Source organism: Bombus vosnesenskii, unplaced genomic scaffold (assembly GCF_011952255.1).
Source record: "Bombus vosnesenskii isolate JDL3184/JDL3185 unplaced genomic scaffold, Bvos_JDL3184-5_v1.1 scf7180000013417, whole genome shotgun sequence".
NCBI classification, from domain to species: domain Eukaryota; kingdom Metazoa; phylum Arthropoda; class Insecta; order Hymenoptera; family Apidae; genus Bombus; species Bombus vosnesenskii.
In genome coordinates, this window is record NW_022883036.1 from 53,616 (window position 1) to 180,836 (window position 127,221).

At 40.2% G+C, this 127,221-nt stretch overlaps 4 protein-coding genes across 11 annotated transcripts; 2 read left to right on the forward strand and 2 right to left on the reverse strand.

Annotated features, from left to right (window-relative positions):
• Positions 1 to 8,498: 8,498 nt before the first annotated feature.
• Positions 8,499 to 92,613, forward strand: LOC117237963 (neo-calmodulin-like). Of its 7 annotated transcripts, XM_033502426.1 has the most exons (9): positions 8,499 to 9,182; positions 32,189 to 32,215; positions 61,195 to 61,236; positions 75,785 to 76,030; positions 81,058 to 81,091; positions 83,911 to 84,012; positions 85,385 to 85,520; positions 85,599 to 85,747; positions 86,033 to 92,613. In XM_033502426.1, exons 1-9 carry the CDS (start codon positions 9,144 to 9,146, stop codon positions 86,062 to 86,064), a joined length of 807 nt encoding a protein of 268 aa, XP_033358317.1. In that variant the 5' UTR covers positions 8,499 to 9,143; the 3' UTR covers positions 86,065 to 92,613. The 7 variants fall into 7 exon arrangements, with proteins under 7 accessions (XP_033358317.1, XP_033358321.1, XP_033358319.1 ...); XM_033502430.1 differs by lacking the exon at positions 61,195 to 61,236 and having other exon boundaries at positions 8,500 to 9,182; XM_033502428.1 differs by lacking the exon at positions 32,189 to 32,215 and having other exon boundaries at positions 8,500 to 9,182.
• On the reverse strand, positions 66,904 to 72,601 carry LOC117237964 (troponin C-like). The gene is made up of 5 exons (XM_033502433.1): positions 72,465 to 72,601; positions 72,116 to 72,134; positions 70,967 to 71,110; positions 68,294 to 68,542; positions 66,904 to 67,201 (listed from the first exon to the last, which is right to left on the reverse strand). Exons 1-5 carry the CDS (start codon positions 72,465 to 72,467, stop codon positions 67,173 to 67,175), a joined length of 444 nt encoding a protein of 147 aa, XP_033358324.1. The 5' UTR covers positions 72,468 to 72,601; the 3' UTR covers positions 66,904 to 67,172.
• A 1,195-nt stretch (positions 92,614 to 93,808) lies between the features above and the next one.
• On the reverse strand, positions 93,809 to 97,735 carry LOC117237961 (endoplasmic reticulum resident protein 44). 2 transcript variants are annotated; one of them, XM_033502422.1, is made up of 7 exons: positions 97,433 to 97,735; positions 96,823 to 96,904; positions 96,578 to 96,733; positions 96,184 to 96,484; positions 95,999 to 96,046; positions 95,424 to 95,719; positions 93,809 to 95,341 (listed from the first exon to the last, which is right to left on the reverse strand). In XM_033502422.1, the coding sequence occupies exons 1-7, from the start codon at positions 97,487 to 97,489 to the stop codon at positions 94,995 to 94,997; spliced, it is 1,287 nt and encodes a 428-aa protein (XP_033358313.1). In that variant the 5' UTR covers positions 97,490 to 97,735; the 3' UTR covers positions 93,809 to 94,994. The 2 variants fall into 2 exon arrangements, with proteins under 2 accessions (XP_033358313.1, XP_033358314.1); XM_033502423.1 differs by lacking the exon at positions 95,999 to 96,046 and having other exon boundaries at positions 97,433 to 97,732.
• A 7,962-nt stretch (positions 97,736 to 105,697) lies between these two features.
• Positions 105,698 to 107,694, forward strand: LOC117237962 (transcription factor Sp3-like). The gene is made up of 2 exons (XM_033502424.1): positions 105,698 to 106,637; positions 106,711 to 107,694. Exons 1-2 carry the CDS (start codon positions 106,578 to 106,580, stop codon positions 107,587 to 107,589), a joined length of 939 nt encoding a protein of 312 aa, XP_033358315.1. The 5' UTR covers positions 105,698 to 106,577; the 3' UTR covers positions 107,590 to 107,694.
• The last annotated feature ends 19,527 nt before the right edge of the window (positions 107,695 to 127,221 follow it).

Consider the following 127,221-nt stretch of genomic DNA (forward strand, 5'->3'; position numbering starts at 1 on the left):
GGTGTGAAAGAAGGAACGAAAGGGTGGGAGAGAAAGAGCGGGTGTGAGAGGTAAGAAAGAAAATATTTTAAACTATCTATTTTTATTTGCATTCTAATATCTCGTGCGTGTAAATATTATATATCGATAAGCAACGTGTACCTCTGACGTGAATTGCAGAGGAAAAGGATATTGTAAATGGTACCGGCATAGGCATTATATCATATTGGCAATGGACTGCGATCGTATGAACTGAACGTTGGAAAGGCTTTGCGTCCCTGCGCGGACGATATGTGGTTATTGTTGTCTCAAGAGAAAAAAACGCTGTTTGTATCATGCACTTCCTTTTTTTCTTGTCGACCGTGAATCGCAATCGACGAAACAAACACAACCGACTTGTCTTCTGCAGAATTTTTATACTGTGTGAACCCTGACTACCGAATAACCAGATTTATTGTAAAGGAAAACTCGTGGAACTTGCACGTGGCGAGTACAAATCAATGTAGTTACGAATCGTTTTACGATTCGTGGCCACGCCAAGTTCGACGAATTTTTCGCAACAACCATACGTAGATTCTAGCTTCCGTTTGAACCGTTAGATCCGTTGAACTTCATACGCAAACGTTAGTAGAGGTTTTTTATGTTAGTTGTCACTCTTTTTCATTTTCGTTTAATCAACGAGTTGTATCGCATCTGAGCCAGCAGCTCAAGTGCTCAAGTTAATTTCCTGGCGCTGTGACGAAATACTTTGATACGAGAATTTACTTTCGAGAAGGCTGATTTTTATAATTTTTAAACGCGGACGTTTTAAATTAAGGAGTGAAATTTATTTTTACTAATTTCCAGACTTTTTTTTGTAATCCCTACCGTTTAGGGAGAAATCGACTGATTAGGCTGTTTTTTTTTCGATTGGTTTAAACTTTTTCTTGATCATGTGATATTGTCTTACCAAAGAGCATCGGGAAATTGTGAAAACTTCTCGGACTTTCGATCGATACCCACCTCGAGCATGTACAATCCGAAGATACGATGAAACTTTATCGATTTTCGATCGATGTTTTCCCTGTCTTTTCGGACAGTCGCAAGATCGTTCTATAAAGTATTTATACATTAGCGAGCTTGCGAATTTTTCCTCTTAAAGAAGGTAAACGATAGTTTCGAGGGTCTGAGATATCGCGTAAGTTCGAGAAAGCGTCGCGACTTATTATTATTCTTGGTACGAAAATTCTTCGGTTTCGGTTGAAAAAGAAACGAAATTTTTGTATGATTTTCAAAAGGGGGATCAAAAACAAAAAAGTGGAACTACGAAGGGAAAAGAAACGAAAAGTATAAAGAAACGCATCTTCGAATCGAAAATTTAAACAAATTGCTTAGGGATGTATGATTATGATGAATTGATAGAAAAAAAAAAGAAGAAATGAGCGAAAAAAATAACGTCGAGCATAGGAGAAAGACTACTTAGATTTATTTTTATTATGTCTTCAAAAAGACTTTAAATATAATATTTATATTGTGCCATAATTAATATTAACAAAACCTTAAGTATAAATTAATTGTTACGAAAGTTTTTAAATTTATCGGAAGGGGAAAATTGCAAAAACATAAAAAAATGAATAAGATGATGAAAAGATATCTCTACTGTCTATCGATAATTAACTGTACGATAGTTATTAAGAAAAGAAGTTACGTCATTTTTAAGTGAATACTGCATTTACAAGAGAAGCTAGGATTAAAGATAACAACGGTTGATCACCTCCGCTCATCATGTAACACTAATACGATTCGTGTAGCGTGCGCCCCTTTTGTCATTCCTATCACGAGAAACATACCGTAACACACACACAAAAAGAAAAAAAAAAAGAAAAAAAAATGCGACAAAGAGAAAAGAAACAGAAAACTAGCGTAAAGAAAAAACTGAATGACTCCCGCCGTTTTTCAGCGTAAGAAATAACGCATCAGTTTGTTCTTGCCAAATTTGCGAAACGCCCCACTCCTTTCGATGCGTGCGACAGAAGCAACCGAGAATCATCGACTGGTTTCTTGGCGATATTTTTCTGGGTCTTATTTATTCATAAGTTTCTTCATCAACCGTCCCGGATGTAAAAGCACGACGAAAGAAACGGGTCGATGATATCATCAGGGCCGACGTCGAGCGAAAAGGGCAATGCGTATGCGAAAGAAATCGCGATGGAAGTAGAACGTGCCGTGTAACGCGATTCGTATCGAAGGAACGAACAGAAATTCTCAACGGTGACGAAGGCGTCGCCTTTATGGATATCAGAAATGCAAAACGATATTCGGTGAGACATAGAATTTTTTCAAAGAAAATACTATCTGCGTTGGTAACTGGGAAAGTCGAGGGAGGTGAGCATTTTCTTCATCGTTGACAACTCTCCTTCTGTTCGTTCCTTCAATGGCGCATACTTTTGCAACTCGGTCTACAACACGCAACACGGAAACGGCATCGAATATCATCGATTCATTTGCTTCTACATATCGTCTCTGTGAGTGTATTCTCATATAGATGCAGATCCTCGTGTCATTTCGATATCATCGGAACCCCACATTTTACCTTCTGTTCCGCGTATTATCACAGAAATTCTGTCTATCGTGTCTTTTTGCCTGTTCAACGTTATCAGTGATGTTTATTATCGGTATGACTACTACGAACATTAAGAAATCAATCGATTACCAGGGATAGTTCAATCATTAGTTAGCTCGCGAAGAGAAGAAGAAGAAAAAAAAAAACGTAAGAACGATGTACGATATATTTGACGAGGAGTCGATGGCACGTTATGTTAACTTTTTATGTACATAAATATATATATGCAGATATGTACGTATACATACATAACACGCATAAAATATTATATAGGCCTATTTTGTAAGGTTTCTCCTTGGTTTTATTTTTATGTTAATCTTTTTTCCGATTTGTTACAGCGATTTTTTTTCGAGAGTGATTGTTTCAACGCGTTAAGGAGAACTTACTGGATACTTATTATTATTATTATTATTATTATTATTAATTATTATCATTATCACAATTATTGCTATTATTATTATATTACTCATTGATTATTGCTATTATTATTATTATTACTCTTGCAATTATTGTAATAATAATTCTTAGCACTAGACTTATTATTTTTATTATTGATTCTGTCGCGGTTACGATCGTTCAGATTTTGTTTCTTTCCTGTTTTTTTTTTTTTTAATGTCGATCGATCGCGATGTGTGCGCGCACCGTGTTGCGTAAGAAACACGGGACAAGCTCTGCGTCGCGTTAAACTTTCAGACCTGTTGCGAATCGCCCACACATCGTGAACACACGTTATCGTTTTCTCGCGCTTTTTCAGTTTCTTTATTGTTTTCATTAGCACTTTTTTTTTTACTTCTTCCTTGTCACGAATCACGAAGCGTCGATGGTTTCCATCCGTTTATAAGGTTAATTTTAGTCCCGTAATTTACAAATACGAAGCATAAATTATTAAGAGATAGACCGGGTCGTCGAGCGCAAAAGGATCCACGTGTTGCGAGCATCTATATAGAGAAAGTGATACTCTATACTATTTTCCTCGATTCGAATCTTCTTTTCGTTTTCCGGAACGAATCACGTGGTCGGCACACTGTGTGTCGCCAAAAGCGAATTTTCGACTCACCGTTCACGATTGGTCATAGTTATTGTGCACTCTCATCGAGATGTATGCCGTATTATTCGTCTTATGCTCGATTTTTAATCTGTCATTTCAACTTCCGTCGTCTTTCACTCGGAGCATGACCTAGAGAAAAAGAAAAACGAACAAAAAACAAAAAAAAAAAAATAAAAAATAGGAGAGAGAAAAACAGTAACGCAGAAAGAAATCTTTATGGAAGGCAAAGTAAAATGAAAGAAAGAAAAAAAAAATGATTCGCGACGTTGTGGAATCTTTCGTGGACAATCACGGCCCGACTATAATTGTAATTGTAAACAAAGTGCAACACGCTGCCTTGCTGAACAGTACAAGTACAAAACGAATACAAATACATAAAACATGTCTTCGATTTAATGGATGGAAATGATTCCGGTAGTTAAGATATCAAAAGTACGAGAGAGAGAAAAAAGAGAAAAAAAATGATTTAAAAAAAAATAAAATGAAGAGGAAGAACAAAGCGTTTTAATCGTAGGGAATGGAAGAGAAAACGAGCCTCCGTTGTAAGCAACGCCGCTGTTCGTCGAGCGTGTAGGAAGAGAGAAATGCGACACGGCGTGCGTTCGTTCAGAAATACCTCAGTTGCCGTGGCCTCAGACATACAAACGCGCATACGCTCGTTTTAACACGCGTCTTACCTTATTATCCGTCGTTATGTCAGTCGCTGAGAGGCTTTCTTGTACATTTTTTACTATTTCCAACATGAACGACACAATCGAAAGCCCAAAGCAGCAGCCCTACAGAAAATTCACTGTAACCCAGCCGAGTGTGTCTTTCCTTTCGTTTCTCGTTTCGTTTCCAACGAGGAAGATGAATGAAAATCAAAGTAGAAAGGAAAGACATCGTTCGTAAGGATATTCGATCGGGCGTCGAACTGTGAGACGCGTAAAAATCGCTAATGGTACGTTAGTTCAAAGCAAGACACGTCACTGCCAAACAAAAAAAAAAAAAAAAAAAAAGAAAGAAAGAGTTTACGCGGGGAGAGCCTCCGTTGAATAGTCGAGACACAAGAGTCACGGAAATGGAAACGTTCCGAGTCTGAGGCCCGGCAATAACAGATTCTCATCTAAGCTACAATAGTTGTTGTACTTACTTGTCTTCTATTTTGTCACTACATTGTCTGGGTATTAATGCGAGCAGGGTGACGCGCGTCGTTCCTCGTTCGATCAGGTCGCTGGTCGATTCACAGATAGAACACGAAGAAATGAAAACTGTCAACGTAACCGTGAAAGAACAACGCGAATATTCACGATCGAAAATCGCGGGAGATTCATCGAGAAAGAATGAAGGAAAGTCGTAGGTGTATGGGAACGTCGCGCGTATACCGCGAGCGCGCAACAGTCGCCGTATTATTATATTTTACAGAATGCAAAGTATAGATATATAAATAAATGAATGAATAAATGAAATATATATATTGTTCCGTTATCGCCGTTATACCATCCGTGTAACATAACATTGCGAATAAATTTGCAGTTTATTAATCGACGAAAAAAAAAAAATAATAAAAAATAATACAATTCTTCAGTGTGCTCCGTAAACGATTAACGAGCTTCTTTTTCCACATATTAATGATATTATAATATATCGCGTAATGCATAAATCTATATATATATATATATAAATGAATAGATATATTATATATATATATAAACGTATTCGATTGAATTCTCCGCCCGGTTGTTTCGCCGTCTGTGGATGCAAACCCCGGGAAACCTTCGTTTCCTGATTATCATTATAACAAATGTACCTCTTGTCTTTCTTGCGTAGAAAAAGAAAAAAAAGATAATGACGAAGGAAGAGAAGGAAGAACGCGACGGGAACGGAAAGGGAAGATGGGGAAAAAAATAGGGAAGAAAATGAAGAAGAGCGAAGACGATGAAGAAACCGATCGATCGGTGATCAATGTGTATTTATCGTACGTAGTATAGTATATATGAAATTTCGGCGGAGGGACGCTTCGCTCGTAAACTGCGCTCCTGTGAATTTTTTCGCTGTAAAACGGGATTATTAACTAGGGGATATTATTTCGAACGCGAGACCGGTTCAACGAACTTGCCGCAATCGAGCATTCCACGTGTGTTGACGACGGACGAGAAACGGAGGATAAACTGAGGCGTTCTAGCTAAAAAACAAAAGAGAAAAAAAAAAAGAAGAAGAATGAATGCAATTATCGATCGGGGGACTAGGCGAAGCCGCGTCTGATCGATCGTGACTCAAATCGAAAAGAAGCGGTGAACGGAGAACAGAGAAAAAGAAATGATATATATAGTTCAATATATACATATATATACAAGAAATTATATATATATATATGGCGGATAATGTCGAAATATTTTCTAATGCGCGTCGCGTCTTTAGGCTATTATTACATTAATTGTAAGACATTGCAATTAATTAATATATGTATGTAAGCGTTCATTCGTATTTTTCGATGCAGTAAACAAAAAAATGGAATTATTATTGTCTTTATTATCATTGATTGATTAATTGATTATTGATTATTATTATTATTATTATCTATTAATTATTATTATTATTATTATTATTAATTATTATTATTATATAAAAATTCAATAATAGTTGTTGGTGTAATATTATGAAATAAATCTTTAACGATAGCAAAAGAGAACCTTAATCACGCTCTAATCTAATTTTTCAGCCACTTCACTCTCCTCACCTTCGTTCCACCTATTACCGCCTGCGAGTTTCGCAAGTACGCAAGTTCGCGTTTTCCTGTCTGCGTAATTTCTTTATTAACGACTTCCGTGAAATATGGGACTCGTAAGAGAAAGAATAACATTTCTGATAGATGATGTTACACTGCCGGTTCTCGATCGGAGCGTAGAAATAGAAAAGCCCACCTCGATAAATCACCGATCAATAAAATTGCACACGATGAGCCGCGCAACCAGTGACGCACATGAGGGGTGCAGCGCGCAGCAGATGCAATTTATCTCCGAGTCCCATAGTGAAATACGTAAAGAACAACGCGCGCTTGGCAATTCTGAAATAGCATTACGTTACGTATCCCGCTCGCGAAAGAACGGAACGGTGATCGAATATAGTCGGAAAGGTAATTAAATATTGTCGAAAAGGGATTAATCTACGAAACAGAGGAAACAATGGAGACTGAATAACGAAATCTAATAGGAAAAATCGATTTCTCCCGATGGCGCATTCCGTACGTGGCGATAAAATATGGAGAAAGAAAAGGACACCGTTGTGCGTGGGAGAAGCGGGTTAGAGGAAAATGAATATTTCATATACACAGGCAGGCAATTGCATCGTTGGTTTTCTCTACCTTGAGGATAGGTCCTTCGTAATTTTCATCATACGTCATGTCACGAATACTAACATACACTGGTGACTGATTAAGTGCAGCTTGTTAATTAAGGGGTACAACGCGATCCCCAGCGGCTCATTTATGGGTCACGTACGCGTGTTTTTCCTCTTTTACACGCTGAGTTCTGTTAATTAAGAAAAGAATTCCTCATTATATTGTCCAGTTAACATTCTTATTACTTTGAAAGACGAGGAGGCTTCGAATTAAGAAAAAAAGAAGAACGAAGAATACGGCGACGTAATGACGCAAAACTGTCATTTTCCTATGCAAAGGGATAGTTTCGATGATCTATAGTATTAGAAAATACGTCAATATATCATTATATTAAGGTATTACATAAGAGCGTATATATTCTTATATTGGAAATTAAAAACTAATTCGATTGGTATATAAAGAAACGTGTGATTCAATTCAAGGAAGATGATCGTGAAACTTTTTAAACATGCTCGTTGTTTTATAAATCGTTCGTTCTGAATTATTCGACATTTTAATAATAAAAATGAAGAATCCGACAACAGTAAAATAAATGACTGTCAAATACATAAACCGAATACAATCATAAACAGTGATAGATATCATAGTAGAGACGAACTACGTAATAGAAACTTCGGTTAAATCAAAACAAAGGACAAAAACGACAGGAACTTTCCAATCAATATGATAGAAGGCTCAGTCGCTCTTCTATCGTCGAACGTATAACAACGTACGATGGTAAACGAGAAACGGATCCCTCGCAAGTCGAAACGAGAATCTAATACGAATAAATCCAAATTGTGCCGTATTCTTTCGTATTTCATTCTGAATCGCGATCGTTCTCTTTCCGAATACTTGCACGATTATTTCCGCAAGCTGTTCGTTATCTCTCAAATATAAATACATATAAAAGAGAAGGAACAAAGTCAATCGAAGGACTGGCCGTTTAAAGCAGTGTCGATAAAGCTTGGTCGTAAAGTTAGCAAGACGGTAAAAATGCTTGATAAATATTTAAAGAAGCGGTTGAGTATTAGCCGACCATGGACTCATCCTCTTAACCGTTTGCGCGCAATTGAAGCGAAAGAATAATTCCAAGGCTGCTCTTAAAGCATCGAACACGGACTTTCCCAAGGAAACGTGGCTTGTATCCTTCAAGAAAAACCTCGCACCATTAAGAAGTGAGCAAAGGGCAAGATATGAACTGTACGAACAGTTATGACACTCTTAGCAACGAGTATCCACATTAGAGAATATAAAACGGAGCACACGCGAGAAACCATGGAAAATCCTTGACAAGTCGGGAAAACAATCGAGGTAACAGGAAGGCGTAGTACATGGTCGGTCGTGGCGGCCTTGGAAATGCGACCTTGGCACTTCTCTGGTCTAGGCGTTCGTAAAGTAGGCGCGGCCCTGGGGTTCGCCGCTATGGCGTCGCGACGAGCGTGCGCGAGGAAGCGTCGAGCTGGTTTCCTCGCTCCACCACAGCTGCTCGGAGACCAGCTAGACGGGACAGCCGGTCAGACGCAACTCAGGCCAGAGCCGCGTCAACGTCCTTCCGTGTACATCTTTCGACGTCCACCCGACGTCCTCTTGTCATCGCGTTTCTTCTCTATATACGTTTCTCTTTTACTCGAATCTTCTTCGTCGTACGTATCGAAGGATCTCTGGAACGTTCCTCGACCAGAATAGATTTTCGTCAGAGTATCTCGCGGGCTGTACACGTAACTTTACCTAGACTAGCGACGAAAGATCAAGACCATCGGTTCGCGGAGAAGAATCGTTCCAGCTGTTCTCAGCTTTTCTGCGTCTCTCGAGGCCGGTCAGGTAGTTTCGTGCGCCCGCGCCTCCTCACTTATGCACGAACGTGCGTAACGGTATACCGAGTAACGAAACATCGGCGGGAAGGTCCAGCAACAACGCGCGACCACCTGTAGTTGTGGCCTCGAGCCACCCCTGACGGCTCTTCGGACGAGCCTCCTCCGTGTCTCCCCCACTCTACAACGGAACTCTCTCTGCGTCCTTGGTGCCCTGCGTAACTCGGAGGCAGGATTCATACCTGGATCTCACGTCGCCGAGGAAACCGACGACGAGCATCGCCATAGCTAACGCCAGCGTTCACACGTATCCCGCACACGCCTGCCAGGATTACCACCAAGATGAAGACGTCATCGTTCTCTCTGCGTGTCATGCGACGGGTAAGTGAATGTTACGCTTTCATTCATCCTTTCTGTGTTTATCGTTCGAGACGGAAACGATCGTGACCGCCAATTCACAGTTGATATCCTGTCAGTTCTTCCAAGGCGTTCTCGAAGGTTCGAATGTTTCGTCACTTTGTCTAGGATTTGGCTAAATTTTCTTTCTGAGTTGAATACGTAAAGGGTAAATAAATAAGTCTAAATAACGTTTCTCTGCCGTGATACACAACAGGGTTGAAATATAAGGGCGGAGTGCACAGAATACAAGGCGGAAGTTTTGGTTACCGGTTCTCGACAGATTCCCATTTTTCGTATCTCTGAACGCGTATGACGTAGTATTATGAGAAATAAAACGTTCACTTTCGCTGAACCTGGTTTCAATCGCGAAATGGTTCGCTGAATCTTCCTGGTGTTTCGTTCGAGTGGGAGTATAGCAGGATAGGTTTTATTCCGTTGGTTTTATTTTCGAAAATACGAAGAGTGTCACGTTGATGAAATAGAGTGGCAGTTACCCGCGTGGATATCCTACCACCATATCGTAAATAATGTACTGGGCAAAAATTCGTGCCAGCATTGTACGCGTGAATTCGGTCGCGCGCAAATCCACCCGAGCTAACTGATTTATACGCCCGTAGCGACATTCCCGTTGCATATTCCATTCGGATGCATATTCAACCGTGATTCGTATTACCGATGCATCGGTATAGTTCGACACGAAACTCGGGACACGAGAATCCCGAAGAATCATCCTTCGAGTTTGTCCTGCAAGCGGATACGAATTGAACGCGACACGAACGGAATTCCAAGATAGGAAATTACTTGTAGCATCTACGCCGTGTCTTACGTAATGTTACTTGGCAATCAATTATCCTTGAAACGTCTGATATTACGAGGAATATTATTTCGAAATAGAAGCGCCCAGCATCGATACTGTGCGTGTTAATTGATGCAGCGAACGCCGCGAAATTGAATTGGTTTTACGTGAAACGCATGGCATAGACTGTATAGAGTCACAGAGTATTATAGAGAAAGGAGAGATGGTTACAGTGATCCACGAAAGTATTTGAATATTCACGATAGAAAACTTTTACGTACATGCTGTACGGTTTTTGCATAATAGGTTTTGAAATTTCATTAGCAGTATAACGAAACACGATGTTGTGATTATGTCGGTTCTAAAATGCATAGAAGCTAGAAAATGTATAGTAGCTACGTCGTCGGCTAAGCTAAACTAAGCTCTTGTAACCTGTACATACGTCTTTAGATTGATTTCAAACTTTATAATGGAATCGCGATAGTCGACTCTGTTATAGTCGCAGCGTTGATGAAATTTCAAAATGTTTATATATAATATGTAAAAGGTTTTTGCAAGCGCTGGAATACTTTCGTTTGCCGTACGTTTTATTGTCGTAAATCGTGAATTCAACCTGTAGAATCCTGCTTTGTTTCGATGTTGAAAGGAAATCTCATCGACATATGGTAGAACTTCATTTATCTGAACAAAATTTTAGTCAATATCCGATTAACTTTTGCTCGTTCGATTCATTTATCCGAGCCTGGTTAACAAAACATTGCAGGTAGTTGGAATAATTGCTGAGCTCCAATTATACAAATTGTTTGTCCCCTAACAAGTTTAGATAAATGGAGCTCTACTGTATCGTGTATCATCAGATGTAACAGTCATTCGGTACAGTCTGTATCACTGTTGTTACAAACGGCGAATATTTTATTGTATAGGAAGTAATCCATTATGGTTCAATGTTGCATTAACGCAATGTTCCATTTATAGTTTTATTCAACCCGTTGCAATTAATTACCAAATCCCGTTTTTTAAAATTGTGACTGTGAAAGATATTTGAAAGATTCGCTTAATATTTTTTTCTTCGCTGTTTCGTGACGCAGATTTCATAATCTTTTAATCAAAACAATTTAAAGAAATTCAAATATTTATATCATTATAACCATTGTTTAGTTCTTAATGGATTAACAAAGAACCGATTGAGAAGTTATCTATGCGATAATTAAGTTAACACTAGAACTACTAAATCTTTTTAAAAAAAATTACTCGCAACGTACAGATATTGTTGATACTATTAATGTTTATGTTTATTGAGACGGAATCATGATTACACAAAAATAAGTCATTTAGTCCTTTTATCATATCGATTCAATTTTAATTAACTATGTAGGATATATTTAGGTATAAGTTGAAGGTAGATAATCGTTATGTGAAAAAATAAAATCACCCATATAACCGAGCAGAATGATTATGCGTAAATGTGACCTAGAAAGTAATACAGAGAAAATATCTGCATAATTAACCCAGCCGAAAGTTAATTCGCGATTCAATTATTTTCCAAGAAATACGTGAAATAAAATGGAACATCTTGGTGAGATTTCTCGGCGGAATTGCACTTGGTAATCCTGTCCCTAAAAGAAGGAAGCTTCGCTTCATTGGATTTAGATCTTTTTCTGAGAAATTCTGTCTCCAGGATAGACAATTAAATTGGAAAACGCAGTAACGTAATACGATGGGAGTAAATTCGACGTGACGGCTCGAAATTCGACTTGTAATAACTTTCTACTGTTGTAATCTTGCTCCCTTTAATAACCACGATCTCGCATCTAGATCCTCAAATCGAGATTGAGATTAAAACGTGATCTCCGTTCAAATGGAAGGTCGTTCGTCGCAACGTCTCTTAGTTAATAATTTTTCCTCTACAGCGCGATAAACCGGAATACTTTTGGCAAATTAGCATTCTTTTGGGTCAAGTCGACAAAAAAGAAAAAATAGAAGAGAAAAACTCGTTTAGCCGATCCCTTTGTTCGTAAGAACGAACGATCGATAACAGAAAGAGGAAGGACGTGTTAAACGTTTCTTTCGTCTTCGATTTCACGAGTTGCGTTTCGTTTGCTTTCCAAAAGCCGAATCCTCGAGCGCCAGTATTATCCAGATATTTTCTACAGAGGACCGTTTTTCCCACCTGACGCATATAAAATACAAAGAGAGTTCACGAACGTCCGCAAAACTTCGTTTCATTTCATCCCGGCCCCTTTGAGTCGTGGTAGAATACAAAGAGCTATTTTCCAGGCATAGTACAAACAATCCAAAATTCAGAGGAACTTCTTCCCCACGAGCCTTTTTCCGCCTGGCTTTTTATAGAAATGCTTAGGAGGCCATATAGCTCGCCGAGCAGTTTCAGTCCATTTGGAAAAATGTCGCCTACGTGAATCGAATCTCAGGGACAATCATGAAATTACTGGCAGAAGTAGATACATTAACGGTCGAAAGTATGTCACGAGTAAATTGCGGATTCATTTGCATATATTAGAAAAAGGTGCAGAAATGCATAGAAAGCGTATATAGTATGCAAAAATATGGGGAACATCCATTGTTTGATAAAAAAATATTTGAGTAAGTCACTGTATATCTGTTGATTTCGTAAGAGAATAATAAATGATGCGTTCGATCCACTGGTGTGCTAATTGGATTATGATGTGATTTAATTACGTAATTTACTTACATTGTTCTTCAACTATATAGTAAATCGATTACCTTGTAATTACGTAAATTACGTTGTAAGTTCAATTGCGATTACGAGTCGTCTTGCAATTTAATCGAATGGTGAAGCTGAATTACGAATTACAATATAATTGAATACGATGTAACTGAATTACTTTGTAATTATAATTCATCGAATAATCCAATTGTAATTCTGTACGACTTTGCTTTGATCATTAGCTTCTCAGAAATTCATATATCTTAGCGATGTTCGCGTATTGTATATCTACAATATATCAATTTATCAATCAACCAAAGTATTCATGTAATTGTGAACAGCAATATGCGCGATTCCATTCCGATATTTTTATTTCTCCATTCCACTTATAACTTATTCCACGAATGCACGTTTACGTTTCCCATGGAAATCGTAGAAAACTGGCATCTCCGAGGAAACGACTATCGCGAAGATTCGATAAAATTCGTTTGCCATCTTTCGTGGTCTTCTGTCTCTAGCGAGACAACAAGAAACTGGTCTTGGAAGTTTTCTCATCTCCTCGTGAAAACAGTATACTCGTCCTTGGTGAGATCTAGCGTTTCTCGTGATCCTTGCTTGTCCCGGTTATGACAGTTCTTCTTCATGCAATTGCCCTGGTACGACTTTCCAATCGTCGATTCACTGCGCTACGAAATCTGCTTTTCGTTAGTCTGACCAGAACAGGCTAGTTCCACTGTTCCTCGTACGCTTTGGCAAACGTGTGCGCGCAAGTGCACCGTGTACACGGTTAAATTAGTTTCAAGAGCGCGGAGTTGAACATCGATGGTCACGAGTGTCGGGTTCGCTGAATATATTGCGACTTTATTCCGCAAAAGGCCAGACACCTTGAAAACGCTCGTTTAATCGCGCGTAGAGTGGAAAATTGAGACTAATTTTCAACGTCGCCAGCAACGGGTAGTTTTTAAACGGCTACGAGTAATTTCATTTCCTCTTTGGCGACGTGGCTACGACAAGGTTGACACAGCCGTGTTTGTTTCTCCTGTCAACCGCTTCGCCACTGTTCACGGATAATGTTATATTGACCTTCTATAGCCGTGCAACATCATGCAATTAAAGAGGAAATTAATTGACCTCGGTATGCATCTGTGGAAAGTGCTTATTGCAGAAATAATATGAAAATGTATCGTCAATTAGTTTCCCATTGATTAATCGTGAAGGAACTTATATACACAGCCGTTAATTGGTATTAAAACACTTTAATCGATTTATAGTAATTGTATTTGAATTTCACCGAAGTGTACTAATTAATGATGAATTCATAATTCGCTGAATCAACAGGCTATACATTCACATTACCTATTTAACGCTAGAACTGTTCAAAGTAGATGAAACGACCAGTTTCTAATCTTCCATAGAACTTTTACAAATTTACAACAGCTCAGTTTCAGACACTCGAATAATTTTTTTAAACATTCTATCACGCAGAATCGTCGTTTTCCTTAAACTTCATCCAATTACAAGGCAACCTGTATAATTGATAGTACCTTTGTTATTGAACTATACCAAAAACATACAAGTCCCTACCAGTCTTCCATACTTTCAAACAAGATGTCCTTAAAAATTTTAATAATTAACAAACAACTCGAAACAACTTTGTCTCTTCTCGAATTAAAAGCGAAAAAAGTTCAAGAGTGAAACGTGACCACCGTACGGATGTCATACTCGCGCTCGAACTCGCACAGAACGCTAACACGCGTATATCAAACTGCGATAGTCAAACCGTGAATTCGCGTTCTGTCACGCAACTGCGTAATCAGATTGTCCAGGCTGTCGATCTTCGTTCCGGATTACTCTGTGCGATCGCCTGAATATAACCATTTACTAGCTATGGAAATGAGAACGTGACAGTACGGAAAGCCGGCACACTGGAAAAATTTCCCAAAGCTTTCCCCGACCTCCATTCCTTCTGTTTAACCGCTGTTCACACGGCGCAGTGTTCGTGACTCGAATAACCACGACGAAACCGCTGAATTCAGCCTAGCTTGGTTTTCAGCGAAAACATCGGCCATTTCTAAACGCACGCGGTAAAATTGGAAAGGCGAATGGCGAATAAATACGAAGGGACTGAAGAGCCAGTAAATCTAGACTCGAAATCACCTTCTTTATCCCAGCGTGTTCGTATCGTCGGATATTTTCTTCGTTTTTGGGGAAAAGCCCCCCATAGCTCTCTGAGAATTCCCAGGAGCTTAAAGCGCCTTTCAGAGTCGTCCTTGCGATCAGTTTCCGCTCCAATCACGTTGCACACGTATCGAAAAAGAGGTATTACCATGTTCTATTTGACCAAACGATTTCGCAATACTAAACGCACGCTTATCAGCCAATGGTGTAGCAAAAGACTACCGTAAGCTTCTTCACGTGACAGTGGTTTTTATAGGAAGTGTTGGAGTGATCACCACTTATAAGAAAACTCTATATCTGGTCTTTTTAGTTTTCTCAAACACTGAAGCCATCGACAGCGCGTAGACAAAAGACTGCGACGAAGGCAGACCATAAACAGTAGACAGGCGACGTTGGCTTCGGGATTTTTCAGTTATTGGATAAGACAGCTAGCGTGCGGATCTGGACCAGCTCAAATTGTATTCTTACTTATAATTACACTTCTATTTAAATATATTTTCTGCCTTACAATTTATCCACGAGTTTTCTCTGTTTACACATCGAATAACCTCAACAGAAAGAATATTTTACTTTGAAGTATTTGGAGAAATCGAAGATTTGCCATCTTATCTTGGCAAAGGTGACAGGAATCACTCTACATGTATATGAAATTCTTTTCACGATCGTTCGATCCACGCCATCGTTGCTCGTATTTTCCGCTATCGGTCGAGGCGATGAAAGTCGTGATCCTCGATGAAAAAGAGAACCAAAAATACCACTCGCGAGATATACCATAGGCTTCCATAAAGTTTCATGGAACGAGGGATCGTCTGTATAAAAGGAGTTTCTAATATTTGCCAAGCGGCTCTCTAGGGGTTTCGATTTGATCGACGACCGTCTACTTTTACTCGACACGGAGAAACGTAGCCATCGTTTTTATCTATAACCTCCTATTTCCTGAATGGTCGAAACGTTATTGCGTTTCGGAGAAACAATTTTACCGGACGAGATTTTACGAGAAAATTACCAGAAGCCATGTTTTGTTTTCGTGAAAGAATTCGTTATGACAAACGAGGGGAAAAGAGAGGATGTGAATGCTGTGTGGAAGCTTGAGCCACGTCGGTCCCCATTAAAACCGAAAACGTCGGTATTAAGAAATATTGCCTGTGCATCGTTAGGCTGCCACGACGCCCTTAAAACGTCACGTCGTCGTTGCTCGGGAAATCCTCCAGGATCGAAAGGTCAAAGGGCAGTATAACTGAGCCTCCGAAAAGCAAAGGACGATTGAACGCGCGTATGCCGTTTCCTGTACGCCGCATAATTACCAATCGTCGATAGTCTATTACACTAATAAGCCTCGATATTCAATGGGACCATTTGCATCATTTATCGTGTGTTCGAGATGACTCGTGTTTATTGAATATATATTTGTAAGTTGCAGATACATTTTCAAACTAGTTTTCTAAACTTTACTAGTACAGTTGTGACATTACAATGCTAATGAAATTTTAAAATATTTTGTACAACCTGCATAGTAATATATACATGAAAGTTTTCGATGTTATGCGTTTAACTGCTTTAATAAGCCGTTGCACGCGTCGAGCATCAGACAAGCATCAGACAACACCGAATATCTGGAAAAAGACACCCCGTTGACAATTTATCTTTTCGCGTGGACACACCCGCAAATTGAATGGAAACGCTGTATTTCGCGCCAAATAAAATTTGCTATTTTTCGTCATATTAATTGAGCGAGATGGAATTACAGTGACGGGGCAATGGCTGCATTTCATAGGTTCAAAATAAATTCATAAAAAACCGACGCTGTTGATATCTCGACCAGAAACGCACGCAACCGTACAAATATCATTTTGATTTTCCCCTCGTATGAAAAATAACGTTATTCCCGCGATGGAACGTGTTCGCGAGTTTAGAAATTGTTAATGATCTTATTTACTGTCTATCACTCCTGTGATCCTTTTTGTTACGTATCGTGCTCGGATATATGAAATAAATTCAATTAAATTTGACTAAATATTGCACGACTTCGATCGTCTTGTTTTACATTCAATTTATCCACCAATCTGTATGTATATATCTACGTAAAACTCCTTTTAAATCCAACATCCATCTTGTCCTTCGTAATTCACCTCTTCTCGGTAATAGGATTTCCTCGTTAAAGTAAACGTTCTAGTAGCTCGTTCAAACTATTGCTTCCTTTGTACGCGGAATCAGAACCACGCGTTTTCCTCTCGATTATAGGGTCCAGACAGCTTTATTCATCCATTTTGAAATAATATCAACACGGTAATATTAGCAGGGTCGTTTTATTCCTCGTTGATCGCGGCCATGATCCAAATGTTGCTTTCAAATAGTCGCGGATATATGCGTGGGGATTAAAACGTTGTCGAATCTGTTGTACTCGCGAGCGCGATTGCAGCAATAAATTGACGATAACGCGAATACTGGGTTAAATACGAGGGATCCAATAAACTTGGTCGTTGGAAACGACATCTAATTTTCGAACATCAAACGATAGAATGATTTCCAATGTTGGACACGCTGTCTCTAGCAAAGCTATAAATCGACACTTTATTCTTGTGGCTCAAGGATTATCACATCAACAGATCGTAAATCTTCGTACGATTTGTGCGTAGCTCTTTCATTTTTTGCATTCGCAAAACTGTTGTTATTATTATTATTTATTGAACTTTATCCCCAACTTGTAAATTGTGTGATGCCTTATATACAAATGTATCCTAAAAAAAATCGTGACAGTACAATTGGTATTCCGCGTGCGAAGGATTAACAGCATCCGCCGGGAATTCTCCTCAGGGCATGCAATTCGTTTCGCGTATTCTTTACCCTCGAGAACAAAATCCAATTCTTGGTGATACAGTATAGGTGACTCTTTCATCCGAGACTCAATCAGCCCTGGATAGTTCGCACCAATTCATACATTTCCTTTTCCTTTTCTTTCTATTTGAAACTAGGAAGTCTAGATTCTAGCCATTTTCTTCTTCCTTGCCGATCGATGCTGATGGGATAACAGAAATTATCGTTGGGTGGCCTTTATCGAAGTGAAATTGAAGAGAAAGAAAGGTAATCGTTGTGCAGAGCTAAAAGCATCCTTGTATCGCCCGAAATGTATTCCATTATTCGAAGAACACTCAATCGCTGAGCGAATTCTGCGCGCGATGTAAAGAAAAATTGTGCTAAGAGACCCAAGATAATCCCCGCTTATATCGTTAAAATTTAAACGTTGTACGTTGTACGTATTTGCATAAATAAAGAAACAAACAATTTAGTTGTGCGTGATTTTGATTGCGCGTATTGCTTGCTTAACTTTATCGATGTTTTAATACGTTGATATTCAGTGCGTAGGAAATTATTGTTTTCAGCTGGATTCTCGTTTCTCAGGTCTTCGATGAAACGATCTTGTCTTATTACGTACGCTATGTTTACTTTCTAAAGATGAATATTTGAATATTTCCTTATGAAGATTTATTAATTACTTAGACCTAGAAATTTACGAATCGGATAATTGGTCGGTGCCGAATAATAACTTTTCGTTCATTTTAATTCATCGAGTCGAGCTTTGATATTCTGAAAGCGCTGCTTTAATTAGCCATCGTACTAAATTTACCTGGACGAGCGTTTGGCCTTTGCAATCTCCATTTTCCGCGCTAACGATTTACAGAAAATGGCTAAAGCAACGCAATTCGCGTGTACACCGTTCGTTAAGCTTTGCAAATTTAGTAATACATATGAATTATAAAGTTTCTCCAAAAATACAAATTCGTTGTATATTTTGTTCAGTGATAGACAGAAGAATGGAATGGAAGATTTAAACACTGCGGTTTGCGAGCGTGTATCGGGCATACACATCGCGACATGAAAAACATCTTGTCGCGCCAAGTCCATCTACATTAGCGTAATTAGAGTAACAAATCTCGGAGACAAACTGAATTACGTGTTTCTTTTGGGATTTATCGACTGGAGCAGAAAAACATCGTCTTCGCGTAGTTTTAGATAGATTTCACTGAAATATGTTTACGAAGAATATTTTATTTTATATTTATACTTTATTATATTTAAAATAATATTATACTTCCACTATTGCTGTAAAGAACTTGGAGCAGTTCGGATATAGCATATAAGCTTTATACTTTGGTACAAAAATGTTGGAAGAATATTTTCTTTATTTCTATACAAAACTTGAATTAGTTTGCCCATAAAAACTTTTATGGGGTTCCATTTTTCTTGCGAATAAAAATACGAAAGGATGAGAGTAAAAACAGATGAAAAAAGAAGGAATATTGCTTATCGTTGCGTCTGATGATTTCAGAATTTTTACACAACAAAACTGTACGGAATTGTACGCATAAGATTCTTGATCCATAATCTTCCAATATGTCGTGCAATTTTGCATCAAATTTCCTTACTATACTATCCTCCCCGACTGCCATCGATTAGCGTAGGATGGATTCACCCGGTTAGAAGATTTATAGATCAATTCCTGCGAAGATCCTTTGGGGAGTAGCGTGTTCACTCTCTCAATTCGCTAGCTGACCAGAGCCGAGAATTTCAGGGCTCCCAAACTGATAGTAGCAGTTAGTTACCAAGTATGTGCCCCTAATTAATCGATGTGTACCGTGAGGCTAGGGTGTTCATTAAATATGAGCGTTTGTTGTCTCGACCTGTTCATGGGTAGAAACATCACAATAGCAGGTTTGTATACTAGCCAGGAGCCCTTGATACATGGTATGTTAATGGTTGTATGGGATCGATATCGCTGGACGCATACGACGTGTCTCCGGGGGATACGAGAGGCGAATAGATAACTCGGAGGACCAGCAAAAGAAAAAGTCAAAGGAAGAACTTGGCCTACGGCTATCGCTCTTTCACGTTGCAAAGAGCCGTGTTCATCCTGTATCTTGTGAATATTTTAAAGTTGACTGTTCATTGACACATTGGCTGTTTGTTATATATCTTGAAATAAAAAAACAATTCTAATTATGATACGTCATTCTCTTAAATTTTTGGGCGCAATTCTGCTCGTCATTATTCTCTATTATGGAATAAAACTTTGTTCTTGAAAACTGTGTTTAGTAAATTTGACCAACTATCGGATTCTTAATTCCATATTCTCTTATCACGCTTACAAATCATTTTTACCATCTTTACTGCGTGTTCTGAATTGTTGTATCATACGAACCACATATTTCTGTTTCTTTAAAATCAATAATTTGATTCCAAAATCCTGAAGCATTTCTCGATGAAACTTTCTTAACTTACGAGATTCGTGGCTACCCGATCAACACTGAAAGGGTGTGCAGAGCGCGGAAGTGGTAATACAGGCGCAATCGTCTTTTGAAATTACTCTCGCTTCATTCGATATCCTGACCGGATATCAATTTTTCCAACGATCGAGTTTAATTTCCGCCTTTCTATTCACTGGATTTATACGAACTTGGAGGTGACCAGAAGCTGCATCACAACAACCTCCGTCATTTCGCATTTAAATTACCGCGTGTTTTAATACCGGTCGCCTCTGTTGTACGCGTTTCGAAGCGTATTTGCATGCAACGTCGATATACACAAGCGAAAGGTGCAGTGTTATCGCGGCACGTGTGGCTTCGACCAGCAAAGGTTCCAGATTAATATTCATTGGACGGTTTATTAAGAAAGAAATTGCTCTCGCGCACGGCTACACGTAAATTCAAAAATTATTCATACGATACTCGCGCTACGCTTTTCGTTCGTTTGAAGAAGCGAGATTCACGAGGCGGGTCAATGTTTCACAACTATAGGCGCGAGGAACAATTAAGCTTGTTACGTTCTCGCGTGGATACTAACCGTTTACCATTGTCAAGGTGTCAAGGTTTTCCTCCACTCATTTTTGAAACATTTCTCGCTTCTTTTTGAGCAAACCTTTATCTGTCTTTTAATTATGCACGCGTGCAAAGGAACGACCTGTTCCTCGAGGATTTGTGGCGTTTACTGCAAGTTGCACACAGACTTACGGAAATGTGTCAAGAAGATTTTACAGTAAACGTAGGACGTGTCTCTTGCAAGATGATGGGTGCATGTGGGCTGAAATTGAAGCGAGGCCAGAGAGATTTTATAGCTCAAAGTAAGTCGAATATCAGGTATAACACAATTCCATTGAGAGCTTCGTAAAAAGATTGGACGTTCAGTCTAACCTATATAGACACTTTACTTAACACAGTGATACAACAAAGAAGTAAATAAAAACGTTATGCAACTGGGTATCGAGAGAATTAAAGAGAATTTCATCGCTGTTGCAATTCTACTGCAATAATCAACAGCCGCGGCGGTTCGCTGCGGTCAGGAACAAGGTGAAACAGGTCATCTCTTAATTAATCTCGTAATTAACCTTCGTTGATGACATGGATATATTTGCGTGTCTACAAAAATGGGCGGAACTCTAACACTCGTGTATGAGTGCGTTGTACGTGGGAGAAAGATGAAGTTACCGTATGGAGCAAGCTTATAGGCTGCTAGTCTGGATATCTCAACGGAGAGAGCTTTGCGTGACTGCAGCGTTGGGCGAAAGATATTTCGAATAAGGAATAAAAAGATAACGAATAAAAAGATATCTGTTGTACGTTAATAACTCGTGAATAATTCGTCGTCGACGTTGTACGGGCCTGTTATTCTGTGCTCCTACATTCTGCACTCTTTTATTGCACTGGGTTGTTGGTATCGCTTTGTTGGCTTTCCACGTTACGTTTGGAGGCACCTGTGCACTAGTGACAGTTCTCGTCCAATTGGCCGACATGGTCACGAGCTATTAAATATTTTATTCGCCGTTCTATTTCGTTTAAATTTTCTCTCTAGAAGCTCGCTTGTGTACGCTCGATTCTGTTGTCATCGCGACTCTTGTCTGACGGTGTATAATTACATCGTACGTTTTAATGTATTTTCAAGTTTCCGCCAGTGGCTATCATTTCCTTACCGTATTCTTTCTTCCATTATGGCACCTCCCAAAAAGTTGTTATGCAAAGGCTACGTAACTTCTATCGTAAGTTCGGTTAACCGCTCTTCCTGTGGAATTTCATAGCACTCGGGTTCAATATTCCTGGTCCGCTGTTCTCATCCACGGCAAGCAGACACGCTCCTCGATTACGGAGAACTGGCAACCACTGACGTCTTCGCCTGACATTAACAAGAATCTGCTGAATAAAAGCAGCGATATCGTCAATTCAAAATTGAAAATAATCGAAGATGATTTCATGATTATTCCGTCAAACATCGTGGTCCTAAACAACAGAATATTAACGCTAGGGAGAATAAGCTCGAGTCGAATACGAAGAACCTGGAAGAAAGTATCATGGATGAAATCGCGCAGAGGATTTGAAGATCGCGCAACCTGATCTTCTTCGATTTAAAAGAAAACACCTCGCAGTCGGACATGTCCCTTGTTAGAAATATTTTGGACCCCATTTTGCTCGGTTCCTACGACCCCGACGTTACCGTTGAACGTTTTGGCAGAAGTAGCTTCGATGGCAAAACCAAACCAGTTTGCGTTACGTTCAAATTGCCCGATGTATCGCTCTCGATCCTGAAGAACAAAAATAAATGTCAGAATCTCGCAAGATCAAACAACGTGGTTAAACAACGTGTCTTGCAACAATCGAAGATCTGTGCTACATAGTATGAACGATAATTCGAAGACGAGTAGTACATATATTCGTACTGTACGTAGTATTGGTTACGCATAATCAAAAAATTAGCGTACCACCAGAACGTTGAGAGATCCTCGCGTTAATTGTAATTCTCGCGTCGTCCGATTGCTCGTTCTCGCCAAGCATGCGACGTTATTGTTCTTGTTGAGACATAGCTGCAAGTTGGTATTTCATATGCGGAACCTGGTCTGATCGGATTCAGCGTTTACCGTCGCCATAGATTCAAGCTTTCAAGTAGTTCTTCGAGAGGCGGTAGTTCTGAGTGGCGTGTTACTGAGGTTGTTAACCTATATTCCGGTGACCATGAGTTTCTACTGGGTGACTTCAACCTACCCTGTATTAAGTGGGCTGTAGTCAGATTCCACTTTTGAAAGCTGATTGCAATCAGAGAAGAATGTAGCATCATCGTTGGAATATTTGGTTAACAACCTGAGCCTCTGCGGCTTAATCCAGACGGACCACGTATTCAACTTTCTTGGTTCTTGCAATGTCAAATATTGTACTTATATACAAAATTTGTTTTATTCGTTATTTTTTTGTCTGTATAAAATTATTCGTGAATAACGATTAAATTCCAGCAGTGTCTATTTCACACATGAATGCGAATGTCTGCGTCGCACTGATAGATGTATCGATGCGTGTAATCCTGAGTTTGGCAATATCGGCAACATCAGTTACATCAAAGGCGAGCTGAACATGCTTGAGAAACAGTTCCCTTCGAACTTTGGCACTTCCTTCCTGTTAGCGTTCCTTTCGAACAGTTTGATTTCGATCGGTATCGCTAATCGGCAGATTACGCTTACTACAGTACAACGAATGAACGAATAACGAATAAAGGATTAAGAAATTGCAAGCGAATTATGAATGAACGTGTAACGAATGAAATGCGATCGCTTATACGTTATTCGTATAAATAACTTGACTAATGTCCAATTCTGCGTGACTATATGTCCCTCGTGCATGCGGCCTAAAGTGCATCCCACCTGTTGCTAGGCCTATATCGCGCGATCTCTCACATTTTCAGCGTCCTACTCGAATCTTTGGCATTCCGCTGCTAACTGGCGCCGTGCTTTATTTCCGCCCACAGGGGATCGAATTATCCAGGTAAATGACCGTCCTTTTCCTCTGAATTCGCCGGTCAGGATCTCGTTTTATCGATGGGATGTTCGCTATACGAGGAAAAATTAATTTCGCGCCACGACACCTACTCCTACGGAACCACCGTGATTAATGACGCCACCTGTCTCGTTGGCTGTCTCCGCTAAAAAATGAAGCCAACCAGTGAATTTTTTCCCTATTCATTCTACCACTGCTTTAAATAATGGAGGATTCGAAACGAGAAATTCTTCAATGATATTTTATCTTTCATTGATGCGACAAGTAGCGGGATACCTGCTGATCTTCGATCAAACGATAATCGGGCATAAGTTATTTGAAAAGTGATCGATCGATCAGAAATCAGCGAAAGATATGAACAGGCTGCGAACTAATGAAAACTCAGGGAATCCTGCATACGAGTGAAAAAGCATAATCGAAGCAAAGATTCGTTTTAACCATTGAATATTTCAAACAGTATTCTACTTTGGATATTTTACATCCTTTTGTATAGCATATATATTTTTCTACGATTATTTGGATTTCTCTAATTGTCTGACACTTATGAATAAAAATATACGTGGATAGAATTGAGACAATAATAGGAACAACAGGTACAAGTAGAATCGTACAGTCGCAGTCAGACAAAGCAAGAGCGTCAACCAAATCTTCAGACACAAACTTCTTTAACAGAGAGTTTGTTCCAACAGATATGGACGATAAGAATGAAACACGAAATAATATTTTATGGACTGTACCAATGGATTTGAGGATTTTCGTGCAAAATAATATAATCGTGCTGCGAGTATTGTTGATATTTTACTGCGAGTGTTATTCCGGTTATCGTTCGCTACCAGATTTTCAAGAAAACGAAAGCGGAACGTTTATGTTGTCAGAGCTTGTGCCAGTTTTACCGCTGGAGTGGTTATAAATTGATAGACTTAGAATTGTCGCGCTTCTTTAAATATACACGGAAGCTCTTTGGCGAAGTTAAACGTAATATTTGTTCTCTGCTTTACTTCCCGCGAGCAACCAGCAAGATCCTCCAGTTTGCCCACGCGATACCGCGACGTACTATTCTCGAAAAGAAAAATAAGAGTGGAACGGAAATTACGTTCGTTCGAAACATTGCAAATTCCTCGGTAAATCTCGAAAAAGTTCCTATCTAGCGGCGATAATAAACGTCAGACGACGGATTCGAAAGCTTTAAACGATGTTGCGAGCTAGTCGTGCATCGCTTCGTCGCGTATTTTTCAAACGAAAATTCACTGCTCTGATGTTTAAGAAACGGCGCGAAACGAACAGCGTAATTGCTGGAAATTACGTTGGAACACTCTCGGAAGTTCGCTCGCCGTGCAAGCACTCGAAAGGGCCACGAGGATTGGAAAAGATCATTAAGCGCATTAATTGCGCGGTCATTAGTCAAACGACGATGCTTCAATAGCGACTACGAATCGCGAAATGAAGCCAATTTCTCTCAAACAGTATACTTGGACAATTTTATGTCGGCCGAAATGTTCCTGGGTGCAAATTGCCGAATTTTAGCGAAGTTTATTCATGACGTGGTACTCGTAAAAATATTTCACACGTATTTTTTCCTACGTGCCGACATTCATATTGAAACGACGCCCAAGGGATGGTTGGAAACATGTTTCACGGAATATTTCGCAAACCATTAGGTCTAGCAAAATACTTCAAATATAAAAGTTGCTTGCTTTCAAACAATTTCGTGAACATTCATAGATTCAACGATAAACGGCACAATTTGATAACCAACAATTTCATATAAGAATAACCTGACACATACCGTTTCTCGGAATTTCTTGACGTTCATTTTTTATCTAACTTTGTTTCCCTATTTTCATAAGAAATTTCATCAAAACCAATGAGCGATCCTGTATCCCCAGCTCCTTTATCCCAAGTTTGAAAGTCTCGAAGCAAAGGCTACGTAGCTCAATCTCATTTGCCGTCGTATTTGTAATGAAGTTTCAGCGAGTTATCAAGCTACCATAGCAAGAAACCCAGGGCATCGAGCGGTTGCTAGGGGAACCAGTCACACGTGTCGGCGACTGACGGAAGCTGAGTAACTTGACACGCGTACAGACATTTGTTTCCTTTCCCTTGAAAAGTTTGCCACGGTGAAAGTCATCAAGGAGATTATTAACTTTTGTTCGTTCCTTTAATAAACCCTTGAAACTCTCGAAGAAGTTTTAACGAATCGCAAACTCGATCTGGCAGGGAAAAAAGAACGTAATTAGTGCATTTTTATCTAACACGAAGGATATTCTACGAAAGTTTCATTAGAAAGTACTAACAATCGACGATCAGCATTTGAAAAGTCTGTCTTGACGTTTTCATACGAAAATGCCTAAATGCATGCACGATACAACGAACGCGTTAATAACGCGAAACGTACGAAACTTCGATGAGAACATCCCCTAAACGCCGAATCGCTGAATTAAACACAGCTTTCATCGATCTAGACATTCGTGGCTTCTATTTTCAACGCAATTTCCATCAGTTTTAAACAACTTCCGCTTAAACGTAATACAGAATGTTTCGTAACAATCGAAATATACATACATACTTCGATGCTTAAAGCTACAACTCAGATGGATTCGGGGATTAAAGCGAACGAGACAATTTGTGGCAAACGATAATGGTTGAGCGGTGAATAGATATTTCAAGGTGACGTGGATTAGCATCTTATTTGAAAAGGGAAGATGATATCTTCTCTACAGTTATAGGAGAATTATATGAAGGTTTCTCGAATCTCAATTTTCATTGTTGATCTTCTGGTGATCGAATCTTTTTAACTCGTGCGAAAAATTACTTTTCTCTACTAGTGATTAGTATTTTCGTAGGAAGTTTTACAAAGACCTTGTAAAGAATCGTGTCTTGAATATTATGTTTAAATAATGCCAGAGCCTGTGAAATAATAGGGGCTGCTGCTATGAGAAACAGCGTAACGATAGAACAAGTAGAAGGACAGCAACGATATTAACGACGGACTTCTCTGGCCGTTTATCGAGTAGAGGCTAGATAAATATCTAACTGCACAACGTTATGTGCGGCCGGTGACACTGACAAAGTGGCTGTTCCACTTTTCAGTGGACTAAGGGCGTAGTTGCAAGTACAGAGAGACGCCATCGCGACAAGACAGAGAACCGAACGGAAGGACGACACAAAGACTTGGGAATTATTACGCGATATCACGATTACGAGATTCGTTGGGTCGCGCTGTGTTCGAAAACACATTTCTCATCACTTTGTATTGCTTAGTTCTTGTTTCTTTAAGCTTACGAGAAATTCTTAATTATTGGGTTGACAACTAAGTGATTTCGTCATTAGGTGGTATCGACACCTAATTGTCAACCCAATAGAACGTTATCTCAAACGCTATCTTCTTGGAAACGAAATTTACAGAAGGAAATAATAGAAACAATTCTTATGTGTGTACGACGTATATGAAATAAACTTTCAAAATCAGTTTTATCGGAAACGGAGCGCCCTATGAAAAAATTCCATTCTACATCTTCGATTTCTTCATTGACGTACACGATCACTTCCTTTTGCGATCAGGCAACCATTTAAAAACGCCAGCATGCGTGGGTCGCACCGATAAGAAGTTACACAATCCCGTTTTATAAGACCTACGCAACATCCTATCGAACGAGGTGTTGGAGAATAGTGGATAAATAATTGCGGTCACGTGAGTCGATGAAAGTTGCCGGGATTTTGATGTACGAGCTTTCGCGGGCTGGTCACGGAAAGCAATCTAGCCGGAATAAGCTTTCTCTCACCGCTTTGGAGAAACAGAACGGAACACTCGAGGAAATATCAATCGCGTTGCCGACAGAAAGGGTCGAGCTTCTCACCACTTACGTGGATCTACTTCAGACCGAGAGTTTGCAGAGGTCGGACGAAGCTTTTTCCAAGCGAAATAGGAAGGCGGGCATTTAAAAGAAATTTCCTGGTATCTTCATGTTCCGACGATTCAGAATGCAGACAAATTATGTGGAATTATTGACGAAATTCTCGTCCCATGGCGATGACAATTAAGAAGTACGAGCGTTGGAGAATATACCGGACAAATGATGTTGTATTATACCTTGTATCGATCCTTGACAGGAAATTGAAACTTTGCCGGATAAGTTACCGCCTCGCCGAGGTACAGGAGACTCTGCAATTCTGTATCGGTCGTCGAGCACTTTGTAATAGACAGCCGCTTTATGGTTGACTTTACCACTTGCCAGGCGTAATTGCTAATCGCGCGGTCCATTCACATTTTAAAACAGTAGACTATAAATATTCTTTTTCTTCTACGATTATTATTCACAGTTTCGCACGCAAGGTCGTGTATCAATTATCGAATATTGTTCCTGAACACGAGGAATTCTATTTGAAATATTGCTTGGCCCTCTGGAGACGTCGTATTTCTTCGCTCGATAGGATAAAATTCCTTTTCGTATGCATCTAGGTAAACGTAGAAGGATCTTTATGGTGAATGCATACGGCAAAGTAGAAGTACACTCTGATTCAAAAATCTTAGAAAATCTTTCATCTTCAATCTTTCGATAGCGATCAATCGAAGAAGAATTCAGAATGAATAATTTAGAGAGTAATCATTATTTTCTAGTATTTCTGTAGTGCGATATAAAATGCATGTTCTTAACGTTGTGCAGGAAATAAGTATTAATAATTATGTTACGTATGACGACCTTTAAGATGTGAAATTTATTACGCTATATTTACACGTTTTATTTATACCGTGAAAAAGGTTAATAAAACCCCAGCATTTGATGTAGATAATGAAACGTTAATGGATTAGCGCCTACTTCTTTTGTTGCATAAAATATCAAGTTAAATGATATTTTGATCGATTTGGTAAATTGAAAATTACGAAAAAGTGTCAACGCTAGAAACATTATTCCTTCCAATTTATCTTACAATTTACTACTATTATTTCTATCTTTTTGCAGCAAATGAATTCGTAGAAGTGCAGCACTGCTCAAAGTTATTAGGATAGCTGATATTCAGGACAAATTGACTATTTTTCATTGTCAAACGTTAGTCATGTTCATATATAAAGATATTAAAAAATTTCGAAAAAATTCAACTACTTGATCGATTATGTCTCTAAGAGACTCGTTATTAAACCTGTCGTGAAAGTTCTGCGCGAGAATGTACATACCTAGCGATGCACGGAGTAGAGTGTCGAAATTCTTTGAAGATTCTCGGGGAAAAAGAGGAACGAGGGAACGTGAAAGCGGAAAAACGCGAAGACACGGGCATGGGAAATTTTGTCTGAGAAGGTTCCAAAGCCTGGAGAGAGCTGGAACTCGCACGCGACCCTTGACATTACCTGCCCTACATAAATGACCCAGATCCCCATGACTCCGTTCTTGCAATTTCTACTGGACAATAGTGTGATCCAATAACGACCATAGAACGCCATAGTCGATGATGATTGCTTGATTCGCGCCATCTACTAACGAACTGATGCTAATAATTCCATGAGAAGGAATCCCAAAGTCGAGAGCAACTCTCTAGGGTCTCCCTTAACGCAATTTATTTGGGAGAATTTCTCGGAAGAATTTCGTTTGCGCGAACAAGGGAGCCGGTTGATGGTGAGAATTTACTTCTTGACCGAGCCACTTGCTTGTAATTCTCTTTCGTCGATCGAAACGTCGAATACAAAGGGAATACGTGAAATTTCGCGTCTTCCTTTAAATCTCGCTAGAAGGTCTCGTTCGAATTACGTCAAACAACCTGAAGCTGCTTTGTTTATTTCGACTATTAATATATTTATAATCGAAATATTTTTTCAAGTTTGTACCCTTGTTCTCGTTAGTCTAGTTGTTTATCGTCGAGTCTCTTGCATTCGAGAAACTCGACTAATTCGAACGAAGCTTAACTGCTTTAATTCGAAAGCAACTTGAAGTTAAGAAACTCGAGTTCGCGTAATCGAAACATATACCGACGCAAACTATCTTGTAGCTTTTATATACTCTTTCAAATTAGTTTCATGCTTTATGTATAATTGTGTCTCGTTACAATGCTGCTTCAAAGTGTTTTGTATAATTCATACGATATACATATACGCAAAAAGTGCTCGAACACTACTTTGCTGAAACAATGTAACTCGACTAATCCGAACGAGGCTTAAGGTAGGATTTACCAGGGAGGAAACGTCGAAAGCTCGATAAACAAAAACAAGCTCGTGGCTGGGATTCATTTTCATTCTCCCGCGATCGCGTTCTCTTCCCTCAATCTCCCCATCTCCCCGGAGTAAACTAGCACACCAGAAAGCTCGCCGGAAGGTAATAACGCGGAACTCGTTTCGCAATAAATTCACCGCCGATTCGAAACACGTATCCCGTGCACGACAAGTCCGGCAAACTAAGACATTTCGTGTTTTCCACCTTCCATGGTCGCAGATAGATTCCTCTTGATAGCCGAAGTCTTTTATTTTACACTTCGTTCTTAGGCAAAGGGGGTTCGGGTTTCTTTCGTTCTTCCGTTTTCACGGGTACAACGTTGATGTGAGAAAACTCAGTATTTCCTTGACAAGAGCGCAAAGCGTGGTAGAAATGCGAAAGGAGCGCGTTAAGGGTCGCTTTTCTTTGCTCGTCTCGCGAAATTTTCTCGTCCTATTGCCCCGTTGAACGAGATTTCGCGCTCTGCCGACTGGCGTCACACGGAAATTTCATGGTCGTACGGGTATCGTGTATCTTGCCTCGGTTTTCCATTGAAACGACATCAGCCGGTTTCCATGGTGATTCCCGGATATGAAGCGGCTCGTAAAATCAATGGAACGAAGTCAAGCGACCGGTAGTCGGCTGGAAGTAATTACGGTATCAGGAACAACGAAATCAGTTGATTTGCACGGACTAAACTTTTTTCTAGGCCGGTCTCGATGACAGTCTCCTTTACGCGGATATTTATCGAGTGTGTCCCGCTCGATGTGTTTCAAAAAGTTGTTTCGTTAGCGGGGAAATAGGGTCGCTTTTTGAACCAACTTCATTTTTTTTTTTTTTTGTTTTTCACCTCTTTTTTTTATACCCCTTATTGTATAGCTATTGGACCAGTCGATTCGTTCGCGAGCTCTGGGGCAAATAAAAGCGCGATTTTACATTTTAATCTCGACGACCGCCAGAGGGTTGGGGCTAATACGTCCGCTTTGAAAGTAAATTGGCTTTCCTGTTGATCGCTGGATTCATTGGTAATCGCGCGCAAACCTGAATAATGATGGGTCGAAGAGAAAATTCAAGTGAAGTTAATCAAGATACCGGAAAAATTTCTCTTTTCAGCGAGACGAGACGAGACGAGTAGCAGTGAAATATGAACACTTTTATCAGCGCCTCTTTTCGCTCCATGTTTCGCTTATTTTCCACGCCTCTCTGCTTCCAAAGATTTTTTTTTTGTTTTTATTAACAGGACTACCAGATAAATGCGTATTCGAGAGATTTGAACGCAACAAAGAACTAGACGACTCTGTCAACCACGTCGGCCACGCTGTTGAAAATCCTATCGGGATTAAACGGCGACCATATTTTCCCTTGCATTTATGGTGATTCACGCGACCCCGTCAGCTGGCTGCATTTGTATGCATGCAGTCTCATATAATAGACAATGCAGCATCACATGTACAAGCCAATCTCGAATAGAACACGCGTGCGCACAATGGTCGCTACTACTATTTCGACATACCAACACTAACTACGCGGGCCAAGGCTCGCGGTTTATCCAATTACCGCGAATCCAGGCAAAATGTGGAGTAGTCGAAAGTTCGGAAGATCGCGTCGCGTTTCCTTCGCGTTACTTTGCGAGCTTGTCAGCCAAATTTTGCAGGAAAGACAGAATCTTAAGGACGCCACGCAATTTTCCAAACAGAGGCCGATGTCTCGACGAATTTACATGACTCACGAAAGTATGTCGATACTTTTACGAATACATAGTTAATGCTAAGAATCATAAATCACATGTAAATTGGTCTTTCGAGAACTCGAACTTAATTATGCTCTTTCTCACGATTATGCGTTTCAACTTCTAAAAACATTATCCACTCAATTTCGTAGTTAACTGAGTCATAACTTTTCTGTCTGCCGAGATACGTTTTCATAATCTGAAAAAAATATATTGGACCATAAACTGTACTCGATATACCAATTATCAATTATAATGGTGAAATAATCGTGAAATTTCGAAATGTACATATTTCGTATAATATACATATATTGACAAAAGATTTTTCCAACAATTGGAATATTCTCGTGAGTTAGCGTATGTAAATTTGTTCGAGAAACGACGACGTTCAGAATTTCTTAGAGATTTTACACATACAAACTGAAAACTGGAAAAGAATAGAAGCTGGGTCATTCTGCATGCGCCGCGCGCAGACGATCGACATCCTTCCACTTGTTTGTCTTTTCTCACGGTCTTTTCCTGTTTCTAACACGCATTCATACATACCATTCTCTTTTATGATTCTATCTCTACCTGTCTGTATAATATTCTTTCTTGTGTTTCTATTGCACAGGCGCATCGCGGGCCGGCTGTCGTGCAGGTACAAATTTCCACGCAAAAATTCCAAATTCTCTGCACAAAGACACCTTAGGCGTCTATAGTTTATCTTATTGTTAGTCTCTTTCAGCTAGAATGCGTCCCTTCGGGGGATCAGTAGCACTTACTTAGTTACGTAGACGTCGCAAGACGTTCATCCCTGTCTCGCTGTTAGTAGAGAGCGAAACAAAGCTTCTTAGCATTATCAATTATCTATTTATCAACTAAACATTATCGAGATATCCTATTAGCAAGACTGTTTACAGATAGATCGCTTTCATTCGACACCTATTGCGATAGCTGAAACACTGAATGCGTAGTGTTTTTGCGTTACGTTTTATTCGGATCTTTTCAAATTATATTCAAATTTAACACGCGAAAGAAGAGTAAAAAAGAAAAAAAAAACGGTAGGGTGATTGGAGATTTTGTTCATTGCAAATCGGCAATTTCGTATCGACGAGTTACTCCGACTCGCCGATGTGTCTCTCGAATTAGAAAGATTACGTTTCGTTGATCCCGCGTACAGCATGAAAAATTCGATGATGCATGAACATTTTTCACCTAGTCCGCATGTCTCGTTTGTGTTCGATGCGTTTTACTATCGTTAGTACCACGAAACGCCACTTTAGTGCGATGCAAGAACAAGTTCGAGAAAGTTCGAGCAGAATTTTTTTAACCCTAAACCATTCTCTTTTGTAGGTAAGTGAGCCGCTCGCTCGATGAAGCAGTAATCCGATCGGTAAGTTAGTTTTTCTTGGAAACTTTACGAGTTCACGCGAAAGCTCGATGCGCTTGTAGTCGGTACAACAGAGCTGTCGGAAAGCTCCGTCCAATGGTATACCGACAGCGTCGGTACTTTGCTCGATCTACACTACTTGCGCCGTATTTATCGTCCGAACTCCTTACTAGTTTCCTGCCATGATCGTTGACGATATGTTTAGTAATTTCATGCGACCTCAAGAAGGCTGTTCCCATGCACCGATGCTTAATAATCGCTAATAATAACAGGAAGACTTAATCAAAATATACAATCTTATCCATAGAAAACAAATACCGACCATTCAGAGGTTTTAATTAGGCGATTTGAACACGCTTCGTTTATTTAAACAAAACCAGTTAGTGCTCGATTAAATAAACTTCTGTCGACTAAATTCATTTGCCTGAACTACAATTATATAAGCAAAAAATTGTGAATAATAAGGGGAATCGGTATGATTTTATTATATGAACTACTTGTCCTGCGATAGGTCCACGATGTTCAGTAGACGGCAAGTCCATTTTTATCCTTTTCGACGATTGAATTAAATATATCCCTTACACTCCTTAGTAGCAAATCGCAGAGGGCGTAAGAAACACTCTGATTTTTTTCAAGCTCGATATTCCAGAACGTAAGACGCGAGATTCTATGACAGGTTTATCGTGTATTTAGTTAACGAGCTTAAGTATATAGAATTGAACATATATAGATTGAAACGAAATGTATGCAAATTTCACAAAATGAAAAAGAGATAAATTTCCTATCGATACATAAAGAACGTAAATGATCGTATTTCTCTGTACTTGCTTCGTGTTCGCTCACGTTCCCGGAAAATCACCATGGATAATTTAGCGATTTCAACGAACTTGACTATCGACAGGCATGTTATACAAATAACTGTTGTCGACACGAGTCACAGATATTTTATTACATATCGATTTGAAAAAGTCGATACAGGTCCGCTCTGTTTAACCTGTATTCCTTTTACCTAACATTTATGCGTCGATGCGACAGTCGATGGAATTCGAGAAAACGTAAATAATACGATTAATGTTATATTCTCAAAAGAATGCAATCAAATACAGTCGTGAATAAAAATACATGGACAGGTAGTAGAAATAGATATCGATAAAGTTCTCTTGAATACAGCTTCCATACATAAAACTAAATATCAATTCCAATTATTTATTAAATAACCTATGCACTATAAGGATATGTAATATTTAGAAGCTAACCATATGTATGAAAGTATAGTACTACTAGTTCGATTAAATTTCATTGATACCTACTTCCAGTATCTGCCCACTTGTTTTTGTCCCAAGTGTATATATTAGGCTGTTCCAAAAGTTTCTTTCGCTTTATAAAGAAATAATAGATGCACAACATTTTCTCTTTTATATTATTCTACTGAATTATCTATGATCCGTTTTGTCCAAACCAATAGAACGTTCATTGATAGAACATTACGATATGATCCATTCTATTGAATTGGACAAAACGGATCGTACGAATATACCAAGTCAAGTAGTAACCATGCGGTCGTCTGACCATCACGGGCTAATACTACCGTCACCGTGTCGCTCGACATAAAATATTCATTTCTGCGTAGAGGAAAAAGCGTTTCCGTGCCAAGGTCGCGTGCCAGGTCAGTTCAACGATGGTCTCGCGCTTCTTCATGTGATTCAACAGATATACACGCGCGTGATCGTCGCGATTCACATGATCAAGCGGGCAGATGCGAGAAAAAGTGAGCAACCGCTCGAGCCGAATTGCGTTAGGTCGTTGAGCCAGACGATCGTCTTTTTGCTGGGCTAAAAAAATTTTTTGATAAACGCCACGAAGACTCGCGTGCCTCCTTAGATAAAGTCACGCCGTATAAATCAGCGGGGCCGGTGATCTTTCTCCTAGTTTCTTATCGCGGCTTCAAATCCGAGCGGCTAGTGGAGCGCACCAGAAGCACGGCGCAGCAGAAAGAACATTCCGAGGAGCACACCGAGCTATTATTCCAAGCGCAGCTGGCACCGGTATTATTGGAAAGCTGCGCGTTCAACATGCATAGAATTTCCAGAGGTGTCGTTCGAACGGTCAATTAGAATTCGCGAGGAATCTCTACCGTTTACTCCGCGTTAGAATCGCGATCGAATTGTCGAATTCCCAAAGCGCAAAAGTATTCGAACAGTTGTAGAAACCTTTCGCGAATGTATCGTGCGTGTTGCGCGGAACATTTCGATATTTCGTTAACGTTATAACGAGACCAGACTACTGTCATTGTATTGGTAAAGTCTGAATCGAAACGAGTTTCATTGAGATTACATAAATACATATTTAAACGGTCAATCATTTATTATATTAACAAGATGTCTAAATATATGTTTACAATAAATGTAGCTTTTATATATATTTTTAGGTTCGTTTCGAATTCCACCAATACAGGCATCACAGACGTAACTCATTACACTGTTAATAAAGTATCAAAATGTTTTACAATCGTGCATACAATATATGCACAAAAGCTATTCATATACATGTTCAAACATTTTAACGAATCACTGTATTTGTCTGTCTCTGCGATTTTATGTCTGGGATATAATTTGTATATCAATCATAAATTGTATTTTAAACTTCGCTATTTGCTTTTAATATTTTAATTGCCTGTTGAGAAGAAGAGAGATTATTTTAGAAAAGGGGAATTGTATCGTATTTCAATAATCTTACACCGAGCGAGAATTACTAGTGGTTTTGACGTCAGATAATTGAGAGACCGTTTACCTTTGATTCTATTCTCTTGTAATCATTTTGCACTGTACATTGTTACGTGTATAAGCCAAGGGAATATTAATGTATCAATTGCGAGCATAAAAATTGTACGTTCCGTTGCATTCATCTTATCCGAGGATTAGATAAACGAAACTTTTTTCCCAAAGACACAGCTGCATTCGGTTTAACCACACTCTTATTGAATTTATGATGAAGTTGTACGGGCTCTACCGCGTACCATATGAGTACGTAGCCGAGAATTTTATTTTTCCCAATAACGAGGTAGTTTAAAGCGGCCACTTTTCAATTCGTGAAAGAGTTTATGATCCACTGGTATCCGCAATTTTAATATTTTTCGCTTTCTACTGTAATCTCTCGGAAACCGTAAAAGTATCCCTAGCCATTGTTTCCACGTAAACGCCTCGCGAATGGAATAGGAAAATTAATAGTTAATTTCACCGACATCTTTGTTGTTTCGCTCCTTTGAAATTTATTCTCGTAGCTAAACAGGCGTTTTAATTCCAATGTGATTCTCGGATTAGATTCATGAGAGAAGTTGTCAGCGGAAGTTGACCCGCTGGAACAGCGCCTACGCGTTGTGAAAATATAATGAGCGTATCATCGATGGGTTAATTCGTAAACGACGCTTTAATTATAAACCTCGTTTACGTAAATAGAATCAGTCGTCTTCGAGAAGACAAAGGATAGATAATTCGATTGTATGAATTACGCTGGTTTGATCTTTCATCGGATTTGACTTGTCTCTCTAACTATTACTATCAACATCGCAATATTCTCGTCAAGGGAATATTCGTATTACTCGAGGCAGATTTCGACACAGATCTTTAGTCGTTTTAATGTTTGATGCTGAGGGGCGACGAGGTATTTATTTCGCTGCTGCCTTCTCCGGTGTTTCCCGCCGCGCTGATGATAAAAGCATGCAAATTCGCTCGGATTCACGAAGCACGAGCAAGCGCTTTGGTCAGATTATCCCCGAGAACGTGATGCTCTCTGAGCTATCTGCTTTACTTTCCTTTAATCAAGGTCAGGAGATGAGCAGGTCGAAGGAAAATGAAGAAACTTCCCTCACCTCTTTATCCCACCCTCTCCATTCAATTTCGCAAACACGTGGAAAATGACACCTTACAACGTCCCTTTTCACAAGGATTAAACGACTTCTATTGATGTCAGCAAGGCAACCTCGTTGCGAATGGATTCCAAACTCGAATACAAATTCGCCAGTGATGCTGGTGAAGTTCTCCGAGTTGCGACAGCTCGCTGTATCGTCGAGAAACGTCGACTTTATTCGACGATATAGCGAGCCAACCATATTTATCAATATTTTCTACCATGAGGACCATTATTATACGGATTATTATATAATACGAATATTATACGATATTATTATACGAACCAAGAGTTATGTTCGGATGAAACTTTTCGTTCTAGAGCTAGTGTCATTTCTTTGCAAAGTCTCTGTCGATACGTGGAAAATATTGTACGGCATCGCTCATAAGTATCCGGACACTTTGATCGATTTGTAGTCAAAATATGCGAATTTGATCAAAGCATACGATTAATGACGAATTATTTCTTTTTTATGGTATCACCAGATTGTAAATCAAAATTATCTATTAAAGATCGTAACGATATTATACGATATTTTACTATTTACTATGGAGAACGTTCATTGGTAAGCTTCCCACCAAAATATCTCGAAAACAATCCCTTTCGGGAAAAGATATTAAATACTACTATGATCAGTGTTCGAATAGTGAGCCATTGTAGTTACATGTACGAACAATGAAGCGTCTGAAAGCTTGCACGATGCAAAGATGATTAAAATCGTGCGCGCTAAACAACATGCGAAAGGAACGCGTCAGAAATTCCGATACATCGACTGACGTTTAACTGAATTCTACTTGTTTCGCCATAGTATTGTGGAGAAAAGGAAATCGAGAGATATTTCATTCGACGTCGGGGAATAATGGCATTGGAGAGGTTCGTGGCTCTTCGAGACCGTTTGTGTAACGTACGTCAGGCAAACGCGCCGGTGGCACCTGTCAATAGTTTCCAAAGGAAGTTTTACAAAAGTTTCAGCAGCACGAAAGGACAGTTCGTAGCCGCTAACACGCCAGTCCTTTGACAGCCGATACTCTTCTGTATATTTTTTTTCCTCTCGACAGAGACTTTATCCTTTAAACGAAAATCTCTCAATCACGAGGGAAAACGTGTTTACCATTGAACTCGTTTTAACTTCGCGACAATCCCAATTAGTTCCACGATCTAACGTCGACAAATTGGTCGATGGAAAAACTTACCAGGCGAAAAAGAGTGGTTTAAATGGAACAAGCGTTTCGTAACGTGGCGAGCCGTCGTTAAGCACGCAGCTAGCCTCCCTTCTCAGATTCTCCAGAATTTTAAGATGCCGTAATTCTTGGAACGTCGGATCCTTAGTCATACACAATCCCTCGCTTACGTGGAAGATTTAGCCCCGAGGTTTGCCCGGGTTGTTGATTTGTAACAGTAATTAAAGTTGGCAGGGGCTCGAGGAGAAATTATAAAGCTACAAAGATCACGAGCCGCGTTGCTTTTACGAATTCTTATCCTGCGGCGTAAAATTTTACGGATCCCCCTCTTCCCATCTGGCTTTCAACCTTTTAATTGCTTCCAATAGATCAATACAGGGTGTCTCCGAATTTGCAGTATAAGCGAAATTTTTCGGCGTTACACCTCCTTACTAGTCATGTTCTGCCAGTATAAAATACCAATTTCGGTCAAAAACCTCGGTTCGTTCTCGAGAAATTCGCTGTTCAAAATTTCTCGAAAGTATGTCGTATTCAGATATTCGTAGACGTATTTTTTGGAGAACCTTCGCGTGCCATCTTCTTATCTATCATATCCTCATTTAAAATCACAGCAAGGTTGAAATACGTATATAAATTGGAGACTACGACAGGAGATTAGATCTGCCATAAACGCGTACATAAATGGGATTTAGTTTCACATAAAAGCACTGTTTAATAATTTCTGGTTTAGCATCGTGTATTACGCATTTTGTGTTTATTATCTGGCTTTCATCGTTGCGAAACAGAATTTGTTCATCAATAAACGATGTAACGACCATCAATCGATATTACAGAATCACGAAATGGGACATAAGCTAAAGATACTTACGAAACAGTTTGTGTAATAGTTGCATGCAACTGTTTCATGACTCACGTGTTCGTCGAAGACGAACGTCACTCGCAGCCGCTGTCAGCGCCATATTTTTCGAAAATGAGAATTTCCAAGCGGAAACTATTCGACTAGAGCGAGAGCACAGTGAAGTACATGGCTCTCCGATCCCATGAAGCGAAATCACCGGGCAAAATTACAACGCTAGTGTACGACTACGCCGCTTCGATCGATCGATCGATCCCTAGCTGTGCAATAAAGACAAACCGCTGCGTATTTTTACGTTCGATAGATCTTCCAGGATTGGCTCGTAAGAAATCCAACGTAGCGAGCCCTGGAATTGAATGGAATCTCGTGGAATTTCGAACGTTCCGCTACAACGCAACGTGACAACGTTTTCTCCAACGTCGTGCACGTTTTTCTACTAAATTTGTCACCGATAATTTGCCTCTCAGCGTGTCGTTCGAAGCTATTTCAGGAAGAAATAGAAGTGCTTCGTCAATGGATCCCAGCATTGGTTCAATGAAACTCTATAAGAGACTGAATTCGGTAACGTAGATTACGAGGACGATGTTTAGTCAGAGAACCTTCGCTTGACACGATAACCGTGGACAGACTAAATGCCCTTCAAACCATACGAAGATAAATCTTGACAGAGATAACGATTATGTACCTTGACACGAGAGAACGTGTAGTTTGGACACGAGTTGAAAACACGAGGATAAGTGGGAAGCTAAGGGAGAGACATTCACCCTGAGGATGGCGTACGTAAACGTAGAAGATACACGTTAGAGCACATTGGTCGTTGGTTCCGTAGACCAACACGGATGATGCTCTCGGGGGTCGGGACAAGCTCCGGAGAAGCTCTGATCGTGGCGGTCGTGCGGGGCTTCGAGCTTGCGCACTGTCTTCGAAATCGCAGAGTCGGTGCGCGAGGGGCGCGTGGCGGCACCGGGGGTGTCAGTCACGGCCCATCTGCCTACCATCGAGCACGTAAGTCCGCAAGCGGTTACTTTTTTCCCCCCTCTGTCAAACTGCATCCTTTGTATCCCTATTCTCAACCTATTTCTTATCTACTTTATTTCCTTTCATCTTTCAGTCACCCCCTTTTCAACGACTCGATCTTTTCTCCGTGATCTTCTGTCATCTCGACCCCTGTTACAACGTCCGATTCACCAACTTCGAATTATCTCCATCACGACCTTGAAGCTCGTTCAGTTAGCTTTTTCGAGGCAACGGCCAACGAACAGAAAGGCGAGAATGGAATTTCCCGGAAGTGTGTAAAAAAAGGACGCACTAGCCACGGCGAACGATCCATCCGCCGGCAGTTTCTCAGTGATTATGTCAAAAATGGCGGGTACCGTTGGCCGATTCCGTGACAATCACCAGCTTCTGAAAGTCTCCAGGGAGGTAGACTCGGTCGGGAACAAGTGCTCGCGGTTTCTTTTGTGCCGTTTAAGTGGCCGCCTTAAGCGCGGACCGTTTTTTTTTTTGTCGAAACGAATCGACGTCCCGTCGAGCGAGTGAGACGGTTTTCGGAAGTAAGGTGCCCTCTCTCTTCTCGTTCCGCAGGAAATGGATTTCCTCCATCGAATGTCTTTTTCTTCGCTAAAATCCTCGATAAAAAGGTTGTTTCAATCGTTTATTGGAAACTTTTTTCCACGCACCGTGTGCTTCTTTTCGTAGCGTGATTGCCCACTCGTACGAATCGTTGACTCGTACTACTTGCTTCTCCGACCTGTCATTTTTCTCGGTCTTTTTCAACGAATTTTTGGTGAAATTTTAGAAACGTACTTTTCATCGAAGTTCCATTGAGCAGTTTCCGATGATCGTTGACGATCGTTTAGTTGACCGAAAATTGAATCTCTTATCGCGCTACTCCTAAATGGTTCCCATTCTTTCGTAACGTTCCTCAATGAATTGTTCTTCCAAGAGGTGGAATCGCGTGAATCTTTGAAAAAAAAAGGTGGCTTCAAAATTTCACGCTCGTCGACGATTTCCCCTGTGTCAACGTAACACGTGATATACGCGTGACACGTTCAATTTTCCGCAGCGAATTTCTCATAAAAAATTAGCTCTTCTGCCGGCAACAATCCTGCAAATAACTACGCCTTATTCATAGAGCTATTAATAATTCGGGTAATAACGAAAACGCTCTTTTAAAGGTGTGCGATGTTTCATTAGACGATTGTTTTCGTTTTCGTGTCGTATACGCATTCGATTAATTTTTCAAAGTGAAACGCGATGACAAACGCTTTTCTCGCCGCTGTCCGTTGGCCAATTGAATTAGACGTATGCACGATGTCTCACGCAAGGTCAACTTGTTTCTTTCACGAGATTAAATAACACGATTAAATATGACCACGTGCATTGCAATCAGAGACAAAGACGAGCTTCCTGTACGCCTCCCAATACGTAGACTGTCGATCGAAGAAAGGCTTAACCTGTTAACCGGCTCGTTTCTTAACCAGAAACGTTTCTAATATTAAATCGAAACGTATTAATTTCAATTAAATTGATTTTAATTTCCGCACATGGAAATATAATATGATCTATCTTTGGCAAATATTAGATTGGTAAATAAAGAAATTAAGAGACTCGTAAGAAAAGCAAGCCTTGTCAATTATTTGTCATTTTTAGGTAATAACGCATTCCAGTAGTGAAAACCTAAAACTCGCTAGGCGTAGTATTGTTACGAGCTCTTCGATCACTGTGCCTGAAAAACCGGCAATCTGAATAACGAGTTTGCCCGGTTAACAGGTAAAATTCTTTTACAGCAAACTTCGCTTTGTTACCGGGATTTGCATTTCATTGGTTTCCTAAAATAAATGAAAAGTACGAAACGAAGCAGTCCTTGCTACTTTCCTTTAATGTAGAAACGATTTCATCCACATGATAAAAAAAATATCGGAATCGGACGGGTAGAACCAGCTGTTAGTGCTTTTATTATAGTTTCCGCTTAACGTAGAAACGATTTTAACCACTGTAGAAAAGATCAAAGTTAGACAGATTCGCTTCTATCCTACTCCCGAAATCCACGTTTCCTACGTTTCTTTCGAACCTTACGGTACTTTATATAAATCGATACGATCGATCGTCGAGATTAACGTTGCCGTAAAGTCCAGTCCAATGACTGGACCATTTCTGTACCGGTGTTTCCGATCGAAAGGTACATTTCGAAAGCCTGAGAAACGGAATACCTAGCAGGATCACTCGATAACGAGGGATCTCGTGCTGCCTGTCTCGTTTCACGGAATAATAGTGGCCGACTATTATTCAGTCGTCTGGCCTGGGCGCTTAAACATTCCGCACGTTCACCATTTTACGTTGCACAGGCGATCGACTCGGCGCGTTCAATCACAGTAGTGGATTCGAACGAGCGCCAGAGCTCGCTCTTTGTTAATGCTGATTTGTTGCCAGTGCTGTATCAAAGTGTTTCGAAGATCGGCTCTTGAAAAAGCTGAATGAAAAACACGTTCGCGTGCATTTAACGCGGAACGTTATGAATCCGGACGCGCGACAGGTGTAATCAGAGGGATACAGGCATCCCTGCGAACGAACGATAAAACCACGTCCGCGCAAGATTGATAGTGTTCCGATTGAAATTTTCGCCTTGGTATCCGCGACGCTCGTTCACAAGCGAGCGACGGAAGTATGCATTTGCAGAATTGAATTCCGACGTTGGAAACTTTTTGGCTGTTCTATCGCATAATATTCTGTCATTTACGGGCAGCTCGTGGCCGTAGGATTTAGTGACCACGAAAGACGGTTTATACAACCGCAGATTTTTCATCGATGATTTTTAATAATAGTATTCTTGTATTATACACAGTTGCAACGGCACGTCGATTTCGTCAAAGTGTGACGAATTAATAATTCACAGTAAAGGTTGAATCTGGAATGTGGCATGTCATGATTAAATTCTCTATAATCCGGATAACTGTTCATATTTCATAAAATATTACTAATTTACGGATAAATCGAATTGATATGATTTCATTGCTCGTGATCATCGTAATTACCTATAATAGGATATTACGGCGTGATTAAATCGTGTTCGTCCCTATCTTTAGATTTCTTAATTTCTGAATTAGAAATGGAATCAGAATTATGATCAGATTAATGTTCTTCAGATTAGATAAAATATTTTTCTAAGTTTTTCGAAATATAGAAAAATGTCAATAGAATTAATAATAAACTAAATGATAGGTTTACGAAATGATACATATAATAAGCAGTAAAATCTATTATTCTTAGGTTTCTAAATCGTTAATTTATGATATCTATGAAAAATATGACTTTCTACTTGTTCGAATGTTTTCGTGAGCTGCTTTAGATAACATGTAATATCGACGAATTACGAAATCACGTAACAAGGTTATGTTAAAACGTGCACGCCGAATAGAACAGTGCAGAGCGAAGAAATATTACATTGTCATTTCGCTCGGCGAATCGATAACCAGGTTATGGAAGCCCGTAAACCTATAAAACGACTTTGGGTGTTAGCTTATCTTATCGCGTCGCGTTCCTTCCGTCATTTTCTTCAAATTTCCACGCACAGAAAAAGATGCTAATCGTCTGACGCATTTTCCATTTCGAGGAATCACACGACGAAAGTGAACCAGTCACTGATCAAACCTGTTGCCCATTCGCTCAAATTACTGCAATTAATATCCGTATTGCGTGTCGAACGTTGTTAAAGCTCGCGCGCCTCCAATAATTTTCCTCAATTTACCAATTATGCCTGTTTCTAAATTGACGCCCTCGAACAGAATACGTTTCTGTAAATAGCAACTACCAGTAGCAACGAAATCGCGAGAGTAATTCCTCGTGTCATGTGCGAAAGATCCACTTTCTAAACGATCACGTCTATTAATTTTGTCACGACGAAAGGGAAACGCACAGTGCCTTCGGAACAACCGTGAAGAAATTGCGGTTGCAGGACTCTAATTATTCGGCAATATGATCGAGCAGATAGATAAGCATCTAGATAGTAACGTGTCGACGCGAAAAACGTATACGATGGTCATTGATCGCGTTTTGAGGTAATCGACCTTAACGTAAAACATAGGAAATGTAGGTTGACGTATGAACAAATTCTATCTTCTATGTTATCAGCTTATTTTTTCATGTAAAAATACCCCTTTGTCTATTATATAGTTATCGAGATACTTTGTATATCGATTTAGTCGAACTGTAATAGTCGCGTGAGTGGCAAGGGTTGATCTTCTTTTGCCAACGGTTATCATTTTCGAAGGTCTAAGTGATTCACGATAGCAAATTATTTTTAGAAACTTCTGACAGACAGGCTACGTAGTTATTATTTCTCGTCAACACAGGGTTGGTGTAGATCGGTCACAGGGAGAAGAGATTTCAGGGCTCATTGTTCGCCAAGTCGTTGCACCTTCGATAACATTCCTCCATTTTCAACGATGATCTTGGTCGAAGGGAATTATTGACGAGGAGAGAAACGACGAGAAAAGTTTTTAACGTTTAAATCCGTGCAGCCTGTTGGTGTATTTCTAAAAAAAACGTTTGGTTTCTAGGTATTTAAGCCACGAAACAAGCCTAATAAGATCGCAGGGACTTAAGCGACTCATGCTTCGTTCAATTACACGCGAGCGTTGTTCACGCGAGACCATGAAACATAGTCGTGAAACGAAACTCTGACAAATGATATTTGCGTAAAGCTGTTACGTCGACGGCTCGCAAATTCTCGCAGAAATATTCCGCTTGCTTGACAAATGTCGTTGATATTTCAGTCAACTGTCTGAAAGACGGTCTCACGCGACATCAAGCCATATAACTTGAAAATCTGAAGAACTCTCGCTCTCGAAGAAGGAACTTATGGCTCGATATAGTGGCTACGATAAACGGAAGAAGAATTTTCTCATTTTTTCACGATTACGTTAAAGATAAAGTAATATTGTTTGCATGATACGCAAGATTGATTACTCTATGCAAGGACCACGATTAGATTAATTCAAACAATCCGATCTTATCCTAAGTTATAGTATCTTGATGATTTTCGTGTTAATCGTAACGTTCTAAAATTAAAGTAATCTCGTTTAATATATCGGAAAGCAGGGAGCTAATAATATCCTTCCTCCTTCTAAGGATCCTAAACATCCTTCTAAGATTTCATCGCGTCTTGATAAACCAACGAACGAAACGCGATGTTCTTTATAAGAGGTTCTCGAGATCACGTTCGGAGAAAATAGAAGTGGCGCGAGTGACGAATACGTCGATATTCCCGAGAGCTTGGTATGCGATTTGAAAGGATTTTTTTCGTTATTCCCAGAGGAGAGCGCGAAGGTTGTCAGGTGGCGATAAACGAGCGACCGATCTCGGTGAAATTTCAAGCGATCTTGCTTTTGGGCGGATATCGCTCGCCGAAAGAGACCGACTCGCGTGAAATAGGCTCGGTTTATTCAGATAATCAACGACAATCGTGTTTCCTCGCGATTTATCTCCTTGTCGTTTACCCCTTCGTTTCCTGCCCGGTTTTCCGTCCGTTGTCTGCACCGTCTTCGCCGGTCGGACCCCTGACCGCTTGTCCCGCGTCTCTTCCGTATTTCGTGGCGCACGAAAACTCTCTCGACCATTCAGTCACGCGACCAACAACTCGGATTTTTCATCTAATCGAAACCCATACGATCGCTACGATTGCGCCGAGGACAATTCGAAAAGCTAGGGTCGTTTTCACGTAAAATATAAAACATTAGTCAAGTTATATCGACGTAAAAACTAAACTGATATTATTCGTTTCTACTATTTTCTAAAGACACATAGTTTCGAACCTATCGGGTTGTTCCATTCGTCGATCATTTCACGTTGAAATACTTCTGTTCAACCGCCGAAAGACACGAAGATCCGAAAATTAACGCATTCTTCCAGGATGTTTCCGAATGATTAGACTGTCTCGTCAAGCTTTCCAGTTCTTTACTTAGTAAATGGGTGAACGCTTTTCCAGAGCTGCTGTTTCCGTGTTGCGACCCTTTCCATTACGTTCCAGTCGATTACAGAGTCTCTTTCCGTAACAGAGATAGCCATACAGTTGCACTTGGCCATCGTTCAACTGCCTCTCCTCTTCGACGAGCAATTTCTCCCAGAAGCATTACGCCGTTGCTCTGCTAGAGATGCGCCTATCGTTAATTGGCGCAATTATTTCGATTATTTTCTCAACGAGCAAACCCTCCAACCTACCATTCGTACTTTTCGTCATTAGCTTCCACCGCGACAGACATTACAAAATTACTTGGCCGACAATCCCAGCCTTACCTTCAGGCTGACGATCGAACGGATCCCTTCTCATTATCGTGATTACTCTCGAATGCCCATTCAATCCGTAATCTGTTGCTCGCTGGCACTTAAACCGTCGAACGATTTTCCCGAGGAATTTCCCTCGCGGACCAGGCCTTTGACGAACGAAAGCAGAACGAAGGCAGAACGATGGCGGAACAAAGGCGTGCGAAAACACGCGTCCGCTCGAGCGTGCACAGATAAATAGTGAATGACAGAAACGTTTTGCGGGGTGCCCTGCCCTTCCGCAGTTCGATATCGTAAGTAGGACGTGAACCTGGACGGTAGCGTGCGCACGCGTACGCACGTGCACGATTTCGGCACGTAAACCCGGCTGGGTAAATATTCCGGAGCGGGCGACCGTTCGCGAGATTCCTCCTGGCCGACACCGGCCTGACACGTCGAAGACGTTGCCCCAAATTCGAGCCGTCACTCTTTCGTCCTGGATATGCCAACCTTCCAAGAGAGGAACCTTGTCCTGATCTACGTGAAAGTCTAGAAGTATTTAGTCATCAGGGATCTCTTACACAACTGACTTCTTGCTGAAGTTTTGGAAGATACGCATGAATAATTATTAGCACTATTAATGGATCATTATATGGGATTAGTAGAAGGTTGATAATAATCGAAGAAATGAAATTTTAGAAGTCAATTTTACAAATTATCTATTATTCGATTATCCTAGTTGGTGTAGAATCGTAAAATTATGGAAGAGAATTGTATAATTATTATATCAATAAATAATTATATTTTGTGGCTTGTTAGTTCATTAATAATATATTAATAAATTATCAAGTTACGCACAATACTAGTAAATTAACAAATTACGAGTTGTACGTTATAGAATTACCTTTCACAATTTTACAGATGGAATTTATCAATTGCTACGAATTTGTAAAATTTATATATATATATAATTACATTTAAATCATTACTGTATTTGGTACGTAGTAAAAAAGGGTTTATTAGCAGTGATGATTTCATCGTAGAAATATATGCGTGCTTCTTTCAACTGTATTTTATATATTCCCAATAATTTGGAAGTGTCGAAATACTCATAGACGATAGCGTAGCTGGATTAAAAATCGAGAGGCTATTAGGCTACATAAGGCGCCTGAAAGAGGGCAAACAATCAAGGCCCACGCTTTGTCTAAATATCACCGAATACTCAAATCGTGCTAATGTAGGAGAACCTTTACCTCTTTGTATCTAAATTTTCGGCTATGTTAGCGCTTTTGTTCTTAGGTTATTTGATTAAAATTTCAAAGGATCATCAAGTACCACTTTGCAATTCAGCTGGTTAATTGCCTCCTCTGCGAAACGCAGGACTACGTGCAGGCGTTTGGAGAAGTTAAACGTAACTTTGATAGTTGAACGTAGCTTTTGATAGCTTAGCAATCTCCGATACATCGCGAAACGTGTCATTCTTCCATTGCACGAGAAGATACAAATAGCAAGAAATTTGATCTCAGCAAGCTTATACGTGGCAACAGGTATGCACTGTCTTCGAGCGTGTTACTTTTAATACACTCGCGAGCAAATTGTTTCTTCATGTTCGATCGCAATCTTCGAGACATATACAATTTTCCTTGACGTGACGTCAAGGGTTCTGGCTCTGGTGTTTTTTTCCTCGTGGAACAAGCGCTGTTCATCCCCTTCAAGGTGAACGAGGATTTCATTTACATCGTACATTGATACGTAGCGCGGAAATTCTGCGTCTGTGGCCTGGCGTCGAGTCTGGCGACGATCCAGTGTCGTAAGCATCGTTACGTTTCTTCAGTCTGTTCCACGCTGACGATTCCCATAAATCAACTGTCTCATACCACAAATATATATATATTATACAAGCCTTGAACAATGATGAAACAACGATTGCAACTCTGGTTGAATCTTGGCCGAAATAACGGAGCGTCATACAACTTCGGAAGTAACGTTTAAAAGATACAACGAGTGATGTTTTTCGCGTTCATCCCGATGGGAAATAATCGGGGTATCGTAAATCACGGCGGTCGAGCTATGGAAATGCAAAACGATATCGCACAGTGGTGTATCGATTACGCAACAGAAAGCAGTCTTTGCCGTTTCGGAGCCGTTAATCCTCCATCCTCGGCGTAATATTCGCAGCGATTCGAAACGGCTGCTATTTTCACAGTCACGGCAGCCTGTGTGAAAAGTTCTCCCCGGAAAAAGGGATTTAGCGTGCGCGCACCACGCTGTTGGTTGCGAAGTGCCGGGGGCGGCTTACAAAAAATGCGAGCCCAGACGCGAAAAAGCAGCGAAATTCTTGCCTCCGCCATTCAGACCGGGATTACCAGATTTTTTTTTTTTTTAGAAGGACGATCCCTTTTATGGGTAGCCGGTTGGTACAGCTTTTACCGGATGTTCCCTTGTCGGATCTGGTCTAGTGAAAAACATGACGTCAGATGAGAATCCGACGTGTTAATTCCGCTTGATTTTGGTTTAACACCCGCATAATTGAGACGTTAATCGAACCAGAAAATAGACTGATGCCTATATAGGGTGTTTTAAAAATTTGGGATCGAACCTCAGGAAGATATACCTAGTATCGATCGAAATAAATAAAAACGTTTCAATAAACGTTCAAGTATGATTAGCTTCGGAATTGCGAAACGTTTTCATCAATACGGTATTAACTAGCTCCGTTTACAGTACTTTATATTCGTTTCAACATACGTTCCGCCGCGTTTCCTCGCAGAACCATTATTTAAATAATGTAAAAGTGACAAATAACTGGCGAATAACTCAATACATGTACACGAACGCTACAACCCCGAAGTGATAAACTATATATTCTTCTATCGTTGTTATTAAGCGATATCAAAGTACGATTACATAATTAATTATTACATAATTAATCTAACGGCGAAAAGTTGTAATATGTCGTTGCAAGCTCACAGTTGAAAACGTCATGCAACTTTAAAACTCGTTAACATTCGTACCCGTGTTAATTAAGATCCTTTTGCTCGTTTCGATGTGTGCTACATGTTCTTCTCGAGGTTTGAGCCCAACTTTCTCAAACATCTCGTAGATATTCTCGTAAGATGTTATTTCGCGGAAGATACGATGGATCAAGGAATAACGATTGAACAAAGGGACGAAGAGCGTGAAGACGAAACGTGGAAGGTGGCAGATTGAAGAGGCTGCAGGATAAAGGACGGAGGATGCAGAACGGAGGATGGAAAACAGAGGTCGGAGGACGTAGAGGGTGGAGGTGGGCGCAGCATGGGAGTGATCAATACTACCTCCACACCAACTTCCCACGGGAGTAACAAAGATGGACCGGGACGCACGAAAGATAGGATTTCGGGAAAGGATTCTCTCCAGTGACCGTTTTCCGCGTAAGTCGATTCCGAACTGCGAAAGCTTAATGAAAGCGCTACAGATTGATAATTCGAGCAATGTTAATGGAAGTTTCGCCATCCTTGGCTTCCGATAACCAACCCTGCGTTTAGACGCTCTAACGAACTCCAACTACGTGACCCCATCGATGCCCCGAAGCTCTGACAGATAATCTTCACTATGCACGTTATGAAACGCTGAGCGTACCGCAACTTTGTCTATACGATTTATACTGTTTCGTATTTATTAAGATAGCCAATGTCGTTGATCGCGTTTGGTCAATATCAATCCTTTGCATTCGGAATTTTAGCTCTGCAGACAGGGTTTTTCCAACGTTATAAATGGCAGTGTTATAAACGTATATTACAAAATTACTAACCACGAAATCTGTATTCGAAGATATTTCCGTTTTCTGAAGAATATTTTCCCATGATTATTTTATTCTACGATTACGATTATAGAAAGAGAACAAACATCAAATTATATATGAAGCAATTCAACCTTGATTTCCTCGATAAGAAATTCATGGGACGTTTTATGCTAGGAAATAATTAATCAATTTTGAATGTGCTCACGGATGAATTTTTCCCGGATATTCGATAAATCCTCCCTTGTAAATCCTGCTTTTAATTAGAAAGTTAATGGGAGGGAATTCTACAACGTTTCTCGTTCCCGGTAAAGAATTAATATCGGTTTATAGTACTGGAAACTCGTACGTGGATGCTTAAGCGGAAGATAGCTGCGCACAGAATACCGAGAATACGGCCTACATCCGCACAATTTCTAGGAAGATGGATTGGATGAAACGTTAAGCCATCTCGTACGGGTGTAGCTCGTCTGCAGCGAAAAATCTATTGCAACGACGAGTCCCGGCGGGAGACGAAGCCAAGGATCGCAGTAACGAGGAATTTTAATCACCGGTACATCACAGCGGAAGGTGAAGACCCGTGTCCTGCAATTTGATTCGCTGGTGGCAGCGGGTCTGGCGGATCGAAGCCAGGGACACGGCGTGGCCATTGGGCTACGCAGAGATCTAGAATGATAAAGCGAGTTAAAAAGGAAGGACAGAGTGGACGTGTATCCAGAACGATGTAGCCGCGATCCGTTCGGTCGTGCGTGACTAGAGGCTGTTAACCTAAACAACGAGCCACGCCACCGATAGCCTAGTGACTCCATTTCTCTGCATACCAGCAACGTGCATACACACTTGCTGTTTCATCGCCAGACATACGGACGCCTGAAAAACAAACTGAAACATCCATCGAACATCGGGTTCGATTCTATTTTTACAACGATAGGTTTATAACTGCTGGTGCAGGTTAATGGGCACGACAATTTGCGATGTAAACGCGACGTAGAAAGGATGGTAACGTCCGCTAACGTTTATCCGATGTCACGCCCTTCCGATCTCGGTCACCATTCACGTTACTCGCAGGATAGACTATCGCGCTCTCCTATTTTATAGATGATCCTCTTACTGGTTAATTTAAAAGCGTTGCAATAGGATGATATCGCGAGAGTCAAAGTACGGTATATTAGAAATTAGAACAAGCACCGTGCTGTGTGCACGTTTCGTGTACTTTCATGAATTTCGTATGTGCAACCTGCGCGTCTCCGTAGTATTAAGCTTTAGATAGAAATTAGCAAGGACTCTTTGGAAGAGCTGTTGAAAATTAATTAGTTAATTAATTAATACCAGTATAGAGATCGTTATAGTTGCCTGATGGAATTATCAGCATTGTCTTTGACTTAACTGAAAGGATCATTGTCTGTACTTTCCTTTCGATTTCTTCGCGAATTGTCAGTCTTATTTAACGCGACGCTCGGTCTCGAATGCACGCGAACAATGCGACACTGACAGACGTTAATCCAGTTTCCGCGGCTTCTCGTCCGATTGACATTGCATCAGTAGTCGTTTAATCGAGTTTTAAGCTTCCGCCGGAGGCGAGGCCGGAACGTCAGCCACGACACACAAGCCTGAAACGAGCGGCTCGTGACAGGAGTAGCAACTAATTGTAAATTCAGTCTGTATCGTTCGGACGAGATAACACGGCAATACGTTCTCATTAGAAGCACATTGAGGTATCGCGAAACACGTTGATTTCTCACTGTGTTCGTTTTTACCCCTCAGGACACACTGTCGAAACTTTTCGAATGATAAATCAAAAGCCTCGCGATAGGAGATGCGGGGACGTCGATCACGTTTATCGGCGTTCGTGTAAACAGCATTGAACCGTCTTCTTTTACAAAGAAATATATCGTTGTTTTATTTTGCGTGAAGTAGGCCAGACTGTTAGATTAATCTTTCCTCGTGGACGTGTCGTTCGTTCAAAATCGACATAATTTTTCGTTCGTTGAAAACGAGACTTCCATTCGAGATGCGCATAATCTTCGGAATTGCTGGAAGATCCCTGTGCATCGAGAGTTCGTTATCGACGATTCGATTTCGCGGCTGGTCGCTCGCATTTATCGTATCGGTTCCCTCATTTTGGCTGTCGAATTTTTCGTGGACGTCATCGAACGGAATGACCCGGATACGATCTAGTTAGGAGGGGAGCAAAAATCGGCAATGGATCGGAAGGAATTGTTGGCGAGATACGTCCGATACGTTTCCAGGAGACGTAAAAGGATGAAATCCGTTGTTTTGATTTCGAGAGGAAAATGACTCTCGTCCAGGTCGATACACGCATCCGATTAAAATCGTTCGCTTCCCCGAGAACCTGTTAGCCCTGGACAAGCAGAAATTGCAATTTTTCACTGAAACTGATCCTCGAGAAATCTCATTGGAGTTTCAATGGGCTGCTCTTATCGACGTTATTACTCTGTCGTTCGAACTATCGTTACCATCTGCCGTTTCATCGGGGGAAATCGAATCTCTTTCTTCTCCACGATAAACTTCGTCGAAACTAAAAAAAAAAAAAAAAGAAAACGAGAAAACTTGCTGGAAAAAATAACGCGGAAGAAAATGATGGGAATATTTCTGAATGTTCTCTTTTTTTTTTAATCACTGGAAGAACGATTCGTCTGTTTGAAATACAGCCGAAATCTTCTTTTTTATAAAAGGTGGAAGCATATTTTTTTTGTGAAACATGTCGTACACGTTGTCGATATTGATGTGTCATACAGGACAGAAATCGGATCAGATACGATTCGCGGAAACACGTTCGCGCGTGTCTGATTTTAGATTACAATGGCCCAATCGATAAAGGATATAATTTATTTAACCGTTACACGTGCACCGAGTAACCGTGACTACGAATTAAACGAACATTGTATACGCGATCTCGACAAAATTCGTTGCAGTTATTTCGCTCGGAATATTCTATAGAAAATTCGATAGGTTCTGTGCAGCTGGGTTTGCACGCGGAATCGATTAAGTAGATTCAGACGTACGTTGCACGGCCACACCTCGAAAGGTAATCTGTAACAGCACACCGTTGGATAGCACTTTTTAACGGGACTTTTTACGTTATTCCTCAGGTACTATATCATCTCGTTATAATCGTAAGAGGTCGTACTTTGAGCTTTCTGCTTTCTTATCTTGACGCCATTCAATTCTATCCTCGTCATTAGCTGATGTATTATCGTACGTACTTTTTAAAACGTTTGTCGCTTCGCGCCAATATCGCATCTCGTTATTTAACGTAACGCGAAACGTTGTTTGAGAAATCTTCTGCAATAAGTGATCATCAAGGAATACGTATATATAATAAATCACGAAAGTACTTGAACGTTTCTAAAAACGCTTTTACGGATACATGGAATTTCATGGAAATTAATTCCAAGTGGAACGATATCGAGCGCCGAATTTTCAAGGTAAAATGATTTACCATCGGTGGGCCCTGCTTTAGGCACGAATAACGCGACCCGTTGCATCGATTTAAACTTGCTCCATTTTCGTGGCATGTTTTGCTCGAGATGTGAATTTATCGTGGAATTTTCATCTCGTTAGAGCAAAACGCAAATTACGCGAACCGGACGATTTAAACGCGATACCTTGGAATCGTGGAACAGGAGTCATGTATCACTCGTAGAATCCCGGAGACGAAGAAGTATTCGCTGTCCATCAGGGAACGGTCGGAAGACACGCGTCACGAGAAGAAATACGAGAGTAATTTTTGGCCTTATCCTGTCGTCGACAAATTTAGGCAAACCTATAATTAAAATACCATGTTTCGTACCTTTACATCCTTGGGACTTATTCAGAGAATTTCTAAATCACTTAATCGGTATCGTCTGTGCTTAAATTTCTTCTCGCCTATATGCGCTATGTTTCTCTTACTTTGGCTATTTAGCTATTTCTAGCACTCGTGTTATTTTAATTTTTCCATTGCAGTTGTTCTTATTAATACCAAACTTCGAGCCAGATCTTAAGAAAACTTCTCCAAGTTGTGCATTTAATTTGTATGAAAAGATTTCAATAGGAGTTAGGTTAGAGAATTACAAAAGTTCGAAGAATAATTATAAAAGTATGATTTTTAATTCATCGTGTGCCTCTCGTTAGCCTTACAAATGAATTTAAATGAAAAAAACACTATGTATTCTGATACTTACGAGCAGAAGTGTACGGATTTTTCTAGCGAGTTTTCCTCTGTAAATAACTGGATAAATTATACGCAGTGTAATGCCCCGCCATTATCATGCAAAGGAAAATATTTTATACTCTTACGACGAGTGGGCTTTTGGTATGAGCCGAATTTTTTTTACGGCAAAAGGGTCGAAAGCGCGCGCAAGATTTACGCAAGTGGCTGACGCTACGTTTTTCCACGGAATCTTTATGCTCGTGTAAAACGCGGAAGCATACGGTGTGAAAAGGTTTCGTTCGAGCTCTCCTCGATTTCCTTTTTTTTGCCTTTCACGTTCCCCTGCGAAATCTATCGAGGCGTTAGGCGAACGAATTTAATTAGAAAAGTTTCGCGGTTCAGGGCAAACGCAAACACGGCCCATTCTACTTTTGTTTCTCGTCATCTCCAATAGGGCTTGTTGACGCCTCTTCAAAAACTCGCTTTGCTGAAGAGTCGAGCCGTTCTTTTTCGTTATATGGTGGTTCGAGCGTTTTGCCTGCAAAAACGAACAACCATGCAGGTGAAGAGATCATCGTTTGTACGTGGTCTGATCAAAAAGCTTTCTGAGCTTTGTGTATGAATCGTTTATCACGAACGTTAATTGCAATTACACTGGGCCACTTTCGATGAAACAGCTAGCTGTAATTATTTCGATATTTTATAATCATTTGTTGATTGTATTTAGTCCTTGAGCCATATCGAGGCTAACGTCCACTGGCAACAAATCAGAGAGAAAGTTAAGTCCTTTTTTAAGACATAATTTCCGGTTATTTTAGACGGGCGACCGCGCGAAAATAGCCCGACGAAATGACCGACAAGATGATGGCGGGTGTTTAATTATTCAAACGGGCAGGCTGTGCACCTCGTTACTTGGGTTTGAAAACATCGTTCGAGGATCGATCGAGACACGTAGGCGAGTCGTCCGCAACGAACATGTTTCTTTTCAGATCCATGGCCATAATTATAGCAACTAATGACAGATCGATCGAGCCATGAGGACGCATCAGTTGCGGCTCGTGTCCCCTGGTATGTAGTCGTTTAGAGGAGAATAATACGCGCAAGAAGAAAAGGAAACAGAAGAAGAAAGAAGTGGAAGATAGAGATAGCGTAACGTTGCGTATATTTATCGAAGAAACGTCGCGTGTATTTATCGAAGAAACGTCGTGTACGAAGAATCCACCGGAAATAACGGTGACATCGCGACAGGCAAATGTCCTCGTCGAGCTTCCGCGAGAGCCCGTCGACGAGCTACTCACGAGAAGCGACAGGAAACAGAGACACCGACGGCGACGCCAGGCGTCGCTACACCGCACGGTCAATTTCACGATAAAACTCCAAAGACGAGGAAGCTGAATCTAGTCAATCCGCGATAACCCCTGGCTGTGTTTATCCTCAAAATCGTAAACGATAGTGTTCAGCGATCTTTTCGCCTTCTCGAGACCGGTCGCGTGTGAAACCAGTCGAAGAAAAATCGAAACCGGGCAAGAAGCGAGTAGAATAAGCAAAGGGAAGAATCAACAACAAGGACGCCCGGCCCGAGAAGACGACGTCAATATTAGTTATAGTCTAGTGATATATACGAGGAGAGAAGGGAAGGAGAGTCATGTAGATATCGCGTAGTACAAACGTAGCGAATTTCAATTCACGTATACATATTCATACGTATGTCGTGTCGATTAAATCGTAGTGGTAAATTCTCGTTAATTCAACGATAATCCGTGTGATGAAAAAAAGCAATAAAAATAAAAAGGAAATTTAATTCGTAAGTACGAGGACTGGTGTTCGGCTGTGCATTATCGCGTGTGATCAATCGTTGAGCACGAGTTTCGTGTTCCTTATTCGAAATTGCTAAAGGGACGGAAGAAAGTGCATCGGCAGAATGGCGTTCGCTGCGGCGAGAATGATCCTGAAAGACAAGCGGCGGAAGGCCAGCAAGGAAGACTTCGCGCCAAGAAATAGGAGCAAGGTAATATCCACGTGATCCTATCGTTGCAGTTTATCCTTAATTACGTAATTGAAATACATCTGATCAGAGATAAACGTGTGTTCAGGAACTTTGGACGGTAGTATACATATGTACGTAACAAGCTGATGGCACAAGATCGAATCAAATAATCAGAACCTTTTTTGTCCAAAGAATCGCAATCGAATCTTTTGCAGTTTGGAAGAGAATAATCAGCGAAATGTAAAGCTTCGGATTTCGCATGTCATATTTCGCACTCGAGCCACATATCGTCCGCATGAATCTCGTCATTGTGTATTACCTGAATACAATTGACGATAGAAAGTAGCGAGAAAGCAAAGCAAACATTGAAAACACAGGGAAAACGTAGCGAACAGTGCGAAAGAATTGCGAGCATAGGATGCATACCAACGAAGTCGACCGTGTATCAAATTCGCGACGTTTAGTTGAAATGTTTCTCATTTCTCCGAGCTTTTCGCGTCATTCCTGGTGAAACGATACGCGGTTAGAACAGCAAAGAGAAAATTTAGACGAATGAGATAAAACAGTAGACCTCGCGTCGGAGGAAAAATTACAGACGAATTAAAAAAAAAAATCTTATCGAACGTTATCGTCTTTGGCACGTAGATGCGGCCAAATGGCGGTCTCCGTCTAACCGTTCAAAGTTCAGCCGCAACCAATGGGCATTGGATAGAGTCAGAACCAAGCAGGAGAACGATAAGAAAGTTCATTACGAGGTTGTGTCCTATCGAGGACCGGAAATTAAATCCGCCCTTTGCCGGACGACGAACTTTTCCTAAACCCGTTGTTCAAGTGCTCTTCCCTTCGAATATACTCGACCTTTTTCCGCTTCCTGCTGTCGCTGCTAATTAAGAGCCTATCGACGACTGGCAGCGTTATGTCAATTATTCGTAAGTTTGTCGAAAAATCGGCAGTCGACACGAAACACAAAACGCGATTTCTTCACTGTCCGATCTACAGACAGCTGTGGCTCTTAGTATTCTTAACCCTTGACCGATATCGTTGCAGTAAAGTACTTATTTTTCAAGTGTTTCATTTTCTCGAACTATATCTAAAATGATATATATTTTGATATTAAATAATGTAAATTTTAATTACTTATATGAGCCAAGGATAACAGTTAAGGGTTGAACTTGACGCAGACGAGTGAATTTTCCGTGTTTCAACGATCCATTGCAATTATATCGTGCGCTGACGATGAAATACGTTTGTCTATAAAAACCATACAGGAAAGACACGTCGCTAATTTCTTAATTCTCAATTTGTAGACAACTCGGAAGAGTTTAGATCAAAATGCTACTAGTACGAATACTTTTCGTAGCCACCGTGTATTTATATGTAGGTACACGACTGTCACGCATCTGTTAACGGGCATCATTTTGTCACTGGGAGCGCATTGCTTATCTTCAAATAACCGTGCGTGCTCGCACAAGAGGAAAGCCGCTCGTCTGCATCAGACCTTATCGGAGTTTCTCCGCATGACTTTTTGGTGGATTAGCCAGCGTATCCTCTTGAAAACGCTAAGCCCTAAAGCCTTCAACAACGTGTAAACCAGGCTGGCATATCTCGACGGGGTGGCGTCTTCCATTTTATCTCGTTTATGTCTCGTTTACGTTACTAGGTCGTTTTGCTCGCCGTAACTTACTGTCGTTCGTGTTATCGGCTTGTAGAAACTCTATATGCGCGCTATACATACGTATTTTCCCACTGTCGGGATCCCACGCGTCTATTTTCAAAGAAGCAACGCGAACAAATTATCGAGCGGCTCGCATAGAAGCGAACATAAAATGAGACGTCGTTAATAATTCAATTATTTAACAACGTTGCCGGCGATACATTTATTCGCAGCAGCTCGTGTCGGACACGGCACGTAGCACGCGCCACAAATTATTCCCTAGTTGCGTAATTGTTTTGCAAATTTTCGCTCGGCTCATCCGTGAAAATATTCCGCGTGTCCATCGCTGACTCCCACGGCGAATATCCAATTATCGAACATTTACGGCTGACTGGAATTCTAATGATCTATGGACTTCGGTGGGCTATGATTGTTGAACAACTCCGAGCTGTCTCGAAGTTAAACGAGTTTCTCGTATGAGCTTCTCGTGAATAATTAAGAATAATTAACACTTTCACGTCCGGTTGCACCAACGTGTTGTCAAATGCAGACCGAATGGTAATGTCCGGTGACACTACGTTGATATCACGCGCAAGTCGCTCGTTACGTAAAGTATACTTGAAATTTTTTACTAGGCAAACATCGGCTACTGATTGAAGTTATCAGTAGATTTACGCGAAAAGCAGAGTGTTAAGAAATCTTTGCAAAGGATACACTGAAAATGTCGTTTACGAGAATAACGAATATAGTGTGCATCAGAGTAACAAAGTAGCCCAAGACATTTTGTTCCAGTACCAAATGAATACTATTAGAAATCGATAGTATCGTGGGTCGGTTTTTTTCACGTTTGCTCACTTTTTAATAAAACTTCAAACGGCACGTGTATATAAAGTTATTCTTTTATTTATTTATTTTCTTAATTAAAATGTATCGACGAAGTTTAATAAAAGACTAATAAAACTCGGCACATGTCAAAATGCTTCTCGACCGTACGATTCGACATGACGTTATTAATCAGCGCATTTCAATTTTCCGATAATTAAGCGAATATTAATTACGTGATGTTCGTAAGATCTAGTCAGGTTGAATCTTAAAGCGTTCAATGTCAATCGTCTCTACTTACCAGACGAATAACCATCACGCACGACCCTTTCTATCAGAACTTTAATTGGAACAACTTTAAAAAAGATTTGAGTAATTGCTCTTTGATCGGTCACACTCGTCGAATATAACTCGTGCTCGAGAACGAGTTCGACTTTGTGCTTTTGAAACTGGCTACGTAACCCGAAATCATTAAAAATTAATCTTGTACAGACCACTCCGATAATTTTATGGATAAATGTGAAATCCTTTTATGAATATTTTAATCGTTACACAATGAACACTGGCACGATTTTTTTCGTGTAAATATTTTCGTGCAGACACGTTTATTACTTTTTAAATTACATTTGTTATTATTCTATAAAACTATATGTACGATTTCATTGTTTTACGAAACTTAGATATTACGTAGAAATAAGAAATCTTTTCAATCTACCCTTCGTCTTATCGCTGTGAAATAAAATATTCGACGTTCGTGACGATAATGATCGAACCTTCGCGAGATAAAAATTAAAACAAACGAATGGCGATGTTTGCGGAATGAGGAAACGAAGAGCGAGAAAGAAGGAAAAATGAAACTACGATTTTCACAGAGTTAATAAGCGTGTAAAGATACGAACGTTAAAATCTCATTCGTCGTTTCGTTACTAGGACAGATGGGGCAGATTAATTGCGTTTCGACGATCCAATTAACTCATTTGACAGGACACTATTTTAAAAAGGTATTCTGAAGGTTTCATATCGAGCAGAAATGCAATCGAGAGCTCTGTAAAACCAGCAAATTAAGTCTTTCACCAGTCGCGCGTACCGCCTCGTTACCTTTGACGAACGAAACCGCTGTCCAATTAAAACGACAATGCCAACTCTCGAGCAACCGAGTAAGTCGCGGCAACGAAACGTTGCCTTTCTTCTTATTTCGCTTTTTCATTTCCGAGACGAGAGAAACTATTGCTCATAACTGTCCACGAAAAATACGTGCATACTATCTGCGATTTATATTCGCAGCGTAAGTTGCCACGAAGCAAGTACAGACAAATTCATAGAAAATTTAATCTTCTACCGTCCTTTTTTATTCGCCGTATTCTTTGATTCGATATTAATTAAAATTCTTTTAGACGCCCCTTTTGGACTATAAAGTGAAAGATCCGTCCGATCGAAAACATTTGCACGCCACTAGAGCGATATGATATACATATCGTAACGTTTTACATCGTAAAAGATATTTGGAGTTAAATTAATACTGTTGAGTTTGGTCGAGAACTTATTATCAAGGACGGTATAATTATCAGAATTGGGATCGGTCGCAAGGCACGTATTAAGCTAATTGGCCCGTAAACATCGAGGAAACTGGCAGGAAGAAACGCGTGCGACAGTTTTCACAAGTTTGAGATTCATGCGGAGAACGCGGCAGTGGTGAAAACGCTGCAAGTACGCGGCAAGTTTAATCTGCACACGTTTCACGAAACGATCGACACGAACCACTTACTTTCTATTTTTTCACGAGATACTATCTTTCTCGCTTCTCCTAAACGCTTTGATTGTACAGAAAAACGAGCTACATATGACTGTGAAAAACACGAAAACTGGCCTCGTAATTGTTCAACACTGAGAACCCACGCTATGCTGTCGTATATGTTCAGTGTGCACTGCTGTTAATACGCTGTACTACCATGATACCGTGTTTGCGAATTTGACAAATGTCCACGAGCTCAGTTCACGTAATTGCACCAGCAGGGAAGATTCCATTTCGAGAAATAACTTTATACCTTTTATATGGAATGTCTTATTTCAATCTATAATCACAAATTACTCCTAAATTATTTGATGTATGGAAAAACGATCGAATGCTTTCGAGAAGACACAATCTACTGCAATTAGTTTTAATTTTATTTATATGACTATTATATGACTTCTACGTGACCATTTACAAAAATAACACCAGATCGTATCTTCTTCGAAACCAATTAATTTTTCTTGGGACCAATTTTTGGACGCAACAAGCAATTCACCAGTAATTTGTAATTACAGATTACTCGGTATATTACAAGAGACATCCTGAAAAGTTTAGCTCTGTCACAAAGACATCTTCCCTGCTTGCACGTCGAACCAAAGATTTTTATCGTAACAACGTTCTTTCCCCTGTCTAGGTGTAACGCAACAAACTGACCCAAAAGTATACGCGCGTACCCGTAACTCTGCAAATTGTCACAGTCATACTCTTATTCTTCTACTCTCTATACCATTCCGTGTTATATGTAACCACCTTACTATTCTATGTACCTATATTCTATAGCATATCTCTATTTGTACTTTTCCAACTGCAGTGTGTGGTGATTGGTGACCTGTACTGTACTTGTGTTTACAGGCCCGCAGCGCCAGTACAAGTAGCTTTAGAAGCCTGAGCCAGGTACATACCAAAATGACATAATCCACATATAGCTGAGAAATTAGTTAATTACTAGCTATTACTTTTAGCTGGAAATAGCTAGACACTTAGAATCTAGACACTACATGCTCGTGCGTAGATGCGTAGAGTGCGCGCGATCCTCGCGTTCCAATTTCGTGGAACACGACGATTAAACTGTCCAGTTTACATTCTATTACTACGATCATGATCATCGCCGGACCGATTAACGTTTACAGCGAGACGAATAAACGCGTGGTCGGCCCTAGTTGCGCGATTAATCGACTATAAACGAACGCTTTACTACGGGACAGTGTAAACATTAGGCTGGACTATGACATGGTTTAAAGACCCTTCTAATCACATTTTCCAGATAAATATCCAACTTTAGTACACGGTCATGTATGGTACATGCATGTTGACGGTTTGTTTTGTCTTCCTACACACAGAGCCGCAGGAATGGTGAATGAAGCTTGCCGCCCACACGCACACCCTTTCTATACTTATTACGTATATGTATATATATGATACTCCTCACCGAACACCACTCAGTAGATCATGCATGTCTAACTCGCCTGCCTTAGCGTAGGTCACTGATCTATTCGTGCATCCCCTCTCTTTCTTAATCTCTCTTTCTCTTTCACTTTCTCATTCTTTTCCTTCTTCTTCTTCTTCTTCTTCTTGACACAATTCGCCGGGAGATCTTTATAAAAGGAGTTAACGTAAGTACATAGAGGAGAAAAAAAAAAGGAATAATCCGATCGGTATTGCGACATGACTGTGCAACGGCGCTCGATTTGCAAGTAGAATTGGATGTTTCTAGACGAACGCGAGTTTCAACTTCTCAGACTCTGCGTCGCCTTGCTCAATACGGACGACTCGAGTCGGCGACGCGGAGTGTGTTAGGTCGTGAACATACGGCAAGCAGTGAACGGCGAGATTGGCATTTGGAACATCGGCATTAACTGTGCCATTACTTGTTTCGTCGCTCCGTATGTTCGCGGCCTTATTCGCGACGCACCGTGATTTACACGCCGCGTTAATCCCGTAGTATGCGCTCGTTACTTCCCCGAGAGCGAAGTTTAAAACAATTGCTCTGATGGCGGAGCAATTACATAATTTTTCTCGAAAGACTCTTTCGATGTTCTCGAGTAGATTGAGAGCTCGGAGAACAAAGAAACCGGGGACGTAAGTCTTTGACTAACGCCTTTTACTCTCATTCCCAGTCGCTCTTTTGGCTCGTAATTTATTCTTGCCTCGACTTTCAGTCATGAGTCGGTCCGCCCGTAGCGTTTCTCTTCGACTTTGCATATTAATCACGCGAACCGCGCCTCTTCGAGCTATTTAAACGGGAATCGTTTTATCTCGGAAATACTGGACTGCAATGCGAGCGACGGGGCGTGGTGCCACGGCTGCGCTTTTCGACGCGAATCGAATCTTCGCGAGATACCTGGTCGCTCCATTTCGAATGGGAAACGACTCTTCACAATTTGGAATCTGAAACTCTTGCTACTGAAACTGAGAGAAAAATATCGACAAACCGCTTAAAGCGGAACAAGGGTATACCGTCGATGGTGTCATCGATATTTGTCGGTGCATTTCATGGCTCATCCACGGCTGGGCCGATCTATCGTTTCCGTGAAGCCTGAAACCGGTAGGGCAACGAATTCCTTTCGCCCGATAAAATATACGGGTGCCGGTGTCGTTCGAACAAACCCATTTTCACGAGAGAGCGGGAAGAGATCTCTTTTGGAAACAAATGGCCCGAAAAAGCCCCGGCATCGTAGATTAAGAGAAGAAAATCGGGTGAATGGCATCTTAGGTCCCTCGTTCGGAGCACCCTTCTCGACAAGTAGTCGTCTCGGATATAAAAGCAATAAGAGTTGGCGGCAAGAGTCTTTGAATGTAGCCGGGAAGGCAGTAGGTTTGGGTTGAGGATGGTTCGGGTTGAGAAGGACGATCGATAGCTTGCCTGCACCCTCGTCGTCGGTGTTGTCGTGGCCATTCCTTAATTATTAATTGCATTCACCTACTTCTAGTTGCTGTATCGCAAGTGCAGTGACACGTTCCAAGGTCACGAATCCCCATGTTTATTCACTCGATTCCCCTCCTCTCTTCGTCTGTTCGTACAAGCCTTTACACTTACCTCCGACGTTGTCGCGCGGTATTTGCGCGCTTCTTGTCGATGCTCATCGCTTCAACCTCATTGAACATTCTAACGATAGACATATATATAAGCATTTAGTGTTATATAAAGTGTTTCGAAATTTGATTGAAACAGTTACAAGACACGAGTCGTGATTATTGTAGTGTTCACTTATATGAATGAAGCAACGAACAGAGTTCAAGCAGTACTCTCGTAACTTCTAGAATATGTACATTTTCAGATTGCTTTCAAACTTAATTAGTATAATCGTGATAGTCGAATCTCGCTATAGCGCTAATGAAATATCAAACTGTTTCGTATAACGCGCATAATACACGCATTCGTAAAAGATTTCTAGAACTGTTAGGATAATTTCACGAGCCACTGTAAATCCGACATACTCGACGATTACTGTAATGCTCCCGCTAAGTGTTCCAAAATATTGAAACGCGTTTCTGGAAATTCATTCTACGTTGCTCCAACGTTGCTTCCCTCTATAATTTTGATAAACCAAACGTACAGCCGTGAGTTGGCACCTGCTGTACACCGGGGCTGTTCCCTCGGGAATATGTCGAATACCCATCACTCTCGATGACACGCGTCAATCTATCGATACGATTTAATCGACTGCTACTCTTCACGCCTCGATGACTGCTCACCCGTGAACGCTGGCTACAAAAATGTTCTTTCACGTTGGAATAGTACACGTCGTTCGGCGAGCAGCGACGTGGAAAAGTCGTATAAAACACTGAAAATAGAAACGTAACGGCGTCCGAGGTATACGAACACAATCTAGGTCGCACTTATTGTAATTGCTCTTCAGGGTTACATTATATTTTTCCTTTTGTTGCCCCGTGTAACGAGACTCGGCGCTTTTTCGCAGCAAAACGCGCTGCAAACGATTTTCACGTGAACTTTAAACGTTCGCAAGCGCTTTCAACGACCGCCTTTAACTTCGGTTAACCTCGAAAAAATGTACGCAAACGTAGTACAGTCGACTTGACCAAAATTTCGCTTTAGGAGAACTGATTTAGGAGAATACTTATTAAAGAAACGATCAATTAACTAGAAACTAGAAGAAATTGTAACGTCTTTGTTGAAACATTTTTATTCCTGTTTCGTATCAACCCTATGTGCGCAAACTGAATTGTTTATGTCCACGTTTAAGCTTTTACCGTTTTAAGGTTTGAAAAAGTCAGAGAAAATGGGTGTACACTGATTCGATATTTTACTGAATCGTGCAACCAATTTTCAGTCAAATATTAAAAAGGTTTCTCAGAAAGAGACAAAGATTTGAGAATGAAATTTCTGTGGGTTGCCTATACGAAGGGTCCAGAATAAAAATAGAAATAAATTATCCTCGTACGAAAATAAAATTATTCGGCTTCCCGAAGGATTCGATTATCGCGTGTCACTATTAATCCGGATAACCAAACTTCCACTGTAGCTCCGCCTTATTTGACTTGCTTTTGAACCACCTTCGATGCCCGTCGATACATCTGCATCGCTCCTTTGAATCTTCGATATATTTTTACGCGACCTACCAATCCTCCGGATCATCTACTAGCTAGGTTATAGCTTTTCAAGGACGGTTGCAGTCGGCCCCAATTATTGATCCTTTGAAAGCGGCTTCCGGGTCTCGCTCGCAAACACTCGGACAAAACTTGAGTGGGTGAAACAGCCGGGGCCGGACCTAGAGCCGTGGTGGAGTCCTGTGTGGAGAGAGGAACGAGAGAGCCGACTAAAATGGAAGGAAGGAAGTCGAAGGGGCAAAAGCTGAAAGCGGAGCATGAGTGACGGGTGGCAATGGGTGTCTCTGAACGTTCTCAGCGGATCCTCGACTCCTCGCTCTCACGCTTTTCCCAATCTTTTGGAGACAATTCTGACTTCCAGATCTCGAGATCGATCGTTCAGAATTGCTCTGTCAAGAAACCAGATTATCTTCGTTGTTCTAACGTCTATAACCTCAGTTTCCATTGGTTTGTCTTGATGCCTATTACATTGGCTTTCTTAATGAGAAACTATCGAGGATTATGATAATACGGTGGCTCGTAATAAAAACGATCTTCGTCAATTACGTAACGCTTTCTGGTTATCAGAAATAGGACATACGGTGGAATCTATCTATATCCTGACTTATTGTCGAACGAAAATTAACTGGTTTTATACAAACAACCTTCAAAGTTGCTTCCTATCGTAATAGCTTTTTTTCAAATGAACAGAGTTATTCCTACTGGTAAGATAGTTATTTTAAAGTATACGGAATCGATGTTTTCTTAAGCGTTCACACGTATCGACGTAATTTACTCTGATAACAGCGCTTGAAGGAAACGTAGTTCAAATGACGGTAGGTTGTTGACTTTGCAAAGTTCATAACTTCATGATTTATGAATCGATTTAATGGAAAACTGAAATTGTTGGATATTTTAATTTCAGATGGCATGCACAGCCGAAGAAAAGATCAAAGGATCGAGGCTTGTTTTTGACAATGAACTCTTCAATTTCTCTCACTCCAAATGTCATCTTTCATATATCATTCATTTGGAGTAGCCCGTAAAGGTCAGTCTACCATCACCAATTTCCAAGCTGGAAAAACCAAAGGTTCGAAATGCTAGGTAATCGTAAACACCGGTGAAATCGTATCCATTGCCTATACTGTATAACCTCGATAGTCCGGCTGATATATGCAGAACGCGAAGCTATAAAGTATAGAGACCTCGACCTTGCAGCAAGTCGATGCCCGAGTTGATCGAATAAGTGGCCTTCACGGAATTCGAACACGATCCTACTGCACGCTCAGCGATTTGCTCGCCGGAGATCCTTGATGAATATCCCATACAAGTTTGCCGCTTTTAAGGAGACAGGAAATTATTAGGCGCGTCGAGCTACGAGTATCTAACGGGTGTCGGTTAAAATTTAGAAATACGACCTGTTCGTGCCATGACACGTTATGACACGCGAATTATACTTGGAAAAGGCGCTGTCATTTCAGTGGACGTGCTTTCAAGCGAATTATTAAAGTTCAGCAGGGCCTCAGTCAGATCGGTCAAGTTAAGCGACTCGGGTCCTCTTGCACAATAATCTATCAGCGAATAACGTTAGCGAATCGATAAGCCACAGGTTAGAGGTTAGAGAATTTTTTCTTTATAATTTTACAAATTTCTATCTCACGTGGAATAATAGGATAATTTGTCACACGTGAAACTTGGTTGTAAAATTTCATATGATTCATTATAAAGTTTATTGTTATTATATAAGAAGATCTATCGATACTAGTGATTTATGAGTTGTAAAATCTCGCTAATAATATTAGTTCAATTGTGCAAGAGAGCCCTGAACCTTAAAAAGAATCGGTTTCACGGTTTCGCAGATGTCCATTCATCATACGAACTGAAGAATAATGGCCGTTCACCGATTCCCGTGTGCTGCTATAACTTACGTCGATCACTTGACGTTGAGTATCAAACAAACTCGAATAGCGTTTCGCCGTTTTCGATTGGAGCGGAATAAAAATGGTCTTCTCGTGCGGTCGGTAAAGGCAACGTTTAATCGGATACTTAATGATTTCGGTACACTGTGAGTGAACAAACGCGCGGGAAAAAAATGATGTTCGATGAAGTCTCGTTGATCCCTTGCTCGTTTTTGACCGAAATGAATAATGTGTACCCGACTTTCTCCCGTGGAATTTCAATTTCAAGAGAGAGAGAGCTCCTCGTCCACGATTAATGAGAGTATCGTAGGAAGAAAATGCAGGCGTTCCTTTCACGCGAGATGGTGAATTTTCTGGTGGAGCTTAATCGCCGGTCATCATCTCCATGAATTCTGCAACACAAAAATTAATAAGATTAGCTTTCGCGCTACGATGTAGTCGAACGATGTGTGTGGTGATTAAAAAATTCCATTTTGATCCACTTGCTATTAAAATCTGTTTTCCTTCGCTGTAGAGATTGACGATGATATACACTTCGGTCATAAATACTTCGATGCGATTCTACTCTTCATATTTTATAGTATGAGGGCAATGGGAATAACTAAAAGATAAAAAATACTAACTACGTTCAATTTGAACGGAACGTCGGCAGAATTGCTTTGCGGTAACATTAAAAATTAAAGAACGTTCTTTTTCTTTTAAAATTGACGGATGCCTTTCCATTACGTATTTCTTTCGGTATAATCGAAGAAATTAATTACGCAGCAGAGATAATCAAGAACGTTGGTTCGATGAAAGGGAGAGAGATCATGTTCAGCTGATACCTCTTTACAAATCTTATTTTCGGTAAGGGTTCGTATGGTCGACTGACGCGGGATAAGCCGAAATATTATTGCGAGGTAGTCCTTTTCATTTCGTCACAGCGCCAAGAAAATGCTTCTCCTGGAAAGCAAGTAGGTCGTATCCTTGATCCTTTATACGGCCTCCTCGCAGTTTTTTGAAAGAAGCTTTGGAACGTTGGTATTAAGACGTTCAAGGTTTAATCAAGCCCTCGTGCAAGCCATCGTAACGAGCTCCATAGATAGGAGAAGCTAGTCGAAAAGTTCGCGTTGCCAATATCGTAACCATTTTTTCGAATCGCACTGGCAGATTTTTTTTGTAAAAAAAAAAAAAGTATCACGTGTAATTAAAACATTCTATGGCTAACAATTTTACAAATTTGGTAATCACTTCCCCGTATTAAATCTCCTAATGGTGCTATTATTTTGAAATCGTTGCTGCAATAGTAATTCCCTCAACTTCGACAGAATTTTGATAGAAAAATTGTCTAAACCAACAGGATAGTTCTTATCTAACTTTTTTAAGTTGTTCGATTGTACGAAACAAGTAGCGGTAGCAAAGTTTTGACTCGCGATGTAACGTTTCTTGTGTCAAGGGGCACGCGAACGACGGAATAGGATAATTTGAGGAAACGTGATACTCACCGTCAAAGTCAACTGTGCCAGAGCCGTCGGTATCTATTTCAGCGATCATGCCGTCCATTTGATCAGGTGTTATCTGATCATCCAGAGCTGCGAGGATCTCCCTGAGAGAGCTCGTTGGAATGTAACCGTTACCCTCCTTGTCGTAAAGCCTGAAAGCCTCTTTTAACTCCTTCTGCAGGGCCTCGTCGTCCTCCTCTTGGAAGTGGCAGGCCACACGATAGAAGGAGTCGAAATCTAATTTTCCGCTGCCTGAAAGCCCAACCCAGGCCACGATTAAAAAAAAAAATCCATCTCCAGATACTGTTCTCTCCTTCGAGGCAATTCATCGACAGTGTAAACAAGCTTCTCTCAGCCTCCTTTCCGATTCCGTTCCGCGGTCGCTTTTTCATCGATGGAAAAATATCCGAGACGATATACTTGGTAGTCTTCCAAACGCTTGCCGGGAATAAATTTCAAATTTATATCGGTCATCGAAATATAATTCTCATCGATCGACTAAGTTTGTGGGCGTGGATTTAGAGAAAAAAGAGCGGCGGTCTCTTTTGTTATGGGGGTGGACGGGAGTTCGAGCAACTTTCATTTCATAGAACTTTCATGCAACCTTCCGCAACGTTCGAGCTGCATGCGGTGATCGTTGGTTGCCTTCGTCCGAGTTTTATGACAAAGTATCAGCTATTGAAAAAATACGTAGAAGCTAGAATGAAAGTTGATATTCGATGAATCACTGCCAACAGAGAACATCGTTTAATTACGAGACGTTGATTTTGATCAAATTTCGCAAATTCATAAATTCTTTTAACTTTCATCTACGAGAAGTGGCTATGGGAAAGTAGCTTTCGAGACTCCAGGTTGTAAACATATCTTTTGGAATATCTGAAAACCTACCAACGAATAAAAAGTCACAACTCTCAATGGATAAAACGAATCTCTATCTAAATTTGATTCCCTTCGTCGATTTGACACTGAAATTTGTATAATTGCCAGTTTAATTATGAATAGCATCCGACATCCGAAAGCACTAAATTTCTATCCCTTAGAAACAATAATTATTCCACGTGTACCATAAATCATTCGGTCGAAGCCCTTAACATCCCTTAGCATAAACAGAGTATTTGGAGTCGACATCGACGTACAATCGTACAGAGCGAACGATATCTGCATAATAATGCGTGCTGATAAAGCTAGGATAAAGGATGCGATGTCAGCCACGAGCATTGTCTCGATTTCCGAGGCAATTCGACGAGCTTAAAGTAATTCCTTTCGGGCGACTTGGTGTCACAGATCGACGTTACGGTTGAGTATACTTCGTTCGAACATTGTAGAGGCAAACACGGTGGCTGGAATAGTTCGATCGCGGCTTTCTTCGGCAACTTTTGCCTGTATCGTGGCGGCAACCGGGAGGGAACTGGCCAAATTCTATTTGCACGAGATACAATTAACCTAAGTCCTCGTGCAACGATTCAATTTGCAAATATTTTTTTTTTCATTGCTTGTTGCAGGAGTTTGCTCGTTGGCAATTGAGACTACCGATAAGCTTTTAAACAGCATATCGTGATTTTGAGTAAAAACTTACATCTGTTGATGAAAGACATGCAACTTTGCTCATTACAATTTTTGAGCAACACCTTGGACACTTTGCCACGTTGAAGACATACTTAGCGTACTAATATCACTCGGAGGTTAATTTTTATAGATACAACAAAATGAACGAGTTTTTAAATAGTTTACTCTTCTTGCAATCCAACGGTATAAATTCTTTACGATCTAATGTTCCCACCAATAATCCGTAGAGCTTTTAACAATTTCCTAACAACTTCTCAGCTCTACTTTGTTGTTCTATAAGCGTCTTACTACTTTCCAGCGAGAGTGTAATTCGTTTCCATAATGCCAGACCAAAAGGCTGGCCACTACTTTTAAGTTAGTCGGCTCTTTGAATCTTCTCTCGGATATGCACGCGTGGATAAGAATTCTTTGAGGGACGCACTGTCTGATTTGTTCCGGCGGTGACTCGATATATACGCGAATAGCGAAATACGAAAAAGTAGGCTGTAGGAGGAAGCTCCGCCTCGACCCAATTCTTTTTTGCTGTAAAAAGGAGCCTACGACGAGACTTGGCGGAAGATATCTCCGTAGAAATCCTGAAAGGGATCATTCTTCCTTTTGAAAAACTAGTCAAAAGAAATCTTAACGTAGATATCAACGTATGATATCCGCCGTTTGAATAAGCCTGCTGATAAAAGAGGAAATTATCGCCAGGTAGTCTCTTTCGATTATTTCGCTCTAGTACGAGTCCATAACGTCAAGCAATCGCCCAGAAACGACGGCACAGAAATAGGGGCTGGGGTATAGGCAGTGCCATTAAAATGGATTAGGAAAACTTAAACGCTGCGTGAAACAAATACCGAAACCGCCGAGCCCTGGGAAAAGTTTCCACGCGTTCGCGTCACTTAGCTTTCGTTACCTACACACGTGTTTCGCCGTTTTCTCAGCCATTATATCATGAATTATTTGGCCCCGTTCGGTCGAACGAAGGCATCGATCCGCGGAGTACCAATGTCGTTCCAAAAATTGCTATGAAGCTCGCGAAAAATGCAATAGAATCGGAACTTCTGCTGCGTCCCAAATGCCCGTTACGTAAAAATTCGTAAAATCGCGATATATATATATAAGTACCTTCTTCGTCTTCTTGTTTGAGTAGCACCTCGAGCTCGTGATCGTCGAAAGTGTGCCCTAGGGTGTTGAGGATTGTTCTTACTTTTTCCTTCTCGATCCGACCAGACTTCGTTGAATCGAACATGGAGAAGGCTCTCCTGAGCACTGTAAAATATAACGAATCACTGCTTCTGTATCGCTTATCGTTTACTTCGCCGTTATTTTGTTGGCGTACAGTAGCTGAAAGTATTCGTACGATTACCGTAGGAAATTAAGTGTACAAATTAATTAATATTCTCCGTTATTGATATAATGATAATTTATATACTTGTGTAATTTTAAATATATTTGTAGCAAATATCTTCTAGCTTTCAAACTCTGTTTGATCTGTAATCAGATCTTATTGCAGTGCTAATGAAATTTCACACGTAATATAATTCATCAGAGGTTTCTACGAATGTTCGTACCGTACGAACGTTACATCCGTGAGCTACTGTATGTTGAATGCAGGAGTGGAGAACAAAATTTCAGGCATCTTTCGCATCTCCTGAAAGATTCTGGACGCGTAATCGAAAGGCATCGATGCTTCTATTTACTTAGCTGTATTTATTTACACGGTATGCCAACGGCGTATATTAAAATAACGAGGCCAAGTAAATCAGCGGTTTATTTCGCGATACAGAGTTGGATTGCGCAATCGGAGCGCCACGTAGTACCGTGACGCGTTCCGAAACTCTGTGGATAGAACGAGGGAAAAAGCGTGGGCGGAAACGAGAAGACAGGAGGTGTAACATTTTTAAGAAATTCTCGCGTATGGACTACGGTGTTGTTCGGTCGTCGCCGCGATAAATCGATTCGATTTGGCAGAGGTTCGTAATCCGGTCTGGCCACGTTGAAGCGACAAATCTTAATGAACAACCGTACACTGGAAGGGGAAATGGTCCTTTGAAGTTCCGATGCCTCGCCAATGTAAAATACAGACCAGCTGCGACCTAAATCTTAAACATTCTCGACCTTCTTTCGACGAATAAACCATACTTGTTGACGCGTCTGGGATTTAACGAAATGCCGGCGCTGTATGCGCAGTGTCTATTTGTGCGAGCGGAATTCCGTTCCGCTTCATTTTCGCCAGTTACGGCCGAGAAGTTTCGCCTGCTCGGTTTTACTTACTTTTCAGCTGTTCGTCATCCTGAAACAAAGAAGAAATAACGTTTCGATACAATTTCACTGTTGACGATACACGAGAGAAGCACTTTTCGCTAACTGGATCCTATTCACTTCAGAAACGGCAGGCCGATCGAACGAATTTTGATAGAGTTTCTCGTTGGAGATTTAATTCTCTGTCTGTCAATTACTTCCGATATGGAAAATCGATCATAGAATCGCTGGCGTTGCGCCAAACTGCTCGATTTTCTGCCGTTTCGATACAGAATCCTCCAATCAATGCGTGCCCATGCAACAAACGTCACTAAGTTCCGCGATTTCGTTTCTCCCCCACTAAATTAACAAATTGACTAACCATCTTCGACGGTTTCAAGCAAACTGAACACGATGCGTGTGTCCCTTCGTTCTTCCACACTAATGGTTTATCCGCACTGGATATCTTTTATAAGCTCAGCTAGAACGCATGGTAGGGGAGGTGAAGAATTTCTCTCATCCCTTCCTGCGAACTATCGAAATTCACAGCTTCTCACAGCGCAGACAGACGACGCCAATTCTCACTGCTATAATGCTACCTACGATTCGCCGTGTAAACGGTTAAGTAACATGATTGAAATCACCGCTAATTTCAAGGCCGTCTATCATTCACCCTAAAGTGTTCGATCGTATGTCCATCATCTGCGCGTTCCTCTACGTCAAAATTTCTACGCGCGTCTACGAGGAAAAATATTTCATTCGTTCTGATCAAATGGAACTACTCGAGACTGCCTGAAATCAAAAACAGGGTTATCCGTGTTATTTGCGTTAAAGCGTTCCCTGTAAAAAATTTACTACGTGCGATAGAATGTAGGATACGCGATATATAACGCAAGGAATATTATTTAAATCACAGTTATACGATTGTTTTCTATATGGTTGTGAAGGCCTGCCAAAAAGTTTGAGGGAAAAAGCAATAAAATTTTCGTAGACCGCGAACGTGTTGCGAGGAGGCGGCCGAGAACACAGCGGCAGCCAGTGCAAAGAAGTGGGGGTGCTGCTATTTCAAAACATTCCAGACTATGATACTACTGCTTTCCATTCAACCACCACATCGTCCAACGCAATATATCGCCGATTCTTTTTACTGGTTACTAAGAAATTTAATATCCTCGAGACCTCGTGAATTCATGGAATTATTCTTCGAAAGAATTATCCGATACTGGCGCCTTATGCGATCGAACGAAATTGGGCAGTAAACGAAATTGTATCCGACCTACGTTGTGCTATCGACCGGAAGATGATTAAAATTCCTCTCGTTAAAATTCATGGTACAATTCATTCAGCGGCCAATGATATTTATTATCGTTCTTCGTCGACGTATAACAGCCTGTAGTAAAGATTGCGTAACAGTGTAACCTGACGCATCGTATCGTAGAGAAGAACTTTATTATTTCACGTCGAGTATGGTAAACGGTAGCAAAGTGCAGTTCTTACTGCGTTTTTTCGGTCTGCCCTCGCCAGTGATATAGTGCTTTTCGTAAGAACGCGGTAGACGGCAAACGCTATAATTATCTTGTCAGTCCCACCCACGCAGGGCATGCCATCTCTCCACTGAATTATTATTTGAATAAACTGGCGATATTTTTAGAATGTCCAATACCAATTGAGAGTCGCTCTATATTTATACCTGAGCCTACCTTACCGAGTAATTGGGCGAACGGTCGACGAACTTGCGTTAAGCCTTTCATTTCGTTAAGTGGTCCCTATGGATCGTTCACATTCTTCGATCTATTAAAAAATATCTGAATTCTTCGGCGAATCTTCTACATTTATTTTTATTTCAGCTTTGGTTTTTCAACCTTTCGTTCTGAATGATCGTGTAGCCCAGATTTTTTTCGGCTTCCTTTTAACGTGACCAAGGTTCTTCCTCTTGGCCTCGATGGGGCATTACGCGTAGCTCGATCGGCAGTTTGTATCAACTAACTCGATTTATTTTCTGCTGGCGGACATCCGCGCCATCGGAATCCGACTTGGTTCCAGAGATTCGAATCTGTTCGATTGTTCGTCACAGGAACGAAGGGGTAGTTTGCAGGCTCCTATCGTCCGTTTATTCCGCGATAACGACGATATTCGATTTACAGATTCGATCCGTTTTCGATCTATCGCTCTTGCAATGTCTCCCCGAAGGTTTTTCGAACGAGATTGTACCATCGACGATCATTTCTGTCTGTGTACGTATTTATCAATCGTTGCTGGCTCGATTATTACGCCGGCGATCTTTATTAGAGGGCGTAAAACAGGAACAAAAGGAATGAATTCCTATCGAGATGTTGCGATCAAACGGATAAACGGAAACGCGTCAGCTAATTAATTCCCAGTGGAAAAGCGGGCAAGAAACTAAAGGCAAGACTCGTTGGCGCCGATGATCGAAATCTCGGAAAGTGCCATGGATCGTTCTATTGCGTGTCATTAGCAGAAATCCGAGAACAATGGCATGGGATGTACCTCGACCTCGAAACGTTGACTCGACGCTTAGTCGAATTCTTTGTCGGTAATTAAGGATATTGTTCATCCTGAGACTTTAGATTTTTATCTCGGCGGGAAAAAACGAATTTTTATTCGGATCAGAGAGAATTGCAGACTCCTCGATTATTCCAGAGCTCGTTTCTCGTTAGCCGTCGCCCGTATTTTCCACCTCTGTGCCACAACTATCCCTGTCCGAACGTATTGGAAAACCTTTTTTCGATTAAATCATTTCACCGAAAGACTGAGAGACAGATTTGTTCGCAGATTAAACGACTAATTGTAAAATGTGGACAAAAGGTTGCAATAATTACGAATCACGGTTTGCTCAATCTGTGATACGAAAGACGCTCCATATAGTTCGACTTTGATGTATATGCAAGTTGCATCGATTGCATCTCGCGAGAAGTTCTGTCTCGAAAAGAGATTTTTCAGTGAACGCATACAAATTCAGACTGATCGGGCAGTCCGCATATTTTTGTATAAACAGATCGGAAAGGTAGATAGAGAGGTGAAGGGCATCAGAGATAACTTTGTGAACGGGACAAAAGAGATTCGTGAACAGCGATGGCCCAGTTTCGCTTTTGGCTATAACAGCGAACTGTGTGCTCGATAAACAACCGTTATTTTGCAATTCCTAATGTTCATTTTGTCCGCGTCCTGGCGGAGCTCGTAAATTCACGAAGTGTTTCCCCGCGAGTAAACGCAATTGCCAACGACCGTCTTCGAGACTGTCCCTCGAGCCGATGCTCTACAGAATTTTGATCCTTCTAATTATATCACCTGTTTCAGCAAGAGAATATTCACCACAGAATATTCTCGCGATTGCTCTCGTTGCAGTCCAGTTGAAGGTCGATGCGGGAGTTGTTCACACGTCCGAGTAATTAAACCCGGAGGAGGAATTATATAAGCACGTAATAACATTCGTTTAAAAGTCGCGGAGCAAAGCGAGAAAAAAAGAAGAAGATGAATTTCAGCGTGACCTCGCTTCCCGATAATTTAATTCCCGTTCGGTACGACTGAGCGGAACAATTCGAACGATGCTGCGCTTTGATTACCCTCGAAATTCCAGCGATTCTTTTAAGTGGGAAGAAAAGCGCGGTACACGTCCAATAGAAGTATCTTTGTTATCGATAGTCAAGAGATCTAACAGTGGTGTTTTATTTCCGATAATAGGCTCGCAACAAACCAGCAGATGGAGTAGGCCATGTGAATCAAAAGGGCTCGACAGGTCAAAAAGCGCCATTGACAGCCGGGCAGAAGGTGGCGCCTGGTGCGAAAGTTGCAGCGAAACCAGCTCAGAAACCCTCTGCTCAAAAGGGACAGGTTAAGGTTACGCCGAAAGCAGCTTCCGTGAAGACTGGCAAGAATAAAAAGAAGGGCCAGAGGCAGCAGTACGACCTTATCGTTACCATAAATCTGGTGAGTAAGAATAATTTCTCTCCGGAGCGTTTAGTTGCAAGCGTCAGCTGCAGTAGAAACGGGTAGTCGTAGTCGGACGCCCCGCGTTTTACTCTAATACCGACTAGACAGCGTGCAGTAGAAACGGACTGTCGTCTACTAGACGCGTCTGATCTAGACCTTCCTCCTCCATTAGATGGTAGCACAGGTCGTAGAAGAAAAACGTGTCGAAAAAGCTGTATTTCTATCACGCTATCGTATCTTGTATGTGGATCTTCTTTTATTTATAAGCAGATAGAATTGAGAAATAGGTGGTCATTTAACATCCGCGCGTGTCGCAAGCAAAGGTTAATTCATTGACGCAAGAGATACGATCGAATAGAACGCGGAACGAGTTTTCCATTATCTAAATTGCCTTCGTGTATCGTTATTTTCAAACGCGGGGCGCCAGTGTTTGTATCAATACGGAACGTCCGTAAAAATAACCATTGCGGCTGCATTTTAAGAGATTCACACGTGCGACAAAGCAGGTCAGGGTGTCCGTGATTTTTCGTCGCGACGCCCCAGAAATAGTATCAGACACTTTCACCTTCTCCCTCGAGAAACTATACTTTCGTGGAGAAAGACAAATGCCATATTAACGAAATATCGATTACGTTTGTGGATAATAGGCAGGCATTATTTTGAGTTCAAGAAACTTGATTCTCATTGGCAAACGGAACACTGTAACAGTCCGATTATGCAAGACCAACATCGTCCAAAGTTAGATCCTGCAAAATATTTGCCGCCATCTCTGTAATTGCAGTCGATGTCCGTTTAAATCATTGTTGATTCAGTAGACTAGGCGTGCCTTACTATTGGCAACCAGCGTTACTAGAGTCCTTTTAGTCGAGCAATCGCGAACAGGTGTAAAGCGAGTCGCGCGTAAAGGTACTCGCCTCCGCGACTACGAACGAGCATACATCCTTCCACATTTTCGACAATCGTGTTTTCGGGAACGCGCATCGTTTGGCAGACTGTGCCACCAACGCGAGCAACTTGCCATTAACGAAACAGGACGAAGGAGAAAAAAGGATGGACTGCGAAGTAAACAAGGAAAGAACTGCCAACCAATGGTCGGAGTCCACTGACAAGTTAAAAACAGCCGAAGGTTGTCGAAAAGCTCGCACTCTGCCCTAACTCGAATAATACGACCGTAGATAATAACGAGTATCAGTTTTGTGGTTCGTTCGAGCTGACACGAATGGCCAGCTTGAGGTCTTTGACTCTACTCCACTCGTTTGTCATTCGGAATATGATTTATCACGGATGCGTATTGAAAAGTTGACTGCGGAGAGAATTAAGTTCGCGTAGGACTGCACGTGACATGTCGTTCGGGAGGGGAGAATCAGAATGAATTCGAGACGAGACGAAGGACCCGGCGGCACCAACAAGCGGTGACGTTACCGCTCGCTAGTCCATAAATATTATTTGTGTTCGGTCCTGTAGTCGCACTAGTTCGATTGACGCGTGGCAGCCTCTTCGCAGCGAGGGACGGAAATTTATTCGTGCGACGAGAAAAAGCTTGGGCGAGGCTTTGTTTCTGCGCTTCTTATTTTAAAAGGCACCAGTGAAATTAAAGAGTTTCTTCAGAGAATCTGAAAAAACGAAACATCGTTCACGGAACACGTCCATTGTCGGGGACAAATGTAAATTTAAAAAGTGCCTTGTACAGAGCCAGCTGTAATCGTGTTAATCGGTAAAATTAGTACACGTGATCGTCCTCGATATGGCAGACGCGGAAGAAAAGTACACAACCGCCTATGGAAAACTGCGAAGATTGACGAGTACTATAGATGGTCAGATTCGACAAATAAGCGTGAGTAACGATTGCATTCGAACTATTCTTTGAGCCCTGCGATCCTGTAATTTATTACGCTTCGATCTTGCTTTCATTTTAATGAGAGGAAAGAACTATTAGTATTCTAAGAAAATCTTTAACACGGAATTGGAACGGGTAGTAATACATATTAATAACGAAGCTCTCAGAAATCAAAGATCCGCTCCACTTCTTGCAAATTTCTCAACTTCATCGCTCAAGTACGCAATTAATGTTCAGGAAAGGAATAACTTATTATCTTAATATCACATTTTCTTCGAGCTTGATAGACATTATAAATGTTGAAAAGAATGAAACAGGGTTAAAAAATTATTCTGATCGATCGTATACTTGAATTTACTTTTGATACGTTCAATGTGCTTTTGATACGTCGCAACTATAGCATTCGACACGCATTATCTTTGCCGGTATTAAATCGCATCTGTCGAACTGTTATCTATTAGCCGCGTGTTAGAGTCGGCGGCGCAGAATTCAAAGGAGTCGGGTAAATATATAAATGCAGGCACGTTCACTCGTAAAATCCAGCTGACTTTTCACGAGTTTATGCGAACCGCTCTCGGAACTGTTGAAAAAGGACGTGACCCAGTTGAATACCGACTCTATTTGCTTCGAAAGAGCTTCGAAGCATCGAAGCAAGAGCTTTCGGCTAAGACGGGTCCATTCGACAGATTCTCCTGTCCCACAGTGCTTACGATTACCGAGGATATCCACGAACGTAATCCGTGAAAGTCATTTCGAAGTGACATCGCTGAACGTTTCCAGAATATCGAATAGACAACCTGTTCATTCTGGAATTCTCAATTAATGCGAAACCATATGTCGCGAAACAGAACGAGCAGCTGATCTTACTTTGTCTGGCAAAACTGTATGGGATATTTCGAATATAACGGTTTATTTCGGTGAAAATTGCAACATCGTCGATTCGACTGTAGTTGTAAATCACTCGGTAGCTAACTTACAACCGAGCTTAACTGACCCATACTGCTTATAGCGTGCTTCATTAGCGTTCGGTTCGTGGAAACCATTTCTAAGACGACCGTAGCAACCGCAAGCGTCGGGGGATTTCTGCTTCGAGCGCATCGTAAAGCGATTATATTCAGCACGTAGCAATCGCGTCGAACATTTTCATCTGCTTAAGTACTCGCGTTATTTCTCAAATGAGACTGCGGTCGATCTTTCTTGTTGAGATACATAGTCCAGATGCAATCCCTTAGGGATGGGGTTAAGGAGAAACAAACGAAGCATGCACAGATTCGAGAAATTGTTATAAAAGTCAAAGTGACACGGAAGACGATCATCTAATTGTTTTCAATAATGTATACTCGTTTTACACTTTTTTTTGCAATTGCTCTCTTTTTAATTTGTAATCGTTTATAATCGTAAACGTGAATCAATAGAATAATTCATTCTTATATATTTAATATATTTTGATAAATGTAATTCTAATTGTAAGTCGTTTAGAATCGAGTAAAGTACGATGCGAAGGAAATGATTTAAAGGATACACGCAAACAAAGAAATATTTCTCTCGACTATTCTGTTCAGCGAACCCGTTAGTCTCTGTCAAGTTGTATTTGGGGCATAAACGGCCTTACATTGGCAAAGTCACTTATACTAGAATGAACGTGCGGATGCTGATAGCGGTTCGCAGAATTGCTGCTAAGTCAATGTCCCTCTAATCGAGTTAACGGCATATGTTCCTTAATCTGCTGTCTATTAATGCTGATTTAACAATGTCGGAGCACAGTCGTCTGTAGAAGGCGGATAAGCCAGCAGCATGGTATTACTGCAGATCAGGCCATTAGTTAGGACAGGATTGTTAATTGTGCGAATTATACCTACCCCTATCAATGTTTACTTGATCGAACATTCGCTTAAAAGCAACGTAACCACTTGAACTATAGTCGCTGTATAAGAACCGAAAATTGTTGGCTGGCTTTATAGCTATGAGATACTTTCATTAGAGGAAAGCGACTAAATGTGGGGTAATCTTTCTAATATGGAATAGTGCACTTAACATGGAATGGGGCTATCTTTTTAAATCTGACAGATGAATATCTTTCAAGCGGCTATAAGCGACTATGTCACTCATTCGTTTTAGTACGGCACACGTTGTGTTTCATAAGTCGATCTTACGTTGATGTGGTAGGATCGTTTTATCTTGTTTCTGTTCGAAATCTTTCAACGGTATACGCTTTGTGTAAATTTGACGTGTTTTTTCGCATTTGTTACTATTTTATCATACTTATTTGTGTCTTTTGTTGTTGCTGATATATTTACTTGCGCGTGATAATTGACGAGTGAAATATTTATGAGCCGAACATCGTGTTTGTAAGATTCCAAATATATTATAGATACCCAGTAGTAATCTAATTATGGAATATTTCATATTTAGATCACTTCTTTCTTATAGGTTATTTTATTTATAAGATACTAGGACACATAAGATAGTCCTTCTAGAATAAGGAGAAATCAGCAAGAAAGGAGACTATGGACGAAAAAAATAGCCATGAAAGTGGTTTGAGACAAGAAAAACAGCAAACCACTTTCAAGTCACGAGAACCACCTTATTTCGACTTTGTGAGAAAAGACAGCCATTTTTTAACGTAATTCCTTCAAAATGTGATTTTATCACCAAAAAAAAAAAAAAAAAACAAGATAAAAAGGATAGAACTACTTTTTGATGACATTCGAAATATAAAATTTCTAGTATTATATTTGACGCGGCCTATTGATAATTGCGTTACGTACGATGATTCTTAGAATGTGAAATTTCCTGTATTCTATTCGACAATTCTCGATTGATACTTTTAAACAGTTGATTGACATTTTGACGAATCAAATGGCATTCTATAATCCGATCTCATTACGCACTACGATTCGAGAAAAAATTAATAAGCCAATACGGCAATTACCGCGGAGGAAGCTATGCCGCCGTTAATTTGATTAAATTAATGATACTTCGACTGAAATTGGTATGATTCTGCAAACAGGAGTACAACATGCGATGGCGGCAGCCACCAGTACATATTAAGTTTTGATGGGACATTACGCTGAAGTTTAAACCGTGTTAATCATTCAATTAACATCAAACATAAACGCCACCGGATCGTAAACTACTTTGACGATCCTCTAATTTAACTTACCCCGTGTCTTTTTTTCCTTTTCAGTCTGAATATGGACTCACGGAGGATCAAGTGGCCGGTAAGTGGATCTTCGATATCAACTTTACCATTCACGCTTTCCTTATCGCGTAGTAAAATGATTTTAACGCTTCGTACCTCTGAATACCAAAAGTGAAAGCGAGAGATATTCTCGTTCGTTTAATATCGTGCTTCGAAAACTTTCCAACCGAGAATTCAAGTGTCTGTGAACGTACCGTACGTTAACGAGTAGAACGGAGTTTTTCACACGCATAATGCGTTTCCCCGGCACTCGACGTTTCACAAATTAGAGAAGCTGTTGATGATTTCCGTTCCAGGGAACGTGAAAAATTACTCGCTTGTATACAAAAGCGTGGTTTAATCTTGCCTCGGAGTGACGCGGCTATTAAATTAATCTGTGCCGAAGTATTTTACGTCTATGATGTCGTTCGTAATTCTCGAAAATGCCCACATTTTCCTCATTTTCGCAAATTAATAACTGAAAGCACTGCTACCTTCTTGTAGAATCAGAATGTAGTTTAGTTTATCTGTATATAGTAGGAGTGCGTACATTCGCGTGTCACGACTGAATTAAATCTGCTCTTGTTCGTTTCGTATGTTCCAATTACTATTGACAATATGTTTCCGCACCTCCAATATTTCAAGGGGTCCAAATTTCGTCCCCGGGCCTAATTTAGTCCTTTCATCAATCTTATTTTTTACTATTATTTGTATTAGCTTTTATAAAAGAATTATTACGGATCCTCGTTATTAAGTGTTCGACGTAATTATACAAATTCCCTCGGATTAAGAAATCGACTTGCTTTTGGATAAATGTCAAGGAAGGTTTTAGCGGAACGAAATTTGTATCTAATCCTAGTGTCATATACACGTGTACGGAGTCTTTTAAAGCGATTTTGAAATCGCGTTAAACGAAGACGATGTAGCAATTTCTTTAATCGCGTATTCACAGTAATTCGAAAGTGTGCAAATAGTTATGAGCGGTAGACTGTATAAAGCCACGGGAAGAGGTCGTCTAATTTGTGAAAGTAGCCTTACGTAAGTACATATCCTGTCACTCGAGCTGGTACGTGTTGCATAAAAGATCGTATTTTGGTCTCACGTGACTGCGATCATTGGCCTTGTGGTTGATTCCTCGGCGACGAGGAGCTTTTAGAATTTTTTGCGATGGCACGCGAGCGAGATATCGTTGATTGCGGCGCCTGGGAAACGACTGAAAGAGAAATTGCCCACTCGTTTATGCACATTAATGTATCGTCTGGTGTTTACGTGGTGATAAACGCAAGGTGAATGCAGACCGATCTATGCGGCAAACGATAAGATCAAACGGCGACGTCTAGAAACTCTTATTTGCCGGCTGCATACACGTTCTCGCCTACTTCAGCTATAATCTGCCGGACTTTTATGAATCGTGATACGTATTTGTTTCCTCGCGTGATTTATCGTGCAGCTAACGGAGCAATCGCTCGCTCTATAATTAAACGGCGAACACGACGTTTACCAACTCCATTTTCCCAAACTGGATTCCATCGGTATGTCGGACGACGATCGTGATTTTTCTCGTGGTCCATTTTTATATCGGGTGTCTCGCTAGTCACGATACAACCGACAAGAAGACTATTTTACCCGAACAGATAGATTCGGAGACGTGGAATAAAATTTGTTCGTGGAAAGTTTGGTCTTCGAAGAAATCTAACTAATTAATTTCGACGTAAAGAAATAAAAAGAGCACGAGCTAAAGAGAACCACAGAGCTGTTTTTTGATCGGTGACGAGGATGTGCATTAACATCCACGAGATTCGAGGACACTCTTTTAAATCCGCTTGTTGTTTGACAAACATTCAGCGAAAAAAGAAGAAATAACACGAGAAACACGGTCGCTCGTGTTTAGCTTCGCGATACGCTTGCTTTCATTTCGACGTCCTTCGAGTTTCCTGATTTTCCAACTTCCGCTAGAAAAATGTGGAAGTTCGATATGCCGTTGTCATCTGCAGATAGAAAGGCTGTGTATCGAGCCAGAGGCAAACACTCTCTTGATGAATGAATGCGAGAAAGGAAAGGGACAGTAAATAGACGAAATGGGTCGGATAAAAGGTAAACGCGCAACAATGGCGATGGAAGCATTGTCTCGCGTAGATGCGCTGATGAATCAAACAAGACTACTTTAACGAACGCATAGACTCGTAAACTATTCACGACCCTCTTGTCGCGCGTACATTTTTACCACACGGTGCCCGGTCCGGACGTTGTGAAAATTTATAACATCTCCGACGAGTCCGCCGTGGCTGGCCACTTGCCCGAAGCTCGCGCGATCTCAGCTAGCTTTGCACGACTTGTAACGCGTGACCGAACATACACACGTACATACACATACAGACCGCTGTTGATTAATAGACATCTAAATCCACGATTTCTCAACAATACGACGACAGGGAAAAGCATTTGTTGTATATCGTTTTATTGCCAAATTTCCGCCAAAGTTTTTCGTCCGTCGTTATTTACGGCTCGGTTGGACGACCCCTGGAATTTCTACAGAAATCGTCGCATCGAAAACGCAGGAAAAGAGAGAGAGAGGCAGGGAGAGAGAAATTATTTTCGTGCTTGAAAACTGAATTCCAGATGCATTCCAATCTCGAAAGTGCCGTAGGAAAACGAGACTAAAAGCATGTATAACGTTCGATTCAATCAAACGGAATCTGTTAAAGAGAAATGCAACGCGTCGAAGATGACACTTGATCTCTCGGTTGCGCTGACAGTTTTAATATTAAGAAGGGAAAACGATCGAGATCAGATCGTTTGATAGACGATGATCGATCAATTTTCATCAACGACGAATTAACGCGCGATTTATTACTTCAGAATTCAAGGAAGCGTTCATGCTCTTTGACAAGGACGAAGATGGCACTATCACTATGGCGGAACTTGGCGTGGTTATGCGATCTTTGGGACAGAGGCCGTCTGGTAAGTGAATCGTTACGTTATTTGAAGAATGGAAATATTCGGTACAATATCAACCACGTGCCATCCACGTGTATCAAGGTAGACACGATCTGGCTAGAAGCCACGAACTGACGAAAAGCTATCCACTCGCGGCCGAAATATATAACGGTAATCTAAACCGCCAACCCAACCGCTGTATTGTCTATTAGCTAGTAACGCAAAAAGATGCTTCATGAAATTCTATACAGTCAATTCAATAACTGTTTTGTTTTGACATTATGAGCAGCGAAATACAAAGTGTGAGCAACATGTGTCACTTCACAGTTTCTTTCATTTGTATCGTTTCAAGTTTTCTATCACAGTGGGGTACAGCACGTGTATTACAACCTCTAGTTTTATATAAAACATAACATAAAATATGGTATGCAATTTTCTAGTTAAAATATATCTTGTCAATGATAAAATACTTTTTCGTGATGGTACATGTTTCGATATATGTTAAAAAGAACAAAACTCTAGGGACAATTAATTCTAATATATCCCACTATCATCGCAATATATCTTATAAAATAGCACTTAGCTCTCGATGACCGTTTAATATTAGGAATAGTAACGTGGTTTTTAAACGCTTGTCAATTGCACGAGTGCGAAGCTGGCACGAAGAGTTTGAAGCGTAACGCAAACTTCTCGAAAGCGGTTCTTGCTAAATTAATATCCCGGGCGACAGTTTGAAGGTTTTCTAAAGACGACGAGAGTTAAATGGTAGAATTCCCGAAAACTAGGCTGTGACAAGAGCTTAGGGAAAATTACCTTTCGGCCGATCCTAAGTCAGAAACTGTAACGATTAGGCGCACGTGCAGACGCGAGTAATTAACTACACGTCGAGTTCTTCTGTCTCTGCTCCTCGCCGGATCTACAAGGGAAATTAAATGTCTTCCACGAGACGACGATGAATGCATTACACGCAGGAATTAGAAAGAGGACATGGAGAAAATCGCATGTCGCGTTTAAGCGACAATTAAAGAGCTTAGAACACGAATGATCTATGTCTATGTTTGTCTCTTTTTAAGAAAACAAAAGGTTACTCTGGAATTGCTCAACTTTTCTAACAAACCGTTCTTCGTCATATTGCGTAACTGCTATAAGTTATAATTATATTACAGAAGAATTGTATCTAAATCGTGAAATGCTGAAACCTTAATAAAACTAGTTCTCGTAGAATCACTTGATTTTTATTCGATGATAAGCTTGGACATAGATTACTTTTCATAATATGCTTATTCCATCATGCTGAGAATATCAGCAATTATTTTAAATTTTTCAACGAGATAACTTCTTGGTATCAAAAGAACGTTCACGAAACTTTATATTTGACCGATTTCTGATTTTATAGAAACAGAATTACGAGATATGGTGAACGAAGTGGATCAAGATGGCAATGGTACCATCGAGTTCAACGAGTTCCTGCAGATGATGTCAAAAAAGATGAAGGGTGCCGATGGAGAAGACGAATTACGCGAGGCATTCAGGTATTTCAAAGTTCTAGAAGGTTGAAAATACTCTTGTAGGCCTATGTGAATATTAAGAGTGAAACTTGTGTGTCTCAGAGTATTCGACAAAAACAACGACGGCCTGATCTCATCGAAGGAGTTGCGACACGTAATGACGAATCTTGGAGAAAAATTATCGGAGGAAGAAGTGGATGATATGATCAAAGAAGCGGATTTGGATGGCGACGGAATGGTGAACTATGAAGGTAATTTATTCTCCTTCGATATTAACAAGCTATTCATACTCGTTTTCTATCGTATCTAGCTAAATCTACTTAGCAAATATTTAATCAAAGACAAGTCTGCCATTTATCTAACGTAGTACGTGTATGCATGTATAGCCTATTATATCCAGAAAATATAATTCGATGACCACAAACTATATTCGTAATATATCGCATGACTCATCATAAAATCATCGACTTTTCAAATGAATTCAATTTTATCGTCTACGAAATCGTCTCGCTCGCAAAGACACGATGTGTTCACAGAATTTGTGACAATCCTGACGTCGAAGAATTAGTTCGATGGCCATGGATCGGACAAGAAGCTATCCAGCTGCCGGAAGTCTTCGTCGAAGAATAGAATCAAATCCCCGAAATCGTAACAAGATGGTCATCCTCTCGAACTCCGCCATCGGAGACGTCGATGAAAAGTCGTGAAACTAACAATGTGGGAAAGTAGCTGAAAACTCTTCGAAGCTCATAAAATATAAAATACCGATGTATCTTTGATTCGACAAGGAAGACGAGCAAGCCCGGGTTCAATCGATTCACGTGGCTCGTAGCTCTTTTCCCGCATGAGAGTAAGTCATATCGGAAGACTGATGAAAACTGTGTCTCGAGCGATGGAGTAATGAGCGATGTTTGACGATGGTGGAAAGTTTGTAAGAAAGGTGGAGAGAGTGTGAGTAAAGGAAACAGTAATGTGACTTCCGCAGTTGCACACGCATACACGCATACACACCTCGCTCCTTCGAATTAATTTTACAAGTATAAGTTAGCGAAATGACATTATACGTGAAAACGAGTGAGGTGCTCGCTCCCGAAACAATCAACTGAGCTTCGTTTAGCGTTTACCTACCTACTATCTATACTCTCTATTAATGCTATACAACGTCGTTATTGATATTGTTATTAATCAATCGATCCTTCTCCATCCTTCGCCGATCTCATTTACACGATACTACTGGCATGACGATCTCGTTCAACAGCGAATCGCTATCGATGGCCTAAAAATTGTACCGTAGAATCGCACGCAATGTTGATGCGATACGTGGCATCGAAAAGTACAAACGGTATTAGACCGAAGTCGTCTTGTTCGTTACATCAAAAGAAGTTACGCTGTTGGGACATATTTGCTACATGTTGCTAACTTGATATTTGAGGGGTGCATCGGTCGAGACAATTTTAACGTAACGCATTCGATCGATATGGACGTGTGCCGGGATTGGAATGTAGCGAAGTTTTTGAATACCGAAGAATACCACAGTGAAACGATCGAGTAACTCGTCATTCCTCTTCACTTCTGTCGTTCGATCGGTATTGTTCCTCCAATTTTTGTAGGTTCGCTTGTAAACGAGACGAATCCTCCCGGCTCGTTGTCGAGTCGGATTTTAAACATTAATTGTCATAAACATTCTGGCCGCGGGACTCGACGCGAGATAGCTCTATAACGATCTGTCTTCAAATTTAGATGAGTGTCGTTGGCAAGTAGATTAGTTTTAACGATGATATACTCTCGATGGCAGAATTTTTAGACGCATGTTATGGCGACATGCCAAAACAGTCGCTGGAAAGCAAGAATCAAAGCAACAGTAGCGGATTTTCCTTAAATGTAAAATACCAATCGTAGGGATTCCTCGATCCTTAATTTTGTCGAAGAAACTTTTGTACCAAATCTTTCTCATTTTCCTTTTTCTCTCGTTTCTTCTTTCCTTTTTCATTTTTTTTTTTTTTTTTTTTTTTAAGCTCGAACAAAGAGCTGAGAATCTCGTGAGTGTACCGCTCTTGTTGTTAGTCCCGAATTCTAGATTTTCACCCATGTCGGCTCTCCTATACCAAACACCGTCCGCCTGAAACCTCGACATTCTCACCCACCCACAGGCCAACTGTACTACGTCGTGCACCTTTAGATCCTCAAGATAGGACAGCCACAGCCGTAGATCGCGATACAGGATAGTTAATTAGCGCATAGAGGAAGTACACCTAATAAATGATGCATTATACACATACCTATTATATATACCTATACATGGTGTTACTACCGGAAATACTTGAAGTAACGTTATTATGGATATTCATATATATATTTAGTATATACTTATACATACATACGTACGTACATATATTATATATACATATACACGTTAGCGACGTACGTCGGTGGTATACTGGCATTGATATTTTTATGGTTTTAAAAAAAATACAACAACAAGAACAAATATTAGTGTCAGAAAGAGCGACAGAACGAAAGAGAGCGAAAATGTGAGCGTGAGTGAGCGAGAAATAGGAGTGAAAGAGAGCGAGAGAAAGAAATATCGGTTGGTCGGTCGAAGCGCGGAAAAATGAAGCGCGTGTACATAAACGAAACATTGAAACGGAAGATACGGATAAACGGGATAAAATAAATAAGAGGAGCTCTTATAAGCGTGTTATTACAAAAGGTGATTCGTTTTATCCTTAATGAGTGTCGAAGGATGGTATGCGAATATTACTATTGTTATCGTTGGTAATCGTTGGTCACACGAAGCGGTGATTTCACAAACGTACACACAACATACACATAGAGATAGACAATAAATTCTGTTCTTTAATTAAGTAACACGCATATAGTTACATTGCGTTGTTCGGCTCGACCGCTGGGTAGGTAAGCTACAGATCTGCGAACACCGTATAACGCGATTAGAATTTGGGAAAGGTTATTTTCAGAGAACTCGATGTGCTTACCTAATTATGCGATCGTCCTTTTTGGCTGCCTCATGCCGTTGCCTTACGGTGAAAAGATTAATATTTGCCATAAAAAAGGGAAATTTTCATAAAACGTTGCAGCTTCTTAACATTTCGATTAAGTTTCATCAAGTTTAATCATTCAAATTAAGTTTCATCATTTTTGTCTAATATTTTTCCCCTTTTCGGCTCTTTCATCTTTCCTTATTGCCGATGAAAGTTAAGCTCCTCTGGGTTGAATACGTTCGATCTACGTTTTCAACCGTCTGACATTGGCGTGATGCAAAGCTACGCACAACGTAATTGAAAAAGCCGCGGACTATGCAAACTGCAAAAAGGAGGATATAAGGAAACTATAACATGCAAACATAAAACAAGACGCTTCGACAGTTACAACATAAAAAGAGCTCTATAAGTCGACAAAAAATAGTAATGTATAACGTCCCGAAGACAATATCTTTAACGATTTTATTAAAGGAAGCTATTCGAGATTTACCTCGAGAGAAGGCCTACGTTTTGCCACGTGTGTCCGAGACGATAGATTGTAGAAAGATTGTCAAAGAAAAAGAGAGAGAGAGAGAGAGAGAGGGTGAGAGCGAGGATGAAATGATAGAGAAACGAGAAGTTTTATGATGCAGGAGTTACGAGAAAGGTGCTGTTTAGTTTAAACATTGTCGATCTTTTTCCTTTACAATTATTATGCTTTCATCCTACTTGAATCAGTGCACTTTCTGTTACATCTATTTTGCAAACACTCAAATCCTTTCCCTTTTAACTTCTCTACATACTTCGTTGATTATACACTTATTTCACGGACTATATGATATTTTTGTTGAAAGATTGCGACGAATGGATCGGTTCATTTGGATTTATGAGATGCACGAAATTTCACTGCACCCCATGAGTTATTATTTCGACTTTCCGTCTTAGAGGAAAATTATCTATAAGAATATCAACAAATGCTGAACACAAGTACAAGGAATCGTCAATATCTGTATATATCACTCCCAAAAATCGTAGCCGAATCAGAGACCTTGAGATCGCTGGGTCGATCGCCACATTGGTTCGAGCATGGAATAAAAGAGAAACTTGCAATTCTCCATTGGGAGTGTTTTCATTTTGCAAGGCGACACTAAACGCACACTTGTCACGCGCGCTGTAATAGGTACCTCTTTCATTAATACAGATCACTCACGGTCTCACTAGGTCTCTGATTGCCTGCACGGTTCTTTTACTTGCGAACTTATCTCGCCATAAATCTCTGTGGCAATAAATATCCTACTTTCCCCCTCCCGGAAGATGCATTAACTCCGCTTTGCAAATCGCACTATGCAAGAAATCCTTTTGATTAAACCTCCGAGTACAGAGCTGTTTCTGATATGCCTTTAACCCTTAAAAGCTATTATTATTAAAGAAAAATTTCACCCTTGTAGATCTTTTTTTATTTTAAGAATCAATAAATTCAACGATACAAATTAGTAAATCGATAATTTTTGATTACTCGATGTTAGACGAAAAAAGGGAAAAGATTATTGTTCATAACGATTATAAATAACATTGCGAGATACAGAAACTAGCATAGTCATTAAATTTGATCAATGATAGCTTTTAAGCGTTAAAATATTTGTTTCACGCGGGAGTGGCGACAAGTATTATAACGACAGACAGCCCAACCCTATCATGATTATCGAAAAGTATTTTTATAGAATACTCTTCGAGCCAGATATTTACATCGCGTTATATTCTATTCTATATATTATATTACATTAACATCAATGTATACGTGCGTGTACAAATTGTATATCATATTATATCATCCTACTCTGCTGGCAGATTTCATTGTAGTTATTATGCGTCCGAATGACGAGCCGGCAACGTTTGTATTCGTCGCGAGACGGCAATTATGCGTTAAATTGATTATATATAAATCGTCCTTAAGAGGAATATGCAAGTCTTCCTTCATTTTAATCTGCACTATTCGAAGTTGGAGGATGTTCGTAGGATTTAGTTGTACGGCGTACCTGCTGATTGCGTTGTGTCCTCTGAGGGTGTGTGTTACTTCTACCCGAAATTATTTCCGGATAAAATCGCTCAACGACGATATTCTGTGTGTTTTTTGAACACCCGATAAGTCGAAATATTGATTCGCCTAATCGTGGTCGTGTAAATCTGTAGATCAGAGCCGCGACACGTTAGAGAAATACTCGAAGACTAATCTAACTGAATAAGCCGTGTTTTGTTTTACGATGAACGTTTCGAAAATTCTAAGAATAATTGTAAAAGTTCCACTTCATTTTATACTTGACAAATTTTTTTAGGAAATTATAAAAAATTTATCTTTGCTTGTTTTATTCGTATCGATCCTATGGTACTAATAGAATTTGAGAATGGCGTGGCAACACGAGATGTTCGAAATAGATACGCTTGTGTGTTATAATTTATATTGTGAACATGTGTCTATATTTTAAACGAGTAGTTGCGTTTACGTCGGAAGTAGACTGCGAGCGAACCGTAACATTTTCATAGAGGTTTGATACAGCCGAAGTTAAAATTGTTATAGTCGAGAGTTGCATAGGATCCCTTTGTTTCAGAAAGATCGAGAGAATCTCAAAGATCCAGATTCTATGGATTAATTTCATCTGTCCTCTACCTAAAATCCTATGCATTTCTTCGAGTCCTTCGCTTTGGTTGATTCCAGTTGTTCTAAAGTTTGCTAAAGTTTCTCAAAAAGTTTGTTCAATACTCGCAGTACATTATAAACAATGTCCGTAATCGAACTTAAGGAACGCGTGCTTGTGGCTTTTTACGAACAATGTGAAACCGGAGCCACATGAAGAATGATCAAGGACCGCGTAAAAGAACAGGGGAAACGAAAACTAGTTGATATCAAACGAGTTGAATGATGCAAAGGTAATCAAATAAATATATGTACATTGCTAGATACGAAAAAAAGAAACCTCATTAACTTAGGTGTATAATAATTGTAATCGTTAAATAAGTGTAACTATGTTGTACTAGTCATGAGACCGTCTCGTATCTTGATAAGCAACAGTAAGTCGTTGTACTCGACGAGGCGGTTTCTCGGATCGGTTGTTTGTTAGTGTAATTAAATATATACATTTTTCATCCATTGGCTGACGTAAAAGTACCCGCGCTTCGCAATGAGATCGAGAAAGATTATGAAGAATGATTTAAATAAAAAAAAAAAGACAAGTGAACCGATTGCGTGCATTACTCGCAAAAAATTATAAAAATCGAAGCATTTAGATACCGATTGCATCGTTGAAGCCCGGAAGATTCACGATTCGTTGATTAGAGAATTTCTTGATCGAGAAGATTTGGAATTGCATGATCGTGCAACGCTTTTCCTAGGTTCGGAGTTCGTTACGTGCCATCGTTTAAAGGGTACATAAAAAACGGTCAGGAGCAAATGACATTAATCAAAGTGTCAGAGATAATGACAGAGACTTCCAAATGATACTCAATCATCGCATCGCGAATCCTTTGATTTGCCAACATTATGTTTGCATACGAAATAGGCGCAAAGCCTTACCATCTATACGCGTTAATTCCGAGGCATCTAAGGAATTTTTTACAACAGCAAAAAAGATAGATTTTTACATCTATTTTATTCGATCTTCAGTTTACGAACCGTATCGATCAAAATTGAAATTTTCGAAAAGAAGAATCAAATTTTAAAACAATTTCCTTAGGTGTCCAGGTACTACACGCATTGTAATTCTTCCCTCGTACACTCGCTACTGCTATCGTATGTATTCTTCAGTTCGCCTAATATAAAGCGAGCTAACATAGTAGCATTGCAGCTAGGCAGTACAATATATCGTTGGAACTCCGACCCAAACACAATGACGGTCAAGAATAATTATTGTAATAAGAAAATGTCTTTCATTACTTTATTAAACGATCACGAGTACAAGTCGTGCTAGTTAAACGAATATACGTGTGTATATCCAATATAGAAGCAAGTTAAAGGGAGAGCCATTCGATAGGTCTTTGGTTCTTCGTGGGGTGCAAATAACTTTAGAGGATAGAGGATACGGCGTGGAAATGCGTTAAGATGTAATAAGAATGAAAATTATCTTTGAGATGTATCAAAAAAAAAAGAAAAAAAATAGCGTAAAAACTAAGTCAAGCGAGGTTACACCGGAGATATCGCACTGTGAATGAGAATATTTATATTTTTACTTAGAAAAATGTTATAATAACGTTTGTAATGTCTAATTCCCATCCGATAAGGAATGTTCATAACGTTATTTTTCTAGAGTAAATATCTGAATGCTTATTATTATGTTATGACGAAACGTGCTCTCAAGCGAGATCTATTATTATACAGTGCATTATTCGTTCATTGTAAATATTGCGTTTGCTTCGATTACTTCATTATCTTTACAATGTCTCTATAAGCAGCAGGATATATATATATATATATATATATATATATATATATATATTACACTTATAACAATTACTATTGTTCTCTAAATCTCGTCGCGAGTGCTCACAAGGAATGTGCACGTACAATACAACTAATGTATTTCTCGTGGTGTTCATTACAATATTACTGCTGTAAATATTATTTACGTTTAAGTTGAAGGAATGAGTGAGTACCTCTATACGACTAATAGATAGGTGGCTATTATTTATCGCTAAAGTTACGAGAACATTATATTTCCTTGATCTTTTTAAAGTGTCATTGTCAGTGATTAATTTCGAGCTCATATTAAAAAAGTTCTACTATGAAGATTCTTTGATTAAAACGTTCAGAGGATGGTAAAATTTGCCATCACAGAATAGAAAGAAAAGAACATTGTAACATGAAAGACGAGAACATTCTCAGTTAGTTATTATAAAACGTTATTATACGTCTTTTAACTTTACTGTCAATCTACTACGACCATTTATTCGAATATTCCTTTATATCTTCATAGAAGGTATTTTGTTCTCTACCTGCGGTACCTGCGATTGATGGTTCTTAATCAGATTTGCTCCACTCACGTTTCGTCGTAAAGTGGAAAAAAATGGAAGCGCTGGAAATTGTGGCGAGAGTGCAGTATGTATGGTGTTAGCTGTATGAAATCATGTTACGTGTAATGTTATGTACTGTAAGATTAGAATACATCATAAAATGGTGATGGCGTGTACTGCTGGAATGTAATACATGTATCGAGTTACCCCTAAATACAGCCATTTTATAATGGATGTTTATCTGAGATCCACTCCCTTCACTATTTTTACGTAGAATACGCTAAAAGTATATGAAAAGAAGATGCACAACACGGGATATTTAAACAGAAGTTCTAGATGTCTGACTTAGAAATTGTTTATTAACAGAAAAGTTAATACCATCATCCATACAAATTAGCTTCTTAATAATATCTTAGTGCTATATCGTATGAAATATTATTATTTTTATTCATATCCAAGTACTTCAAATGTTAAAAATCGTCGATGTGTCGATTCTACAATACTTTACGCAAAAAGCGACTCTTTTTTCTAAATGAAATGATGGGTTTCAAATTTGCATTCACTCACGCTCTATACCGAGATCGCGGCATTTGCGAAAATGTAATGCGATCGAATGTTCCCGTGCGTTTCATTCGGCGTTTGTGACATACACGCAACTATCTTATTGCGATTTTACGTTGTGCTAGAAAATACTTCGTGATAAGTGATGAAAACGTATCAAAAGATAATCGCGTTTTAAGTGTAATGATTCATTACTTTCGTATCGTTTATTGAGAATTAATCTGCAGATCAATCTTGTAACTGAAAAGTATGAAATGATACGAAATAAAGACCGTTATAGCAGCCATGGTGTCAACAACACTTTCAATAATGCAGAAACATAATAAATTTGATTATAACAAAAGCTACATTAATTGTAATCAGGTGATTCTTTTTTGCTTCTTAACGATATTCTATAAACCGCGTTGCAAGTTGAAATATAACATCTATTACACGAATATTGACACTGGGAGATACTTAGATCTTTGGCGTTGATTTGTAGTTCGATTAAGAATTATTACCGTTTTTTGTTATATTTAATAATGAAAGAATCATGATACAAAAAGCACATGTTATGTAAAAATAGAATAAAACCTACTATATATATTTCCTGCAATGAAACTCGTACAAAGGTTCCAATTATATATATCGTGGATAATTTTTTTTACAAGTTAGGGTTTTAATGTATTGTATATAACATTTGGTAGAATTATATTCTTTCTTTGAAATTCTTAATATGATGTTGACCGCGAAAATTCTTTTCCCCATTTAAAATAAACCAAATAAGCATCTAATTTTATGACAATACTGTATAAATGATTTAAAAAAGATATTATCACTACTATAACATTGATTAGGTTTTCAATTTAATAATACATCAAATTTGGATTCCATTACTGTAAATAACTGTGAATAACTAACAAATTGGATAACCGAAATTATAGAAATCTCAATATCCTGAATAATATTAAACCTATCATTACAGTTCATCCTTGAGTAATGTGTACCTGTTTTTACTAGGTGCTAGTTTCTTAAATGAAGATTCTGGTGGGCTTGTAGGCATCTTAATTCGTCCAACAACTTGTGGTACTTCATTATCACTAGGATCTGGCCCATAATGAAATTCTCTGTGTAACTTTCCTGAATATAAATCTTGTAGGAAACCCTTTAATCTTCCTTCTATATGAATATCATGGAAGTTTGGAAACAGGTACATATGTCTAAAACTATCTATGGCAATTAGAGGCAAATCTGCTGGAGTCTTTCCTAGATGATGGAGAGGATGAGCAAATTTCACCCCATTTGCAGTTAAGAAATTTACATTTTCTGAAATAAGATAAAATATTGTATTTGCTTATCACTTGGGTATTACCTTTTTAAATATCATATATACTAGTACTTTACTTACGTTTTTCATCAATTAATGTCCTCGTTACTACATCTTTATACATTTTAACACTCTCAACATCGCTAGGAGCATAAAACAATATGAGGAAAGGTAAAGCTTCCTCTGTTAATTCCTCAGCATTTTCAAATGTAATTTCCCTCACCAAGGGAACACATTTCTCTTGTGCCCAAACATTTAATTCATCAAAGTTACTCAAACTTCCATGGTATGTTTCATCTTCATCATTAGAAAGTGCCTTATCAGATCGGAAGACAATTATAGGTTCTCCTGGAGGGTGCATAGCTCTGCTTGCATTCCTAGTTGTATTCCCAACAGTTAAAAATTGTTTTGTATTTTAATTTGTATATACTTATCAAATAAGATTATACAGTAAAATATTTGGAGGATAGGTTACTAAACATTCACATTTGTATATGTATATATTATGCAGAATTTAACACAAAGAAATAGGACAGGTTTTTAAAACATAAAAGAAGAAAAAAGGGGGAAAAAGAGGAAAATGCTGAAAAAATACAATTCTGTGAATAAAAATTTAAAGGTAAAGTCATCTAAATCATGCTCAATATTTTACTTACAAAAAGTGAAAATGTTCCCCAATTTCACAATTCTGAGCTGAGCATGTGCTTGTTAGAGAAAGGAATAGAATAATTACACACATGTTATAGAAACATTAAAAAAGAGTTCCTTGGAGAACAAGAGTCAACATATGCGAATCACTTATATATATATATATATATGTATATAGCATTAGGATTCTTACCCAAACCCAACATGAAATTGGCAATCATCCTTTAGATTAGTAGCAACCCTTCTAAACATCCCATATTCAGGAACATCTTTTCTATCAAAATATCCAATGATCATTCTCTTTTTATCATCTAAGTTGGTTAATTCCTTTAAATCGTAAAATTCCTTAATAGGATCCTCTAATTGTTTCCTTATAAATTCTTCGAAAGCTTCTACTGATCGTTGACCTCTGTATTCTCGTTTGGTTGGTTGACCATTCCTTACTAGTTTTAAAGTTGGGTATTTAGTAATGTGAAATCTTGATGCAATACCAGCTAGAAAATAGTTTTTTAATTTTGTAATAAATTCTATACACATAAAGTTATTTTAATTTCATATGTATATTATTTTTTTTCAATTCTACTCACATTCTCTTTCACAATCTACTTTTGCCATAACAACTCTTCCTGGTTCAGGAAATTCATTTCTTATTTTATTTGCAGCTTCCTCAAAAATAGGAGCTAACGAATTACTAAAACGGCACCATTGTGCATAAAAATTTATTAATACCAATTCGTTTGTTGCTGAAACACGCCATACAAAATCGTAATATTTTCGCCGCTGTAAGAAGTTATAAAAAATTTTTATTTAGATCTTTATCGAAACAACTTACCAAGCGTCATATCGATATTTTGTTGAGTGAGAGATATCGCGCCTTCGTTTGCATTATTTGCTAAATTGTTTGGCAAAAATGTCTAAAATATACAACACTCTATAATTATACACACTATCACTTTATATAATAATCTTAAGATACATCGAAATATACATCGTAATATATCACATGATATATATAGGGTAGTTCAAATTGGAAAAGATTTATTAAAATAACAGGGGCGCATTAAAAATTATATTATTTTCTAATATAATCCCTTAGATTTTGATTTTCGTACATTATATCTTGTATTTTTTAAATTTGAATCACTCACAAGAAATATGTACAATTATTATACTTGTACATAGTTTCAGCAAGTTTGTTTAATAAATTTTTGAGGTTATTTTATGCGTATGTATACAGGTTATACCACTTTATAAACAATGAAATTAGGTTCGATGACATTAAAATAATACCAAACATAATGGGTTATGATAACGGGAAATGGACTTTCTAAAATCCTTAGGTTCTTAAATACGTGTCACACTGCGTATTCCTAGCGGTATTCAAAAAATTTGTACCCGTTCCCGTTAAGACAGTACGATATATTATTTTGATTAATACTCACCATTAAACAAGCAAATATAAGTACTTTGAAATCCAAAATATCACAGAAGACCAACATGATATGATCTTATAATATAAATTTGATCAAGCAACACCTATTTGAATAACCATCAGTAAGCAGCTGTCTATGTATCGAATGCCACGAATTTGCGGTACATCGATGCCTAGTAAAATATTCTCGAGGCATCGATTCAACAGGGATGGCACAGGTATCGCATAAATTCTCTATGTCAAGGTTATGCCTGTTTCGTTTCTTCGTTTAATGTGCTACCTGCTATCATTGTGTCCCATTTCAATACTAATCTCTTATTTCATTATCTTCATTTTCTCTAGTTAGTATCCTAGTATTTATGCGTCTAGGAACTTTTCGTACTGTTGGAAGCATTGTTATATTTTCCTATAAACTGACCAATCGTATTTTACTACGTTCGTACACATTATATTAAAAGTTTCTAGATCATTTGAATCTACCGTGATATCTTATATCTTGTGCTTCCTACAATCTTGAATTAAAAAGTATAGAAAAATGCTAGTAATGAGTGCTTACACAGAAAACTAATTTTATATGTGACGCATTTAATTTCTCTTACGTATGTGTTTCTTCTTTCATACAAAAATATTATATGACTTATATTTTTCAGCAAATACGAAAAGTACTTTTAACTATATGATGCATATTATTATAAAATTACTGGTTTATAAACTTTGTAAAATTTCCATACATTATTTATACAAAATTTAATCAGATGGTTAATTTACAAAAATCAATTGAAAGTTAAAAATACTTTATATCGTAAACCGAAAGATAAATTCAGTAAATTATGGAAAATCTTGAAAGCATCTTTTATATAAAACCCTTAGAATCTTCCCCCTTTGTAAACTTTAACTGGTTAAACATTTTAATTTACTCTTTTCCTTGACAACCGCATCCCAAAGAAGGGTCAACTATTCTTTCGACCGTAACAAACATACATAACAGGATTCGTTGCGGAAGTGGATTAACATAATCGTATATTCCTAATCTCCGTATAAAAATGAATTATTGGGCACGCAGAAAGTGACAATAACGTTCGCCGAGTATTCGTTGTACGACCATGACTTCACAGATTCTCTTATTTCCCGACAAAATTTCAACTACAGCTGGGTGAGTCTTTGGACTTCGACTAAATTTCCATTGAACTGGTACGAAGACTCTCCGGGAACTTGCTTGAACAATAGTTTATAACTGCACAAGATCGTAGCAAAATTGTTTATACTGCCGTTATGGTTATACCAGGGATTAACCATAATTTACAATAAAATCCAATTTTCCTAATTTTGCATTTATTTTATAGCTGTACTGGCTACAACACAGGTTGCACTGATGTGATGAAATCTTGTCGACATATCTGACTTAGTTTAACGCAGTTAAATCAGGTATAGTTAGACGCAGTCGCTTGACATAAGTTTCCGTCAATAGCTTTGTTAGAATGGCAGTCGGAATGACTTTGAATTCATAGGAGCCTTTGCGTTGCCGACATTTTTAGTCCTCTCTGCAGGATGTATTTCGAATGTACCGATGTCAATCTCGTACCTGAATAGACCAGCCGCACGTCCATAACAGCCTGTCAAACAGTTGCTGGTGAATTTTCTTTAAGCTTTCGCGATAAGTAAAAAATTTCAACTCTACATTTTTATGGGTATAAGCATGAGTGTTTGTACAAATTGACTTAATGTAGATCGTGATTAACTTTAACGCGTAACGGCGACACTTATTTGCCGGCATTCTTTGATACTGGATCTGCTGCACCGCTGGATACTAGTTGAACAAACGAGTCTGTTGAAAGATAAAACCACACAATGCGTCAAGGGACTCTGCATCCGACGAATATTTCTTTTCCGAGAAAAACTGACACGACCAGGGCCGAATTAACGTTTTTAAAATCGGGACTATTGATGCAGCCGCGGTGACCCCCTTCGTAGAAAAACGGGGTAGAAGGAAGGATATTGAAATAAAATAAATTTATGTAAATATAAAATACAATTTATTTTAATATACAGTTTTAACATACAATTGCTTATTTTAATTTTTTTATTTTTACAAATGTTTTTCCAACCATATATAATATAAACGTACCGCATATAGAGTCCAGCCGAATAACATGTAGAAAAGGACACGAGGCGATCGTTTGAAAAATTAGTTTACTAAGCATTTTTTGCCTTTTGTTCGTACTCAGCCCCAGTCGTTAATATTCAACTCGTTACTTAAACAGGTAAACGACGTAACTCCGGTGGGCAGCACTGACTTCTGCTGCGACAAAATGTCCCGGATTTTCCCTAAACAGAACAATACTCGTTTGGACACACATTGCTCTTTTAACTGGGAAACTTTATTAACTGTACTTTTTGTTCACGACTGATATAAATTCATGCGATAAATTCGTAGTTAATTAATATTTATAGCCGAATTAATTATTAATTATTAAACCATTGAACCATTCCATTTCGTTGCCATGAGTATAAGTAAATGGAGTTCTACTGTAATACTACCAATTGTAAGAACCTTTCTTCGGTAAGCCGTTCATAAAATTGGAGGGATAAAAGATCTACAAGAAGCCAGGGCATATTTGCGAGGTCGTTAATTTTATATCAAATCTTTTTTACGATCCTACCTGGAACAACGTGGGTCTACTCTGGAAAGAAGCAATTATCCATTTTAATTCCTCGTTGACTTGACATGGGGTGTACACGGATGTGTTAGACTGTTTGATCAGTCCGGCCATCCGAAGTCGTTTGGGTTTCTCCTGATTCGTTCCCGGAGGTTGGCACACAAATCATATTCAGTCAGTCGTAGTTCAGAATTTTGTCTTTTCTTTTTTTAACTTTCGTCGATCCTCGCCTATCGTCCCCTGACCTGCATCCTTGCAACAAAAGCGGTCGGTCGGCACGATTGAGACAATAGAGAAACCAGGACTTGTGGCCTACTAATTAAAATCTATCGGTGAAAGATGGGCCGACGAAGGGTGAACGCCGACTCATTTTTTTCTCCAATTATCGTCGCTTTCCTCCAAGGTGTCCCTTTTGAAATTTACACTGGCCACTTTGACTGCAGCGCAAATGTTTCTAAAACCAGCTAATTCTTTGGCTTCTGGACTGCTGCTAAATGTACACTTGAATCTTTCGTTCCTATCATATTTCAATCGTTTTCTCGAAAAATTACCCTTTTTTAATTGCATAGCCTCATAATATTTCTTCCACCCCTTGTCGTTTCCACCATAATTTCCGTCTTTATGGGTCGGAAACTTTCTGTTAGTCGTTTGCAACTTTCCCAACTCTGACCTGTGCACTGACACAACTGCTCTTTTGGTACGGCGCGATCATAAATGCCGTGTTGCGTAATGAATCCGCGTATAATGTGACGGCTCCCTTTGAACGGTAGATATTCTCACGGGTCCCATGGTACCCCGAAGTTGCTCCCTGATTCTAGTTTTTATTCTGCCGTTTCTTTCCTTTTTCCTTCTTTCTTCGTCTCAAACGCAACAGGTCGTATTATGACGAGGGTGTTATTCCCTTCGAACGGGAGTACCGTGAGTGACCCCTACAGCTCGATTCTTCCGTCTCTAGAACGAAGCACAAATTTATGGACTTGGGATCGTCGTTTTGAGACAGGTACATGCTTTCCTCTTGTTCTCGCACCTTGCACATCGTTAATTCGTCCCCACGAAAATACGTTTTCGGCATCTTTGATCATTTGGAAACAAGTATGGGGTGGACTGGGGTTGGAAGTAACAACGCGCGAAACAAATAAATGAAATATTTTAAGGAGTAAATTTGCCTACATTTCTAAGTCTCTTCTTTCTTTATGAATATAATTGTTTCATTCCTTGCATATAATTCAGTTGCATACATATTTTCACTTTTTATCTTGATCGACAATTTTGGCATTACCTATTCCAATGTTAAATCGTTATAATTTCTATAATATCAGAAAAATACGTGAGTTTGAGAGAATAATACTCTTGTAACTCCAGTTGTTATTTTCGATTACAGCCTATTTTATCTATATCAATATTGATAATCTATCGGCGTCTATCTGCAAACGATCCGTAATAAATGATTATCGTAACGCGACCAGAAAAACCTCCTTGTAAGCTACTAAAATCGTTCTCTCTTCGTCAAGTGATTAATGACGAAGCACTGTTTGGTATCCATTTGTCTGAACCTGAGCAGACCACAACGAACTCGTACACTAATCGGATTGTAAGAACTTATTAGAATCGACCCATTCTTTCAAGAATAGACTACTTAATAATAAATAAACAAATATTAGACATACTTATCCAAATATTTAACAGTAGCTAGGTCATACGAAAATATTGTCTGTTGTTAGAATTAACCTGTTTACGTATAAGATTTTCACAGATCTTTGGTAAAGTCTAGACTCTTGTTTAGGACCTAGTAATCCTAACCCGATTATCAGCTATATGTCAGATTGCGAGATAGATCCGACTAATCTTGTTCTGCAGCAAGCTACATGATCCTGGTCAGTCTCAAATGGGCTTTCTTCTCTTACAGAGAAGTCGTGAGCGACCACGTTACGCCGATCATCGTGTGAAAACTGCAAAGTCTCGCTCCATTAGCTGCGAAGACTAGTTCCATTGTCGGGTCTATTGTCGGGGAACGTGGCCCGTCTCTTTCTTTCTCTTTCTCGTTTTTCCCTCGCCGTCGTCTATTTCGTTTTTTTCTCCTTCTCCTTTCTCCTATACCGTCTCTTCTACGTTTTCTTCCAGATCCGAGCATAAGTTAGAAACCCGTCAAGACTAGTGACCTGCTGATCCCGATGATGCCTCCTTCGGTCAGGTAAATCGCGTATAAAATTGGCCCGTAGTCAAGAAAGAAAAGGTTCGATTCCTAATGACGTCTCCACGAACAGGCCATTATCAGGAAAATGCCTTCCACTCATCATTCAGCGTGTAGGTGCCATTCGGATTTGTATGGGATTGAGAAAAAAAGTATTTTTGGTAGAAATAAACATTAATTCTTGTATATGGTATACGGTTATTTGGTTTATGAATTGTAATAAAATGTAAAAAGCCTTTCCTTTTCGAGAATATTAAATTTCGTAGCTCGCGATAGCTTACCCCGAGCCTTTAATCTTTTACAAAAGAGCGTCGAAGACTATTATTGCCCAAAAAGAAATATATCGAGATTTACCTGGAGGTCTTTGTACAAAATAACGGTGTCGTTATTTTCTTAAACTCGCGCGAGCATTTCGATTCTTCGTGAGATCGACAAGTGGAGAAAAAATATCGATATCGAGAAAAAGAAGTGGAAGCTGTTGTTTCACATACGGGCATAAATCTCGGAAGAGAATATAAGAAATCGGGGACAAGCGAGTTCTTATTGCGGACAAGCGAAATCTGACCTGCGTCGTCCTTCCGATTTGCATCGGTCCATCGCTTCTGAATGTCTCTTAAAAATGCGCGGCTTTCGCAGAAACATCGAACGTTCCAACGAATGCACAAAGCGTACTTTACACCCCCGCAGTTCCCTCCGTTTACCGATTGGACACACACTACTGTGTCCACGTTGCATTTTCGATCATCGCTCCTTTGATCGTTAGTTTAAGAACCGAATTTTCAAGAAAGTCAACTAGATGTCCGACTTTCTTTGGTGATCGACAGTAAAAATATCGAATAGTGTATTAGGTTCACGAATATAAAAGATCGTTTGAATTTGATAGGCCAACAGTGTTCATTAAATTTTGCGTGAAACATGGATTTCAGAAAGAACGGGCTCACAGAAGATTAAAGACATTCTACTTGGGCATCTTTTTGATGCGTGAATTATTTAAAAAAAGAATTGCAGTAGTTTTATCTTAAGAATTTTTCAATCATACTACTCGCTGATAAATATTTTCAAGAAACTACGCGAAGTTAAAATTTTATTTGAAGGAACATTTCGTACACGTCGACCTACCATTGAGAAAATATTTCAATTGAAAAAAAGAGACGATCGAATGGCAAATCCTTGCGAACAATGAAGTACAAAAAATAGTTAAGAATGAAACATTTTTTTCGGACGATGTGTTAACTTTAATGAATGAGTGATACACGATCGTTTGAATTTTTAATCATTTTCGCGTGTATACCTCATCGTTCCGTTTTGTAAATGTTGTTTGTAAATGTACACAGGAAAAAATCGATTATTTTGCATGAATACAGAATAAATACATAGCGAGAGAGAGAGAGAGAGAGAGAGAGAGAGAGTGAATTTTTAGAAAAATTCTCGTCCTCAAGGGATGATCGTTCACGTGGGAGTACTGTTTACTGGTAGAACAATTTATTTCTAGCTACGATGCTAAGCGGCTTATTAGGGCACAATAGCGAGCCTGAGCAAAGGAACGTAAAGGGTTGTTCGGGGTGTTCCCGTCCTCTCTTTTGTTCTTTCACTGGGACATCACCACAAGATTTACGATGATATTGCAGTTATAGCTTCACCAACATTCGGTTGGACACATGTCAGACAGTACTGTTCAATTTCTATGCTTTTTGCCAATACGATGCTTTCTGTGAATATGACAAACAATGACAAGTCCCCAGAGAATCTGCTTGTGGTCACTGGAAAATATTTTAGAAGATCGATGGCCTGGCATCTTTCTGTACACGTGACATCAGATAATGTTTCCTCGACGCCGGAAATTAATAATCTCTTTCCGGTATGCGTCTGACGCATCGCTCATGCATTTAATATCATTGTAACATGACCATGTCGTTGCGGAGACTTCATCAAAGTTGGACGAATGCCGTATAAAAATAGCGAAGGACCTATGGACTCGCGATAAAGCTTTAATATATTCGGTATTTGGTTTAAATTTATGTTGCTTTGGAGAGACGCGTTACTCTCGTAGATAACAACGTCCTACGTCAACTGACGAAAGCATCGATACCATCGAGACAAGTTGTTCCTTTGAAGCTGAATAAACAAGATTCTAAGGAAGTCAAGGAAAGATTATTCGATAAAAATTCACCGTACCTATGTTTAAAACGATTGAATAGGACGTTGACAGAAGACAGCGGGTCGGTCGACAGATCTAGAAAATATCTTTCTTTGCGAGAGTTATCTTTTACGCGCCATGTGCAACGTTTTGTCCTCATTCTTGCGCCAGCAGATTTGTCACAGTACCTGCAAAAGGTTCCTGTAGGCATTGTACATTCGCCAAAGCGTGATAATGATGGCTATCATTATATATACCTGGCAGTGACCAGTGACGCAAAAGTTTCATCACGTGGTCCTGCCAATGATCGCTTTACGACCACCATAAACCGACACTTTGACCAGCTCGCATAGCTCACTTACAATTGATACGATGTATTATGACACTGTACACTGACTGAGACCTTTTATAGATTTATGGTACGACGTAAACCACAAAGCGCACCGAGATCTTAGGAAACTGGTCTTCGTTATCGCGCGCTTCCGTGCATCAGAGCGGTCGTCGCGGGTCTCTCCACGCTTTGATATGTCTTTGCAAATCTCGTCCGCCTCCATTCAACGCGGTCAAAGAACCTTTAAATACCGTAAAAATTTTACTTTGACTTCTTTCATCTAACTGCAACGCTTTGATTTTCTCAACCACTTGATTCTACAGAATTTCGTCGTCCTTGCGTAAGTTTCTTTGCGAGACAACCCTACGTCGCTCTCAATTATTGTTAAAACGGCACGAGCATGACGAACATGTTGAAAAGGAAATTGAAAAGTTGAATGATTTTGTGAATTCCCTGAAGAAATACAATTTCTTTGCGCAAGTTTCTTTGCAACACAGCCCTACGCTGTTACCAATTGTCAATATGTAAATGTTAAAATGGCAAAAGGATAATGGACTTGATAAAAAGGTAATTCAAGAATTGAATGATTTCATCGGAATATAATTGTTTTATATAAAATAAGATACGACTTCTGTGTTCGACAATTTGCCATTATATAATTGCGACAACGTGCATCGCATTCGACACGGAGAGACGTCGGCACGCAGGACCGCTAATTAAGCCCAAATTCCTTATCCACTAATTAAACTTGAACGATTAAGCTTATTCCTCCTACCATTTCTACCGATAATTATTACCCTGCAGATCGACTGCTCCTCGAATCTTGGGCGGTCGAAGCAATGATTTCACCTGGAGGTCGATTGCTATTTAAGCAGTGCAGTACGAAAAAAGCCAGAACGGTATTGGAACTACGTGAACGAATTCAAGAATTAAAGAAAGTTTCTTTAACCAACCAAATTAGCGATCTCGTTTAACAATATTTGATATAACACGGAATTTATGTTATAGGTATATAAAAATAAAACGGATAAATGCAAACAAACAAGATAAGATTGAAAGAATGGAATCAGGTTACGTAGAAAACATCTATAGTCTTTTTCGAGTTTGCCCATCAGAAATAAACAATTGTACGTGCCTACTGTAAAACATGGCGAACCATAGAAACTAGATGGTCTCAAGAGTATACGGTAGGATTCACGAAGACTTTTCTCGGTGGCATAAGGCAGCCCCCAGGGACGACCACAAAAGGTGCGTAGCCTCGATCCTCGATCCTCTATCCGCAGGGTTGATTTATGAGCGAGTGGAGGGGAGGGCGCATGCGCACCAGGCTACGAGATTCACTGGGGTCTATCCCCACCTCCATAGAAAACCCGGCAGAGCATTCAGCCTCCTCCCTTCTTCGTCAGTTCCTTGTCCACTCGGTTATTAAAACCGAGGCGACACGACGAGCAACCGGCAATTATCTGGCGAGCCTTCGAAGCCGCGCACGCTTCGATCCGCCAGATACAGCGTTTCTCAGTTTTCTTTTCATTCTCATTTTCGTTTTTGTTCTACTCGAGCGTGGTGGTGGCAGTGATCAAAATCACGGAAATACCTTGTGTTCCATTTCACCTTACGATTATCCAAAATTAGCAGAGGATTTTAATATAATTTCTAAGGACAGTACCATGGATAACAGGAAGTGAAGTGATGGCACAAGTGATACAGTATCAACAGGTCCGCGACAACCCATTCGTGGAAATATAGCGTATCATATCGGTGAAATTCTAGTGTCAAACGTGAAGATTATTTTCGATCAGTTCTGTGAAACGTTTATTCAGAAGTGACCGCTCCTGCATCATGCTATCATCAAATTATTCGAGTATTCGCTTGCAACATTTAGGAACAAGAAGCGATACTGTAAATTGAATTTTTTTTAGCAAATACGGTTTTTATAAAGTGTTCAATTATTCATATCTTGTTTATGTTATAGATGTGCATGCCGACGATGGCGCCCATGTCCAGCCTCCCAATGCCGATGCACCAACCTGCTGGGATCGATTACAGAAGTTCAAATATTCGTTATCAACCGTACAATCCGACGTTCAGTAATCATCACCATCAAACTAGCCAATCGGGCTACTGGTACTCTGGATCCATGAACCACGGTCAAATCACGGAGGCGTTAACGCCGCCGGCGTACACGATGGCAAATGTTGCTACCAGTACGACCTCGTGGGCGACAGAGACTCATCTTGCGCAACCTCAGCTCACGAATATCTCAGCGATACAACATTATTCACTGCCGCCGAGTCCATCGGATCTACCACCCAGTCCACAAAATCACTCTCCGCCTTATCAATGGCCTCTCACACCGCCGTCTGAACATGTCTTCCTGAATACGGAGGATCCTGGAAAATCTGGCAGAAAATGTATTAGATGTAGATGTCCAAATTGCCAAACAGACGGCGCAGCTCAGGTTGGAGTCGACGGCAAGAAACAACACCTTTGTCACGTTTCAGGATGCGGTAAAGTGTATGGCAAAACTTCTCATCTAAAGGCGCATTTGAGGTGGCATACCGGCGAACGACCTTTCGTCTGTCACTGGCTGTTCTGCGGCAAAAGGTTCACGAGGAGCGACGAATTGCAGCGTCACCTCCGAACGCATACTGGCGAAAAGAGATTCGTGTGTCCTGTATGCGAAAAGAGGTTCATGAGGAGCGATCATTTGACAAAACATCTGAAAACACACGAGAACCAGAAAAGGAGAAGTTCTACGAATAAAACGGAGTCGAATAAAGAGAATTCGTCGCCCGCTGTAACTGAACAGAATTTGTATCCTCCGGCTGGAGTACAATATACTATGATTTAGGATTATAGATTTGTACAATTGTTGTACGTAGACGTTTGTTATCTATATAATTCCTACGTGGTAATGTAGGGAAAACTGGAAAGGTGACTAATAGGACGGAACAGGAGTAAATATCTGATACTTTCTAATAATCTACTTTTTCGTAGTCTACATTTAGTATTGGGTTTATCACTTTGATTAGTCATCTTTTCAGCTCTGTGTCACAATTGTGTCCTTCTTTGTAAATAATGTCGTTTGATCAGTTCCTTACTGTTGTATATATTACTATACTAATTATTGTATATAGAAAAACGATATATTTTTGTACAGAACATATCGTAGATCTATATTTAAATTGTGTAATCGGAATAAAAAAAAATAATATAATAACAATGGTTTGTACCTTCTGATATTTTAAATTCGACGATACCAGTCGTTACCGCTGCACGATCTAAAGCTAGCCAATAGTAAATTTTATGCGGACTGAAGCCTCGATTTACCGTGAAAATTCACATAATAACGAATCATCCCCTTGTCGTATATCAGGTTCCTCCTTGACATCTTCCTGCCATACGATACATCCCAAATCCCACCCAACGAGCATAATACGATGTAGGTACTTCAGAATCCAGCCCTTCGCAGTCCTCGATGATTTTCTACCTGACAAGTGGTCCAATGAAGAAAAAAAAAATCATTTCACGGAAACTACCCCGAATATAACGATCAACTCTACGTAACGAAGAGACCTACATTTTGTGTCAAGCGGAAAATATAATTTTTGGACGTGATGCGTGAGATCCGTGACAAAGCCACGCGACACTTTTCCCATTCAAAAGTTTTCGAGGCAATTTCGTGGCATTTGGGGGAAATCCTTGAACCACCTACGGCACTGTAACGGGTTGTTTCATTCGTATTCCAGCCAAGAGATGGCTGCACTGTGAATGGAAAAAGCCCGCGTAGCCCTATTAAAGGGGCGGCGCGCCGTAGCCCCGTAGCCCCGTTGCCCCGGCAAGGATTCATGGCTGGCACGTAGAGGTAGAGGCGAAAGAGGCAGACGCGATGATAGAGGTAGAAGTAGCGCGAGAGAGGGAAAGCTAGATGGCCAGAAGAGAAAGAGAGAGGCGGTTCAAGAGGTAGAAAAGCGAGACGGTGGCCGAAGGAGGGCGCGTGAAGGGCGAAGGGGGGTCACGAAAATGGAATAAAACAAAAAGGAGGCAGCCGCGGAGCAAATTATAGGGAAAAATAGGGAGGGACGAGGCAGAGGAGGCAACACAAGCCCCGTGGTGTGGCACTCACGAAGGAAGACGATCAGGTGGATGGGTGGAAGGGTAGGAGGGGAGGAGGGGAGGAGGGGTGGCGCCACGGCAATTCCAGGCTCGCGTTCAACGTTCGCCGTGGAGTACCGCGGATAGCCGCGAAGTTAGTACGCAAGAGATTCAAACAGAGTCCAGAGTGACGAGACCCGTGTCTCCTGTTTACCGCCTTCTCAACCGGGCGACCACCACGAGGAACGGCAAAACCGCGCACCGATCGCCAAAGAAAGAGACACACGCGCGAGCTGAACGGCTTGTCGAGAGCGTGACAAAGCTGCACAGTTTCCTCTAAGGAGAAGAGGGAGAGAGGAAGAGAGAGAGACAAGTACACGGTACGCAGCTCTCTCTTACGTGTTACGCGCGGTCAGTGCGAGAGGCTGCAACGTGCCGCGAGCATGCGTCTGCGACGGACGGCCCTTAAGGCGGACACGCACCACGCCGACTCGTCGCCGTCGTCGTCGTCGTCATTGTCCATATCCGTGAATGCTCGCTTTTCACCATCGCTACCGGACGAATGCACGCGCTAATCCCGTCGAGGGGGCGAAGAATGGACGAACAGGTTCGTAGCCGCGCGCATGTCACCGATCGAACCGAGATCGGTCTCGATTCTTAACCGATCTGTTTCGCGATTCTCGCACCGCTTCGCTGCTGTCTATCGAGCCACGATCGCGTGTATAGCTATTTGAATCGTTCAACCCTCGTATTTGTCGTAAACCTTTCGAAACGCGGCCTCTATGTCGATCTATCGATATCTCGCAAACATGTCGGTAAATGTCAAACGAGCAGTGCTTCGTTATAAATTTTACGTGTTTGGTAACCCTGAACTGTACTTTATCCGATTTCCTCGCAATTCTATTGTGGTGTTAACCAATTAGTGCACGAATTCTGAGAAATGTTCGGTGTCGTAGTCGCTGTGTTTACTAAACTGCGAATAACACATCGTGAGGTTAAAACACACGCGTTGTAAACAAGAAGCCACGCACACTTTATTTTTACTGGCTCGATATTACCTCTTCGTAATTTCGAAGGGCGACGTGGAAAATTTCTCGTTCAATTGAACACAAGCAGTGGCACGATATATCAGTGACTCGTGGAAAGAATGTTTCCGTATTCTGTTAACCGGTTAGTGATTCAAGTTTGTGACATAGTGTTCTTTATTGCTCAGTGTGGACAGTGGCGCATAGACAGACCGTTCTGAAGAACAAACGTAGTTACACGTAGATCAACGGAACCGCATCCACGCTTTTTGTCGTCATTTTTTGGATCCACGAGGTCAGTCGAACCGGCAAGCTGGACGCGGAGGTCGGAGGCGGCGGAAGCCGCAGGGGTATCAGCCCTCCAACACACCTCGGCAACATAAACGTGAGTTTTTATTTCACCATTCACATATAGTCCTGTTCATAAGTATTAGGACACTTAAGATAACCAAATATATACTTTACTATACATACTTTCTGAAATCTTATTTCTTATTCTTATTTATATTTATATAAAGATTATTATCGATACTATCGATACTATCGGATATTATAGTAATCTGTTCAAACGTATTTATCAAAATACTACGAACTTTCTATCATTTATGTTTATCGCGTCTTTCCATCAGTAATTTAATCAATCTAAATACTCGAATTATCGATTCTCTTATCACGTTTATTGTAGTGATTTCATAAATCAAATTCAGATGCTCGATATACTTAGAATTTCTTATTCGATTTAATTTGAACTTGAATATTCGTGGGATTTAGATCACAAAATTGTGATGGCCAAAAAATATTTTATTCGTCGCTATCTTATAATAGTTACAAATTAGTGCTTGTAAATATAATTGCGTGTTTTAAATGATTATCTTGCATGAATATAAAAACCTGGCATTCTAATCTCTTCTCTAATAATCTGTATCAATTATAGCGTCCTATACGATATCAGTAAGTGTCGTAATACTTATGAACGGGAATGTACACAATACATTTAATCTTTTTAAGCTGATATTTCTCGTATAAATTAGAATAAGTATGTCGAAATTTACAAAATGAATTTTCTTGGAATACACTGTATGGCTAAAAGATTATCGTGCCACATTATTACTATAAACGTTGACGTTAGTTTAGTCACAAGATATACTCAAAAGATTATTACAATTTATTACTTGTGTTCTAACATTTTTCGCTATTATGTAATCGTTTAAGACACGTGTACAGAGGTGGAATTGTTAAAACAAGCTTGCAATTACGGTGAACGTATTACAAAGCGGGTAACTTATCCGCGTAGGTACATCGATCATCCGTTTATCGACGATATTTACCCACGTACATATATTTTCTCTCGCTTTTACTTTAATCGCGCTTGTTATTCGAAATGATGCATAATAAATGACATTTGTACGTCCCTTTATCCCATTCTAACTCTTTGGACACTTTCTACGCATGTATCGTGTCAATTCGTGACTTATGACAAGTACAAGCTTGTAAAACTAAGAAGGAAAAGACGACGACGCGATGATTTAATGCCCTCATCGTTTAACGATTCAGCATAAAGGGTTATTTAATGACAGATTGACAGAGGGTTATTTGATGACAGATAATTATCGAGAGGGAAATGCATGCGATGACAATACCATGCAAAGGAATTATTATCGTGTTTTCTTCCATTATTTATCCCTGTTAAAGCGTGAAACGTTACACTTTTGTTGGGACCAGGCACTCTCTCGAGATTTAATCGTTAGAGCGAAGATCGATATTGGCGGTATCGCCAAAGTTAATTCTACAGCTGCGGTTTGGTTGCACGAATTCGTCTGGAGAACCGCTAGACAATCCTGGCCGATATAGTAAACGTTACTATGTTGCTACACCCGTTTCACGCCCACCATACATCATGCGTTATGCTCAGACCTACCTGTCGACGTATACGTTGCTTCAAAGGTGTTACACGTGTTCTTGATAAATTTCCATCGTAAGAATTCCATGCAAGGTTATTTTACCTCCAGCGTCGCTTTTGTAAAATATATCTTATTTGCAAATGTTATCATTGACTTAAACATAATGGCGATATAAAATGGACGTGGATATCTACTGTTTTCTATATTTTAATAATTCATGACTAGGTGCATAAACGAATTTTAGATATTCGAAGTAGAGTCGATTAGATACTAGCGTGACTAATTTAAAGGAAACCGGCTGGACTTTTACGCGAAGGAATAAATATATTCGAAGGGTTATGAAACTATCTGTAGATAGCGGAGAGTAGGCCATTCGGTCGAGTTGAAACGCGCGGCAGAGCAGACAGTCGTAGGGCAAGAAACACAGTGCCGGCACTTTGCTGACACACCTCCACACAAATCTAATTAATTTATATCCTGAGAGAGGCGCCACTAGGGATGCTAAGCCCGACAGGAAAAAGAGACGAGTAAAAGGAAAGGTACCCGTGGTATCGGCTCTCCCTTCTTACGAGTTACAGGAATCAAAGATCTTACCTTTCTTACGGCCAAGAAATCCTTCTTTTAAATAATCCAGGCAATATATATCAACTTCTTTTATTTCCTGAATTAAAATTTTGTTTATTCGTCGTATTCTTGTTTATTTAATCGCGAATGGGGTTAGCTTTTTCATTGTTGAGGGGCGTGTGTTACGAGGGGCGAAAAACTGTTAAATTTTACAACTAGTAAGTTTATAATTACTATATAACCTTGTAATTAATACGTATTCGTCGTAGCAATTACATATCGGTAGTTATTTAATAGAGCATTGCGACGAATATAAAGCTTTGAGATAATATCATAATTATAGTTATATAGAACAAGCTGGAAATGTGTTGCAATGTTTTTCGTCGAAGCATCAATATGTCTTTTTTTTCTAACAAACGATAAATTATGATACTTACTTGAGAAATGTTAATATAAAGTGTGTTCTTATAATTGAGGGTTACGCTGCAAAAGACGTAATAATTACATTCTTTCGGTTCTCCAATTGTTATGATAATAGCTAAATGAAATACCTCAATGTAGCGCAATTGGCAAAGAAAACGATTTGTTCGGTCCAGAAATATAATACTATGTATTTCTATACAAATAGGTGATGTCATAATTAAAACTATGATTAACGTTATGATTACGTGTCAATGTTTTTAAAATTGTTTTTGGACCAACGGATAAATAACTATGCGTAAAACTCGTACAAAACGATTTTCTTTTTTAGACGGACAAAGTTTTCTTCTTTGTTAGTTATTACAACACGCTCTAATTCTTATCGACATCGTAAAAGTTAATAATAGTGTTTAAATTTTACATTTTACGACACTTTAAAATTCCACGATCTGCAAAAGAGCGCATAGATTGTCGCTTCCAGAGGTGAAAAAAAGGGAAGTATAATTATAATGTTGCACGACGAACGAGCTATCATTAATCGAGAGAACGAACGCGCAACTTTGAAGCATTTGACAACAACCGCATCGCTCTAAATAACTGTTGGTTACATTGTCAAGCTGGCAGGAATTATAGAATGGAACAGACGCGAAAAAGCACACGCCATAATACAGGACAGCGGGGTAATTAACCTGCCCCCTAGAAAATCTACACGCGTCGCGCACACGTACCACTCGAACCCTCATTAGCGGTTTACCCCGAGCGTCGCGTGAACTTTGCACCTGCAAATTGGCACCTCCCTGTTTTGCCGCGCGCGAAACGCCACCGGATCACCACGATCCAACTGTGTGTGTATCCTCCATTTCGGTCTGCCCATTTCTCGAGTGACTAGCACGGTTGCCTACCGGCTAAAAAATCGGACTGTGGCACCAGATGCAGACGATCCACCTCGCGGACAACCACCGAGCAAATCGCCGCAGCTGTTACAGATTATGCAACACTGTCGAGAGAATAAAGACATCGAGTCCACTTCTTTGACGGCGAAGACACGGGTAGTTTCGGTGGTCGTTATTGAAAAAACACGGTCTCCAAACGACGATCGAACACGATAACACTATAACGTTGAATTAGGGTCTTGCCGCCTAATCTGTTTACGTTGCATATTTAACACGTTTGCACGAAAATCAAAAATACGATTTATATTCCGGGAAATTTGTTATGGGAAAAGGTAATACACGGAAAATGTTATTACGACGTTACTTTTAATTAGGGAGAAACGAGAGGAAATGGCGAAAAGTTAATCAACCCCCCCTACTCGTAATAGGATACGCGAGATTAATAATTTGCAAAGGGCTGATGAGCCTTCAAACATTTACGGCTCGGCGAGAGCGCGTGGATGGAATAAAATAAGCGAATTATGCAGATGAGAATCCGATTCTGTCACTTTTGATTTACGGCCGCCTTGCTTCAAAGATATGCGAGGGACAGAGGAAAGGAACAGAAAAGAGTTATCGCGGAGGAAGAAATTTCTCTACAGTAGGCAAATCCCTCCTCAACCACCAACTATTTGCGTTCCTCGGATAAGTGTACTATTAACTAACCTCGCGTTAATATCTACGTTTTCTACCTCATTATGATAATAGCGGGACCAGCGGCCCTCGAGGCCACGAAAAAGGCATCACCGCGGCCTCCACGCTGCTTGTACCAAACGCGTACTTCTCGTGTATTCCTCCTTTCATTACATATTGTACATGCACGAGTCTGAACATCGTTCGAAATATTTCTCATTCGAATACCTGATTGATAAATTGTAGAATTTATTCAACAAATTCTAATTACAAGGAATACGTTGCTTAGGACGATTAAGAAATTCGCAACACGAAGGAAAAGCAATCTGCCAGATGTTTTCCATTTATCGTACCGCGGTGATAACCGAGTCGAATCGAGTAATCGAATCCTCGATCGAGTACCTTGTCGTTCTTCCCTAATTCCATAGATAGACGTCGATAGATCTATTCATTGAAGGACGTTCAAAGCCGATACAAAAGCGTGGACGCGCGAAGGTAATTATCTTGCGAACGTTTCAGCACACGAACATCCTTAAGAAGTAGCAATGCGATGAAGGTTTAACGTATCGGATGACGGAGTATGGTTGACGTCGGATGCATTTGGATCGGAGTAGCGCGTAAACAAGAGCACCTTCTAGAGCTTAGAACTTCTCGAGGTCACATCGAAGCGTTTCGTGCCACGGGTTCGACTAATAATTTTCCGCGTATTTGGAACGGCGCGACTGTTCCACGGGAAGCGGATAACGCTACGCCGCGATTATTACACACGGTGCATGGAAACGAAAAGAGAGCGGTAAAAACGGCGCCTTCGTTGCCCCCGGCGAAGACTGGAAGCCGTTTCGTAATCGCGGCCTGGATCATTTTCTGCACGACTGCGCGGGAAATTAGATCACCTACCTCTCATCCCGGTAGCGAGAGATCTAGGCAGGTTTCATCGCACGATACAGGAAGAGCTTCTTCTTCTTCTTTGTCCTCCCATTTCTCCTCGTCTTTCACCTCTCATCGACAGCTTGTCGCTGATAATTTAGCTATTAGTCACGATTTTTCCCTACCTTTCTCACCGAGGATAAATCCCCCTTCGTGCTGATACGTTTTTGCGTTGTATCGCTTAATTTCTTATTCCTCTTTTCCCTATGCAACTCCTTTATCCTCTATGCGTTTCTCGACCGTTATACTTACTTGTTCCGTTATCGACGTTCATCGAGCAGCTTGTTGCTCCACGTTGATGCCCCGGGATTATCGTGGCGCTTAACTGTTTCCCAACAATATTACAAAATGAAGATACGTATAACGGAGCGGCTGCTAAACTTAGACAGGAGCCAAGTATAATATATTACAGTACCTGGCCATTGAATTAGGGCCGCATACAGAAATCCTATATTCCAACTGACATGTGTCATATACACACACCATGTTACAATGGCAAGTGGTAATTGATCGTTTGAATTATTGTTAAATACGTAGATAAGTATGTATTGTTCTGGAAATCTGCGGCGGAGGTTAAGAAAGATTTCATTAGAATCGGATTTTTCGATAAGAAATTTCTTCAAATAGCTTCTACAGGTTTCTACATTCCGAAGTATTCGATTTCTTCTTTATGTTTGTCGAATAAGTTTCGTAAAGATCACGATGAATAATAACGTGACAATACTATAATCGACGAATGATGCAAAAGATGGACATCGCAGCTGTTATTCAAAATTTCTCAGATAAATACTTTTCTTCCAAATACCAAGTCACACGTATCAGTCGATTACGCAAAATCCCCGAAGGGATTAACCGCGAGTATATCCTATGGAGGATTGAACAAAACGTCTCAAGCGTAGGAACTCGCCCTCTTCTCCCGTTCTTTCGTTCCCTTCTTCTTAACTTTCTCCCTCCGTTGGATCGTCCTCGTCCTCTTCTTCTCTGCTTCTCGGCTCTGACTTTGCTTTTGGCTTGGGCCGGGTGTAATCGGTTCCCCGAAGCCAGGGCTCATTATCGACCCGTCGGCCTAGCAATTACCTGCGAAGCCTCTTTCGACTTCGTGTGTGCCAGCCAGCACAGTTTCCGACTCTCCACGAGGCCTTCCGAGATCCTTCCAGGATCCTTCGAGCGTAGAACAGAGAGAAAGAGAGAGGTAAACCGTAGAAGAGAGAACGGGGAGCAGAGAATATCCAGAGAAACGGCAGTCTGCTTCGATGTTGCTGCTGTTGTTGCTTCGCGAAACGGCCAACGCTACGATAATCTCGACGGAGCGAGGATACGGATAAACGACCGATGATAATTACTGGACGTGCCAGTAGTGCGCGATAATCGCTGAGGCAGCTAAGTTCGCACCAGTTACGAGAAAGAATCCACGTTAAGCAACGTGGATCGGAGAATTTTCTTTTTTCCACAACGACCAAGCTTTTCTGACTTTATAATTGCCACGGGAACGATGATGTTTTCAGCGTTCGAATGAAAAGAATGTCAATCTTCGGCTTATCACTGAGTGCAATCCGCTTTTATCCTCTTTAATAATTAAAATTCTATCGTACAACCGTGTATTGAATTATTGCAAAAAACGAGCATATTTTTGTCGGTTACGTTTTGCCTGACCAGTTGACCGGCTGCTTCAACAAAGTAGCATATGCACACAGACACATATACATATCGCAAACAAGTAACGATAGTCATGGTAATTACGGGAAGACCTAATTTTACAATTTTATCGTGACGGCAAAAACATACTTCATCTATTTACCCATTTTCTTTTTCTCAACCGCTCTCGCATGGTACTAGAAGTATTGGACTGTGAGAGTGTAGTTTTTTGTCGCATACAACACCTCGAGTTTCTTGCTTAGCCTATAGCCAATTGGAATTCAATGTAACATCGGGGAATAATTTTTAAAAGTATCGCGGAACCTGTTCGCGTCTGTCCATTCGATCCATCGTGTTCCCACGACTAGCAGCAGAAAGGAAATTACCGATGGAGACCGATAGACGAGAGGAAAAACAAGTAGACACAAAATATAATCGTTAGGTGATTATAACGCACATGTCGCACAATTGTATTCGTGGAGGGAACAGGAAAATCAGGATAGTGGAAACTGTCGTGAAACGCGATATCTGATTGTAGTCCCTTATTAGCTAGGTTTCATAAAAATCCCAATCCACGCACATTACTCTTTTCTTTCGCTTTCGTCGACTGATGTAATCGCCGAATGACACAAAGACGTATTTACGGAATTTTCTTGAAAGACGCGCATCTGCGAACGAGCCAGCTCGAAAATTGGCCGAGTTCGCGAACGCGGCGAGTCCAGTTCGTGGAAAAGCGTTAAGTGTATCTCGTGAGACCGCGACCTTAACGAAGAGGACGGGCCACGACAAGAAGCAATTTCGCAGATGGTGGCCCGTCAGTAGCACTGTCGCTTTGCCCCAGCGAAAGTAAGTATTTATGTACAAAGGTTCAATTGTTACTCCAGGTTTGACGAACAAGAAAAGTTTTTGGAAATCGTCGTTAAACGACGGGAAAGTAAAATAGAGATCGAACGTAACATTCACCCCTGAAATGTCGTGGCCGTTTCTTATTAAGAAACCAGCTACCAAGTTACATCGAAATTAGATCAATAAAAATGCATTGACGTTCATTTTTCGCATTGCCCTTCTTTCGCGCGATCGGAAGAAATTTTCTCAAGCATACAGTTCCATTGAAAATGATGCGAAAAATCTGAACAGGGTTGCTTTTGGCGCCTGGTGATACAAACTCGCGGTTCATCGACTCCCGTGTAAGGAGATCGGTGTAAAATAAATAAAATCGACGAACGATCGCGCCACCATATCAATTCGTGTCATCGGACTCTGCAACGTTCCATGAATTATCGATCGTTTGCTTCCTTCGCGAACCGTATTAAACCGATGAGACTGAAAAGCATGTCGATCATTTTCCAACAACGAACCCACGGTGGAAAGATTATCCTCTTCCCGTCGTTAATGCGGTTTTACGTTGGATCCGACCAACAACCGATAGACGATCTTTCGACGAGCGTGCGTAGATTGAAGAAGTAGAAAGTTATTCGGACCAGAGAGTGGAAGAGTCGAAAGAAATACGGTTCGACAGGTTCTGTTCTCTCGACGATGTTATGCAATTTTATGACCGACATTCCTTTTTACGAGCGGTAGACTCTCCGTACGCGTTTGCATCCGCGACAACTTGGCCGTTTCGCCTGCTCGAATTAATTAACGCAACGGCCACGTGCAAATTAGCGACGCTACTGTTCGAAATCGAGCAAAGTCTCTGTGCAGAGCGGTGGAAAGTAATTAGGTGTCATTACCGCATCCCGGTAACGGGTATACGGCCTGGAGAGAGTCTGGATTCAGAGTTTTGTGAAGTGATTATTTTTATTGTCATTTCCGGCTGGTTTCTTGGAAATCTCGGAAACGGCACGTAAGCTCGTACATACACGAGAACCGTGAGCTTCTTCGCCATCTCTGACCCCTTTCTCTTTCTTTTTTCCACCGCTTCTTCTTCTCATTCTTCTCTCGTTTATCTCGATTTTCCATTCACTTTGGAGCGATCCACTCGAAACGTAATTAGCTTAACCCGCTCGAGGTCCATTTAGTCTAATCTTTTTCATCGATAATGGCGATAGTTACGCAACAATTCGACATAATTACGTGCGATTCAATTAATGACGCATTACCCATCGGTGGTGGTTAAGTATCGCGACTCATACCGCGGACACGACAGCCGGTAATTTTCGCGCAGTACATCAACATCTGCCAGTTTTTAATATCGTTCGGCACAGTATATCATCGTTTTGTTTAAGCCGAGTTCTCTTGGTACTTGGCTTAACGCTCGCGGTACGCCCGAAGCACCGTAAGAAAAGTGGCAGTACGCGTAACCGCAATAAAACTCGCATTACGCTCCGCGTAATACGTGCATAAAGTATTCGCGTGTGCAGTAACGCGTATAAAATGCTGAAGTTGTTCGCGTTCTCCGGGGCAACCTCGTTCCCGGCACGGACGTAATAGATTTATTTCGGAGAAACTGGCGTCCGCGTCCCCGTTGCGTCGATGGCTATCGTTCTTTCTTGCCCCGATAAAATTAAGAACGGCTAAAATTCGAAATTGCGGAGCTAGCGTGTCGAAGGTAATTTGCCGCTTTCTATTCGATCCAATTTGTCGGTACAAATGGCAGTGATACGACTTCCGTAATCGCTTGGAGAACACCGCACACGCGTAAAACGTGGGTGTGGAAGGCGCCAGCAGCTCTTGCTACAGCTGGATCGTGTTTCTGGCGTGGCGATACCGGTATCCCTTCATTCCTGAGTAATCGTCAGGCCCAAGGCACGCTATCCGCCATTTTCTAAATACGTTGGCCGAATATCGAATGTACGGGAATCGTGGGTCTGTCGAAACCTCGTGTTTCCTTTAAAATACGTGCCACCTTTTCCAAGATTGCCCTTTCCTTTCTATACCTCGGTTAGAATTTTAATAATATATCTAATCAGAAGTCGCGAATACTCGTAAATCTATACCTAAATAAATGATAATTACTCGAACATTTGCATACGTAATAAGCAGCATTTTGGAAAATAAGGGTATGTGGCAACGCTTATCGCAGCCACTGTATAGTTTATTTTCGCCGCAGCCAAACAGTCGTTTATTATTAGCTTGATGTCTCGTTACGAGGATGCATTCCGGGAAGACTTGCAACCGTCGGGTTGCAGCCTTTGGATTTCTGGAATTCAGAGGTTGTCGCTCCGAGCTAATTGGTTAACGCAATGAATTTATTGAACAAAGCGGCGACGTAGCATATCTTCAACCGAGTCTGACATCCCCTTTCCGGAAACGGGAGAGATTAGCGCCTCGAACGTCTTCCGCGTAATCGCGCTGGCTAACGCAAAACAAAGACGATCTTAGCCTCTTAACGATCTCGTACAACAACCCAGTTGAAATTACGGGAAACGGCCAGGGAGAGAAAATCAGAAAGTCGTCTGGCAGATATTATCACGGATCGTGAGCTCGTCAGCGATTATCCGTCTCTTAAGAAAGGATCACTTGGCGAAACCAGCGTTAAAACGTCTCTACTCGGTCGATCGAAGAGGCTCGAGCGGATTTGCCGAGCTTTCTCATAACCAAAGGATTCGTTGCTTCAGGTGGACGTAATAACGAGGATAGGCTGATGCAGGACAGTTCGCCGGCCGGAGCATACGTGCATCAGTTAGGAAAGCTTAATCACCGTCGAGGGATCTCAAATAGCACTGACTACGTTTTAATTACTCGCCGCATCGCGGGGAATGTAGAATGACATCAAGATGCCCGGGGTGACGAGGAGTACGAGAGAAAGGGAGGGCGCGAAGGAGCGTTGACCGCATGTAAAAAGAGCTTCGCCAGTTTTTCAGTCCGCCCCTCTCTTAATCACGACCCAATGCAAATACGAACGACGCAGTGCTCGCGGCGCCGATAACAGCGCAGATAACAACACTGGATAACCAGGTGATCGCTCTTTCGAACGTTCTAACTTTATTAGCTAGAATTGATTGTCGAGTGCGTGTCGCGAACTTTGTACCCTCGTTCGTAACCGGCAAAAACACATGGAGTTGTTAGCGTGTTTCCTGAGATTTCATAGTACGGCAACAAGTGTCCCTATCGCGTTATTTGACCAAGAATTTCAGCGTTTGAGCAACTCGTCGAACCAGGCATCTTTCGTGATCACCGTGTTCTTCTTTACTTCCTTTTCTTTTTCTTTCTTTTTACAGAAAGAAACCTTCTTCCGTCTAGCTAAACTTAGCTCGCGAGGAATAATTCACCTAAACGTGCGCACCGTTTAAACATTCGCCGACACGAAATTCGTCGCTCTGTCTGAAAAATCTACCTGATCGCGTGTTCATCTATCGCGAGGACCTTGAAACGATTCAAATTAAACCGACGGAGAGGTCTAAATCCTTTCGTGTGACTTTTTCAATCCGTTCATGTTCGCTGGCTATTTCTTTCTTCCACGAAACTCGTACAAGTCGGAAATTATCCCACGATTATCCACCGACCTATCACGGATCGTTTAAAAATTCTTTTGACAAATTTCTTCGGCCATGGCGAAACCTAGTTTCTCAGAAAAAAGATAAGTTTCCCATTAATTCGAGACAAAACGTGTTTGATTAATTATCAGGCATCGGCTGTACAGAACGCTTTCACGCGAACCATCTTAAAAGGCCACCTCTCTTGGGTATTCGTAGCGTTTCCTAAAAGCAAGCGTTAGAATCGTTACTTCGCAGCCCGCACGACTAGCTTTGGAAGAGAAGTTCCCACGTAGTCCACGTCCGAACCTTCGCCGTTCCAGAGATCGTCGGCATGAAAACGGGGATAATTGTGGCTTCGTAAATACCGCTACTTAATACCCAGCGTGCTGCTCGTACACGCGTACATAGATTGTACAGCTAGTTGTAGCGCGCATATTAGCTCCTCCGTTGGTTCGTGGCAACGTCAGTCCGTTTAGAAATCGTTCCTCTCTTCGCGCAACATGTAGAAAACGAGGTAATTGTACGCGGCAGTTGTGTACGTTGCAGATATCCACTTCCGCCGCAGATCTGGCTCGGTGCAATTTCACGCCATTGCAGTCACCGATTTCCTTACTAAATCTTTGTTTCCTATTTCGATAAGCTTGCTTAATAAAAAGCTTCCGATATACAGCTCCTCATCAGGTCCCGAGCGTTTATGCAAATTTCTATTTTCCCGGAGAATCGAAGAAATGGAATCCAAACGTAGAATATGAGATGCGTTAGATATTATATAACTTTGGATATTTTACGTTTTTTTTTAAATGGAACAGAGATCCGTTTCATTCAGTAAATATCATAAAAGATGTTATACTTAGAATATTTCATATACATTTATGGTTTGCTCGTATCTTGTGCATTTTGCATACCTAAATCTGTCACGAATACATTAATTGGCTGTATCGGATTACATCGCAGTCTATTTATAAACGAAGGCAGACTTCACTTGTATAAGTAATTTTTTTTATCAAATAAATATGCGATAAGTCGAAGTGACTTTACGTTATTGTTTTATAATAGTATATGGTAGGTCTGAACTGGAATCATTAACGTAATCTATCTAATAATCTTTTAAGTCTATCTCATTTTTTCCAAGTAAATATAGTATTTATCTTAATTACTTATAAGAGTTATAAACATAATGGAGTGATATTTAATAGAAACAATGTGAATGTCGAACCTATTATTTCCAATCATTTGTCATTCTTTTTCTTCGCAAACACACAGGAAGTGTCAACTGGTTATATTGAATCAATTGTAAAATCGGATAAAAAGGACTGTTGATTGCAGTCATTACGCAAATTGACCTGACGATTCATGGCCGAACTGATTTCTCGATGCTACGCACGTTCCTGTAAGATCGATCGGTCGTGTATCGAGCTTTGTGCCATTCGCGCGACACGTACGCACGATGATTATAATCGTGCTCGTCAGATCGATCACGATACCGAATGCACCAGGATCGTCGTATCCTACATTGAAATCGAAATCGTTGGAGAAGGCTTGGCCTAATCGGTGTCGCGAATGGGTTGAATTCACGTAGAGTTTTCGAAGACCTGCCCGCTGCGGGGTAAGTAAAAAATGTACGACTGTACTTTAATTGGAAATGTCATATGGATCTATGGAGCTTAATTGAGGTTAATTATACCGCAAATTACAACACGCGTAATTAAGAATAATGAGATCTTATTTCGTCTTATTTGCCCGAGGAAACAGGTTTGCAAACACGGGCACTTCGGACGAGTGAAAAAGAAAAAAAAAAGGAACGTTGAATATTTTAATTTATGCCTCTGTTTGCTTGCAGCAAGAATGTTGCACTTTCTGTATTTTGACTATCTTTCGCCGATAATAATTCATTTTTGCAATTGGTTTACCCTTCAGAAATACATCCACGTGTGTTCAATATGAATACGACTGCTCATTGTTGAGTAACTCGAATGTAACTTCGTGGAATAATTAGCCAGTAAATTTAAACATTTTAAGATAATAAACGAATAGAATTGCGATAACCGAAGCACGCGAATACAACAATGTTCGTAGACTCGTGCATATCATTAACAACGGTTGAAACACAGTGGATCAAACAAGTATTTGTACAACCAGGTTCTAGCTATTTTCAAGAAAAATATCTAACAGCACCGACCTACGGCGAGTGATTCTCCAAGTGCGAACAAAAATATCGAAAGAATTGAACTAGAAACTGATCGAGTCTATGCGAAGAAGACTAGAAACCATTATACAAGCTAAAAGGATGCAGACCAAATATTAATAGTCGAAACTATCAATGGAAACAGTTATTTATTCGAAGAAAGACTAGGTGTACATATACTTTTTTCACCCACTGTACTTTGCAGCGGAGATATGCGTAATTTGTTTACCCGATAATTTATGTGCCAGCGCTTGTTTTACGTAAAAACTGAACATGCAAATGATGCGAGATAGAAGTTCCGTCTGGGAAAACGCTTATTTATTATTCTAATATTCTATGTATTATAATATATTATATATATAAGATATATATATATATATATATATATATATATAGAGAGAGAGAGAGAGAGAGAGAGAGAGAGAGAAGGAAATGCGATCAGTTTGATTACACAATTGCAGGGTTAATCGACCTAGCACTGGAGATTAATCGCTCGGAAACTTGTTCGTCCGTACAGTAACAGTTTAGAAATAACGAAAAAAATATATATTAGAATTAGGAAGTTCCGTAGCTAGTATCAGCTTACGATCTCTCGGTGAAAACTTAATTGAGAATGCTCGTCTCAAAACGTTTCGCGATAAGCCGAACCATAATTAATTGTCGATTTCTGCGGAGAGTCGTAGCTTTATCGCCACCGAGAACTGGTTTACGCAGTCATTTTTTTCGACCAACGAATATATACTTGGAGAAACGGGAATGCGAACGAACGGTCACTCTTCGCGGCGAACCACATGAGATTACCTTGTTCTTGATTAATGTAATCTCTGTTTGCTCGTTTCAATTCGATCGAATGTGAGAACAAAACGCGTCTCGAGGAAATCGCCCGTTCCTCTACGTTCATCGGCTCGCTAGGTCCGTTTTATCAAGCTCGGCTGGAAATCGAGTAAGCGGAAAAGAACGCAAAAATAAGGAAAACAGGGCTATCGAATCCTTTTTGAAACGTTTAGCTGGCAGGCTTCCGCGTAACACAGCTACCAACGAATCGTGACTCTTTGCGAAGAGCCGACAGAAAATAACGTTATTATATGTCTTAAAGTCTCGCATACACATAGACCAGCGAAAACTTAAATTCAGCACGCGATCCACGGATTTCTTACCATGGCGCCACGACCTTGAGTCATGGCGCCAAAGATGCTTAGGGACGTATGGCCTCTGAACGTCGGAAATACTTATTTTTATTGCTCGTTCGTTTCCTTTCTTTTTCTATTTTATCCGCCTTTTTTACCTTTACACAATCATCGTCTTATAGTAAATAGAACACCAGTTCCTAGTTAGATCTTTTTTATCGATGGATTATATAAAAGATCTCTGCGTGCAGGAACACGCAGGAAAGACGAGCACGTTAGCGGATGTTGTTCGGAGTTAACAGGAAAGGAAATAGAACTTTGAAGCAAAGCTCGTGTGATCTTTTAACCGTGTCTTTTTTCTTTTTTTTCTTTTTTTTTTGAGGTTAACAAGTAAATAGGGTATTTACCGGTGTTCGTAATTACCTACGACTACCTCATCGTTACTTTCAAACGCTTAGGGCTGTAAAAACTTTTTACGACGTGTAATTTAATTTTCCGTCAATTTGTCTTTGACATGGATCGAATGATTGAGATAAATGACGAAGGATCGGAAAGTAAATATTGCGACACGTAAAAAGATAGATGCCAGCGTAACTAATGTGTAGCATCATTAATCTTGACGATTATGTCTTGAACTCCTGAACTTCGGTATGTGTATGAGACTGTACAAAAGTTTTAAGATTCATGCGTAACAATCAAAAGACGCGCATCTTGAAAATCGTGTATTATCTCATAATAATGATCCCTCGACGATAGAATCATAGACAATGTCGGGATGAAAAACTGAAAATTAAAATTGGAATGAAAGAAAGCTCGAATGAAGAAGTTGTTTAAAATTAACAGGGAATTAAAATTATAATAACTCAATGAAAAAGATGGTTGTTGAATTAATTCCACGTAAATCTGCGACACTATACTATTATTTTCTTTATATATAGAGGGCTTGATGTTTGGATAATCGCTTCAATATCGTAATTACGATCGCAACTTGTTATTAGCTTGATATAACTAGCCTGGATCAGAATTGCAAAACGTTTTCGAATAATTATATCTACTCATTGTAGAGTGTTTATCTTCCTATTCCTCCGGCGGCGGATACAATTATTTGTTAATGTGCCATGATAACGATGTTAAGCGTGTTAACGTCCCCGAAATTGCCATGGTCATTGGCTAAGGGAACAGTTCTCATTTGCAATGATAAATTGGCCGATCGAAGTTCGCGTTTACTTGGAAGCAGTTCACGCACGAGATTTTTCAAACGAGATTGCTTCGGTTGTGTAACCGAACATTTCCAAAAAAAGTTACATAAAACTCCGGTTTTATCTGGTCTCCGTAGTCTGATCGATTCGACGTACCGCTTGTAGAATAAAATACGAGGGCGATAAATGTTCGGTTAATGAAATTCATGAGGATAAAGTGGACTGCCGTGGCGGAGCTGCTGTACATCACTTAAGGATTCAAGTGCATTTTCATTTTTTTTTTCTTTTCGCCAATTCGATCGCGTGCTCCCCTCTGGAATAAAGCGTGTTCGCTCGCCACCGTGAAAAGGGACATTTATTACGTCGTTTCTGCACTTTTGCTCTTCCTACGATTTCTCTTCCGCTAGTTACAGCCAGACGACGGTTTCCTACTTCTATGACCCACTATTTTCCTTCACTCCTTCCTTTCTAACGTGTACAACGATCTTAAAATAGGGTGCACCAGAAAGAGGACGGTTGGGTCTCATGCTAGGATCTCGAGATACGGGTAAACTCGGCGATTGGAAAGCAACGCTGGAAAACGATAATATAAAACGGTTATCCGACGTCGCGTGAAAGACTTTGCGAATTACGGAAACACCGCGTCAGCATCCGAGCGCACGATTTTCCACAACGTCCGCATCGATTCCTGCGGTCACGTCGCTCACAGTTCTCTCCAACCATTCCCGTTTTCAACCCTCCTTCTCTCCACCCCACGGAATCGAGTCCTCCTTCGCTGCCAGCTCTTCCTCTCTCACATTCACCCTCGAATCCCGCGGCATTTACCGACAGTGCCACTCAGGGAAACCAAGATGGTTACCGCGTCAGCACTTCAACGTCGTTTCATCCCTCGTTCGTCGTTGTACCTCCGCTCTCGGTATACCAGGGGTGACACGGTATGTGCTTTAACATCCAGTGGTTTCGTCGACATTATTCTTTCGAAGATTGGATTAAAAATAACAAAAGCGAATGATTTGGAAACAATGTTAACTCTGCTAGGGTCCTCGAATTTTTGTATTTCAATCTTCCTTTGATTTTATAACAGCAAACACCAAGGCTATCGTAACGATGTAATATGTTTGGTATAAAATTGAAACGACGAATCGTGTTTCGTAAATTGTCCGAACGGAAGAACACTTTTTAACGTTAAGAAAATATAATTAGGCGGGAAATGTTTAAAAGAATGTAGCAGGTTTAGTTCGTGGTCTAACAATCGAGTCTCAATTAGCACCTTCGTTCACGATTATGGCCTCTAATTACGCGTTCGTCCGTGCTTTCAGCAGCTCGTTCTTCTTATAATTGTAATTAAATAGCCAGAAAATGTTCGAGTTCCGTTCGGTTGCCGCGATAAAAGGCAAGAATTCTATAAGAAAAAATTGT

Coding starts and splice junctions, on each gene's coding strand:
- LOC117237963 (XM_033502425.1), top strand. CDS start 56,009: ATGGCGTTCGCTGCGGCGAGAATGATCCTGAAAGACAAGCGGCGGAAG. Junction 61,237..75,784: donor GCTTTAGAAGCCTGAGCCAG/GTACATACCAAA, acceptor TTCCGATAATAG/GCTCGCAACAAACCAGCAGA. Junction 76,031..81,057: donor TTATCGTTACCATAAATCTG/GTGAGTAAGAAT, acceptor TTTCCTTTTCAG/TCTGAATATGGACTCACGGA.
- LOC117237964 (XM_033502433.1), bottom strand. Junction 68,543..70,966: donor CAAACAAGAAGACGAAGAAG/GTACTTATATAT, acceptor TTGGGCTTTCAG/GCAGCGGAAAATTAGATTTC. Junction 67,202..68,293: donor TGGCACAGTTGACTTTGACG/GTGAGTATCACG, acceptor TTTGTGTTGCAG/AATTCATGGAGATGATGACC.
- LOC117237961 (XM_033502422.1), bottom strand. CDS start 97,489: ATGTTGGTCTTCTGTGATATTTTGGATTTCAAAGTACTTATATTTGCT. Junction 96,734..96,822: donor AAATATCGATATGACGCTTG/GTAAGTTGTTTC, acceptor GGCGTGTTTCAG/CAACAAACGAATTGGTATTA. Junction 95,720..95,998: donor GGGGAACATTTTCACTTTTT/GTAAGTAAAATA, acceptor GAATACAACTAG/GAATGCAAGCAGAGCTATGC.
- LOC117237962 (XM_033502424.1), top strand. CDS start 106,578: ATGCTATCATCAAATTATTCGAGTATTCGCTTGCAACATTTAGGAACA. Junction 106,638..106,710: donor TAGGAACAAGAAGCGATACT/GTAAATTGAATT, acceptor TTTATGTTATAG/ATGTGCATGCCGACGATGGC.